The 126,660-nt window shown below is 42.7% G+C and overlaps 2 protein-coding genes across 2 annotated transcripts; both read right to left on the minus strand.

Annotated features, from left to right (window-relative positions):
* Positions 2,715-52,071, minus strand: ZNF883 (zinc finger protein 883). The gene is given in 8 exon segments (XM_021067597.1): positions 2,715-4,377; positions 4,379-4,927; positions 29,101-29,186; positions 36,910-36,999; positions 42,262-42,354; positions 44,197-44,305; positions 48,340-48,384; positions 50,856-52,071. Coding segments are annotated over 2 exon segments (1,557 nt in total). The 5' UTR covers positions 4,517-4,927; positions 29,101-29,186; positions 36,910-36,999; positions 42,262-42,354; positions 44,197-44,305; positions 48,340-48,384; positions 50,856-52,071; the 3' UTR covers positions 2,715-2,958.
* Positions 37,456-77,480, minus strand: ZFP37 (ZFP37 zinc finger protein). Its single transcript, XM_005660335.3, is given in 6 exon segments — positions 37,456-38,330; positions 38,333-38,776; positions 59,736-61,208; positions 64,345-64,479; positions 64,793-64,919; positions 77,315-77,480. Coding segments are annotated over 6 exon segments (2,655 nt in total). The 5' UTR covers positions 77,447-77,480; the 3' UTR covers positions 37,456-37,986.

Raw genomic sequence — 126,660 nt, forward strand, 5'->3', positions numbered from 1 at the left:
AAAAAAGATATCTAAAAGTGGATTGATCATAGATCTAAAAGTAAGAGCTAAACCTATAAAAATCTTAGAAGAAAATATGTAAGTCTTCACAATCTTGGGTCACAACAAAAGGACAAGCAATAAAAGAAAAACAGATAAACTGGACTACATCAAAATTGAAACTTTTTATGCTTCAAAGAACATCCTCAAGAAGCAAAAAGACAACAGAATGGGAGAAAATATTTGCAAATTATATATATAAGGGTCAGTATCCAAAACATATAAAGAACTTTTACATTTGAACAATACAAATAACCTAATTTAAAATGAGTGAAGAATCTGAACAGACACTTCTCCAAAGAAAATACACATATATGTTATGTATAGACATATGTACATGTATACTTATATGTCTGTGTAAATATACACATACACAAAGAGAAAAACAGGAACTGACAATGATGTGGGAAAATAAGAGCCCTTATATGTTGCTGATGGGACTGAAAACTGGTACAGCTGCTTTAGAAGATAATCTGGAATTTCCTCAAAAGGTTAAACATAGAGTTAACATATGACTCAACAATTTCCCTCCCAGGTATATATACCCAAGAGAACTGAAAACATGCCCACACATGTTTATATGTGGATGTTCATAGCAGCATTATTCAAAATAATCAAAAAGTGGAAAAACCCAAAAGTCCACCAACTGATGAATGGATGACAAAATGTAGCCTATCCATACAATGAAAGTTTATTTAGCCATAAAGAGAAACGAAATAGTGATGTGTGCTACAACATGGACAAGCCTTGAAAACAATGCTAAAAAAAAGTCAGCCACAAAAGTCCACATATTCTGGGATCTTATTGAAGTACAAAAGCCAGAGTAAACATATCCTCAGAAAGAGAAAGTAGGTGAGTGGTTCCAGGGGCTGGAAGGATAAGGGAAATGGAGAGTTACTGCTAACAGGTATGGACTTCTTTTTGGGGTGATGAAATATTCTGAAATTAGATAGCGGTGGTGGTCACAAAACTCTGTAAATATGCTAATAACCCCTGAACCTCTGAAGCATTGAATTATGTGGTATGAGAATAATATCTCAATAAAGTGCTATTTTAAAAAACTCTATTGAGATTTTGATTTAAATTTAAAATCAAAGACACATTTAAAGCAAACTGACACCTTCATGTCTCTTCATTTATTTTAATATTCTATGCTATTTAGAAAAATTTATCTACAATCATCTCTTGGAATTTTTTCATTCCTGGCATTTTTAGATTTTTTTTGGTCAATACTGTGACTGTCACTTTTTTTCCATTACATTTTCTATTCCTTCCATTTAAGAAAGCTTTCTATTTGGGTATTAGAAGTTCTACTAGCTGGATTTTCTGGTTACCAAATAAATCATTTCAAATGATGTCAGGTTTCTTTTCTCTCCTTTTAAAAATATTACTAGCTTATATGTCTTTTCTTTTATTGAATTATCCACAACCTGTAGAACAATGTTAAGAGTAGTGATATCAAACATCATTTGCCTCATTCTTGTTTCTGATAAGAACACTCTAGTTATCTGCAGTGTTTGGTAGATTTCTGGAAATATCCCTTCCCAATTTAAGGAAGTTTCCTTCTATTCAGAACTTTAAAACAACCTCAACGCTGTAGAATGTTGCCAAATGTTTTTACAGTGTCTAGTATATGTTCTTTATCAATGTATGCTACTACTTTTGAACAAGTCTGGAATCCTATGATAAAGATCTGTATTGATTTTACTAAACTGCTGGATTTGACTTGTTACTGACTGAATTAGAAATTTTAACTTCCTTTTTATCCATATTTATATTTCTTTTCTTACTCTTAGATACTGTGTTTTCTCCCTTTTCCCCCCATTATCCTACTTGCTAGAGTTTATATACTGGCTTATCAAGTATAATTTTTGTACCTAGTTTACTTACTCTTTTATCTTTATAAATGCATTCCTTTTATTTGGGGAGCTTTTATTATTACTTGGTTTCCTATCTTTTTATATCAAATCCTTTGTTCCAGTTTCATTATTTTCTAATTCCATTGTCTCTGTTTGGATTTATTCTTTAACACAGAAATTACTTAGAAAACGATTTTTAATTTCCAAATAATTTTGTGGTACTATTTTAACTTGTTCTTTTCTTTTATCTCATCATAAAAACAAATAAATAAACAGGAAGTGTTTGAATATTTCCCTCAGGAAGAATCTGTTGAAGTTTTCTTTGTAGCCATATATATGTATATATTCCATTAAAATATTCCACGAATACTGGAAATAATGCTTATTATTTCTGTAGGCAAAGCATTCTTGTCTACAGCTGTTAAACTTTTTAAAACTTATAATTCAAACCCTCCTTATAAAGGTATGTCTTTACCATTTAACAATAAAATGAGAACTACTAAAAAGATTATATATAAATAATTTTTATCATTCCTCTAAAACTTCTGTATCTGAAAAGGCTTTTATTATAAACAAATATAAACATTTATAATAAATTATCTCTAAAACGAATTTCTTAAATGTCTTTTAAAAACAAACTTCAGGAGTTCCTGTCATGGCCCAGTGGTTAACGAATCTGACTAGGAACCATGAGGTTGCGGGTTTGATCACTGGCCTTGCTCAGGGGGTTAAGGATCCCACATTGCTGTGGCTGTGGTGTAAGCTGGTGGCTCCAGCTCTGATTAGACCCCTAGCCTGGGAACCTCCATATGCTGTGGGAGTGGCCCTACAAATGGCCAAAAGACAAAATAAATAAATAAATTAAATTAAATTAAATTAAATAATAAAAACAAACTTCAGTTTTGGAGGCATTTCCATTATAAGTTTTGATCTCAATGATGGCACATTATTCAGATGAATTACAAGAACAGTGTTTCTTCTCAGTACAAACACTGAATGAATATTTTACCTAAGGTTTTTCTTCTACAATAATCCTAGAGTTTTGGTTTTTGTCTTTTTACTATTGTGAGTGCTCAGGGATAAATGATGACCTATGGCTGCAGGCTTTCCCACATTCATTACTCTGATAAGGCTTCTCTGTTCTATGAGTCTGCTTATGTTTGAAAAGGGCTGAGCTTAAGCTAAAGGATTTCCCACATTCATTACATTGATAGGGTTTCTCTTCTGTATGGTTTCTCTGATGTCGAATTAGTGATGTTCTATAGCAAAATTGTTTTTGACATTCATTACATTGATAGGGTTTCTCACCAGAATGTATTTTTAGATGTTCTGTAAGGTGTGTACTTCGGCTGAAAGTTTTTCCACATTCCTTACAAACGTAAGGTTTCTCTCCAGTATGAGTTCTCTGGTGTTCAGTAAGATGTGCACTCCGATTAAAGGCCTTTCCACATTCATTACACTCAAAGGGTTTCTCTCCAGTATGAATTCTCTGATGTTGAATGAAGGCTGGAGTATGGCTGAAGGCTTTTCCACATTCATTACATTTGTAGGGTTTTTCTCCTGTGTGAGTTCTTCGATGTCGGGTTAGTGATGTGCTGTGGCAAAAAACTTTCCTACAGTCCTTACACTGGTAGGATTTCTCCCCAGAATGAATTCTTTGATGTTCAATAAGATGTGTGCTCCGACTGAAGGTTTTCCCACATTTGACACATACATATGGTTTCTTTCCAGTGTGAATTCTGTGATGTTGAATAAGGGCCGAAATATGGCTGAAAGCTTTCCCACATTCATTACAAGGATAGGGTTTTTCTCCAGTATGTATTCTCTCATGATTTTTAAGGGATGATCTGTGACTAAAGGCTTTTTCACATTCATTACACTTATAAGGTTTCTCCCCAGTATGGACTCTTTGATGTTGAATAAGATTAGTGCTCTGACTAAAAGCTTTTCCACATTCATTACACTCATAGGGTTTCTCCCCAGTATGAATTCTCTGATGTTGAATGAAGGCTGGAGTATGGCTGAAGGCTTTTCCACATTCATTACATTTGTGGAGTTTTTCTCCTGTGTGAGTTCTCTGATGTCGGATTAGTGATGTGCTGTGATACAAAACTTTCCTACATTCCTTACACTGGTAGGATTTCTCCCCAGAATGAATTCCTTGATGTTCAATAAGATGTGTGCTCCGACTGAAGGTTTTCCCACATTTGACACATACATATGGTTTCTTTCCAGTGTGAATTCTGTGATGCTGAATAAGGGCTGAAATATGGCCGAAAGCCTTCCCACATTCTTTACAAGGATAGGGTTTTTCTCCAGTATGTATTCTCTCGTGATTTTTAAGGGATGATCTGTGACTAAAGGCTTTTTCACATTCATTACACTTATAAGGTTTCTCCCCGGTATGGACTCTTTGATGTTGAATAAGATTAGTGCTCTGACTAAAAGCTTTCCCACATTCATTACACTCATAAGGCTTCTTTCTCTCCAGTATGTATTCTTTGATGTTGAATAAGATTAGTGTTTCGGCTGAAGGATTTACCACATAGTTTACATTCACGTTTCTCTCTCATACAAATGTTCTCAGATTCCATCAGTACTGAACTATAGCTGTACATTTAAATTGTTTCAAACATAAGTAATTTTATATATGAAATTATTTTTCCTTTATAAGCTGCCTTTAAAAAAATCTATTGAAGCAGAATTATGCATCTGTGTCATAATTATGAGGTCTTTATCTTCTAGAAACTCTCAGCTGTTTAAAAAGATTTGAGCTGAGATTAGACATTTCCCTCAAACTGTTACATTCATGATCTTTCTCCTGAATTGCTTTTCCTTATAATATTACTTGTGTTGCTCAAACCAGTTATTGAATTCCAATTCTTCGAATGTGAAGAACCATCATTTGAAAATTTTTCTAACATCATGCCATGACACCATTTATTTTTCAGAAGCTTTCAGCTTTAGAATTAACACTCTGCCTTTGGATATAGTATCCAGGATTAAGCAGAAGATAATATTTCTTCCCTCTGGAATATAAAGGGGAAAATAGACCTCACTCATCAGTTATAAAAATATATATATATCTATATATAAGAAAAAATAAACCAGTATGGATAAAACAAGATTATACAATATAGGTTCTGATGAATATGGATGTTTAAAGAAGGAAAGAATTAACACAGATAAGCGTGGTAAAAGAAATGATTGCACTGAGACAAAATTCATGATATAATCAAAGATAAAGATATAAAAAGTACATGATATGGCAGACCAATGACATTAGCTCAAATATATGTCTTTGGAAAGCAGAGGTAGGTAAAACATAAGAAAAATGAAATGGGATCATATAATAAATTCTGACAAAAAATGTCATATAGTAGGAGATAGAAAAATTGAAGTTTTCTGTCATAGTAGCAAAATGATAAATATGTGATTTTTAGATGAAGTACTTGCTAATTTCATCTAAAATGGATAACAGAATAAAGCAATCAAATTCAGTAAGAAAGTATAATATAAATGATATGGGCCTGGATTAAGATAATACATAAGAATTCAGTATAAAAGTAAATCTAAAACAGAAGAAACAAAAATATACGGACATTGATTATGAGGAATTTTTACAAAATGAGGTTCATAAAGATGCTTGGTTTCCAGCCAAGAAAGTTAGAACTAATAGTGGTGCTAAGAGAGGAACAAATAGCACCAATAATAGTGGTATGAATGACAGAAATACTGAAGAAGGAAAAAGAGGCTACTTAGAGAAAGTTGGTGACTTCACATTTCACCATATTGAGTTTATAAAGTAATTTATTAAAGTGAAGTGAGACATTCAAGTAGTGAGCTACTCTAAGCAGGGAAAGTATGGAGAATTCAAATGAGATATGTAAAGGGAAAAAGACATATCAGGGAATTAATGGCATGGAAGGACTAGTTTTAGGATATAGGATGCATGGATTGTTTGGGATGAAAAATAAACAAGCAGAAAATAAACCTTAAAAGGACAAGCATTTGTGTTAGGGAGGAAGTGAAACTAATGAAAAAGCCCTTGCAAAGAAATTAGAACAGAAAATAACCTGGTGATGTCACAAAAGCAAAGACAAAATATCAAATGAAGCAGAAAATTTAGAATATGGAAAGGACTAAGTTTCTATCAGGAAAGAATTCAGAATTCAGGGGTCCCTTCAAAATAATTTTAATAGAAAAACAGATGATAAGAATCTAAATTCAAAAATTAGGGTAGAATTGACACTGTTAACTATGAGTACAAAAAGTGTGGTAATGAAAAAAGACTAAAATTAAAATGTAAGTAAAAATTAAAATATTGTTACACAAATGTTTTTTTAAAAACAAGAAAAACTTTTCAACTTCGAAAATTAGAACAGGGAGAGACTGAATTATGAAATAATCATTAAATCAAGGTCCTAAAACAAATAGAAAATAATGGAGTCTAGGGTACAAATACAGAGATTCACTAACAAATGAAAGAGGGCCATCTCTTACTGGGAGTTCACAAAAACATGTGAGATGGATAAAGATATGTAGAAATGAAGGTGAATGTCGAGCCCACTAGATGAACTGTTTTATACATGGATAAGAGGAGGCTCTGCAGAGTGGACACTAACCAGCATTTCTAAATCCACCACCTAGTACCAATATTGTTGGTACCACCATCACAACAGACAATTATTTACAAGGATTTCTAGCTACTTGGTTGTTACCTAGTTGTCTGATTTGTTCTTCACTAAGTATTTTGTGACGTTTCTCCATTTTTCCCTCTGTTATCTATTAATACGATTCTTTCTACTTAGAAGATAATGTCTGTTTTAAAAGGTTGATGCTTGGATTCTTGGTGAAGGATATGTGCTTGCGTGTTTACCATGGATCCAGAATTGTTCCTAAGTTGTGTTCAGGAAATCTGAAATGTCGGAATATTGATGCTGCTAAGGCAACATAATAAAGTCATCTGTGTACAATGTTTTGAAGAAAAAAGCAATCATCTTTAATAATAAAAGAAATATTTTATCTCAATGAACAAATAAAATTAAAAATCTCTGGTCACTAACTCAAAGTATAGATCAGATAAGCCCTTGTAAATCCCATAATGCCAAACATTTCGACATTTAGAGAAGAAGCCATGGTGATCTATAGTAATTATAAAGCTATACTTAACCCATGAGACAAGGCTCCTACAGTTGTTATCACTTCCCTGTACAGTATCTGAAAATGGTCTGATTCTTTTCATTACCACTATGTAAAGTCCCCTGGAACAGCCTTCGATGCCTGGTTCCTAGAACATCAAATACTTGCTTACTAAGGGATCATTCATTCAACTACTTATGAAAGAAAGAGTAAAGCTAACAACTTAAAATAACAAAGTAGAAGGCTAGAAAGTTCAAAGAGGGTTCAGGGTTCTAAAGTTCTAAGTTCAAGACTGTCCAAAAGCACTTATTTGGTGCCTACTATGTACCTGTTGAGAGTATACAGAAGCAATGCTGAAGTTTCCCTACAAAAACACTGAAAATAAGAAATCTATCTATATTTACATAAACTATAAATATAAAAATATGAACTCAACCAAAGAAATAATAGAAAGTGTATAGATATGATAAGGAGGTACTACATAAATGGACAAGGTTATAATCCTATTGATGGTAGCAATACATATAAAGAAGTATGGATCAATCAAAAGTAAAGCAATGGTGGGGAGACGGGAGTAAGATGGCAGAATAGAAGGACTAGAGCTCATCTTCTCTCATAAAATCAACAAAATTACAACCAACTGCTGAACTACCTTCAACCAAACAGACAGCAAGCTATCAAAAAAGATATCCTACTCCAGAAGACAAAGAGGTGACCACATCAAGATAGTAGGAGGTACAATTACATGATGTAAGCAACCCCATACCCGCTGGGTGGGCAGCCTATAAACTGGAAAGTAACTGTATCACAAAGACTTCCTTATGGGAGTGAGCATCCTGAACCCCACATCAGGTCCCCTTGCCTGGGGATCTGTTATTGCGAGAAGGAGCCCCCAGAACATTTGGCATTGAAGGCCAGTGGGGCTTGTGTGCAGGTGCTCCATGGGACTGGGGGAAACAGAGACACCATTCTTGAAAGGCACACATAGGCTTTCATACGCACTGGGTCCCAGGGCAAAGCAGAGACTCCAAAAGAATACGGGTCGGACCTGACTGCAGTTCTTGGAAGATCTCCTGGGGAAAGAGAGAATGACTGTGGCTCATTGTGGGGGAAGGACACTGGAGGCAATGGTCTCTGGAATAATCAGCAGCATGTGTTTTGGAAAAATCTGGCCCCACCCTTCAGTGCTGAGAAGCCCCAGGCCAAGCAATAATCCACCCATCAGTAAAACAGGCTGCCTAAAGTCTCCAGGCACACAGCTGCCTCTAAACTTACCAGGGACAAAGCCCCACCCACCAGAGGGAATCAGCTCCAACCAGTGGCCTCCCTCCCATCAGGAAGCCTACACCAAGTCCCAGTACCAACTTCAGCCACAAGGGGGGCAGACATCAGAAGCAAGAGAGGCTCCAACTCTATTGTCTGCAAAAAGGAGACCACACCAAAAACCTATAAAAATGAAAAGGCAGAGAACTAAAACTCAGATAAGGGAGCAAGAAAAAACACAGAAGAACAGCTAAGGGATCTGGAGATTATCAACCTCCATGAAAAAGACTTTAGACTGATGATAGTGAAGTTGATTCAAGACTCTGGAAAGGATTCCGGATTAAGATGGTGGAATAAAAGGACGGGAGCTCAACTTCTCTCCTAAAAACAACAAAATTCACAACTAAAGGCTGAGCAATCTCCACCCAAATGGACTGGAAACCTTAAAAAAGATATCCTACTCCAGAAGAAAAAGAGGAGGCCACATCAAGAGGTAGGAGGGGCGATTTCACAATATAAACAACCCCATACCTCCTAGGTAGGAAGCTCCACATACTGGAAACTAACTGGTTCACAGAGACTCACCTACAGGAGTGAGGGTTCTGAGCCCCACATCAAACCCTCATGTGTGGGGATCCAGCACTGGGATAAGGAGCCCCTGGAGCATCTGGCATTGAAGGCCAGTGGGGCTTGTGTGAGGAGCTCCATGGGACTGGGGGAAACAGAGACCCCATTCTTAAAAGGCACACATGGACTTTCATGTGCACTGGGACCCAGGGCAGAGCGAGGTCTCCATAGGAATCTGGGTCAAACCTGACTACAGTTCTTGGAGGACATCCTGGGAAAACAGGGGTGAATGTGGCTTGTTGTGAGGGAAGGACACTGAAAGCAAAGCTCTCGGGAGTATTCAGCAGCTGCCTTTCTCTGGAGGTGGCCATTTTGGGAAAATCTGGCCCCACCCATCAGTCAGCTGCTGAGAAGCCCCAGGGCAAACAACAATCCAGGTGGGATCACAGCCCCACCCCTCAGTAAGCAGGCTACCTAAAGACCACTCAGGCACACAGCTGCCTCTAATACCATCCAGAGACTAAGCCCCACCCACCAGAGGGATTAGAATCGGCTCCACCTACCAGGGGGCAGGCATCAGACCCTCTCATCAGGAAGCCTACAGCAAGCTCCCATACCGACTTCAGCCACAAGGAGGGCAGACACCAGAAGTAAGAGAGGTTACAACTCTATTATCTGTAAAAAAGGTCACCACACCAAAAACCTATAAAAATGAAAAGACAGAGAACTACAACTCAGATGAGGGAGAAAGGAAAAACCCCAGAAAAACAGCTAAGCAAGGAGGAGATTCTCAGCCTCCAAGAAAGACTTTAGACTGTTGATGCTGAAGATGATGCAAGACATTGGAAATAAACTGGAGGCAAAGATGGATAACTTACAGGAAACACTGACCAAAGACATACAACATATAAAACTTAAATAAGAAGAGATGCAAAATACAATAACTGAAATAAAAAATTCACTAGAAGCAGCTAACAGCAGAATACAGAAGGCAGATGAACGAATAAGTGAGGTGGAGGACAGATTAGTGGAAATTACGGATGCAGAACAGAAAAGAGAAAAAAATTGAAAACAAATGAAGGGAGTCTCAGAGAACTCTGGGACAATGTTAAACACACCAACATCCATATTATAGGGGTGCCAGAAGGAGAAGAGAGAGAGAAGGGGACAGAAAAAATATTCCAAGAGATAATAGTCAAAAACTTCCCTAACATGGGAAAGGAACCACTCACTCAAATCCAGGAAGCACAGCGAGTACCATATAAAATAAACCCAAGGAGGAATACACCGAGACACATATCAATCAAACTAACCAAAATTAAAGACAAAGAGAAAATCTTGAAAGCAGCTAGGAAAAAGAAACAAGTAACATACAAGGGAATCCCAATAAGGTTATTGGCAGATTTTTCAGCAGAAATTCTGCAGGCCAGAAGGGAGTGGCATGATATACTCAACGTGATGAAAGGAAAAAACCTCCAACCAAGATTACTCTACCCAGCAAGGCTCTCATTCAGATTTGAAGGAGAAATCAAAACCTTCACAGATAAGTGAAAGTTGAGAGTTCAGCAATACTAAACCAGCCTTACAACAAATACTAAAGGTACTTCTTTAGGCAGAAAAGAAAAGACAGCAACAGGAAACAAAAATTCCACAACTGACAAGGCTCACCAGTAAAGGTATATATACAGTAAAGATACGAAATCATCCATGCACAATTATACCACCAAAATCAGAAATCATGAGAAGAGGTGGGTGCAAATGCAGGACACTGGAGATGACCTTGCAATTAAGAGAACAACAACTTAAAACAATTTAATATACATATAGACTCTTATATCAAAACTACAGAATAACTGCAAACCAAAAATCTACAATTGATACACAAACAAGGAATCTCTGGAGAAGAAATATATCTCATAGTAAATAAGTGCATAATCCACCATGAAGGGGGTCATCTGACATCATTCTTGGAATGCTGAAGTCTCCTTAGATCTGATTCTGATTTCCTCTCCATCAAAGAATTTATGATAATTATAATTAAATAATGCAACTTTATAATTAAATAATACAGTTCTACAACTGTATTATTAATAACCATTTCTCTCCAAGGTACAATGTAAGGTCTATAATGTCTTGTTTATCTCATCACCTAGAATGGTGTAATGCCTATATTGAAGAATCAACAAGATGTAACAAATTGTGGGGACGTATTTATATAGTTACACTGTTTTTTAACCAATTTATGCATTTTATATTTTACTTATTTTCAGAGGGTGTATTATTTTTGTTATTCTGACCAGTTAAGTTATTCTTTTTATTATGCTATATAAAATATTTAATGGTATATAAGGCTTTCTTCTTTATAAATTTTACTTGCACAATATACACAATTTTAATATAATGCTAATATTTAAAGAAAAATTGAAATGTAGTACATAATACTAAATAGTAAAGATGAAAGCCATACAAAATGGGATAAAGTATAGAATAAATCTCTTATTTGTCTCAGCACATCTTGCATTTCACTTCTCCAGAGGGAGTCACTTAATCTGTTTCTTAAGATCCATGATATAATAATCTGTGTGAATGTAATTGTGTTTAAATGTATGTATTTTATTTCGTAAAAAAATTAAATTAAAAAAAAGACACTGGAAATAAACTGGAGGCAGAGACTGATAAGTTACAAGAAACACTGAGCAAAGAAATATAAGATTTAAGGATTAAGCAAGCAGAGATGCAAAATATAATAACTGAAATAAAAAATTCATTCGAAGCAACCAACAGCAGAATACAAGAGGCAGAAGAACAAATAAGCTAGGTGGAGAACAGATCACTGATGTGTAATAAAAAAGAGAAAAAAGGTTGAAAAGAAATGAAGATAGTCTCAGAGAACTCAGGGACAATGTTAAACACACCAACATCTGTATTATAGGGGTGCCAGAAGGAGAACAGAAAGGGCCATAAAAATATATTAAAAGGTAATAGCCAAAAACTTCCCTAACATGGGAAAGGAATCACTCACTCAAATCCAGGAAGCACAACCAGTACTATATAAATAAACCCAGGAGGAACACCCCAAGACACATATTAATCAAATTGACCAAAATTAAGGACAAAGAGAAAATACTGAAAGCAGCTAGGGAAAAGAAACAAAAACATACAAAGGAACCCCAATAAGGTTATTGGCAGATTTTTCATCAGAAAAAAATATATACTGGAGTTCCCGTTGTGGCGCAGTGGTTAACGAATCCGACTAGGAACCATGAGGATGCAGGTTTGATCCCTGCCCTTGCTCAGTGGGTTAACAATCTGACGTTGCTGTGAGCTGTGGTGTAGGTTGCAGACGCAGCTCAGATCCCATATTGCTGTGGCTCTGGCATAGGCAGGCAGCTACAGCCCCGATTCGACCCCTAGCCTAGGAACCTCCATATGCTGCTGGTGTGGCCTAAGAAATGGCAAAAAAAAAAAAAAAAAGAAAGAAAGAAAGAAAGAAAAAAGAAAAAATATATACTTAAAGTGATAAAAGCAAAAAACCTCCAATAAAGATTACGCTACCCAGCAAGGCTCTTGTTCAAATTTGAAGGAAAAAATCAAAAGTTTTACAGACAAGCAAAAGATAAGAGAATTCAGCACCACTAAACCAGCTTTACAACAAATACTAAAGGAACTTCTCTAGGCAGAAAAGGCCACACTAGAAACAAAAATATTACAAATGACCAGGCTCACCAGTAAAGGCATACATATAGCAAAGGCAGGAAACCATCCACAAACAAATATGCTACCAAAAACAGAAATCGTGAGAAGAGGAAGGTACAAATGCAGGACACTGGAGAAACACTTGCAATTAAGAGACCAATAACTTAAAACAATCTTGTGTATATATACTCCTACATCAAAACTACAGGGGAAAAAAACACTACAGGGTAAATGCAAAACAAAAATGTACAATAGATACAGACACAAATAAGAAAAAGCAACTCAAATACAACATTAAAGATAGTCATCAAACCACAAAAGAACAAAAGAAGAAGGGAAGAAAAAAGACCCACAAAAACAAATCCAAAAGAGTCAATAAAATGACAGTGAGAACAGACATATCAATAATTACCTTAAATGTAAATGGACTAAATGCCCCAACCAAAAGACATAGGCTGGCTGAATGGATATGAACACAAGATCCACATATATGCTGTCTTCAAGAGGCCCACTTCATTTCCAGAGTCACATATAAATTGAAAGAGAGAGGGTAGACGAAAATATTGTATGCAAATGGGAAGCAAAAGAAAGCTGGAGTAGCAATACTTACATCAGACGAAATAGATCTTAAAATAAAGAATATTATAAGAGACAAAGAAGGACATTACATAATGATCAAAGGATCAATCCAAGAAGATGATATAACAATTATAAATATATATACACCCAACATAGGATCACCTTAATATAAAAGGCAACTACTAACAACTTTAAAAGGACAAATCAACAAAACACAATAATAGCAGGGGACTTTAACACCCCACTTACAGCAATGGACAGATCATCCAGACAGAAAATCAACAAGGAAACACAGGTCCTAAATGACACATTAAACCAGATGGATTTAATAGATATTTATAGAACATTTCATCCAAAAGCAGCAGAATACACATTCTTCTCAAATGCACATGGAACATTCTCTAGGATTGATCATATCCTGGGCCACAAAGCAAATCTCAGTAACTTTAAGGAAACTGAAATCATATCAAGCATCTTTTCCAACCACAACGCTATATAACTGGAAATCAACAACAAGAAAAAAACTGCAAAAAACACAAACACGTGGAGACGAAACAACATGCTACTAAACAACCAATGCATCACTGAAGAAATCAAAGAGGAAATTAAAAAGTACCTAGAAGCAAAATACAACAAAGACACAACACTCCAAAACCTATGGGATTCATCAAAAGCAGTTCTAAGAGGGAAGTTTATAGCAATACAAACCTACTTCAGCAAACAAGAAAAAGCTCAAATAAACTAACTTTACATCTAAAGCAACTAGAGAGAATAGACAAGACTTGAAGGTAGCAGAAGGAAAGAAATCATAAATATCAGAGCAGAAATCAATGAAATAGAAATGAAGAAAACCACAGAAATGATCAATGAAACTAAAAGCTGATTCTTTGAAAAGATAAACAAAATTGATAAACCCTTAGCCAGACTTATCAAGAAAAAAAGAGAAGACTCAAGTCAATAAAATTAGAAATGAAAAAGAAGTTACCACAGAATCACAGAACTACAAAGACTCGTGAGATGACTACATGCAACTATATGCCAATAAAACGGACAACCTAGAAAAAACGGACAAGTTCTTTAAAAAGTACAATCTTCCAAGACAAATCCACAGCTAGCATCATTCTCAATGGTGAAAAGCTGAAAGAATTCCCACCGAGATCAGGAAGAAGACAAGGATGTCCACTCTTGCCACTACTCTTCAACATAGTTTTGGAAGTCCTAACCACAGCAATCAGAGAAGAAAAAGAAAAGGAATCCAGATTGGCAAGGAAGAAGTAAAACTATCACTATTTGCGATGACATGATACTAAACCTAGAAAATCCTAGAGACACTACCAGAAAACTGTTAGAGCTCATCAATGAATTTGGTAAAGTCGCAGGATAAAAAATTAATACACAGAAATTGACTGCATTTCTATATACTAACAACCAAAGATCAGAAAGAGAAATTAGGGAAACAATCCCATTTACCATCACATCAAAAAGAATAAAATACTTAGGAATAAACCTACCTAAAGAGACAAAAACCTGCACTCTGAAAACTATAAGGCACTGATAAATCAAAGATGACACAAACAGAGAGAAAGACATACTATGCTCTTGGATTGAAAGAATCAATATTATCAAAATGACTATACTACCCAAGGCAATTGACAGATTCAATGCAATCCATTACCAAGGACATTTTTCACAGAACTAGAACGAAATATTTTAAAGTTTTTTTGGAAGCACAAAAGACACAGAATAGCCAAAGCCATCCTGAGAAAGCAAAATGGAGCTGGAAGAGTCAGGCTCCCTTACCTCAGACTACACTACAAAGCTACAGTCATCAAAATCATATGGTACTGGCACAAAGACAGAAATATAGATCAGTGGAACAGGATAGAAAGCCCAGAATTAAACCCATGTACCCACAGTCAACTAATCTATGACAAAGGAAGCAAGAATATACAATGGAGAAAAGAGTCCCTTCAATAAGTGTGCTGTGAAAACTGGACAGTTACATGTACAAGAATGAAATTAGAATACATTCTAACACCACACACAAAAATAAAATCGAAATGGATTAAAGACACAAATATAAGAATGGATACTATAAAACTCTTAGAGGAAAACATAGGCCACGCTCCAACTAAACCACAGCAATATGCCCTCAGATCCACCTCCTAGAGTAATGACAATAAAAACAAAAATAAACAAATGAGACCTAATTAAATTTAAAAGTTTCTGCACAGCAAAGGAAACCCACAGAATGGGAGAAAATATTTGAAATGAAGCAAGTGACAAGGGATTAATCTCCAAAATTTATAACAGCTCAATACCAAGAAGAAAAAAACAGCCCATTGAGAAATAGGCAGAAGACTTAAACAGACAATTCTCCAAAGAAGACATACAGATGGCCAAAAAAATACATGAAAAGATGATCAACATCACTAATTATAAGAGAAATGCAAATCAAAACTACTATGAGGTACCACCTTACACCAGCCAGAATGGCCATCATCAAAAAGTCTACAAACAATAAATGCTGGAGAGGGTGTGGAGAAAAGGGAACCCCATTAAAATGTTGGTGGGAATGTAAATTGGTGCAACCACTGTGGAAAACAGTATGGAGAAAACTAAAAATAGAATTACCATTTGATTCAGCAATCCCACTTCTGGGCATCTATCCAGAGAAAACCATGACTTGAAAAGATACATGTACTCCAATGTTTATTGCAGTCCTATATACAATAGCCAAGACATGGAAACAACCTAAATGTCCATCAACAGAGGAGTGGAAAAAGAAGATGTGGTACATATACACAATGGAATATTACTCAGCCATTAAAAGGAAAGAAATAACAGCATTTGCAGCAACAAGGATGGACCTAGAAATTATCGTAAATTAAGTTAGTCAGACAGTGAGACACCAACATCATATACTACCACTTACATGTGGAATCTAAAAAAAGGACACAATGTATTTCTTTGCAGAACAGATACTGACTCAGAGACTTTGCAAAACTTATCGTTTCCAGAGGAGACAGGTTGGGGGTGAAGGGAGGAGCTGGGGGTTTGGGATGGAAATGCTATAAAATTGGGGTTGGGATGATTGTTGTACAACTATAAATGTAATAACATTCATTGAGTGAAAAAAAGAGATTAGTAGATTCCATCTCAAAGAGAATGATTTAATTTTATTAAAAAAAAAGTAAAGTGATGGTAACAGGACACAGAAAAAAAAGTGCTAAAGATGCAAAAAATGGCAGGTTTTTCCTACTCATACATAATCTGGAAGAAAAGAGACTAATGCCAAATACTAGGTAGATTTTTTTTTTTTTGGTCTTTTTGCTATTTCTTGGGCCGCTCCCTCGACATATGGAGGTTCCCAGGCTAGGGGTCCAATCGGAGCTGTAGCTGCCAGTCTACACCACAGCCACAGCAATGTGGGATCCGAGCTGCGTCTGCGACCTACACCACAGCTCATGAGGATAAGCTGGATCCGAGCTGCGTCTGCAACCTACACCACAGCTTATGAGGATAAGACTCTAGATGATGAGGAATTCACCAAGATAACTGCCACAGTGAGATTCCTCAGATGTCAAACAGCTAATCGACTTACCCCAAAAATGTTGATATCACTGTCTGCTGCCATATTTCACACTGCAATACAACTTCCCTTGTGCTACCCTCTTTAGACAATAGAAAAGATAAAACAGATACAATTCTTGTTATTAAAATATGGGTCCTCTATTTGAAAAGAAAAGTTTAATGGAGACTTGGATGAGTTTGAAAACAAACCAATCAAAAAGCTCTAGAGAAGTGATAAACTGACACTTGAGGATATACAGCCACTTTTCACCAGTAGGAAATAAACTTACCAATTCTGGCTGAGAATCCAACATTGACCCCTCACAGAAGGCCACTCAAGAAGGGCAAAGAAACAGTACAGATTTTGGCATTTACAAGTGGCTGAAGTAGCAAAATTAGGGACAGAAAAGACCTCAAACATGACCAGATTCTTCCCAAAGAATCTGGGTTTTTCTTTTGGCCACGCCCAGGGCATGCAGAAGTTCCTGGGCCAAGGACTGAACCCATGCCACAACAGTGACAATGCCAGATATTTTCACTTCCTAAGCTGCCAGAGAACTCCAAGAATCTGAATTTTCAAGCTGTATAACGTGGCGGCGGGGGGAGGGGGTCTGAAGAGTTAGGCTGAAAACCTCTGAATGTCAAAAGTAAATCTCCCACAATTTTTCAGGGCTGAGGAGACAAAGAGCTGCCACATTTTCAACTGAGTGCTCAGGAGGGCCACATCCTAGGAAAAGGAGTAATCAAGAGGTAAAATAAATGTTATCAAAACTGCAACCTGGGGAGTTCCCATCAAGTGGCTCAATGGTTAACAAATCTGACTAGGAACCATAAGATTGCAGGTTGGATCCCTGGCCTCGCTCAGTGTGTTAAGGATCTGGTGTTGCCGTGAGCTATGGTGTCGGTTGCAGATGCAGCTCAGATCCCGAGTTGCTGTGGCCCTGGCGTAGGCCAGCTCTGATTAGACCCCTACCCTGGGAACCTCCATATGCCACAGGTGAGGCCCTAGAAAAGATAAAAACAATCAAACAAACAAACAAACAAAAAACCCCTGCAACCTAGCACTAACATAGCTTGGCTGAGATGACCCTATCTACTTTAAAAGAAAAGAGAGAGAGAACTTTTCCTGGTAAAAGATGACATCAACTTGAAACTCTATGGTCCTTTTATCATGATGACAAGTACATAATCAAAACTGAGCAGACATACAAAACGTCAGTACCACTGACCAGGAATCAAGAGAAAACAAGATAGAAAGATAGACAAAGTAGAAAAAGAATGAAAAACTTTAATAGCAATTTGGAATCAACCAAAAAGGAATCAAATAAGCATTCGGCACAGTATACCTGAAATTAAGAACTCAACTGGATTGGTATAAAAACAGATTGGGCAAACAGAAAGATCAATTAAAAAATATGCAAATTGAAGCACAGAGTTTAAAAAAAAGACTCTCAGTGATAATGTTTTTAAAGGATTAGAAAATGTCACAGCCAAGAGGAGTCTAGAAAGACATTATAACTAAACGTAACATGGTATCTTGGGTAGGATCTTAGAACTGAAAAAAATAGACATTAGGTTAAAAACTAAGTTAATTTTAATGAAGTGTAGACTTTAGTTAATGATAAGTATCAACCTAGATTCATTAATTGTGGCAATGTAAAAACGAATGTAAGATGTTAGTTGGGAAAACTGGCTATGAAATATATGGGAATTCAATGTACCATTTTTGCAATTTTTCTGTAAATCTAATACTATCCTAAAATAAAAAAAGGTTCTCAATGAAAAAAAAGATTTCATTGTATTTCACTTAATGTTCTGTTTCACTTCAACAATTTTTCTATAACTTATGTTTTTTTCTTTTTTTTTGTCTTTTTGGTTTTTTTGGGGGGCCACACCCATGGCATACGGAGGCTCCCAGGCTAGGGGTCCAATCAGAGCTGTAGCTGCCAGCCTACACCAAAGCCATAGCAATGAGGGATCCTTAACCCACTGAGCGAGGCCAGGTATTAAACCTGCAACCTCATGGTTACTCGTCGGGTTCATTAACCACTGAGCCACAACAGGAACTCCTATGTTTTAATTCTGACCGTTAAATTCTTTTCATATATCTTTTCATATAAGCTTATCTCTTTTAGGATCAGAGCATAAGAAGCTTATAAAACCTACTCAAAAGATTAAACATGTATATAACAGGAGTCTCAAAACAAAAGGTAAGAATAGGAATAACATAGTAATTGAAGGAATAAGGATGGAAGATATTCCCAACTGGTGAGTTATAGATTCAAGAAGTCCCAAACCATAGGAAACTAAATTCCCATTATTTATTTATTTATTTTTGTCTTTTTGTCTTTTTCTAGGGCCGCACCCACAGCACATGGAGGTTCCCAGTCTAGGGGTCTAATCGGAGCTGTAGCTGCTGACCTACACCAGAGCCACAGCAACATGGGATCCGAGCTGTGTCTGCAACCTACACCACAGCTCACAGCAACACCAGATCCTTAGCCCGCTGAGCGAGGCCAGGGATTGAACCCGCAACCTCGTGGTTCCTAGTCGGGTTCCTTAACCACTGAGCCATGATGGGACCTCTAGGAGGCTAAATTTAAAGAAAAGCATACCCAAGGATATCACAGCCAAATTTCTAAAATAAGAGACAAAGAGAACAATCTTAAAAGCATTTTATGAAACAGGTGCAGAAACTTGAAAGCAGCAAAATTCTGCTGACTTCTCAAACTGAAAAATCCATGTTTTTGAATGAACATACTCAAAATTTAAAGATGCTGTTCTCTCCAGTTGTGAATTGAAAGTGTACCCACCCAAAAAATACACACACACACACACACACACACACACCTCCTAACCCCTAGTATATCATAATGTGACCTTATTTAGAAATGGGATCACTGCAGATGTAAGTTAAGAGGAGGTCATATTGCATAGAGTAGGCTCCAATCTAATATGGCTGGTTTCCTTACAAGAAGATGATCATGCAAAGACACAAAGATACACAGAAAGAACACCATGTGACAATGAAGGCAGAGATTAAAGTTATGCTGCTGTAAACCATGAAATGCCAAAGACTGCAGCAAACCATCAGAAGCTGGGTAGGATTCCCTTATAGGTTGTGGAAGCAGCATGGCATTGCCAAAACCTTGACTATAACTGTGGGGCAATACAATTCCATTGTTTTAAGCCATCCAGCCTGTGGTACTTTGTTACACCAGCCCTGTGAAACTAATATAACCCCAACTTAATATATATAACATACATTTTTGAAAAAGAAAAGAGATGCAGATGAGGGAAGATTTGTCCATACTGGATATCAAAACATACAACTATGTTAATTGAAAAAGTATATTACTAAAGTAAGGACAGACTGAAGGATAACAAAACAAAATTGAGTCTAGAAAGAGCCTATTTCTTTTACAGGGACTTAATATATGATAAACAGGGCATTTTGAATATTTGGGGAAAGGTGGAAGTTCAACAAATAATTTGGGGCAACTGGCTTATCCATCTAGGGAAAAAAAAAATTTATCACCACTTTCTTATAAAAATAACTATGGAGTTCCCATTGTGGCTCAGCAGTAACAAACCCAACTAGTATTCATGAGGAGGTAGGTTCAATCCCAGGCCTCACTCAGCGGGTTAAGGATCTGGTGTTGCCATGAGCTGTGGTGTGGGTCGCAGTCGTGGCTTAGATCTGGCATTGCTGTGGCTGTGGCACAGGCCAGCAGCTACAGCTCCTGTTAAACCCCTAGCCTGGGAACTTCCATTTGCTGCAGGTGTGGCCCTAAAAAGCAAAACAAACAAACAAACAAAAAACCCAAAAAACAAAAAACTGTAAGTGAATTAGACATTAAAAAATAAAACTATCAAACAACCAGAAAAATATCAGACTATTTTTATAATCTTGCTGTGAGAAAGTCCTTAAAAATATATTCAACCTGGAGGTTATAAAGGAGAAGACTCTCAGACCTGACGACACAAACATATAAGGCAGTCAACAAAAAAGAGAGAAGTCATATTGGGAATAAATATTTGTAACTGCTAAAACAGAAGTACTCATTAGTTATACAGAGCTTCAGAGTTCCCGTCATGGCACTGCAGAAATGAATCCAACTACGAACCATGAGGTTGCAGGTTCGATCCCTGGCCTCACTCAATGTGTTAAGGATCTGGCGTTGCCATGAGCTGTGGTATAGGTCACAGATGTGGCTCAGATCTGGCATTACTGTGGCTGTGGCACAGGCCAGCAGCTACAGCTCCAATTAGACTCCAAGCCTGGAAACCTCCATATGCCACAGGTGCGGCCCTAAAAAAGGACCAAAAAAAGGACCAGAGTTTCTACAAGTCAATTAGGAAAAAATAATGTAATAAAAATATGGACAAAAAATATGATCAAGAAAAACTGAGAGAATTCAGCACCACTAAACCAGTTTAAAACAATGCTAAAGGAAGGAGTTCCCAGCGTGGTGCGGCAGAAACAAATCCAACTAGGAACCACGAGCTTTCGGGTTTGAGCCCTGGCCTTACTCAGTGGGTTAACGATCCAGCATTGCCATGAACTTCTCTAAATGGAAAAGGCCACAACTAGAAGTAAGAAAAGTACTAAATGGGAAAGCATAAAGGCAAATATACAGTAAAGGCAGGAAATCATCCTCACGCTGATATCAAAACCAGTAATTGTGAAAGAAGGAGTGTACAAATGCAGGATATTTGAAATGCATTTTAAATTAAGATCTCGGCAACTTAGAGCAACTTAAACACAGTGACACATGCACACAGAGAGAGACTGCTATCTCAAAATCTTGTGGTAACTGTAAACAAATTATAAAGAGACACACACAAAAAAGAAAAAAGCCAAGCCCTGGCCTAGGAACTTCTGCATGCCACTGCCAAAAAAAGAAAAAAAAAAGTAAAGAAGAGAGAAAGGAATCTGAACACAACTCTAACAATAGTCATCAAATCACAAGAGAACAAAAAAAGAAAGGAAGAAAAATGACCTACAAAAACAAACACAAAACAATTAACAAAATGGCAATAAGAAAATAAATATCAATAATTATCTTAAATATAAATGTATTAAATGCTCCAACCAAGAGATAGGTTAGGTAAATGAATACAAAAATGAGACCTATATGTATGTTGTGTACAAGAGACCCACTTCAGATCTAGAGACACATACAGACTGAAAGTGAGGTGATGGAAAAAGGTATTCTATGAAAATGAAATCAAAAGAAAGCTGGAGTAGCAACTCATATCAGACAAAATAGACTTTAAAATAAATATTGTTATAAGAGATAAAGAAGGACAATATATAATGATCAAGGGAGCAATCCAGGAAGAAGATGTAACGATTATAAATATATACGCACCCAACACAAGAGTACCTCAATATATAATGCAAATGTTAACAGACATAAAAGGAGAAATCAACAGTAACACAATAATAGTGGGGGACTTCAACGCCTCACTCACATCAATGGACAGATCATTCAGAAAGAAAATTCATAAGGAAACACAGGCCTTAGATGATGCATTGGGCCAGATGGACTTAGCTGATATTTATAAAACATTCCATCCAAAAGCAGCAGAATATACATTGTTCTCAAGTACATATGGAACATTCTCCAGGATAGGTCACATTTTGGGCCACAAATCAAGCATCAGTAAATTTAAGAATTAAAATCATATCCAGTATCTTTTCTGACCATAACACTATGAGACGAAGAATCAACTACAAGAAAAAAAACTTCAAAAAACACAAACATGTGGAGACTAAACAACATGCTACTAATGTACCACTGTACATTACCAATGTATACCAATGTATCACTGAAGAAATCAAAGAGGAAATTTAAAAGTACCTAGAAGCAAATGACAACAGAGACCCAACACTCCAAACCTATGGGACACAGCAAAAGCAGTTCTAAGAGGGAAGTTTATTGTATTGTATTAAGCAATACAATCTCAACCTTACCTCAGGAAACATGAAAAATCTCAAACAACCTATCCTTACACCTAAAGCAACTAGAGAAAGAACAAACTAAACCCAAAGTCAGTAGAAGGAAAGAAATCATAGAGATCAGAGCAGAAATAAATGAAATAGAGACAAAGAAAATAATAGAAAAGATCAATGAAATGAAAAGCTGGTTCTTTGAAAATATCACAAAATTGATAATTCTTTAGCCAGACTCATTAAGAAAAAAAGAGAAAGGGCTCAAATCAATAAAATTAGAAATGAAAAAGAAGTTACAACTGACATCATGGAAATATAGAGGACAACAAAAGACCACTACAAGCAACTATATGCCAAGGAAATGGACAACTTAGAAGAAATGGACAAATTCTTAGAAAGGTAAAACCTTCCGAGATTGGCCAAGGAAGAAATAGAAAAAAAAAAAAAAATACGAACGGACCAATTACAAGTACTAAAATTGAAACTTGGATTTTAAAACTTCCAACAAACAAAAGTGCAGGACTAGATGGCTTCACAGGTGGATTCTATCAAACAGTAAGAGTTAACACCTACCCTTTTGAAACCGTTCCCCAAAACTGCAGAGGAAGGAACACTTCCAAACTCATTGTATGAGGCCACTCTGATCCCAAAACCAGACAAAAATACCACACAAAAAAGAAAATTATAGGTCAATATCACTAATGAACATAGGAGCAAAAGTTCTCAACAAAACACTAGCAAACCAAATCCAACAATATATTAAAAAGGTCATATACCATGATCAAGTGGGATTTATCCCAGGGATACAAGGATTTTTCAGTATCTCCAAATCAATGTGACACACCACATTAACAAATTGAAGAATAAAAACCATATGATCATCTCAATAGATGCAGAAACAGCTTCTGATGAAATTCAGCATTTATTTCTGATAAAAAGCTCTCCAGAAAGTGGGCATAGAGGGAACCTACCTCAACCAAATAAAGGCCATATATGACATACACACATGTAACATTATATTCAATGGTGAAAAGCTGAAAGCATTTGTTCTAAGATACAGAAACAAGACAAGGACGTCCACTCTTGCCCCTTTCCAACATAGTTTTGGAAGTTCCCATGTCAATTAGAGAAGAAAAAGAAATAAAAGGGATCCAAATTGGAAAAGACATAAAATTCCACTGTTTGCAGATGACAAGATACCATAAGTAGAAAATCCTAAAGATGCTACAAGAAAACTACTAGAGCTCACCAATGAATTCAGTAAAATTGCAGAAATCAAAATTAATACACAGAAATCTATTGCATATCTACACAATCACAAGGAAAGTTTGGAAAGAAATTAAGGAAACAATTCCATTTACCATCACATCAAAAAGAATAAAATACACAGTAATAAACCTACCTAAGGAGTTAAAAGACCTGTACTCTGAAAACTACAAGATGCTGATGAAAAAATCAAAGAAGACACAAACATGGAAATATATACTATTTTCTTGAATTGGAAGAATCAATAGTGTCAAAATGACTCTACCACCCAAGGCAATCTACAGATTCAATGCAATCATTATCAGATGATGGACCTAGAGATTATCATACTTAGTGAAGTCAGGCAAAGATAAATATCCTATATTTATAATCAGTATAATATGATATTAATAATCGGTATAATATGATATTTATCTTTGGCTGACTTCACTAAGTTTGATATGTGGAATAACACACATATACCTATACACAAATGAACTTATTTCTAAAACATAAAGAGACTCCCAGATATAGAAAACAAAACTTATGGTTACTAAAGGGGTAAGGGGGTAGAGGAAGGGATAAATTTTAGGTTGGGATTAACATATACCACTATCATATATAAAATAAATAACCAACAAGAACCAACTGTATAGCACAGGGAACTGTACCCAGTATTTTGTAATAACTTATAAAAGATTCTAAAAGAGAATTTATATATATATATACACACATATAGTTTTATATATATATATATATATATATTCAGTATATATATATACAACTGAATTGCTGCAGTATATGCCTGAAACTAATGCAATATTATAAACCAACTATACCTCAATTAAAAAATTTGTAACTAAAATATAATTTAGACAGAATGATAAAAGTCAAACAATGTTAACAATTGGTGAATCTGATTGAAGCCAAATGGGAATTCTTTTTACTATCCCTGTAACATTTTGTAAGGGTGAAATTATTAACAATAAAAATAAAACCCATTAAAAAAGCATATAACACCTAGTGCTGTTTAAGTATGTGGGGAAATAGATGCTCTCATACACTGTTAGTGGGCTTTTAAAGTGAAACAGCCTTTGTAAGGGGAGGGCATCGAAAGGACACTTATTTATATGTATTAAAGTTATAATCATACCAGGTGCAGGACAGTAATTTATTCTTATTTTATATATATATACATATATATATATATGTTAATCATGTTACCTGCAAAAATTAACTCACAGCACCTTATATGTCCCCTACATTCATTGTACTTCAATGTTCTACTTTCAATGTCTTGTCTTCCTTCCTTAAAGTATAAGTTTCTTGAGGACAGTGATACTAACTTATACACTCTTTTGTCCTCAGGGCCACACTAGAACCTGGCATGTATTACATAACTAATAAGTATTTCTTGAATGAATGAATCAATAAAGTCTTCTCTTGATTTCCAATTGAGTGGTCTTTGTACTACAGCATGCTGCTAGTTAAACCAGCTATCTTAAAGAAGTGGTATTCAAGACGCTATTTTTCTCCTATTTCTCAATAGTCCAGGAAAGTGTCCAGACTGCCTCATGATACTGCTATAAAGTTCAGAACTGGGAAGGATTTAGGATCCTAAAATATTTAATTGGTCCTCTTCCTCCATGTAGACCTATCTACAGCTAAACCACTATTGGTTACATGTTTCAAGATTTTTGAATGTCTTCTAAGTGCAAAGTTAATGTTTTTGTGGTTAGCTCTTTGAGTTCTGGGGATGGATGATAATGATTAAATTTTTTGAATCCCCATGTACTCAGTAGTGTGCCCTTCACACAGCAGATGTTTTTGTGAGTACTGATTCATTAATATTCTATAAACCTAAATTTACTTCTTTATCAGTTTGGTTTCTGGAAGACTGCCTATCAGAATTCTAAACTAGGGAGTTCTCATCGTGTCTCAGTGGTAATGAATCCGACTAGTATCCATGAGGACGCAGGTTTGATTCCTGGCCTTACTCAGTGGGTTAAGGATCCTGCATTACTGTCTGTGGCTTTGGCATAGGCTGGCAGCTGTAGCTCCAACTTGACCCCTAGCCTGGGAACCTCCATATACCATGGGTTTGGCCCTAAAAATTTAAAAATACATAAATACATAAATAAATGAAATGGAAAGCCTCATGATTGAAAAATGCAATTTATTGCCTGTAAAGCAAATTTATATTCACTAATGACACTGGTGTGTATACAACTGAAATGAGATCAAGATACACTTAAATGACCCAAACCCAGGTGGAACATATACATGCCAGAGCTCTGAGAATTTGCTAACATGTCTTAACATTCTAAGCTCAAAGTTAAATTAAAGTGAAAATGAGACAGGATCTCGGAAAGGGGTGAGGAAAAGAACAATAGGAAAAGATATTTATTTTCCTATGTGCTTAATTCTCTTCCTATCAGTTCATTTATTTATTTATTTGCTTTTTAGGGCGTCACCTGCAGCATATGGAAGGTCCCAGGCTAGGGGTCGAATGGGAGCTGCAGCTGCCACCTACACCACAGCCACAGCAACCAGGGATCTGAGCCACATCTTCGACCTACACCACAGCTCACAGCAACGCCAGACCCTTAACCGACTGAGCGAGGCCCGGGATTGAATCTGCGTCCTCACGGATACTAGTCAGGTTTGTTACTGCTGAGCCACAGCTGGAACTCCTTCTTCCTTTCAGTTTATAGTTAAACTCTTAACGGCAGTCCTTTGTAACTGAAGAATGATAAAAGCATAACATATCTGTAAAGATTTCTTCCAGAGCAAACTACTGTTGATGGCTATTAGGTCATTTATAATTTTCTTTTTTTCTTTTTTTTTTGTCTTTTTGCCTTTTTCCGGGGCCGCTCCTGCGGCACATGGAGGTTCCCAAGCTAGTGGTTGTAGCCACCTGCCTACGCCAGAGCCACAGCAACGTGGGATCCATGCCCTGTCTGTGACCTACGCCACAGCTCACAGAAACACCGGATCCTTAACCCACTGAGCAAGGCCAGGGATCGAACCTGCAACCTCATGGTTCCTAGTTGGATTCGTTAACCACTGAGCCACGATGGGAATTTTCTTAAATCAGTACTTTATATTTGAATTTTTGTGAAAAAAATAATGTTGTCCATATACCCAAATAAATAAATAAATAAATAAATATATGTATATATATATAGAGAGAGAGAGGGAGAGAAATCACAGGCCAGGAATTTTGCTCAGTGATTACCCCAGGCGCCATCCTGGGTGAGTGAGAGGAAGTGGGATCTAACACACAAGTAACATTAAATTGGATGTAAATTAGAGCACAGACCTTTTTTTGTTTTTACAGTAAAAGGAGGGAGGACAGACTCTGGAAATGCTTCCAGGAAGGCTGGCGGATGTGATGGTGAGGGATTTGGGAAGTTTTCTTTCTGCTTGTTCTCTTCCCTCAGTGAAACAGAAAGCAGGACCATCCCTGAAGGTGACATGGGGGAGGAGTCAAAGGTCTGATGTGAGTGACGAGTCTGATGGTTTGCTTAAAGAGCAGGAGAGTGAGGAATAAGGAAACCACCTTTCACCTGGATTATTGCCTTAGCTTCCTAACCAGGGTCCCTAGGTTTCCTCTTGATCCCTTAGTCTATTCTCAATGAAGCATCCAAAATGGTTCCTTTAAAATATAAGTCAAGGAGCTCCGGTTGTGGCACAGTGGAAACAAATCCAACTGGTATCCATGAGGATGTGGGTTCGATCCCTAGCCTTGCTCAGTGGGTCAAGGGTCCGGCATTGCTGTGAGCTGCAGTGTAGGTCGCAGGTGGGGCTTGGATCCCGCCCGGGAATCCTATATGCCCCACCCGTGGCCCTAAAAAGATGAAAAAAAAAAAAAAAAGTCAAACCATATCACTTCTCTTCTCTCTTCAAAATCCTCCTACGAAAACTGGTAAATAGTATGTAAATTGTTCCTCAATATCGCTCCTTAATAACAACTACAAACACCTCCCGAAGGCTTCCCTTCTCACTCAAGACTAGAAGCCAATCTCCTCCGAAAGGCCTATACAGACCCCTCTTTGCTCTGTCATCTCAACCCCTACTATGCTATGTCTTCACTCCTCTGGACACAATGGCCTCTCTGATGCCCTCCTACAGGCTAAGAACATTTGCACCCCGGGGCCTCTGCATTTGCTGCTTCCTCTGTCTGGGAATTTTCCCCTCTCGCAAGGCTCACACCCTCATTTTCTTCAAGTCTCTCCTCAATGTCACACTATTAGAGAAGGCTTCCCTCTCCCCATATATGACAATAACAGCTGTCCCAGGCCCTGCCCTAACATCCCCACTGTAGTGCAGTTTCTTCCATCAGTTACCGGCTGCCACACTCAGATTGTTTACTGTCTGTGGGTTCATCGTAGACTGTCAGTTCCATATAGGCAGGGGACTTTGTTTTGTTCCCTGCTGAATTCCCACTGCCTCAAACACTACCCGGCAAAAAGCAGGCCTTTAACGAATATTTATTCAATTAATGAAAAAAAAAAATCTCTCCTTCTTCTGGGCACAGATAGTTCCAGAAAGAAAAAAATAAAGCCACGTTGACTCACTTGTATGTCTTCTGTGTACAAATTTGCCAAACAGGCTCAAGATGCCATACCATCTGGACTTAAGTGTGAGATGGGAGATTCTGCTGTTCCTCAGTCTCCATTCTCACAACTCTCTCATAAATGAGCATTTTGCCAGGCTGTTGTCTTAAATTTTTTGTCTTTTTAGGGTCACACACATGGCATACGGAGGTTCCCAGGCTAGAGGCTGAATTGGAACTACAGCTGCTGGCCTACAACACAGCCACAGCAATGGGGGATCTGAACGGCATCTGAGACCTACACCACAGCTCATGGCAACACCGGATCCTTCACCCGCTGAGCAAGGCCAGGGATCGAACCCGCATCCTCATGGATACTAGACGAGTTCATTAACCACTGAGCCATGAGGGGAACTCCTATCTTAATGTTTAAAGAATATATATGGGTACATTTATGCATACAATACTGCAATGGTTGCATATACACACGTACACATAAATTATAAGCAATAAAAGAGAATTTCAAGGAATATTTAACCACATGTGATTTTCAAACTGCAGATGTTAACTTTAGAAATTAAACCGAGCAAGGTACAAAAGGCTTGCAAAACTTTGCTCACCAAAGACAGGTAGTCAGGGGCCAATGGTCAGGTCCTCCTTCTAAACTTCATCTTATCCAATCAGGTAGAGGCTTGAGAAAACAGACCTGGAAAAGAATAGGGATACTGAGAAATCAAGACTGTTTTATGAGACCCCTATCTGACTACCTGGATGTAACCCACACCCTCCCTAAAGATAAGGTTGGAATGAGCCCAGGAACAGACTTCTTCCCCACAGAGTACAAAGGAAAGGCCACTGTCATTGTTGTTCGGGGCTCTGACCCTGTCACTATAGTTACTGTGGTATCCAGGGGCACAGCTCCTATCTTGCTATCCAGACACAGGGTTAACTCTGAGCCTCTCAAGTTGGGTGACATCTACTACATCAGTCCCTTTGCATTCATTAATAAAAGTAGTAGCACGTGTAAAGCACTTTAAGTTGTTGAAAGCTCATTCACGAATGCCATCTCAATGAACAACAGTCAATTGCTCTTCATAGCCCACAGAAAGTAAGGAATCAATTCCACAGCTCTTTACATAAGAGGCTTCAGAAATTTATCCAAAATAAACAAATCAAAACAAAAAACTACTTCTAGAAGAGGTGCATTTCAGAGGAAAGAGCAAAGACCTGGATGTTCGGAGATCCAAATTCTAGGGTCAATAACTTCCTAAGTCAGTTTTTCTGCAATTTCCAGCTAAGGTCTGGAGTGGCTGCCCCTCCCCTTTGGGGGTTTATCTGCCCGATAGATCCCATCACTGCCAAAGCCCCCAAATCCCCGAGCTCAGTCCTCATGATTCCCCACCCCTCAGCTCCCCATCCAGAAGTGAGAGCCCAGACCCTCTCTGCCCTTACGGCTGAGATGCACAGCTAGGGCTCTGCCTTCCTCTAACCCAGAGACATTCCTAGGCTGGCATAACCCAGATGCAGGGTCCAGGTCACTACTCTGCACTCGACTCCAACGCGAACCAAAACAACAACCCAAATCTCTGCCTTTCGCCCCATCACCAAGCCCGACCGACCACTGCATTCTCTCAGGTCCCTCTGGCCCCACCTCATCCTTGGGGATGGGGGAGGGGGTTTTCCTAAGCGGAGCTTCCTCCCTAACTCCCAACAGCGTGCAGAAAGGTTAAAAACCAGCTCACCAGCATCACCGAAAAAACAAACTCAGCCTGCCTATCCAGAATCCTGCCAAGTCAGCAAATACGCATGCGCCCTTGGCCTCGTTGAACTACATTTCCCAGCACGCTCTGCTCTACAAAGGCAGGGCGCCTGCGCGCAGCGTCTCATTGGGCTTCGGCATAGCCCTTCCTTACCCTTGCAAGTGAGAAACTTGCTTTGCTCCTTCGTTATTTAAATTAGTGGGGGGGGGTTCCTTTTGCTATAGAAAAAAAAGGAGTCTAAGGAGTCTAAAGGGATGCAAATTTTTCGTTAACAAACTTTCCCCCTCTACACAAAGGTAATGCCTATTCATTATAAACAGATTTTAAGTAACCTTTTATTCAACAGATAACCATAAAAGGACAGAATCCCACCCCAACTATGGAATTCCGTTAACAAAGAGATAATCACTATTAACACTGTGGTAGGATTATAAAAATAAGTCTTTCTGACAGCCCCGTTCTTCCTCATGGAGAGAGAGTGTGAGAGAGATTCCTTCCAGCCAAGAACAAGGCTATATTTTGTGATAAAAATTTTTTTTTCTGGCGTTTTTGTCTTTGTTAGGAATTTAGGTTATGTTTACGTTAATGCTACTGAAATCATATTCCTCAGGTTGGGACTCCAACCCAGCCAAACCTTGAATTAGGACTTGAACTCACAGTTTCCTTACTTAGGAGAGATCTTGAACCCACTGTTTTTTAATTAAAACCACTCACCCAGAGCCAGGACTTACTGAAGCTCAGGTTCTTTTATTTCTGCGCAGTAAGAATTCAGGAAGAGGCAAAGCTGCAGGCGAAGAGTTTATTAGCATAGAACTCTTGTGAGACACAGGCAGGTGGTAGAGAGGGCTGTGCCTGAAGAAGAGGGCTACCTTTTTATAATCGTTGGAAAAGTGGGTAGAGGAGAAGACCACCTTCTTCCTCCTTTCTGGGTAGACATCAAGGCTTACATCACTACTAGTTCCTCCTCTGACCCTATATGGTCCAACTGAGACGGTCATGGCACTATTTATATCACATGTAGTATTTCCTGCTGTGGTGCAACCTGTTTGGTCTTGGGAGAGCTGAGATGGAGGTTCAGTATCCCTCCTGGCATAGATAGTGGGTTAAGGATCTGGCAGCTGCGGCTTACACAACTGCAGCTAGAACCTGATCCCTGGCCAGGGAATTCCATATGCCGAGGGGTGGCTAGAAAAAAAAAAAAAATCATATGTATATTAGCAAAAAGGTGGTAACATACACTGTATACACATACTCACATACTCTCATACTCTCAGCCCTTGTCACCTACTTTAGTTCCCATTTCACCCATATTCCTGTCTTGGCTACATGCAGAAATGCTACTTTTCCGGGGCCATTAACTCCCTGACTTCAAATAACAAGATGTAGACCCTTTATCTATTGTCTTGTGTTTTAACCATCAGGACTTGTGGCTTGAGTGTGCCTGGCCCTTGAATGTAACTGGTCTTCCTTCTAGGTAGATTGTTGCTAAGTTACTGGACTCTTTTCTAGAGTGTCATTAGCTTACAACAGTTTCCCAAATTTCCTTAAATTTCCCTTTCTCTCTATTGAATTATCCTACTCTATCCATATCATTACCAAAAATAGTACTCTTTGGTGAATCCTTGTACATTAATTTGTGTTGTCCTCTACATCTACTCTTGAGAATAAATCAGATAAATGAATTTAATTTAAAAAGAATGTATGTACCTAATGTTTTCCTATACAAAGAATATATATAGACTGTAGAAAAGAGAGAAAAGAACAAAATTAAAATCAGCTACAAGCCCAGTCTAATATACCCACAATTATTTACTTAAATATATAGGCTATTTCTATGCATATATGTGCAAATTATATATAGTTACATATGCTTAAATACTTATATATGCTTTAACATTACAAAGAATGTAATATATAGAAAAATACTTTTTAAATTTCATTTTTTGGTAAATATTCCTTCATGTCTTCAAATATCCTACAGTATTATTTTACTGATAATGATACTGACCCAGGTTTTTAAACTCTTTAATCAGTAGAAATTGATAAAAGGCCAGATGAGAAATTCAGGTAAGGCTTATCGGGACTTGTGCTGTAGCACAGGCAGCTAGAAAACCAAGTAACTGTTGCTCTTGCTTGCTCCAGGGTGGGGTGGTGGGATGAGCTGTTTCCTTAAAATGGAGTGAGGGAAGGAAAGGATGGGTGGGCTTGGGCTGGAGAGATGTTCATGGTCTGCCCACCCCCTTGAGAGAGCTATATGCAGGGATCATGCACAGTATCCTGCTTTTGCTCTAGCACCTCAAAAGCAGAAGCTAGATTTTGGCCTTTTTGTATCTTATTGTTCATAATTTGCCCCTAACTGCACAATCATGCACTTATTTTTAGTCCCTTAAAGTTTCTTGCAAGCACTTCAAGTATAGGGTCCTAGGTCCCAGCCTATCCCAGATAACTATGTTATCTCAGTAACATAGCTTTCCATCAACTGAATCTAAATAAAATATCTGAATGGTGTCTACCCAAAAATAATGCAAGAATCTGCAAATAAGTGTTTATGGAGTTTGCACTGTGGCTCAGCAGTAATGAACCCAACCAGCATCCATGCGGATGTGGGTCTGATTCCTGGTTTTGCTCAGTAGGTTAAGGATCCAACATTGCTGTGAGCTGTTGTGTAGGTCATAGTCTAGGCTTGGATCTGATGTTGCTATAGCTGTGGTGTATGCCAGCAGCTGCAGCTCTGATTTGACCCCTAGCCTGGGAACTTCCATATGCTGTGGGTGCAGCCCTAAAAAGACAAAAAAAAAAAAAAAAAAAAAAGAGTTTATTTGGAGTCTTAAGAATTGCAATTCACAAGACACAAATTCAGGTAATCCTGAAAGAATATCCCAGGGAAGAGACTTAGGACATCTGATAAAGATAAAATGCCACGAGATTGTTAAAAGTTTCCCGGCAAGAGTTGTGATTGACTCTGATGTGAGTCAGGAAATATTTGTCCTTAAGGAATCATGAGTTATTTTAGGGTAGGTATCTTAAGTTTCTAGTAGATGTTCTGGATGATTTCATCAGGACAATAAGTGGCCAAAAAGTTAGATACCATCCAGGCTGAGATGTGCCCATTACACTTCCTTAGTAGCCTTCTGGCTCCAATTTAGAGAGCCCTCTTAGCAATACTGACCCCATTTTGATATTCCTTCCACAATAGTAGCATATTATCTCTAATTGTTGCCATTATAAACAAATATGAAATAAAAATTTTTTTTTCTTTTTTTTTTTTTTTTTTTTTGCTCATGGTAACACCAGATTCTTAACCCACTGAGCAAGGCCAGGGATCAAAAATCCGAAACCTCATGGTTCCTAGTCGGATTCGTTTCTACTGCGCCACAAGGGGAACTCCTTAAAAATTCTTATAGATAGATCTTTATCCACACCGTATTTGGTTAGGACAAAAATCACAAAGGATTAAACAATTTTGAATACTGTCTAATTATCTTTCTAGAAGACTGAGATGTTTCATACTATAACCAGCAGTGCATGTCTTAGTCCATTCAGACTGCTAAAACTGGACACATAATATGGACTGGATGATTTATAAAGAACAAAAATTTCTGGAAGCTGAGAAGCCCAAGACCAAGGCTCTGGTAAAGGTGCAAGCCAAGTAAGATTTGCTAGTTCACAGACAGCTGTCCTATCCTGAGTTCTCACTTGATGGAAGGGGCAAGAGAGCTTCCTGAGGTCTCCTTTATAAGGATACTATTTCTATTTATTAGGGCTCCAGTCGTCAGACCTAATAACCCCTGAAAGTCCCACCTCCAGATACCTTTATGTTAGAGATTATGTTTCAACATATGAATTTTGGGAGGACACAAATATTCCGTCTCTGGAAGCACAGAAGTGCCAATTGTTGCTAATCTTTGATGTGTCTCACTTTTTCCTTTTTGCATTTTTAAACTTTTGCTACAATTTCCCTGCATTGAAGTCCATCTATTGAACCATCTAACATAGGTTCTGTTTTCCCAACTGGAACCTAACTCATACATAAATTTATTTATTTTCTATTTTTTGCTTTTTAGGGCCACACCCATGGCATATGAAGGTTCCCAGGTTAGAGGTCCAATCGGAGCTACAGCCGCCAGCCTACACGATAGCCACAGCAACGCCATATCTGAGCTGCATCTGCAAGCTACACCACAGCGCACAGCAATGCCAGATCCTTAACCCATTGAACAAGGCCAGGGATTGAAGCCCCAACCCCATGGTTCCTGGTCAGATTAATTTCCACTGCTCCACAATGGGAACTCCACATACACAGATTTTTAAAATAATTTTTGCATGCAGAAGTTTTTTTTTTTTTGTTTTTTGGGGTTTTTTTTTTTTTTTGGCATGCAAAAGTTCGTGGGCTAGGGATGGAACACGAGCCATAGCAGTGACAATGCCACTAGGTCACCAGAGAACTCTCATGGTTTCATGTATAATCTTTCAAGTTCCAGTTGTTTAAAACGAGAACAGTATCTGACTCACAGTGCCCAATAAATATCTATTAGTAATACTAATGAAGTGAAAAGGTTAGTAATACTAATGAAGTAGAAAGAACATTGTATAAAGTATCCTTTTAATGAGACTAGGAGTAAATAGGATGAGATGTCAAATATATTAGGAGGCAAGAGAAAAAAGTATGGAATTTCATGCTTATTTAATGTTCTTGGCAATACTAGCTACATGTAGGAAACCATGAAGTAAGAGGTCAAAATGTGAAAATAAAGATAGCTATCGAATCTTCAGAGAGATCCCCAGTGACCTTGTAGTTAAGGATTCAGTATTATCACTGCTGTGGCTCAGGTTTGGTCCCTGGCCCAAGAACTTCTGTAGGCTGCAGGTGCAGCCAAAAACAAAACAAAAAAAGATATTGAATCTTCTAAGTATCTGAGAATTGAAATGACTATAAAAGGGATATGAGTTTTTTTCTTCTTGCTGAAATCAGGCACAGAATTAAAGGGTTGATAGTGGGAAGGGTTAACGAATGGCTAGTGACTAATGATTGAGATTCTCTGAAAATACTATTTGGTTTCATATGAGGCCTAATCAGTAAGCTGGACCTGAAGGAAAATCTAAGACAAGTACTCCATAAATTAATGTGACTGCGTAACTTGCATTATCAAATAGGTTCCAAGATGACAACATTGAAGGGCAAAACACATGGATATTTTAGTTTCTGATATGTTTGTTTAGAAAATTAACTTCATACACTTATATCAAGGTTATGAATATGAGTGTTATATCAACATTGATCTTCAAATATGACTAAAAAAATTGCATGACTGATATTAACTCCTTTTATTTTAGAATCGTTATTTGAAAACATTTTAAATGTAAATTAATAATTATAGTTGTTACTAATTATTTCAGTTTTAAAGCATTTTTCATTTAAAATCTAAAAAAGAAATATTTCATTTAAAAAACTTAGTATCTAGTTCAATGTGCTTCATTAGCTTCACCTTCATTCAATAAAAGTTTTAAAAGGTTTTTTGATACCTATCTGTCTATTCATTATACTACTTGACAATGAATATTTACAACATATAAGGTTAAGAGTTCCTTTGCAGTGCAGGGGTCAAGCATCCAGCATTGTCACTTCAGTGGCTCAGGTCACTGCTGTGTTGCAAGTTCAATCCCTGTCCTGGGAACTTCCACATGCTGTGACCATGGCAAAAAAAAAAAAAAAATTATAGTATATAAGGTTAGGTTTTGTGTTTTTAAAAGGAGAGTATGCCAGGAGTTCCCATTGTGGCTCAGTGGGTTAAGAACCCAACTAGTATCCATGAGGATGTGGGTTTAATCCCTGGCCTTGCTCAGTGGCTTAGCAATCCAGTATTGCTGTGATCTGTGGTGTAGACCAGCAGCTGCAGCTCTGATTTGACCCCTAACTCAGGAACTTCCATACGCTGTGGGTGTGGCCCTAAGAAAAAAAAAAAAAAAAAAAAAAAAGGAGGGAGGGTATACCTTAGACAATGACTGAATCTGCAAGAAAATTTTGTGATAATTAAAAAAAAAAACAGGAGCTCCCATCGTGGCTCAGTGGTTAACGAATCCGACTAGGAACCATGTTTCCGGTTCCATCCCTAGCCTTGCTCACTGGGTTAAGGATCCGGTGTTGCCGTGAGCTATGGTGCAGACACAGTTCAGATCCCACGTTGCTATGGCTCTGGCATAGGCCGGTGGCTACAGCTTCGATTAAACCTCCAGGCTGGGAACCTCCATATGCTGGGGGTGTGGCCCTAGAAAAGACAAAAACAAAGAAAAAAAAAAAAAAACAGCTCAACAAAACAAAATTTTTTTAAAACTAAAAAATAATAGTAAAATTTCTAATGCATAGGCTGGTTATGAGGAAATTTATAGGGTAGCAAAACATATCCCTGAACAAATATCTCAAAAAATATATGTCTCCAACAGCTTCTAAGTATAAGAAAGCAAAATCTAATAACCACTTTAAAATGCATATTTCTTATTTAATCAACATAACATAGGGACAGGATAAGAATACCATATAATGTTTAATTCCATTCAATTAATTATCTCTGGAGCTGAAGTAGCATGGCACTCACTCCTCAATGTCCCCAGAGGGCCAGAATAGTGTGTGTGGGGGGAAGGTGGCAGTGTGAATTCCAAACCTCAACTTACCAGCAACTGGCCTCAGCTGGATCAGGGGATATCTCTGGGCTCCACCTGCCTCACCCATAGAACTGTGATAATGCCAGTCTCATACATTTGCTGCAGTGATTAAATAAGAAAGATGTGTCAAAATGCTTAGTAGAATGCCATTATGGTAGAAATATCCATAAAAGGAGCTTTAAAAAACATTCAATTCTGGGGTTCCCTCTGTGGCTCGGTGGTTAACCAACCCCATTAGGATCCATGAGGCCAGTTCAATCCCTGGCCTTGCTTAGTGGGTTAAGGATCTGGCATTGCTGTGAGCTGTGATATAGGTTGCTGACGTGGCTCAGATTCCATGTTGCTGTGGCTGTGGCATAGGCTGGCAGCTGTAGCTGCAATTAGACTTCTAGCCTGGGAACCTCCATATGCTGCAGGTGCAGCCCTAAAAAGAAAAAAAAAAATCAAACAATATTTTTTAAGTCTACCACTGACTTCTGAAGTCTTTATAAATAAATATTTTGGCTTCATCCTCTCTTCATTCTATACACAAGAAAGAAGTGGGGAAGAGTTAAATGTGATTTCTTTTTGACACTTATTAAATAACAAACCATATTGCTTTTTCAGTTACAACTTGTCTTTTTACATTTTTGTTTTGAGAGGTGGGGAAATGGTGTCATTTAGTATGAAAAGGTAAGACCAGTGTAAATATCCATATCCACTTCCCACCAACAGATAATTTGGGCTTAAATCCCTTCTTACATCACTTGCAGAACAATTACATATGGCTGTCACTTTACTGTCATGATAAATCAATTCATTTATTCACTAAAGAGAAACGTGTACTTTATAGTGAACAAGTCAATCATGTGTAATTGAGATTTTTCTAGTACACTTAAAAAAACTTTTAGATATAAATCAATATAATGTTTTTTGGAAACATGATTTTTCAAAGTTGCTTCCCAGCATGCATTTTCTAATGCTCAATAGTTCTGAAACTATTGTTGAAGCTTCTCATATTTACTACATTCATAGAGTTTCTAGCCTATAGGAATTCCATAAAGTGTAATGAAATTTTGACCACTGAATTAAAGTATTCTCACTCCATTAAAAGTGTTTCTGTTCAATATGTTTTCTCTGATGAACAATGAGAGTAGATTTCTTGCTGAAAGTTTTTCTACAGTCACAGCATTCATAAGGTTTTTCTCCAATATGTATTCCAGGATGTACAGTAAGGTGTGACTTCTTGCTAAAGGCTTTTCCACATTCACTGCATTCATATGGTTTCGTCCCAGTATGAATTCTCTGATGTGCAATGAGTTGTGACTTCTGGATAAAACCTTTTCTGCATTCACTGCATTCATAGGGTTTCTCCCCAGTATGAATTCTCTGGTGTTCAATGAACTGTGAACTCCGGATGAAGGCTTTCCCACATTTATCGCATTGATACTTTTGTCTCCAGTGTGAGTTCTTTGATGTACAATGAGATCTGACTTCTGGATGAAGGCTTTTTTACATTCATTGCATTCAAAGGGTTTCTCTCCAGTATAAATTCTGTGATGTACACTTAGTTCTGATGTCCTGTCAAAGGCTTTTCCCCAATCTTTACATCTATGGGTTTTCTCCCCAGTATGAATTCTCTGATGTACAATGAGCTGTGACTGCCAGATGAAGGCTTTTCCACATTCTTCGCATTCATATGGCTTCTTCCCTGTATGAGCTCTTTGATGAACACTAAGTGTTGACTTCTTGCTGAAAGCCTTCCCACATTCATTGCATTCATAGGGTTTCTCCCCTGTGTGCATCGTCTGAAGAATAATGAGGTTTGACTTCTGGATGAATGCTTTTCCACATTCACTACATTCATAGGGTTTCTCTCCTGTATGAATTATCTGATGTACAGAAGTTGTGACTTCTGAATAAAGGCTTTTTCATATTCATCACATTTGTATGGTTTTTCCCCAGTATGAATTCTCTGATGTACAATAAGTCCTGACTTTCCACTGAAGGCTTTCCCACACTGAATACATTCGTATCTTTCACTTGTTAGACTTTTTGGTTGGGCAAAGAGATGTGACTTATGTATGAAGGCTCTGATGTGTTCATTAGATATTCTGTTCAGATTAACTATTTTCCCCAGTGCATTACATTCTTGGTCTACCTCCTTAGTCAGTGACTTATTGTTAATAAATGCAACTTGTTTCAAAAGCTTGCCTTGGTTTTCCTGGTGATTTATCCCATCTTCAAGTTTCCAGTCTTCAAAATTTGAGTACTATCATGTTATAGAGTATCACTTCTTCAGAAATTCTCTTCTGTGAAGTTAATTCTTTCATCTCGGGTCTAATTTCAAAGTCTGAAAGAAAATCCATGTCTAAATAATGTTACTTTGCTTTTGAGCTTTGAAGAACATAAAACACAGAAATAAAAAAATAAATAAAGCTCTTCTTTTTAGCAGAAATAGATAGAAATCTGATCATGAGTTTGTTTAGCTTTAATTTTTTTTTTTTGGTCTTTTTGTCTTTTAGGGCCACACCCCCAAGGCACATGGAGGTTCCCAGGCTAGGGGTCCATTCGGAGCTATAGCTTCAGGCCTAGGCCAGAGCCACAGCAACATAGGATCTGAGCCATGTCTGCAACCTACACCACAGCTCATGGCAACACCAGATCCTTAACCCACTGAGCAAGGCCAGGGATCGAACCCACATCCTCATGGATGCTAGCTGGGTTCATTAACTGCTGAGCCACAACAGAACTCCTAGCTTTAAAATTTAAGAATATGATATTTAAACACAAAGACAGGGAATTCCCATTATGTTTAAGTGGTAACAAAACTCACTAGTATCCATGAGGATGTGGGTTTGATCCCTGGCTCTGATCAGTGGTTTAAGGATCTGGTATTGCTGTGAGATGTGTGTGGTGTGGGTCACCAGATGCAGCTCAGATCCCATGTTGCTGTGGTTGTGGTATAGGCAGGCAGCTGCAGCTCCAATTCAACCCCTACCTTGTGAACTTCAATGTGCCAGAGGCACAGCCATAAAAACCAAAAAAAAAAAAAAAAAAAAAAAAAAAAAAAAACCCAAAGACAGAAGAAGAAACAGACATAAAAAGAAGTGACCAGAGAGCAATGGAAAAGTAAGAGTTGATGAACTCCCACATAGCCCCTGGCACTTCTGCCCATCTCTACTGTGAGGAACAGAGGCAGACCAAAAAATATCTCAGAATGAAAGAGGAAGGGTGCTAGCAAAGGGGACTGAGAGTGAGTTGTTGTGACCAGCAGAAAGATTAAATTCACACTAAAAATAAAAATATTTTATATGTAACCAGGCAGATTAGAGCAAAACTACTGGGAAAAGATTTCAAAGTACACACATTTAAAAAGGGTCAGATGGGAGTTCCCGTCGTGGTGCAGTGGTTAACGAATCCGACTAGGAACCATGAGGTTGCGGGTTCGGTCCCTGCCCTTGCTCAGTGGGTTAACGATCCGGCGTTGCCGTGAGCTGTGGTGTAGGTTGCAGACATGGTTCAGATCCCGCGTTGCTGTGGCTCCGGTGTAGGCCAGTGGCTACAGCTCCAATTCAACCCCTAGCCTGGGAACCTCCATATGCCGTGGGAGTGGCCCAAAGAAATAGCAAAAGGACAAAAAATAAATAAATAAATAAAAATAAAAAGGGTCAGATGACATTAAAAAGGCAGAGGATAAGATATACTCTACTTAAAAGGGGCAATCGTCAGAAGAATAGGCAGTTTAAAAGGGAGGCAAAAATGCAAAAAAGAAGGAAGGAGTACCCTCTGGTAATTGGGTGGTGGTGATGGGAAAAAGAAAAAAAAAAAAAAGAGAGGAAATTTAGGGTCCTAGAAGACAAAGGAGAACTACAAAACCAGAAAACTGAAAACTCCTCCCTAATCACATGAAGGAAAGGGGGTATGAAGGAAGTAAGGAGGGTATGAAGGAAGGAAAGAAAGGATCCTGCTTAACTACCTGGACATTGCTACTGACAGAAAAAGGACCCATAAAATTAGAAATCTTATTTAAAAAAAAAAAACAAGGTGCCGTGATATGATGAAAATGAAAAAGTAAAGTCCATAGAAAACTATTACAGAAAACCAGGAAATAAATTTGTACAGAAATAAACAAAGGAAATCGTCCCCGTTAAAAAACTTGCCATGGGGAGTTCCTATCATGACTCAGTGGTAACGAGCCCAACTAGTATCTATGAGGACTCAGGTTCGATCCCTGGCCTCAATCAGTGGGTTAAGGATCCGGCATTGCTGTGAGCTGTGGCATAGGCCAGCATCTGCAGCTCTGATTCGATCCCTAGCCTGGGAACTCCCATATGCTGCAGGTGTGGCCCTAAAAAAAAAAAAGCAAAAAAACAAAACAAAACAAAAAAAACTTGCCATGAAACAAGATAAAATTTTATTTGAACTCCAAGCAGAATAAAATACACTCAAACAAGCATATCAGCACACGGAAAAATCACCATGAATCAGAATTAAAACAAAACAAAACAAAACAAAAAAAACAGGGAGAAATGAAAAAAGAATTGACTGCACTCAGGGGAAAAAAAGGAAGATTAAATTACAAGGTGTGGTCAGGGAAAAAAGAAGGGAAATAAAAATTTAATAAGTGGCACTGAATAAAAGAAAGAAAACACCCAGTAATAAAAATGGCATAAAGAATCAGCTAAAATGGTCATAGAAAAAGTAGTGGGGAAAAAAGACAGGCAAGGAAGGAATAACATTTCTATTATTGAAAGATTGTAACTCCAAGACACTTCACAAAGAAAGGAAGGTGAGAAAAACACAGCAATTGGAAAGAATGTGAATATCACTCAGTACGTTACTTTGAAAGAGAGCATACCTAAGAATGCTAGAGGAGAGAAGTAAAAGCCCACTCTGGGAAAGTGGAGTGTTAAGATGTTAGTCATAGAGATGCTAACGAATTAAGAAATGTCCTAAATACATGGGCTAGATAAGATTAAGAGTGTAGGTAAGAGGGTATCATATTTATCTAAAAGTCAAAAGGGATTATGTGGGTGTTTGATAGTAGCAGTATCCCATTTAAGTATTCCACAATCCCGCACCAACTGTCTTCAGCCATTTGTAAACATCTACGGGCTTCAAGAATTCCCTAGGAGTTCCTGTTGGCTTGGATCCTGCGTTGCCGTGGCTCTGGCGTAGTAGGCCGGTGGCTACAGCTCTGATTGGACCCCTAGCCTGGGAATCTCCATATGCCTCAGGATACGGCTCAAGAAAAGGCAAAAAAGACAAAAAAAAAAAAAAAAAAAAAAAAAACTCCCTAAAGAATACTTAAAAGATAGACATCTCAATAATCAATATGAATCTTACTTCCCTGCCTCCCATTTGATGGTTCTCACTTACCTGAATAGGTCCAATTTGACATGTGTTCCTCCTCTTTCCATGGTTCTCCTTGTTTAAACAAGAAGGTTACATCTGAATTCAGAGACTGAGACCCTGTTTATGGGAAATAATATAGGACTTGGGTGTTAGTGGGCAACTAACCATCCCAGAACTCACATCCATTACACATGCACCAGAATGGCTAAAATTAAAAAGACATTACCAAAGGTTAATGGAACTCTCATACAAATAATACAAATTGTTATAATCCCTTTGGAAAACTGGTAATATCTATGAAAGCTAAATATACACATACTCTATGACCCAGAAATTCCACTCCTCTGTATATACCCAAAAGAAATGATATGCTTATTTCTACCAAAAGATATGTATAAAATGTTCATGTATGAAAATGTTATATATTATTAACATATGAGTATGAATAACTTTACTCATAATTGCCCAAATCTTAAACAACCCAAATGACCATCAATAGTGAACCGGATAAATGGATGAATTATTGTATACTCATCAAATAGAATATAACACAATAATAAAGAACAACAAACTACTATCATGTGCAATGACATGAATGAAATTCAGATATGTTAAATGAAAGACATGAGACAAAAAAACTTACTGTGTGATTACACTTACATGAAGGTCAAAAACAGAATCAATTTATGGTGACAGAAACCACAAGTTGTTATCTCTGAGGAGGTAAATGGTAAGGGGGGTTCAGGAGAGCCTGCTGAAGAACTGAAAATATTCTGTATCTTTTTTTTTTTGTCTTTTTGCCTTTTCTAGGACTGCTCTCACGGCACATGGAGGTTCCCAGGCTAGGGGTCTAATAGGAGTTGTAGCTGCCGGCCTACACCACAACCACAGCAACTCGGGATCCAGGCCATGCCTGCAACCTACACCACAGCTCATGGCAACACCGGATCCTTAACCCACTGAGCAAGGCCAGGGATCGAACCTGCATCCTCATGGTTCCTAGTTGGATTCGTTAACCACTGAGCCATGATGGGAACTCTGAAAATATTCTGTATCTTGATCTGAGTAGTGGTCAAGTAGATGTATACATATGAAAATAAATATATAATTAACATTTGAACACTTTATTATATATATAAGAAATACATATATAGCATCACAATTAATTTATAAAAGCCACGAACTTGGGCCCAGCCTCCAAAGAATGTCTTGGGGGCTTCAAAGAATGGGTAGGATGCAGTACCCATTTTCTCTTCATCCAAATTCACTGAAGAGGTAGAAGCAGAGTATTTAGTACACAAAATTAATATTCTTTTAATCTTATTGCTTAAAACGGAGCTTATTAAGCATTAAGAGACCCAGCAGCTTTTAGTAAAATATAAAGGAAAGGCAGTTGACTGGGTTCTACGGTGGGTTTAATATATCCCCATAAATTCTTTGACCCTCTTCCCCTCAAGAAGTAAGGCTTAATTCTGCATCCTTTGAGTGTGGGCTGGACGTAGAAACTCACTTCTAATAAACACAATAAAATAGAAGTAATGGTGTGTAATTTCGGATACTTGGTCATAAAAGGCACTGTGACTTCCTCCTTGCTCTCACTCTATCTGGGGGACATTTGCCACCACGTCATGAGAATAGGCCCCCATGGCAAGAAACTGAGATCTTCCTGCCAATGAATACCAAGGAACTAAAGACTCCTACCAATAGCCAAGGGAGTGAGTTATCTTGGAAATGGATCCTACAGTCCAGTCAAGCTTTCAGATGAATGCAGCCCCTGCTAACATCTCACTACAACCACATGAGACCACAAGCCAGAACCACCAAGCTAAGTCATTCCAAATTTCTGACCTACGGAAATTATTTGTAAAAAAATGTTGACTTTAACCACTAAATTTTGGAGTAAGTGTTACACAGCAATAAGTAAATAATAACAGTACCCTTGAGGAAAGATGTCCTTACCCCCTGAAACAAGGTTGCTATAGTTCTCCAGCATCACATCCCTGTATAGGTTTCCTTGAGCAGGGTCCAGCTGCTGCCACTCCTCCTGAGCAAAGTCCAACAGTCACACCTTTGGATGACACAAATCCCTGTCACAGGACATTCCTATTCAATCTAAAGTGAAAAACACTGAGTGATGTGTAAGAGATGTATGAGAAGTTATTTCTATTTTCATCATCACAAAAAGTTAACAGAGAATGTTTACTATAAGGCCAATTTGGGGTTCTACTATGGGGGAGAACCCAAACTCCTATTAGGAAAACTTTGCTAGTGAGAATCATACATTCTCTCTCCCGCAAGCATTTATTAAGCACCTGTGTGACCAGCCCTATTTGGCGCTAAGGATACAAATATGAATAAAACACACAAGTTCCCATTGTGGCTCAGTGGGTTAAGGATCCAGCATCAAGGTGTAAGTCATAGGTGTGGCTCAGATCCAGTGTCACTGTGGCTGTGGTGAAGGCCTTAGCTGTAGCTCTGATTCGACCCCTGGCCCAGGAACTTCCATAGGCCACAGATGCAGCCATTAAAAAAAAAAAAAAAAAAAAAGAGTAACACACAGAAGGTTTACAGACTAGTAGATGGAGGCAAACAAGTAAGTAAATGCTATAGGTGTGAAATAGGTTATAATAGAAATAGGGAAGAAAGGTGATTCTATTTTGGGATGTTGAGTTGGGCTTTGTAGATATAAGGTAATACAAAATGAATACTGAAAAATATAAAAATAAAAAATTTTAAATGTAAAGATGAAATTAAAAGATTCTGAAACATAAAAAATGAAGTGTATCCTCTGGTAACCTATGGAGTGGAAGAGAGAGAAAGATCAGGAAGGCATATGACGATGAAGAACACAGTAAATTCAGGGAACTGTGAGTTCAGTATAATGCTCTCAAACATCATTAATTCACATACTGCCTTCACAGGTTTTGCCATATCAGTGTGTCACCTGCACTATGACTGACTTAACAGTTTTAACTCAACTCTTTTATGTACATAAATGTATTTGAAAAGGAAACCACTAAAAGGAAAACCAGTATCATTTGTCAGAAAAATGAAGATGACAACAACAAAAATCTGCAAGCAAGTATGCACTGGTAAAATGTCATGTATGCGATTTGCTTTAAAATGTACAACTCGGAGTTCCCGTCATGGCTCAGTGGTTAATGAATCTGACTAGGAACCATGAGGTTGCGGGTTCAATTCCTGGCCTTGCTCAGTGGGTTAAGGATCTGGCGTTGCCGTGAGCTGTGGTGTAGGTCGAAGACTCGGCTCAGATCCAGTGTTGCTGTGGCTGTGGCGTAGGCTGGCAGCTGTAGCTCCAATTAGACCCCTAGCCTGGGAACCTCCATATGCTGCAGGAGTGACCCTAAAAGGCAAAAGAAAAATTTTTTTAATTAAAAAATAAAGTTTGGAAATAGATGGTGGTGATGGATGCACAAACTGTGAATATAACTAATACAACTGAATTATACACATAAAAATGACTACATGGCAAACTTTATGGTGTGTGTGTGTGTGTGTTTTTTTCCCTTTTAAAGCTGCACCTATGGCATATGGATGTTCCTGGGCCAGGGGTTGAATCAGAACTGCAGCTGGGGCCTATGCCACAGCCACGGCAACACTGAATCTGAGCCACATCTGCAATCTACAGTTCAGCTGTGCTGGATCCTTAACCCACTGAGCAAGGCCAAGAATTGAACCTACATCCTCACAGAGATGATATTGGGTCCTTAAACCACTCAGCCACAATGGGAACTCCAGGTATATAATATATAAATATTCTACCACAAAAAAATTCTAGTTGCCCCATTAAGTTCAAGATCTCTATTATAATAGACATCTATGTGGCATAGTGGATGGGCAATTGGACTCAGTGGAGTGACAGCTGCTCCTAACAAAAACTAAGAAGGAATTCAAGCTGAGAAAAGAGAGAGGTAAGAAGTGGGGAGAGGAATGTAATAAACAGTGAAAAAATGGAGGGTCAGTGGATCAGAGATCTATACAGAACTGAAGAATTGCTGGAGTCATAGTACTAGAGTTATAAGCTAGAAATAGAAATAAAATAGAGGAGTTCTTGATGTGGCACATGGGGATAGGTGGCATCTCTGGAGCAGTGGGATGCAGGTTCAGCCCTCAGCCCAATACAGCGGGTTAAGGATCCGGTATTGCTGCAGGTGTGGCATAGGTCGCAATTCAGCTCAGATCTGATCCCTGGCCCAGGAACTCCATATGCCACAGGGAGGGAAGGAAGGAAGGAAGGAAATAAGAGAAAGAAAGAGAGAGAGAAAGAGAGAGGAAGAAAGAAAGAAAGGGAGAAAGGAAGAAAGAGAAAGAAAAAGAGCGAAAGATAGGAACGAATGAAGAGAAAAAGAAAGAAAGAGAAAGAGAGAGAGGAAGAAAGAAAGGGAGAAAGGAAGGGAAAGAGAAAGAGAAGGAGGGAGGAAAAGAGAGAGAGAAAGAAATTAAGGAAAGAAATAAAATAGAGAATGAAATGCTTGTAGTAATTGGTAATTATAAATCTAGAATATGACTATAGGAGTTAGTGGCTGAAGTGGGATAAGGAAAGTGATAAGGTGCACAAATTATATACCAGTACTTCAATACTGAGATACTAATGATCAATAAAAAGATACCATAAGTTCTCATCTTTCCTCTCAATATAACCCAGAGGATCATCTTGCACATTTCCTAAGAAATGCATGCTCCCCACTTAGAAGACTACTATGCTGAAGCTGTATGCTACATAGGGGTATGTATAACCAATGGAACATTACAGGTAAAAATTAAACAATATATAGCTTCAAATAACCACATTTAAAACTGTATAACAATCACAACCACTAAGACACTGGCTAGCAGTGTTTAGTTGAGTGAGATTAGCAAATTCACCTGATCACCACTATCTACCATGCATGCTCACTTGATACACATTGTGAGGCTCTCAATCTATTGCATTTTAAAGGAAAAATATATAATTACTTTACTTATTGGTTAAAAACTGCAAACTGAATTATTTTAAAAATTTAATAAAATTAAAATTAGCATTACCTTTTTTTTTTTTTTTTGTCTTTTTAGGGCCACACCCGTGGCATATGGAGGTTCCCAGGCTAGGGATCGAAACAGAGCTGTTGCTGTTGACCTACACCACAGCCACAGCAACGCTGGATCCTTAACCCACTGAGCGAGGCCAGGGATTGAACCTGCAACCTCATGGTTCCTAGTCAGATTCGTTTCTGCTGCGCCAAGACGGGAACTCCAGTTATTACCTTTAATGACATTACTCCCCTGGGCTAATTTTACAAATTCCCAGAGTTTAAAAATGCTGCTCCACAAATAACAGATTTTTATTTATGGATCAAACCAGACTATTTGACAGCTGTGTTTTTTGTTTTCTGTTTTCTTCTTTTTAGGGCCACACCCATGGCATATGGAAGTTCCCAGGCTAGGGTAGAAATGGAGTTATAGCTGCCGGCCTACACCACAGCCACACCAACAAGGGATCCAAGCAGTGCCTGCAACCTACACCACAGCTCATGGCAACGCCAGATCCCCAAGCCACAGAGCAAGGCCAGCAATAGAACCCACAGCCTCATGGATACTAGTTGGATTTGTTTCCACTGCGCCACAATAGCGACTCCGACAGCTGTGTGTTTGGACCTCTAATTTTACTACCTAGAAAATGAATTCTGTCTTGTTTTTATGCCCTAGACGTATTTTGACAAATGTTAAGAAACAGCCTAGGAATTTATGGAATGGGTTGGTAATTGGCTGCCATGGAATTTATCATGGATTGGTAAGTGTTAAGGACTATATCATAGGTATGCAGACCCATCAGGAGAATAACTTCAAACCTAAATGCAAAGCAATCTTTACTTTCTTCAAGAAATTATATTTAATGTACATTGTAAATCATAAAACTGTGGGTGGTATGTGCAATTTTAATTAAATGATCCTATAGCCTGTATTACTATGTTCCAAGTTTCTTTAGTCTAAATCTTCTATTTTATTTTCCCTCATCTCTATGTTTTCATTTAATTGAATTACTTATTTTAAACTGCCTCAACTACAGTGGAAAACAAAATGGGGTATAAATAGCTTACTTACCTGAGACTTGATCATTTTCTGTGGTTCTTGAGAAACAGCAGATACCTGTAAGGACAGAGCTGGATGAGGTGGGAGGAGAAAAAGGAAGATAGCCCTTAAGAGTCTCAGCCTGACCTGCAATCCCCACAATCATGAATCTAGAAATTCCTAAGATCAACTACATAAATGACTACCTTTTAGAGATTACCCCTTTCAAAGATTCAGGCAGCCCACAAAGGATTATGCTGTGATAACATCAATCTGTTAATTTATAGTTCTGAAAGGATCAGGACATGATGTTTGTCCTTTGAGGATGTGAATGTTTGTATTCATTACATGTTTAGAAAGTTTTTCCAATTTTGACCCCTCAAATCTATTATTAGGTGTTTATTCTAATAAATAAGCATGGATACACACAAAGATATAGTTGCAGTATTCATCACAATACTGCTTTATCACCTAAAATGTAGAAACCACTCAGATGTTCGACAAAATGGATTGGGTCGACCAATTACTGAAAGAATACAAGTCGTTAAAAAATATCTTATAAAAGTATTTACAAACCAGGAAAAAGTTTTCTTTTTTTCTTTCTATTTTTTTTTTTTAAGGGCCATACCTGCAGCATATGGAAGTCAAAAGCTAGGGGTCAAATTGGAGCTGCAGCTGCCCGCCTATGCCACCGCAATGTGGGGTCCAAGCCACACCTGCAACCTATGCCACCATTTGCGGCAATGCTGGATCCTTAACCCACTGAGCAAGGCCAGAGATCGAACCCACATGGACACCATGTCAGGTACTTAACTCACTGAGCCACAACAGGAACTCCATGGAAAGAATTTTCTTGCCGAATTACAAAGCAAGAAAAATAAGTTATAAAACAATGAACATTGAAAAGAAATATATTTGCAAGAAAAAAGTGTCTAAAACGACATACATCAAAATGTTATCTTTGGGTGGCAGGATTACAAGTAATTTCCATTAAGTTGCATTAAGCATTTTCAGCTTCCAATTTTTCTAGAATAAAGTTAAATTATTTTTGAAACAAAACATAGCAGCTATTGTCCTACTGACCTCTTAAACCCAAGCTCTTATCAAAGAAGTTCTAAAGAGCACAATTCACTAGAGGGAGTTTGCCTGAAAGAAAATAAACAGGAGTTCGATAAGCAGTAAGAGTCACTTTCATCCATAGACTTAATAGGATCAGTTTTAATGCACAGGCTCAATTCAAATGTCACCTTCTCCAGAAAGGCTTTCTAGAAGCCTCTGATAGAATCAGCCATCCCTTCCTCTGAGTTTCCCAGAGTGCCCAACATTCAGCTGCAAAGTTTTCCAAATACAGGTTTAAAAGGCAAAGGATGATTCAGCCTGAACTAAGATCCTAGCAGTGGGAACAGGGAGGACAAACTGCACAGATGGCAGGGAGGCAAAATCGCCAGGATCAGAAGATTGATTGGATATGGGAGAAGGGTGGGGAGAAAATCTGATGTCTGCAAGATTTTTATTATGCCTATCCGGATGAAGAGTGATGCCATTTATAAGGATGCAGAATATAGTAGGATGAGCAGGTAAAGTATGAAGAAGGACGATGATAAACTAATTTGATCATGCTAAGATTGAAGTGTCTGTGAATAAACCTCACAGAAATGTGTAGGAGGTGTCTTGCTACTGTGAATCTGGAGCTTGTTAAAAAAATGTCTCAGCTGGAGCTATAGATGACTTTAAGGGTGGAAGGAGATACAAGGATATGGAGTTCCAGTTGTGGTGCAGTGGCTTAAGGATCCCGAGTTGCCAGCAGCTGTGGCGTAAATTGCAAGTGAAGCTCAGATTTGATCCCTGGCCCAGGAGCTTCCATATGCTGTGGGGGCAGCCAAAAAAAGGTGGGGGGGGGGAGGCGGTAAAGGAGAGATAAACACAAGAAAATCTAGCACACAATGACGTGTGCCAAGGTGATGTGCGCGGAGTGATATGTGCGGGGCGCAGCCTGGATGCACACTGTTAAAATTCAGGCAGGAACAGGAATCGCTGATCACGAATTGCCTGCTCCCCAAGCTATCACACAGGCGTCTAACAGTTGTCCACTACAGCCCTCACTCACTGACCCAAAATAACCCTAATGAAAGATACTCCCCTTCAGCCCTCCAATCATTGATTCCTATGTCACCCCAGCCCTTGATTCTGAAAGACTCACTCGCAGAGGCACCCGATCACTAGCCCCACAGACGCTTGGTAAGAGGCCACCCCTCCTCAGAGTCCACTACCAGCTGCAATGACTACCTTCATCAGGCCCCGTTAATTACTATCTACAACAGGACTGGAAAATACCGACCGTTACAAACGCTCAGTCGCTGATCATACATGACGTCCTTACTCCCAACACCGCAGTCAGTGAATGAAACCCTTCGGAGAACCGGACTCCGCCACTTTCCTCCTCTTTTTTCCAGCCCTCAGCTGAAAAGCTACAACCTTCCCCTTCCAGTGCCCGGGCTGTGGGACTCTCTGGGCTATCGCGGAAATTGGCGCGGACCCCTCCGACTTACCTTTATCGCGAGACTTTCCCGGTTGATAGTCTCCCTGAGCCAGGGGTTTAATATGGTTGCGCCTGCTGAACGAAACCCGTGACAGACTGGAAGGCGCCATATTCCTAGTAGCAGTTAGTGCCGTACAGCAGAGAATTCTGAGCAAAGGCGGTAAGAACTGGAATATGGGAGCTACGGTAGAAGTGTACGGAAACAGTGAAGAATCAAAACCGTAAACTAGGAAAAACACTCCAGGTATATGCAAATGGAACCTATTCAGCTAAGATGTGTAGAAAATGGAAACACAGCAAAAGGTTTCAAGCAAAGATGAGGAAGTGGAATAGTGAAGCAGGAAGAGTCTATCCTGTTAAGGATATGAGGAAAAAGATACAGAGGGCTTCTTAAGTCGGTTGATTGACATCATTGCCTCACTTTGCTAATCTGAGATACAGTAATAAACACAATAAATGTTTATTGAGCACTTACTGTGTGTTTACTGAAGTAGGTTTTGACTGAGTTTCAACTGAGGTGGCTAAGTCGGGACGGTGCAGGGTTCTCCCTCCGAGTTAGCCCTGGGAGAGGGGAAGTCAGGTTACCTTTCATCTGGCAAACTCCAGATAATCATCCTGGAAAATGACATTCAGATGTCTTCTCCCAGGAGCACTTTCCCTGATGGGCCTGGGAGGACTTGGCCTCTGCTAAAGACTCATCAGATAGCTGCGGAGGGAAAGTGTTTGGGGTTAAACTGGGAGGGTGATTCAGAACCCCTAGGTTCTCCTCTCAGTCTAGCCTTGAACTTGCTCTGTGGCTTCCACCAGCCACTTTCCCTCAGTCCTCTTTTGTAAAGTAGAGAAAGGCGGTGAAATAACTCGTTTGGTGTTTGCTGACACAAAAAAAAGAAAATTTCAGCATCAGCATCAGTGAAAAGCACTTTAGAATCCATACTTTTAAAACAAATGCCATATAGTGTTATTACTGCTAAATTAATTAAACAGGGAGGCCATTAGACTGAGATGATTCTAATGCCTTAGCAGCCTTAGCAAACCTAAGCCCGTCAATGCCTCAATGTTAAGAAATCAAAACCTAAGGACAAACAATCACAAACAGTCAATGAGGCTTTCTCAAATAAGGCAAGTAGGGAGTTCCTGTTGTGGCTAACCGGTTAAGGACCTGATGTTGTCTCTGTGAGGATGCGGGTTCGATCCCTGGGCTGGTTCAGTGGTTTAAGGATCCAGCTTTGCCATAAGCTGCAATGTACGTTGAAGACGTGGCTCAGATCCAGTGTTGCTGTGGCTGTGGCATGGGCCACAAGTGCAGCTCTGATTTGACCCCTGGCCCAGGAACTTCTCTATGCCACAGGTGCAACTGTAAAAAGAAAAAAAAAAATCAAATAAAGTAACTGTTTAAGGTACAAGCAATCAGATAATGGCTTTGCTTTGCTTCTGGGTCTTCTCTGTTTAAAGCCTTGTCGCTAGCTCAGGCCAGGGGAGTACTACTAACCACCTCTGGTTTGGTGCTGCCCAATTCAAATCACTTTTTGCTCAAATAAACTCTTAAAAAATTAATATGCCTTAGTTTATCTTTGAACATTACTACAGAATGGCCAGTCTTAACTAATGATTGAATACATGGGGGATTAATTCTCCAGGTTCACTCAGATCTTTAAAACCAGAAACAGTGAACTTTGGACTTTTGGAATGTCCTTCCCAACTGTATGCCAGGAAAACTACTATTTATGCTTCAAACCTGGGCTCCCACATCCTCTTCTCTCTAGGTTTTTCCAGATCCCCCAGGCATCTGTTTCTTTTTGTGGGCACAGCTGTACAAGCCTTCCTCTGTCACAGCCACTTTGTTGCCTGGGACTGGGATTTCCAGTATTTTGTGTTTTTCTCCCTTTTCGTCTAACAGCTACTCAGGGCAAGACTGTGTCAGAATCAGCTTAGTTTCTCTGATCTTTTGGTTGGATATATAAATATATAAATATAAAGATATAAATATAATCTCCTGACTCTCCACAATGTAAAGCTCATTCTGATAGTGACCATGCAGCATGATCAATTGACAGGGGCATGATTTGTGCTGTGGGGGCTAACTTTGTCAGGGACTGGGTGGTAGTGGTGGGAGTGTGGGAAGGGCTCTCAGGAAGGCTTAGGTTTAATGATTTTAAAAACTGAGTCTTGGAGTTCCCGTTGTGGCTCAGTGGTTAACGAATCTGACTAGGAACCATGAGGTTGCAAGTTCGATCCCTGTCCTTGCTCAGTGGGTTAAGGATCCCACGTTGCCATGAGGTGTGGTGTAGGTGGCAGATGCGGCTCGGATCCTGCATTGCTGTGGCTCTGGCGTAGGCCGGTGGCCACAGCTTTGATTCAACCCCTGGCCTGGGAACCTCCATATGCTGCAGGAGCGGCCCAAGAAATGGCAAAAAGACAAAAAAACAAAAAAACAACAACCAAAAAAACTGAGTCTTGGGGGAGTTCCTGTCATGGCTCAGCGGTGATGAACCGGACTAGTATTCATGAGGACTCGGATTCAATCCCTGACCTCGCTCAGTGGGTTAAAGATCTGGCGTTACTATGAGCTGTGGTGTAGGTCCCAGACACTGCTCAGATCTGGCATTGCTGGGGCTGTGGCGTAGGTCAGCAGTTACAGCTCCAATTAGACCCCTAGCCTGGGAATTTCCATATGCCAAGAGTGCAGGCCTAAAAAGACAAACAAAAACAAAAAAACAAACCAAACAAAAACAAACAAACAAACAAAAAAAAACACCCTGAGTCTCGGAGAAAGAGCAGGAATTTGTCAGGAAAACAGTGAAGAACAGAATAGTACCACTTCTGACATCCCTGGATCTCCCATCCTGGTTCCACCTCCACATCTTTTAAGGTGATTCTCACACTCCTGTTTTGGGGAGAAATTCCTTGTCAAAGATCAGAGGAGTTTCCTTTGCCTTGTGTGGCCCTAAGTTAATAGTTCTTTTACATGTGTAATCTAATTCAGGAGTCCCCAGTCTACAGCTCTTGGGTAAATCTGACCTTGTGTCTGTTATAATAAATACAGTTTTACTGGCCAAGCTCATTCATTTACATATTGCCTATGATTGTTTTTGTGTTAGAACAGCAGAGTTGAGTAGTTGTGACAGAAACCATATGCCCCCTCAAGTTGTAACCAAGTTGGACCCTATGAGGTCTTCCCAGAAGAGACCCCCACCCATGGCCTCCACCTGCCTTTTGTCTGTAGAAAGACGTTAGTCAAAGAATAAACTTAAACAGGGAAGTAAGAAAATGCAGAAAAGAAAACAGTCAAGCAAGACAACACAGTAAGTTCAGCCATTAGACAAAGTCAAGGACCTTTAGTTCTTCCTCAAAGACTATAGATAATACTCTCAGCCATGTCCTTTGAGCTGTTTTTGCAGATACGGAAACACCCACCAGGTGGAAGAAGTTAACGGTCTGCTGCCCACAAATGCGCAGACCCCAGACCGGTTGGAACCAGATGATTGATGTTTCTGACTCCCAACTACCTCGCCACCAACCAATCAGAAGACTGTCCATGAGTTGATCTAACCCTGTCCCTTGAACACTGTAAGATTCCTCGCTACTCCCTTTAGGGCAGGACACAGGGTTTTTTTTGTTTTTTGTTTTTGTTTTTGTCTTTTTGTCCTTTTAGGGCCACACCTGTGGCATATGGAGGTTCCCAGGCTAGGGGTCGAATCAGAGCTGCAGCAGCCGGCCCACGCCAGAGCCACAGCAACACAGGATCCGAGCCTTGTCTGCCACCTACTGCACAGCTCACGGCAACGCTGGATCCTTAACCCACTGAGCAAGGCCAGGGATCGAACCTGCAACCTCATGGTTCCTAGTTGGATTTGTTAACCACTGAGCCACTGCGGGAACTCCAAGACTCAGTTTTTAAAATAATTAAACCTAAGCCTTCCTGAGAGCCCTTCCCACACTCCCACTACTACCACCCAGTCACTGACAAAGTTTAAAATCTTTACATTCATCATGAGCATATTTTATTTCATTAAGCATTGTGATAAAAGCTACACTAATATCCTCACACTCTTATTTTAGTTTCTGGGTTGGTTATCCATTTTCTTGAAATGGTCATATTTTCCTAATTCTTTGAATGTTTCGTGTCCTAGGTGTCATGAATGATAAATCATGGTAAGTTTTGTGTCCTAGATATCATGAATGATAAATCATGGCAATTCTGGATTCTGTTATATTTTTTTGCAGAAGTGTTAATGTTTTTGTCCTATCAAGTAATTAGCATGGTCGGACTCCACCTTTAAACTTGTCTCTGGGGCAGCAGCACAAATGAAAGCTCAGTTCTAAAGATAAAAAGGGTTAGGGGATGTGCCCTACCTGCATGGTTCAAGGGTCAGCCAGAGACATGAGCAGAGTTTATTCCCAAAATTTGGGTCCCCCCTCTCTTTTGCATCTCTCTTTTTTGGGGATTCTCCCTTTACTTTACAGTAGCTGTGGTTGCCATGAACTCAGTCTTATGGTTTTTCAAGTAAAAACAAAAACAAAAACCCTGCGTGTTTTCTCTCAAATTATCTCCTTCTGCCACACCAACTTCCATCTCATGAGGGTGTCATACTTTATTTAATCAATTAACAGGCAATTTGTTTTATCCAGCTTCTCTGTGTTCTGTGATAATTATAGTACACCCTATATCATAGACTCCTGGAAGCAGGAGTCCCAGACATTTTAAAGCTTTGATGTGTACTCTCAGATTTGCATTTAAATAGGTCGTACAAACTTGACTACCAAAGCAGTATATGAGCGACCTTGTTTTCTACCTTTCTTGCAAACTTGATTATTTTTAAAAATCTTGATTTAGAAGTTCCCGTCATGACTCAGTGGTAGTGAACCCAACTGGGATCCACGAGGATACGGGTTCCATCCCTGGCTTCCCTCAGTGGGTCAAGGACCCTGTGTTGCTGTGGCTGTGGTGTAGGTCAGCATCTGTAGCTCCAATTCGACCCCTAGCCTGGGAATTTCCATACTCTGTGAGCGTGGCCAGTAAAAGATTAAAAAAAAAAAAAAAACTTTAATGGAAAAATTTCTTACTTTTCCCTCTTCTGCATGCCAGAAGAGTTCAGCATCCATCTTTCTCTCTCTTCCCATACCTTCAGATTCTAAAAGATGCATGCCTAGAATGCTCTTCCACCATATATATATATACATGACTTGCTTCCTCACTCTTCAAAATTGTCACCAGTAAAGTGAGCTTGAGCTTACTCCACCACATCTGAAACTGCATTTTCTTACAGCTGCATTCCCCTGCACTGTTTTGTTTTTTGCCATACCACTTGTCACCCTCTGTTATACTCTATTTTTTTTTTTTCTTTGTTGGCCGTCCCGTGGTATATGGAATTCCTGGGCTCCATCAGTGATCAGATCCCAGTAGCAGATGCAACCTATGCCACGGCCAGATCCTTTAACACTATGCCAGGCCAGGGATGGAACCTGCATCCTGGCGCCACAGACACCACCAATCCCCTTGGGGCCACAGCAGGAATTCCATACTTCATATTTTAATTAGAGTTGACTCTTCAACAACACACGTTGAACTGTACAGGTCCAATTATACATGGATTTTATTCAACAAATATATACAGTGCTTCATGATTCATGGTTGATTGGATATGGAACAGTGGATTTTGAGAGCCAACTATGAGATTTAGGCATCCTCAGATTTTGTGGCTGGTCCTGAAACCAGTTACCTGTGGATACCAAGGGGCAACTATATTTAGATTTATTGCCTGTCTCCCACTCTAGAATTAAGCTGAGGACAAGATTTTTTTCGTTTTGTTTTGTTTTGTTGACTGCTATACCTCTAGGACTTAGAATAGTGTCCTGCATATAGTAGGTGATCAATATGACTTGAATAAAAGTTTTTAAATTGTTAATAATTAACTTTAAAGATATATGCCCCTTCCTCTTCTTTATATTAAATAAATGTCTCAGGAACATTTAAACATATTTTAAAAATTTACTTAACAATTATTCAGATCAGTGATTCTCAAAGTGTGGTCCCCAGACCAGCATCTTCTGGGAACTTACTTAAAATGCAAATTCCCAAGCCCCATCAACCACCTACTGAATCAGAAATTTTGAGAGCAGACCCATCTCTAAAGTCTGTGTTTTAATAAGCCCTCCAGGCAGTTTGATACATGCTAAAGCTTATGCATCACTGATTCAGACTCACCTATGTATGTCTATTTTCCTCCATTGTTTGCTTCTAATCATTTTTACACATCATTTCCTCATTTGTTGATGCTCAATTTTAATTCACTTTTTACTGCACAGGATGGCTTTCAGCATTTATTTCCACTATTCAGGAATATCTATATTCTTGACCATCCCAGGTGTGATAGTACCATGGGTTCTCCAAGAGGTGCAGGAAATTTAATCTGGCCATAATATGCAACTATTTCATTCTTCTAAAAAGTACAGATCTTCTACAGCTCTGGAAAGTGATGATTCATTCTATGCATAGTGCCAGTTTTTCACTTAGTAATAAATTACTGATGGAAATGTCTTTCATTTTTCTTCCCCTGAGAGTAAATAAGGTACTTGGTAATGAGGGCATAACATCCATAAATTGATCTTCAATGCATGCACACATATACACACACACTCACATTGACATACATGTTCCATTCTAAATATTTATACCTTTTAATTCTCCGAAATGAGGTCAAGCATGCAAGCACTGGAATGGAAAATATATGCAAAGATGGCATTTAATCACATATTTGTTGAGGGCCCATAATTATGTTACACTGGTATCTAGGTGAAATATTTACCGAGAACTATTGACCGTGGCTAGACAAGTTTTCCTTACCAACTCATATATTTATTCTGAGGAACAAATCAGATTGCAGTGAATGTGCTGGGAAAAAAATGTAAAAGGTAATATATATGCCAAATATTATTATTACTTTATATTATAAAACCATTTTTGTCCTTATGTTACTGATTTTAGTGTAACAACTTAAAATTTAAAATAGTTCAGACTCATGAGTAATAAATAGGAAAACAGATTTCCTGTGCAAACCCAAATTGATTAATAGTACTTTCTGGAGTGCATGTTTAAGGATGATTCTGAGGTCAAGTCTAGTTTTACCCAGAAGAAGTACAGTGATCCATTAACAAGTTCTGCTATTGGGTAAGAACAGGGAGTAATGCCATTTGTTGCAATACATTTGAAACCCCAGATTGAGGTATTTGTGTATAAGCACTCTGAATAGGAGATAAAAATGGAGTGACTGTTCAAAAGATCACGTTCATTCAGCTGCAATCACCATTCACATTCAGTCATTTTTTAAAAATATAGCAAATCAGGAGTTACCATTGTAGTATGGCAGGAAAACGAATCCGACTAGCATCCATGAGGATGTGGGTTCAATCTCTGGCCTCACTCAGTGTGTTGGGGATTTGGCATTGCCATGAGCTGTGGTGTAAGTCGCAGACACGGCTTGGATCCAGCATTACTGTGGCTGTGGCATACGCCGGCAGTTGTAACTCTGATTCGACCCCTTAGCCTGAGAACTTCCACGGGGTGGCCCTAAAAAGCAATGTGTGTGTGTGTGTGTGTGTGTGTGTGTGTGTGTGTGTATCTCAAATACATGGTGTTTCCTGGTGGTACAGAAGATTAAGGATCTAGCATTGTCACTGTAATGGCTTGGGTCGCTGCTAGAGCATGGTTTCAATCCCTGGCCTAGAAACTTACATATGCCATGGATGTTGCCAAAAAAACCCACAAAAAATGCAGCATATAGAAGAAACACAGTGCTGAGTTATAGCTGTAATTCATTATACATCTGCTAGGAAAAGCCTTTATAAATTCAATATCAAATATAATACCATATCCTCATTCATGAATAGGCATAGAAATCTTTGTCAAACAACATCATGGAGTGGGTTCAGTGAAAATTTTGATTAGTATTGATTTATACATTTTAATAAGATTTTAATTGTGAAAATAATATATGTACATGGTTTAAAAATTTAAACAGTATACAATAAAAAGGAGCTCTCCTTCTCATTCCACACACAGGCAAACACACATACCCTTAAGTGGGAACATACTATATCCACAGTTAAGCAACCTGCTTTTTTCACTTGACGATGTATCTTGAATAGCATACCTGTGTGTCCTCAGCTGCTTTCTTTCATTTCTCTTAATTTTGTGTTAACATTTTTTACATAAATAATAACCCTCATAAAGTTTTCTGCCAATGCAGAGGCTATAAAAGATATTAAGAGCTGCATGATAGCATCAAAGATGAAAGTCATACCAATGATCACACACATTTATACATAGTAACAAACAGATATGTAAATTCAATTTTCATATGTGATGCTTAAGTACACAATACTCAAGCAATTCAGGAACTGTCAGCATATGTAATTTGTTTCTCTAGTGCTCTGATTACTCAATTTGTTAACAATTTTAAAAGCTTTATATTTCAATCTGAATATACAGATCACTTATAATTATTTATAAAACAGTATTTTCTATAAAAGGTTTATTATCAAGTTTAAACTTTCCATCCATTTCCTCTATATAAAGATTCATTTTCAAATTCTCTTGTGTGTAATGAGGTATAACTTCTTGTTAAAGGCTTTCTAAAATCCTTTAAATTCAGAATACTTCCAAAGTTAAGTAATACTTTTAGTTCAGGTTTCCCACACTACTTTCATTTCTTTTCAGTCATGTCAGCAGCATGCAGAAGTTCCTGGGCCAGGGACTGAACACACACCAGAGCAGAAACCACAGCTGTAGCAGTAACAACACTGGATCCTTAACCCACCAAGAAGCTATCAAGGAACTGCATCCCACACTAATTTCAATCTTGAGATTTCTCTTCTAAATGAGTTTTCACATGTTTGGTAAGGGATGCATTTTGTTTGAAGGCTTTTCCACATTCATTACATTCATAAGGTTTCTCCCCAGTGTGGGATCTCTGATGTATAATAAGTTGTGACTTTGCATTGAAGGCTTTTCCACATTCATTACATTCATAGGGTTTCTCGCCAGTATGAGTTCTCTGATGTACAATGAGGTGTGACTTTTGGCTAAAGGCTTTTCCACATTCATTACATTCATAGGGCTTCTCCCCAGTATGAACTCTCTGATGCTGAGTAAGACCTTCAATTTGTTTGAAGGCCTTCCCACACTGATTACACTCAAAGGGACTTTCACCTGTATGAGTTCTCATATGGTAAGTAAGAGATGAGCTATGTCCAAAGGCTTTTCCACATTCATTACATTTATAGGGTTTCTCTTTAGTATGAGTTCTTTGATGTATAGTGAGGTGTGACTTCTTGCTGAAAGCTTTCTTACATTCACCACATTCAAAGGGTTTCTCACCTGTATGAATTCTCATATGTTTAGTAAGGGATGAACTATACTTAAAGGCTTTTCCACATTCATTACATTCATATGGTATTTCACCTGTATGAGTTCTCACATGTTCAGTAAGAGATGAGTTATACCTAAAGGACTTTCCACATTCCTTGCATTCATAGGGCTTCTCGCCTGTATGAGATCGTGCATGTTGAATAAGGTTTGAGCTATGTCTGAAGGTTTTTCCACATTCAGTACATTTATAGGGCTTTTCCCCAGTATGAACTCTCAGATGGTCAGTGAGGGCGTGTTTATGACCGTGGGCTTTGCCACACTGACTACATTCATATGGTTTTTCTCCAGTGTGAGTTCTCTGGTGTACAACAAGGTGTGATTTTTGGCTAAAGGCTATTCCACACTCATTACATTCATATGGTTTCTCCCCAGTATGAATTCTCTGATGGTCAACAAGTCCTTGTTTATGGCTGAGAACCTTCCCACATTCATTACATTCATATGGTTTCACTTTATTCTGAGTTTTGTCATGCTTAGTAGGAGACGAACTATGGCTGGACAATTTCTCATGTTTTTCTCCAGTTTGAAGTTTGTCTCGTTTAGTATGTTTCTTGCCAGTTTGACTTTTGTCAGTCCTTTTAGATGAGCTACGGTTGGATAACTTCTCATGTATTTTTTCAATCTGGCTTTTGTCTTTCTTTGCATCAGATAAGCTATGGCCGAATGATTTCCTGTGCTCTTTAGCTACATCACGTTTCTTTTCTGCATAGTTTTTTACATGACCAGGTAAGTCTAAATTCTTTTCATATGAATCAAATTTAAGAAGCTTTTTTTTTGAGGGAACATGCTTTGTACTCATATTTTTTTTCTCCAATGAACTACATTCATGGCCCTTTTTCTTAGTCAGATTTTTTTTCTTGAATGCAACTTCCCCAAGGAGTTTGTTTGGAGATTCCTGGTGGTTCTCCAGCTGGTCATCATCTTGCTGGACTTCCTCTAAAATGAAATTCAATGAGATAATCTTGTAAATCTTTGCATTCTCATATTTTGTAATACAACTTATAGAGAAATGCTCTGTTGTGGGGTTGAGTCTTTATTCAAGCCTAGTATCCTAATGTGAATGAAATAGCAAGTGCAAATATCCCTATCCTTTGGACTTGAGGGAGAAAGTGTTGTAGTAAAAATGGGAAAGAAAAGTGACAACAGAGACTAAAAAAAAGCTTTGGCTGTTTATAAATATGACCTTGCAACCTGGGACAGAAGATAAAATAAACACAAGGAGCAGTGAATATGAAATGGATGAAGTTAAAAGAGCTTGTAATTGTACTTGACACTTTTTGAAGTCTTTCCTGAGCCCAAGCTGCCCAGCTTTAATTGCCAATCTACCTACAGTATTTGGCTCTTAGAGCCTATACTATATTTATCCAACTTTTCATAGTCACAGTTGGAGGCTGTTGGCTCAAGTCAAGATGTTCAATGAGTCTGCCTCCTAAAAATGTATTATAGACTCTACTTAGTTTCCACTGGGTGCTATATTTTAAAATGATATGACAAGTACTATAAAGCTATATTTTCCCCATATAAACAGCAAGTTCATCAGGACAAAGAATGAGACATATACATTGACAGAAAAGCAGAGATGTAAGATAATGTGTCCCTAAAGAAACCATTTGCATAATCCCAGCTCCTAATGGCTTCCCAGTACTGGCTCTAGGCCCCAGCTGAAGGATCAGCCCTTAGGTTATAAGAAGCCTTGTGTAAATTTTTCCACTTTCTTAGGATAGCTCAAGTAAAATTTTGTGATTGAGGTATTAAGCAGGGAAGGATGTTTCATTGCTACCACCTATGATCAATATAATAATGAAATTCCTGTATTAAGAAACATCCCACAAGAATTCCCATTGTAGCTCAGCTGGTTAAGAAACTGATTGGTACCCATGAGGATGCGGGTTCAATCCCTGGCCTCATTCAGTGGGTTAAGAATCCAGTACTGCTGTGAGCTGTGGTGTAAGTCACAGACACAGCAGAGCTGGCATTGCTATAGCTATGGAATAGGCCAGCGGCTGCAGTTCCAATTCAACCCCTAGCCTGGGAACTTCCATACACCATGGGTGCAGTCCTAAAAAGACAAAATAAATAAACAAAATTTTAAAAGAAAGAAACATCCCACGGTTTCACTTAGTTCTCTGATGCCTTTATGGTATGATAAAATTTACAGTAATGAGATTGGCAAATAAACATTATACCATTTAGATTTATAGTGTACACACACACTTGTTTTCCAATAGTTTGCTATGGAGCACACCTTCCTGTCAGGTCACTCTAATTGTCAATCATAAATTTTAAGCTAATTCCTAACTATAAGTGACTGTTCATATTCTTTACTCCACACATTATACAACTGTACATTTTGAGATGTCTTTTCAACCCATACTTCCCTTCTCTGAATCCACCACTCACATTGACAGATGTAGGCAGCCATGTTTTTACTGTATGATCCAACTTCTGGTTGAAAGCAACTGACTGAACAGTGGTAAACATCAGGCCCCAGCTAACCCAACAACATTCTCTCTCCTAAGAATTTAGAATTAAAACTTAAAGACTTCTGTTAGCTAGATATGGACACTACATATGCAAAAACCTAAAAACTTAGGAGCTAGGACTACCATTTTCAGGGTGGCCTTTTTCAGCTATGTACATGTAAACGCAGAGGAAAGCTTCAGGGTAGGACTTAAAGAGATTCAGAAAGAGAAGATGCTATAAGAATCCCCATGACCTCAGAAAGAGATAAACAGTGAATAGTTGTCTTGGAAGTAAAAGAACATTACATGGATGAAGTGAAAACTAGATTCAAACAGAAAAGAATTATGGTGTTTAGGAGTTCCTATGATGGCTCAGAGGTTAACAAACCTACTAGCATCCATGAGAACCTGGGTTTGATCCTTGGCCTCATTCAGCGGGTTAAGGACCGGCGTTGCTTTGAACCGTGGTGTAGGTTGCAGATGCAGATTAGATCCCAAACTGCTGTTGCTGTGGACCCCTATCCTGGGAACCTCCATATGCCGTGGGTGCAGCCCTAAAAATAAAAAAAATTTTTTAAATGGGGGGGGGTAGTCTTTCCTTTTGTTTTTCTTTTTTTTATAGCTGCACATTGCAGCATATGGAAGTTCCCAGGATAGGGGTCGAGTCAGAGCTACAGCTGCTGGCCTATGCTATAGCCATAGTAGTGACAGATCTGAGCCACATGTGCAACCTATGCTGAAGCTTGCAGCAATGCCAGATCCTTAATCCATTGATCAAGGCAGGATCAAACCAGCATCTTCACAGACACTATGTCAGTTCTTAATCTCCTGAGCCACAACAGGAACTCCTTGGGGCCTTTCCTTAATGGGGCATAACTTAGCCTAAGCTGACTGATATGAGTGGTATAAGCAAATTCCCATTAAGTCACAGTGGCTCAGGACTACAGTGAAGCTCACATGAGAACTTCTCATGTGGACAGGTTCACAGAAGGAAGAGATATTAGAATCTCCAAGGCTAGATAATCATTGCAGTTTGTATTCCTCTTCCCCAGGAGGTTTTTTTTTTTTTTTTTTTTGGCAGCACCTGTGGCGGGCAGAAGTTCCCAGGCCAGGGACTGAACCTGTGCCACAGCAGTGACCCAAGCCACAGGACCTGAGCCACAGCAGTGACACCACCGGATCCTTAACCTACTGTACCACCAGGAAACCCCCGCCCCCAGCACACTTTGATATTTTTCTACTGCTACTTCCTGGATAAGAAAGAAGAGTCTAGGATCATTTTTTTTTTTTTTTAGGGCCACACCTGCAGCATATGGAAGGTCCCAGGCTAGGGGTCAAATCAGAGCTGTAGCTGCCAGCCTAAGCCACAGCCACAGCAATGCAGGATCCGAACCTCGTCTTTGACCTACACCACAGCTCATGGCAACACTAGATCTTTAACCTACTGAGTGAGGCCAGGGATCAAGCCCGAATTCTTATGGATCCTAATCGAGTTCATTAACTGCTGAGCCACGAAGGGAACTCCTAGAGTCTAGGATCTGTAAGACCAATTTAAGAATAATTATGCTTTGAAGAATTCCAAATTTGCCACCAAGAAACTAGGAACTTACTTCTGTTGGCTCCTACTTCCTTGGGTCTTGCTATTTCACTCAAACCACCTTGTTTGGGTTTTTTTCCTTTCCCCAGCCACAGCTCTTCTCCTTTTCCCAACTTGGATATCATATCTGGTTTGAGAGTTTGACACCCTACTCATGAGAAAAAGTAAAAATTGAGTGTTAGGACAACAAACAACCCAGAAATCAAGCCCTAACATTTGAGCTTCAGAGCTCAATTTTAAAGGATAAAATATACATAGCTTCTGAGATTTCACAATGCAGATGCCCATGTACCCCATCTAAGTAGACCTTCCATTTTGCAGCCAGGGGTACAAGGATTCTGCCTAGTACCCAAAGGAGATTAAAACTTTGACTCACAAAAGTCAAGGATAAACTTATCAAGGACTTCAGAGAGAAGGTATCACAGTAGGCACATTCTGAATTACAAAGGAACTGTCCTTACCTGTTGAGGCTAGGTTGCTATAATTCTCCAGCATCACATCCTTGTACAGGCTCCTCTGAGTGGCATCTAGTTGCTCCCATTCCTTCTTGGTAAAGGCCAGAGTCACATCTTTGACTGTTACTGGTCCCTGCAATAGCATATTCCTAGTTCAATCTCATCAGTGAGAGCCTTGGACAAGATAATGATGACTTGTTCTTACCTTGGCCATTCACTGTTCATCATAATGTTATATAGGGGGCTTATTTTTCACCCAATTTCACATTTCTGTGGGGTTTTTTTTTATTATTCTTTGGGAGTTTTCATTGTTGTTGTTTTACTTTGTTTGCTTTTCAGGGCTGCACCTGTGCCTTATGGAAGTTCCCCAGCTAGGGACTGAATAGGAGCTGTGGCTGCCAACCACAGCCATAGCAACGTGGGATCTGAGCCACATCTGCGACCTACACCACAGTTCTCAGCAACCCCAGACCGTTAACCCACTGAGTGAGGCCAAGGAACAAAACCATATCCTCATGGATACGACTTGGGCTTGTTTCTGCTGAGCCGCAATGGGAAATCCCACAATTTTGTTTTTGAGCAACAAAAATTATATTCAGAAATGTCCCTATTATGGAATAAATGTTTGTGTTCCCTCCACTGCCCCTACCCCAAATTTGTTGTTGAAACCTTGCCTGCCAAGATGATGATATTAGGAGATAGGGCCTTTGGGAGATAATCAGGATTAGATGAGGTCATGAGACTGGAATCTTCATGGATGAGATTAGTGCCCCTATAAGACTCATGAGAGCTGCAGCTGTGGCACAGGTTCATTCCCTGGCCCAGGAAGTTCCATGTGCCACAGGCCCAGGGGAAAAAAAAAAAAAAAAAAAAGAGTCACGAGAGAGCTTGCTTCCTTTCTCTGCTCTTTCTGCCATGTGATGATATAACAAGAAGTCTGAAAGCTAGCAGAGGGCTTTCACCAGATCCCAACAACCATGCTGTACTCTGATCTCAGACTTCTAGCCTCCAAAACTGTCAGAAATAAAGTTCTGTTGTTTTAAGCCATGCAGTCTAGGGTACTTTCAAAAAAAAAATTGCATGATTATCAGAAAGACAATTACAGGACGGGATTAAGATGGCAGAATAGAAGGACTGGAGCTCAACTTCTCTCCTAAAAAACAACAAAATTCACAGCTAAAGACTGAGCACTCTTCACCTAAATGGACTGAAAACCTTAAAAAAGATATCCTACTCCAGAAGAAAAAGAGGAGGCCACATCAAGAGGTGGGAGGGGCGATTTCACAATATAAACAACCCCATACCTCCCGGGTGGGACGCTCCAAAGACTGAAAACTAACTGGTTCACAGAGACTGACCTACAGGAGTGAGAGTTCTGAGCCCCACATCAAACTCTCATGTGTGGAGATCTGGCATGGGGAGAAAGAGCCCCGGAGTATCTGGCATTGAAGGCCAGTGGGGGTTGTGCACAAGAGCTCCACAGGACTGGGGGAAACAGAGACCCCATTCTTAAAAGGCACACACGGACTTTCACGTGCACTGGGTCCCAGGGCAACGCAAAGTCTCCATAGGAATCTGGGTCAAAACTGACTACAGTTCTTGGAGGACATCCTGGGAAAACAGGGGTGAATGTGGCTTGTTGTGAGGGAAGGACACTGAAAGCAAAGCTCTCGGGAATATTCAGCAGCCTACCTTTCTCTGGAGGTGGCCATTTTGGGAAAATCTGGCCCCACCCATCAGTCAGCTGCTGAGAAGCCTCAAGGCAAACAACAATCCAGGTGGGATCACAGCCCTGCCCCTCAGTAAACAGGCTACCTAAAGACCACTCAGGCACACAGCTGCCTCTAATCCCTCCAGAGACTAAGCCCCACCCACCAGAGGGATTAGAATCGGCTCCACCTACCAGGGGGCAGGCATCAGCCCCTCCAATCAGGAAGTCTACAGCAAGCCCCCATACTGACTTCTGCCACGGGGTGGCGGGGGGGGAGACACCAGAAGTAAGAGATGCTACAACTCTATTATCTGTAAAAAGGTCACCACACCAAAAACCTATAAAAATGAAAAGACAGAGAACTATAACTCAGATGAGGGAGAAAGGAAAAACAGCTAAGCAAGGAGGAGATTCTTAGCCTTCAGGAAAAAGACTTTAGTCTGTTGATGCTGAAGATGATGCAAGACAATGGAAATAAACTGGAGGCAAAGATGGATAACTTATAGGAAACACTGACCAAAGAGATACAAGATATAAAACTTAAATAAGAAGAGATGCAAAACACAATAACTGAAATAAAAAAATTCACTAGAAGCAACCAACAGCAGAATACAGGAGGGAGAAGAATGAATAGGTGAGGTGGAGGACAGCTTAGTGGAAATTACGGATGCAGAACAGAAAACAGAAAAAAAAATTGAAAACAAATGAAGAGAGTCTCAGAGAATTCTGGGACAACGTTAAACACACCGACATCCATATTATAGGGGTGCCAGAAGGAGAAGAGAGAGAGAAGGGGACAGAAAAAATATTCCAAGAGATAATAGCCGAAAACTTCCCTAACATGGGGAAGGAATCACTCACTCAAATCCAGGAAGCACAACGAGTACCTATAAAATAAACCCAAGGAGGAACACACCAAGACACATACTAATCAAACTGACCAAAATTAAAGACAAAGAGAAAATCTTGAAAGCAGCTAGGGAAAAGAAACAAATAACATACAAGGGAACCCCAATAAGGCTATTGGCAGATTTTTCAACAGAAACTCTGCAGGCCAGAAGGGAGTGGCATGATATACTCAACGTGATGAAAGGTAAAAACCTCCAACAAAGATTACTCTACCCAGCAAGGGTCTTGTTCAGATTTGAAGGAGAAATCAAAACCTTCACAGATAACCAAAAGCTGAGAGAATTCAGCAATACTAAACCAGCCTTACAACAAATACTAAAGGAACTTCTATAGACAGAAAAGAACAAGAGAAGAAGGAGAGGAAAAAGAGCAGCAAAAACAAACCCAAAGCAATTAATAAGATGGCAATAAGAACATACATATCAATAATTACCTTAAATGTGAATGGACTAAATGCCCCAACCAAATGACATAGACTGGCCGAATGGATACAAAAACAAGACCCATATATATGCTGTCTTCAAGAGACCCACTTCACTTCGAGGGACACATACAAATTGAAAGTGAGAGGATGGAAGAAAACATTTCATGCAAACAGGGATCAAGAGAAAGCTGGAGTAGCAACACTCATATCAGACAAAATAGACTTTAAAATGAAGAGTATTTTAAGGGACAAGGAAGGACACTACATAATGATCAAAGGATCAATCCAAGAAGAAGATATAACAATTGTAAATATCTACGCACCCAACACAGGTTCACCACACTATGTAAGGCTACTGCTAACAACCTTAAAAGGAGAAATCGACAATAACACAATCATAGTGGGGGACTTTAACACCCCACTTACAGCAATAGGCAGATCAACCAGACAGAAAATCAATAAGGAAACACACGCCCTGAATGATGCATTAAACCAGATGGACTTAATAGATATTTATAGGACATTCCATCCAAAAGCAACAGAATACACATTCTTCTCAAGTGCACATGGAACATTCTCTAAGATTGATCATATCCTGGGCTACAAATCCAACCTTGGTAACTTTAAGAAAATTGAAATCATATCAAGCATCTTTTCCGACCACAACGCTATATGACTGGAAATCAACAACAAGAGAAAAACTGCAAAAAACACAAACACATGGAGACTAAACATGCTACTAAACAACCAATGGATCACTGAAGAAATCAAAGAGGAAATTCAAAAATACCTAGCAGCAAATGACAATGAAGATATGACACTCCAAAACCTATGGCATGTAGCAAGAGCCATTCTAAGAGGAAAGTTTAGAGCAATATAAGCCCACCTCAGGAAACAAGAAAAATCTCAAATAAACAAACTAACTTTACATCTAAAGCACCTTGAGAGAGAAGAACAGACAAGACCTAAAGTTAGTAGAAGGAAAGAACTCATAAAGATCAGAGCAGAAATCAATGAAATGGAAACAAAGAAAACCATAGAAAAGATCAATGAAATGAAAAGCTGGTTCTTTGAAAAGATCAACAAAATTGATAAACCCTTAGCCAGACTTATCAAGCAAAAAAGAGAGAGGACTCAAATCAATAACATTAAAAATGAAAAAGGAGAAGTAACAACGGACATCACAGAAATACAAAGGATCATAAGAGACTACTATATGCAACTATATGCCAATCAAACAGAAAACCTAGAAGACATGGACAAATTCTTAGAAAAATACAATCTTCCAAGACTAAACCAAGATGAAATAGAAAAGATGAATGGACCAATCACAAGAACTGAAATTGAAACTGTGATGAAAAACTTCCAACAAACAAAAGTCAAGGACCAGACAGCTTCACAGGCGAATTCTATCAAACATTTAGAGAAGAGCTAACACCCCTCCTTCTGAAACTATTTCAAAACATTGCAGAGGAAGGGATACTCCCAAACTCATTCTATGAGGCCACCATCACCCTGGTACCAAAACCAGACAAACATTCCACAAAAAAAGAAAACTACAGGCCAATTTCACCAATGGAACATCGATGCAAAAATCCTCAACAAAATACTAGCAAATCACATCCAACAATACATTAAAAGGATTATACATCATGATCAAGTGGGTTTTATCCCAGGGATGCAAGGGTTCTTCAATATCCGCAAATCCATCAGTGTGATACACCACATTAACAAACTGAAGAATAAAAACCACATGATCCTCTCAATAGATGCAGAAAAAGCCTTTGACAAAATCCAACACCCACTTCTGATAAAAACCCTTCAGAAAGTGGGCATAATGGGAACCTACCTCAACATGGTAAAGGCCATATATGACAAACCCACAGTAAATATCATTCTCAATGGTGAAATGCTGAAAGAATTCCCACTGAGATCAGGAACAAGACAAGGATGTCTGCTCTCGCCACTACTCTTCAACATAGTTCTGGAAGTCCTAGCCACAGCAATCAGAGAAGTAAAAGAAATAAAAGGAATCCAAATTGGAAAGGAAGAAGTAAAACTATCACTATTTGCAAGTAACATGATACTATACCTAGAGAATCCTAAAGACTCTACCAGAAAATTATTAGAGCTCATCCACAAATTTGGGAAAGTCAGAGGATACAAAATCAATACACAGAAATCGACAGCATTTCTATACACTAACAATGAAAGAGCAGAAAAAGAAATTAGGGAAGCAATCCCGTTTACCATCTCATTCAAAAGAATAAAATACCTAGAAGTAAACCTACCTAAAGAGACAAAAGACCTGTACTCTGAAAACTATAAGACACTGATGAAAAAATCAAAGATGACACAAATAGATGGAAAGATATACCATGCTCGTGGATTGGAAGAGTTAATACTATCAAAATGACTACACTACCTAAGGCAATCTACAGATTCAATGCAATCCCTATCAAATTACCAAGGACATTTTTCACAGAACTCAAACAAAATATTTTAAAGTTTGTTTGGAAGCACAAAAGACCCAGAATAGCCAAAGACATCCTGAAAAAGAAAAATGGAGCTGGAGGAATCAGGCTCCTGGACTTCAGACTATACTACAAAGCAACAATCATAAAAACTGTGTGGTACTAGCACAAAGACAAAAATATAGATCAGTGGAAGAGGATAGAAAGCCCAGAATTAAACCCACACACCTACAGCCAACTAATCTATGACAAAGGAGGCAAGAATATACAATGGATAAAGGACAGCTTGGTCAATAAGTGGTGCTGGGAAAACTGGATGGCCACATGGAAAAGAATGAAATTAGAACACTCCCTAACACCATACACAAAAATAAACACCAAATAGATTAAAGACCAAGATATAAGACCAAACACTATCAAACTCTTAGAGGAAAACATAGGCCAAACACTCTCTGACATAAACGACAGCAACATCTTCTCAGATCTACCTCAGAGTATTGACAACAAAAACAAAAATAAATAAATGGGACCTAATCAAACCTCAAAGTTTCTATACAGCAAAGGAAAGCCTAAACAAAATGAAAAGACAACCCACAGAATGGGAGAAAATCTTTGCAAGTGAATCGACTGACAAGGGATCAATCTCCAAAATTTATAAACAACTTCTGCAGCTCCATACCAAAAAAACAAACAACCCCATCCAAAAAATGGGCAGAAGATCTAAACAGACAGTTCTCCAAAGAAGACATACGGATGGCCAAAAAACACATGAAAAGATGTTCAACATCACTCATTATTAGAGAGATGAAAATCAAAACCACCATGAGGTACCACCTTACACCAGCCAGAATGGTCATCATCAAAAAGTCTACAAACGATAAGTGTTAGAGAGGGTGTGGAGAAAAAGGAACACTCGTACACTGTTGGTGGGATTGTAAATTGGTGCAACCCCTGTGGAAAACAGTATGGAGATTCCTCAGAAAACTAAACATAGAACTACCATTTGTTCTAGCAATTCCACTCCTGGGCATCTACCCAGAGAAAACCATGACTCACAAAGACACATGTACTCCAATGTTCATTGCAGCACTATTTATAATAGCCAAAACATGGAAACAACGTAAATGTCCATCGACAGAGGAGTGGATCAAGAAGATGTAGTACATAGGCACAATGGAATATTACTCAGCCATTAAAAAGAACGAACTACCAGCATTTTTAGCAACATGGATGGACCTAGAAATTATCACACTAAATGAAGTCAGCCATACAATGAGACACCAACGTCAAATGCTTTTGCTGAAATGTGGAATCTGAAAAAAGGACAGACGGAACTTCTTTGCAGAACAGATGCTGACTCACAGACATTGAAAAACTTATGGTCTCTGGAGGAGACAGTTTGGGAGGTGGGGGGAATGTGCTTGGGCTGTGGGATGGAAATCCTGTGAAATTAGATTGTTATGATCATTATACAACTACAGATGTGATAAATTCATTTGAGTAATTAAAAAATAAAATAAAGATAATTACAAAAACAAACAAACCAGAATCAGTCTTTATCTTTTCTGTGTAACAAAAGACTATGGGGGAAAAAAAAAAAAAAGGAGTTCCCGTCCTGGTGCAGTGGAAATGAATCTGACTAGGAAGCATGAGGTTGTGGGTTCGATCCCTGGCCTTGCTCAGTGGATTAAGGATCTGGCATTGCTGTGAGCTGTGGTGCAGGTCTCACATGCAGCTTGGATCTGGCATTGCTGTTGCTGTGGCTGTGACTGGCAGCTGTAACTCCAATTAGACCCCTAGCCCAGGAACCTCCATATGCCAAGGGCGCAGCCCTTTTAACAACAACAAAAAAAAGACTATGAGTAGCGTTTATAGAGTTTTGAAGTAGAAGAATTGAGACCCTTGGTTTTTATAACCAGTCAAGAAAAAGTCATTTATGTTTGGAAGCAAAAGTAAAGTATTTTAGGCATGTAAGGATGCAGAAAGAATATTATCTATGTACTTCAGAAAGAAAGAGAAGGAGGGAGAGAGGAAGTAAGGGATGTGGTGGGAGGGATGAGGAGAGAGAAAGGAGAAAAAGAGGAACAATTTTATTTTTATTTTTATTTTTTGGCTGAGCCCACAGCATGTGTAAGCTCCCAGGCCAGGAATCCAACTCATGCTACAACAGCGACCTGAGCCATAGCAGTGACAACACCTTAACCCACTGAGTCATAAGGGAACTCCGGGAATGATTTAAAAAAAAAAAAAAGGAAAACTGAATCAGAATAAAGATTTTGAGATTGGGAAAAATTCAATAATATATAAGAGAGTGCTATGAATAAGAAAGCAGTAAAATGTCTAGTTACTTCCAAGTAACCTGATAATATTTTTTTTTTGCAATTGTTATAAAAGTATCCTTAAAATCAAGAGGTAGGATGTAACAAAAATAAGCAGGAATATAACTGGTTGTGGACTGGGGAGAAATGAAAGCATGTTAAAGTTTTACTCTTATTAGGCAACTACCAGAGAATTTTGAAATTAATAATTATACATTCAAACATGTCTCCTTAACATTTAAAGATCACCTCTTAACTCCACAGACCATTGATTAACTGCATATGTCATCAGTCTCTACCTCACAAACTTCCAGTCACTGATTTCTGTAAGACCTGTCATTACTTGCCACTGGCCTCCCAATCACTGAGCCAGCCTGGCCCTTCCCAGTCAGCAAGCCTAGAATTCCAAAATGACTGATCCCAACAATCCTCCCAGTCACTAACAGCAGCAGATCTCCCAGTCACTTGCCCCCAACAAACACTCTGATCACATATTCTCACAGGTTCAATTATTGATACCAGTGGAACATATCAATCTCCATCTCTGCTATGACACCAAATCTTATTAATCTCCAATCACTGACATGACAGAACTCTCAATAGTGCCTTTACAGAAACCCTACTTACTGCCAGCAAACTCCACTACACGCTGCTCACCCTCTTTAGGCATTCCCTTCATCTGATGGCTTTAACCAAAATCTACCTGTCTCCTTACGATTCTGCTCCCTTCCAGTGGTCCCCAGTGGAGGTTGCTGACCCACTTCCACCCCCACTCATGAACTTCAGGGCTAGAGATGAGGTAAATAATATTTTCAACTGTTTTTCATTTATCCTTCAAAACTCCTATCTTGTTTAGAGTATCACCAGACTTGAAACCATTAACGGTTTGCTCTGATGAGTCACTAGAAAGACTCATAGGATTCAGGAAAGGGTTGTACTCATAGCTATGATTTAGCACAGCAAAAGAATTCAAAGCAGAATCAGTTAAGGGAAAAGGTGCAAGAGGTGAAGTTCAAAGGAAACCAGGCACAAATTGCCAAGAGTCTTCCCCAGTGGGGTCACACAGCACACACTTAACTCTTCCAGAAATGAGATGTACTAACACATATGAAATGTTGGTTACCAAACAATGTGACTGACAAGGGTTTTATTTCCAAAATATGCAAACAGCTCATACAACTCAACACCAAAAAAAAAAAAAAAAAAACCACAAAAAAACAAACCCAATCAAAAAATGGACAGAAGATCTAAACAAACATTTCTTCAAAGAAGACAAACAATGACCAATAGGCACATGAAAAGATGCTCATCATCGCTAATTAATAGAGAAATTATAGAAATCAAAACGACAATGATATACCACCTCATACTGGTCAGAATTTTGACTCATACCTGTCAGAATGGCCATCATTAAAAAGTCTACAAATAGGAGTTCCCGTTGTGGCGCAGTGGTTAATGAATCCGACTAGGAACCATGACGTTGCGGGTTCGGTCCCTGCCCTTGCTCAGTGGGTTAACGATCCGGCATTGCCGTGAGCTGTGGTGTAGGTTGCAGACGCAGCTCGGATCCCGTGTTGCTGTGGCTCTAGCGTAGGCCAGTGACTACACCTCCGATTAGACCCCTAGCCTGGGAACCTCCATATGCCGCGGGAACGGCCCAAAGAAATAGCAAAAAGACCAAAAAAAAAAAAAAAAAGTCTACAAATAAATGCTGGAGAGGATGTGGAGAAAAGGGAACCCTCCTGCACCGCTGGTGGGAATGTAAATTGGCACACTATGCCACTATGGAAAATAGTATTGGGTTCCAGCGCCAGGAAATAAAACCCACACCACAGCAGCAACCCAAGCCACGGCAGTGACAACACCGGATCCTTAACCTGCTGTGCCACTTGGGAACTCCTATTTTTAGTTTTTGAGGAAGCGCCATACTGTTTTCTCGTTGGAAACTCTATTTTTAGGGGTTTTGGGGGATTTAGGGGGCTGTACTCAAGGCATTCAGAGGTGTTTTTAGATCCCTCCTGGTGCAGTAGGTTAAAGGATTCGGCTTTGCTGCAGCTGTGGTGTAGGTCACAGCTGTGGCTTGGACTCAATCCCTGGCCCTGGGACTTCTATATGCCAAGGTCATGGCCATAAAATTTTTAAAAAAGAGTTGCCCTATGGTCCAGCAAGTCCATTCCTGGGTATATATACAGAGAAAACTAGAATTTGAAAACATCCCTGCACTCCAATATTCACAGCAGCACTGTTTACAACAGCCAAGACAAGGAAGCAATCTAAATGTCCATCAATAATGAATGGATAAAGAAGATATGGTGCACATATACAATGGAATACTTCTCAGTCATATAAAAGAATAAAATAATGCCATTTGCAGCAACATGAATGGATTCAAGATTATCATGCTAAGGTCAGAACATCAGAGAAAGACAAATACCAAATGATATCACTTATATGTAGAATCTAAAATATGACACAAATGAATTTCTTTACAAACAGAAACAGACTTACACATATAGAAAACAAACTTAGAGCTACCAGAGGGAAAGGGAGTGGGGGAGGGATGAATTAGGAGTTTGGGATTAGCAGATACAAACTACTATATGTAAAATAGAGAAACAACAAGCTCCTACAGGGAACTATATTCAGTATCTTGCAGTGAACAATACCGGGAAGAATATAAAAAAAAATACACACACACATATAACTGAATCACTTTGCTGCACAGGAGAAACTAACACTATAAATCAACTACATACCTCAGTATTTTTTTAAATGCTGTTTACCAAAGAAGCTCATTAGAGACTCAATAGCACCCAAGGGGTTTCCTAGGGATTGGTCAGAATAGGCACTCTCTGCCTAGCCCATACCCAAAATCCCAGGTCCCCAGAAGGGAATAAGATATTCAGCATAAATTACATTGTTTACATAGTTGAGGTAATGAGTCACTTTTCTAATTCCTCAGAACAGTGGGAAGAGGTGTTCCTTCTCTCACTTTGGGGAGTTTCTCCACTTATGCTCTGGATCCCATCCTCAACTGCCTTCTCAAGGACTTTGCCCCTACAATTAACCTCAATCTCTCTCTCTCTCTCTCTCTCTTTTTTTTTTTTTTTTTTTTTTTTTAAGGGCCACACCTGCGGCATATGGAAGTTCCCAGGCTAGGGGTGGAATCGGAGCTATAGCGGCCGGCCTATGCCACAGCCACAGCAACGCAGGATCTGAGCTGTGTCTGTGACCTACACCCCAGCTCATGGCAATGCTGAATCCTTAACCCACTGAGCGAGGCCAGGGATCGAACCTGCATCTTCATGGATGCTAGCTGGGTTCATTAACCGCTGAGCCACAACAGGAATTCCCTCTTTCTCTTTTGTACCATCTATTTTTTCTTTTCTTCTGGGTCATTCCCAATGACACACAAAGTTGCTTTAATATCATCATATGAAAAAATTTACCCCGATCATTCTACTAAAAGAGCTCTAATCAATCAAAATAGCCATTGAGCGACATTGTGCCAAAGTCAAATTCTCTGTAGTCATGCTTTTGGAACTCATAAGAGCATGACACAACTGACTACTCTCATTGTCTTGAAAAGCTTCCTTATGTTTCTTTGACACCACATTTACACAGTTTTCCTCCTACCTCAGTGGCTACTCCTCATTCTCCTTTTTCTTATTTTCAAAAATTTTTCTATTAATTTTTGGTTCTCTACTAGAGCTCAAAACGTCAGACTGACCCAGAGCTCTGACCTTTGCCCTCTTTTCTTCCTTATCTGCCATCTCTTCCTAGGCAATCTCATCCAATCTTAGGGCTTTAAATGCCATCTTTACGCTGATGCTTTTCAAATATGGATTCCCTAGCCCACAGCTCTCCTAAGTTCTAGATCCATATACCTAACAATGACTCAACATCTCTATTTGAACATGTAACGGGGCATCTTGACATGGCCCAAAAAGAACCACAGTCACCCACCCAGGCTCCCGTTTAACCCATCAAATCTGGTCTTCTCCAACACAACCCTTTCTCAGAAAATATGAAATCTACTCAGTTCCAAAAGGCCTAGATGGAAATCTTGATTCCTTTTTTTTTCCCTCTTGCTTGCTCCATATCAATTCATCAGTAAGTCCTATTGGCTCATCTCCAGATTTATTCTAAATCGTTTTTGTCATTTCACTGCTACAATCCTATTCTAAACCATCATCATCTCTTCCCTTTAACTATTGCGATAGACCACTATCTGACCTGCACCTCTGCACACAGAGACAATTCAGTGTCTTAACTACCACAGGCACAATAATTGGTGGCTCCATAGACATTCCCAATTGCGACCCCCGCAGACCTCCCCAATCTCTGATACACCACAGGGCCCCCTTTCTGATCCCCATGGCTTTCCCAACTCTGACTTTTCGTGACTGCCACAGACCCCTCCCCACAACCACTGTCACCGCAGATCTCTCCAACACTGATTTCTTAAACTGTAACGCACCGACCACCCCACCCCCACGCTACACCAGAAATCCCTAAGGATGCCAACATCATCCCCCTGCTCTCCTCCCCAACCTCCCCACAAAAGGCCCTCCAGCATCGACTCCAATTCCCAAATCTCCTATCTTCAACACGCCAGTAACCCTCCAGTAACTGACACCTGATTAGACTACATCAGACCACCAGACGACCCCGCCCCAGCATTGCGCTCACCGCGGTGCTGCCCCTGGGCTCCGACACAGCCATCTCCGGGGGACACCCGACCTCTTCGGCGGTCCCTGCGCTTCTCCTCTGGTAAATGGTCTCTGGCTTTGTCAGGATCTGGGAGCAGGCGGGGGCCGTCATGGCCGCCACCCGGAGCGCGGCCTCAGCCCCTCCGGCAGCTGCGATGGCGGCGCACTTGGGTATCCGCTGCGGGCGCGGCCATCTTGACCGAGACCCCGCCGTACAAAGGACCCTCCGCGCTCCGGGTGGGCTCGGAGACTGGTGACCCGACTATCTTAGAAGGTGTTGCAGTGGTGAGACACGAAGGGGCAGAAACCAGGTTTGGTTACCCACTGCAAAGTGCTCGCTGTGCCTGACACACCACCTCTGGTGCTCAGAGGTTTCAACACTTGAGCACAGAATTTGTACTTGATTTTCCCAGTCAGTGCAGCCAGATGCGGTGAAACCAGGAATCGCGCTGCCTACTGCGGACTGCAGAGAGCTGGAATAATGAGAGAAACTGAAAGCAGAAAGAAAAGTCCGACCGGGCAGGTGCCATTGCTTTATATATAGAGAGAACACTTAACCTTTGAAATATGTCTTTTCATTTATGATATAAGAACAATGAGGAAAAATGAAGCATCAGGTTAAGTGTACGCATCACTCAGTTTGTTGGTGATGTTTCAGTCAGATAAGCAACTGGAGCAGAAATAATTTCTCATGTATAAACTTCACTCATGTAACAATTATTTGTTGAGTATTTACACCATGTGCAAACTAGGTTGGTTAGGTTTGCTAAGTAAGGAGAAAACAGTGGAGACTGAGACTCCCTTTGTTCACCCTTGAAGAATTTACTATCGGGTAAAGAGCTGGTGACGTTATCCCAAATATGTTGTTCTTTTTTTCCAGGGTCAAACATACACTGTTTTTCACCTTCCACTGATGTGTGCTAAAACTACAAAATTCAATCGAATAAAGTAGAAGATGTAATTGGCCTTTTAAAATGATTCCTGAGTGGGGCAGCATCCCCTCTAGCAAACAGAAAAGTCCTCTGAGGAGCTGTACAAAGTGGAGAGTTTTTACAGGTAGAAAGGGGCTGGGACAGGGAAGTCAAAAACGAAAGAAAGGATTGTTTCAGGCAAGGTCACTTGCCTCTGAGGAAAAGAGAGGGATGCCCCCCAACCCAGCAATGCTTTCCCAGTCTTCTGACGGTTAACTCTAGGGCGTAGCAACACATGTTATAAATATTGTAATAGGCAGAATTCCAGTACAGCCCCGATTATCTCTACTCCCTACTGTCACACCTTTTGAGATCCTCTACCTTTCAGTGCAGAAGGTACCTGTGATTTGATGGGATATTACACCCATGATTAGATCCAAATCAGTTGGCTTGAAGCTGATAAAAATGGAGATAATCCTAGGTGGGGCTGACGTAATTGAATGAGCCCTTAAAAGTAGCTAGACTCTTCCAGAAGTCAGAAATTCCAGAGGTGAGCAGGCCCGTGGAAGGGCCCACGTGGCATGAACCTGAGAGCAGCATCTGAGAAGTGAGTCTCAGTTTTGGTTTACCATGGGCAAGGACCTCAGACCTACAACTGCCAAGAAATGATTTCTGCCAACAACCTCAGGGAGCTCAGAAGCATATATTTCTCTAGTGGAGCCTCCAGATGAAGATGCAATCCACCCAACACCTTGATTTTAGCCCTGTGTGACCTTGAACAGAGAACCCAGCCATACCATACTCAGACTTCTGACCTCCTGAAACTCTGTGATAATAAATTTGTGTTGTTTTAATCCAGTGAAGTCAGTGATCATTTGTTCTGCAGCAATAGAAAAATAAGGACTCAGCGAAAATGGAAAGATAATTGTGATCAAGATTCCTCTTCTGGGAGTTCCCATGGTGGCTCAGTGGGTTACGAACCCGACCACCGTGAGGATGTGGGTTCGATCCCTGGCCTTGCTCAGTAGGCTAAGGATCCAGCATCGCCGTGAGCTGTGGTGTAGTTTGCAGACACCGCATGGATCTGGCGATGCTATGGCTGTGGTTTAGACTGGCAGCTGTAGCTCCAATTCAACCCAGCCTGGGAACCTCCATGTGCCAAGGGTACGGCCCTAAAAAAGAAAAAAGAAAAAAAAAAAAAGAGAGAGAGAGAGAGAGAGAGAGAGAAGATTCCTTTTCCTCCACTGGAGACACAGCCCCTTCCCCGTGTCCCCAGCAGAGAATCTTTGATCCTCATCTTCCAGCTGTGAGCAGTTGCTGCCCATCCTCTTCAGATATAGATCTGACTTCAATTATCCCTACAGGACAGTCCTAACAGGTACTTACATTTTAGAAAATTAGCTTTCTCCTTTCTGTCTTCTCCCAGCTAGTTGTGAGAGGACAGAGGCGGGCCAGTTTCCAAGCTTTGCTTGAATAACATCGTATTTCCTCACAAATCCAAACAAACTTTAACATATCCGTAAACAAAACGCTGTTCTCATTTGTAACAGATCTCCAAGCCCTTGATTTTAGTAATGGACTAAACATCCTCAGATAGCCTTTGGGGGCCTGGTATTCAGAGATAGAACTGGGTGGAAAAGCACAGAAGGGGCAGGGTACGGGTATTCTCTGCACTGAAAAGGAGAAAGAGAAACAAGAGAGAGGGAAGAGAAAAAGAAGAAAATAAGGGAGGTTGGTGAGATTAGGTCACGGGATGGTGACCAGGAACTTTTCAATTTCCCATGGATGTTCCATCATTTCTCCACCTGGCAGAGTCTGTCAATTTCCTAGTTGAGGATAAACGTTAAAAAAAAGACTTAAACTTGAATCCATTTTGTAAAGACTACATAAAGAGTTCCTGTTGTGGCTCAGCAGTAATGAACCTGACTAATATCCATGAGGACATGGGTTTGATCCCTGGCCTCGCTCCATGGGGGTGTTGCCATGAGCTATAGCATAGGCCGGCTATGATTTGACCCCTAGCCTGGGAACTTCCATATGCTGTGGGTGCAGCCCTAAAAAGATAAAAAAAAAAAAAGAGAGAGAGAGAGAGAGAAAGAGAAAGAACTGAATACTATAAATATCAGTGGGTGACATGTATATTTACGTAAGATTTTTTTCATATATGTTTAGACATTTTCAAGGGAGTAGAAAGATTGTCGTATCAAAGAAACTCCTGGAATTCCCTCTTGTGGCACAGAGGAAATGAATCTGACTAGTATCCATGAGAATGAAGGTTTGATCCCTGGCCTTGCTCAGTGGGTTACGGATCCGGCCTTGCCATGAGTCGTAGTGTAGGTTGCAGATGCGGCTTGGATCCTGCATTGCTGTGGCTGTGGTGTAGGCCGGCAGCTGCAGCTCTGATTCGATCCCTAGCCTGAGAATGTATATATGCCTTGGGCGGGGCCCTAAAATAAAAAAGAAAAGAAACCCAAGAGAAAATTGACTTTTTTATTGTCTCTATTATTCCCTCTGGTATCCTCAGATCCTGGCATATATTCGATTTTAGGTACCTGAGTTCCTAAGTCTGTTCCCTGCATTAGCCTGTATTTCAGCTCTTGGCTATGTAGAATTTCTTACAATAGTCTCTAGGAAATATCCTAAATACTGACTTTGTGTAAGATGTAATCAGATAAGGGAAAAGTTTGTGTGATCCTATCTTTCAATGCTTCTCATTCGTGTATTCAACAATTCATTTCTCATTTAACAAATATTTATGGTACATCTATTATGTGCCAAGAACTGTGCCAGGACTTGTGGATACAATAATGGGAGGGGAGGAGTTCCAGTTGTGGCTCAGTGGGTTAAGGACCTAACATTGTCTCTATGAGGATGCCGGTTCTATCCCTGGCCTCTCTCAGTGGGTTAAGGATCCAGTATTGCCATGAGCTGTGGTGTAGTTTGAAGATGTGGTTCCGATCCTGTGTTGCCATGGCTGTGTCGTAGGCCTCAGCTGAAGCTCTGATTGGACCCCAGCCCAGAAACGTCCATATGCCACAGGGGTGGCAGTTAAAAAAAATAATACAGGGAGAGGGAAAAAAACTTAAGCAGGGCCATAAACTTCCAGGAGCTTGGGATACAGGCGAAGAGACCACTATTATTCAAGTACGTATATACAAAACTGTAAAATTATAATGATAAGAACTTTGTAAAAAAGATACATGATGCTATGAAAGCTTGTAATCCCATATTAGAAATTATGAAGCTTTACATGAAGGAAAGATATTTATGGAGTTCCTGATGTAGCCCAGTAGGTTAAGAATCAGGAGGTGCAGTTTCGATACCTGGCCCAGTGCAGTGGGATTATGGATCCAATGTTGCCACAGCTGTGGCATGGGTGGGCAGCTGTGGCTCAGATTCAATCTGTGGCCCGGGAACTTCCAATGCTGAGGGTGCAGCCATAAAAAGAAAAAAGAGGAGTTCCCGTTGTGGCTCAGCGGTAACCATCCTGACTAACATCCATGAGGATGTGGGTTCCATCTCTGGCTCTCCTCAGTGGGTTAAGGATGTGGTATTGCCTTGAGCTGTGGTGTAGGTCAAAGACACCACTCAGATCTGGTGTCTTTGGTGTGGCTGTGGCATAGGCCAGGAGCTGCAGCTCTGACTTGACCCCTAGCCTGGGAACTTCCATGTGCTGCAGGTGCAGCTCTAAAAATAAAAATAAATAATAAAGAAAAAGGAAAAAGACATTTATATTGATATCTGAAGGATCAATAAGCATTGCATATGCAAAGGTTAGAGCCAGCTCCCAATCTTAACAAAGAAGAATCTGGAACCTTTCTGATCTTTAGAGCCCTCTTGGGGCTGTGTGGACCTCTTTTCTTCCATCCTTTTTTGGATCCTCACTCTCCTTTCTTCTTCAGGGACAGGTTCCGTTGGAGAAAGTGCCTTCATATATCTGTGTAAGCACGTTGACTCTCAACCTTCTCATTGCCAGGGCTCTTACCTTGCAGAATATCTCACATCATCCATGTGTATCATTATCCATTATTAAGGGAAAGTGATGAAGTAAGATTCAAAGAGCAGTATACAATGTCAGTAGATGTTTTACCAATAGGCTCAGTAAAGTGACACAATGAGAAAAGGAGCTCAGTAGGTGTCAAAAGAAATTACATAAAGAGATAGAAGTTCAAGGTTTTGATGCTGGATGGGGTAATGATGCCAAGGGGCATGGCAGACATAGTCTGTCATTTGCATACATTTGTGAACATTTTATTGCTCTGTGCAATTACACCAGTGGGCATTCTAGGTATGTAAATAAAAATTCTTTAATGTTGGCATGATAAAAGAAACAGTAAAAATAGGAATAATTTATATAGGAAAATAAAGAATGAACAGAAGTTTCAGGAGACTACGAGTTTCAGGAGACTACACTTGCAAGCACATGGACAAAATCACAGACAAATGACTGCAATATCAAAAAAATTTTTATTGTGACTCATGTAGAACATAATGATCCAAGAATAAAGAAACACGTGACTTTAATTTCAAAACCAAAAACTGCAATATTCCATCACATAATCTGGATTGTTCTTCTGTCCTAGAGACTTGCTAAAGGAAGGTTCTAGCATTCACTTGGAAGAAAACTTATCTCTTGTGACAACCCCAAACATAATTATTCCTTGCTGTGGAGGCCAAGGCAGTAATATCTCTATATCACTAACAAGATACAAAATATACACATCTTACTAAATCTCTATCATTATCTATTTATCTATCTGTCTGTCTATCTATCTATCTATCTATCTATCTATCTATCTATCTATCCATATATGCATAGGGCATTCTACTTTTCAAAGACAACAGGAGGACACTGGTGAAAAGGCACATATCACATCACTAAGACAGGCAATCTGAGCCTCCGAAGAAAAGAAGTGTCTACATCTGAACGCTCCTCCTGGCAGGCTGTCTTCTGGAAACGTGGACCCATGTTCCTGAGCTGGGATGAGGCAGGAGCCTTCCTCTGGCCCGGGCTGAACCTGGCTCCAAGGACAAGGGGATTTCTGTCCCCTGTTGGGGTAGCTCGCGTTCACCTCGGGGTGCAAGATGCTGCTGCGAGGAAGGCGACATGCAGAGTCTGGTTGGCTCAGAGGCCTGAAGGGACCCGCCCGCAGTTGGGCGGGGAGCGTGGGGCTGGCCCCCCTCAGGCCAGGGCCCCCAGGGCCAGGAGGGCTGCGGGCAGGCGGGCACGGGCCCCGCGGCGAGCAGGGAGTCCAGCGCAGCCAGCGCCCAGTGCAGGGCGGCGCCCGCGTGCGCCAGCTGCCAGGTGAGCCAGGCGCGCTGCGAGGCCGTGGGCTCGGTGCAGCGGGAGGGCACCGGCAGGTAGGCGCCCCCCGGGGCCCGCAGCTCGCCCAGGGCCACCTGCAGGGCGCCCATCTGGTTGCAGAGCTCGGACGCGAGCGCCGCCGCGGGCACGCGGGCTTCGGGACACGAGGATCCGCGACGAGGCTTGGGAGAGGCGGGCCGGGCCGGGCGCCGAGGCGTGTGGGCAGAACCTGCGCGGGAGGCAGAGCGGGAGGAGTTCAGGTGATATGCGCTGCACCCTCGCCCGCCCTGGGATTCCTTGTCAGGGTCGACCAACAACCTCTTCCCCATGGAGACTCCCAACCCTCCTTCCCCCACGACCCACTCTCCACCGCACCGGACCCTGGGGCCCCTTCCAGGATCTGCTGGGAACCGGGGCCCACACCTGGATGCCTTCCTCCCAGCCTGTTAGGGCTTTAGGGGCCCCTCACCAGGGGCCCCGCACCAGGGGCAGCGTGTCTCCCCACCTACCTGCCTGCTGGGGGCTTGTTGCGACCCTCAGGCCCTGCACCCACATCCCCACCTGTGCCAAGCGCCTGCCCAGAAACCTACCTCCTCTGCGGTCAAGTCCTGCTCTGGAGGAGAAAAACCGGTCCTTAGCTCTCGCCTGGGCTGGGGAGGGTGGTCCCTGCCTCTTCTTGTCTTTGCTGTGGAGGCCCCGCCTGTCAGGACAGCCAGTGGGGCTTCTGCTCCGCTTGTGCCTGGTGTGCACTGCGTGTGGAGAGGAGGACAGGAGTGAGTGTTGCCTGACCCACTCTGGGGTCTGGGGGAGAGTGGATTAGACCAGGTCCTGAGTCCGACCCCGACCCCACCCCCCAGCCCCATTCCAGCCCCTCCCCCCACCAGTGCAGCTTTCCTCCAGCTGCCCACAGCCTCCAAGGGCAGCTCCCCAGGGCCAGGCCTTCCCCTCTCACTAGGGCGGCTCCTGAGCCACCTGGCAGGCAGGCCCCGGGGAACCCTCCCTCAAGTCCAAACCTGGCGATGGCACAGCTGGTAGAGCCCAGGACCACAAGGAAGAGGGCCCTGCCCTTGGGTTTCCCTCAACATACTGAGTGGTGTGAAGGTCCCATCTGGCACCTGTAACGTAGCCCCCCTGCCCCCCACTCCCCCAGCCCAATCTCTCCCATCCCCCAAACCCTCCCAACCAGCCCTCCAAAGCAATGCTGCAAAGAAGGAATTGACTGGAATCTGACCTGCTTTGCTCCGAGAGCCCTCTCGGGTCTCCAGGCTTCCTTTTTCTCTGTGTCTTTCGGAGGAATGGCGATCGCCCCCCTTCTCTTTCAGAGGCTGGTCTTCCTTGGGGGAGATTCTTCCATCTTGCCTGTGGCAGACAGCCTGTCCGTCGTGGCTAGGACTCTGGACACTTGCAGCCCCTTCCATTTCAGCCAGGTCTCCCTGGCAAGCCGCACGTCTGGAGGCTTGAGGAGTGGACCAGGGAATGAGCAGGTGGGAGGAAGAGGTGGCCTTTTTCTGGCTTCCCAACAGCCCCCTGCTGGGCCTCAGCTTTGACCCCGCCCACTGCAGGCATGTGGGTGATTGGGTTATGTCTCTTTGGTGGCATCCCCCTGACCTTTATGGTCCTTAGGAATTTTTAGCTCTAATTCCTTTTTTATTTTAAATACGTGCTGGGCATATTTACTGTCTCCATTACAAAAAATGTTGTTATAGATGAGATAATTTTTGTGAATGAGCAGAAGGGAGGCTGTGGATGAGACCATGTGGTCTTTTGGCCCAGTTGCTCTCAGCTTGTTCTTGCCTATGGCTGATCAAATTAGATCTGCCTATGGCTGATCAAATCAGATCTGCCTATCACGATCCAATCAGAATCTAGTCTTCTTAGACTCAAGGTACCCAGACCTCTGAGTGATAGCTGAGTTACAGTAATGAGAATGTTCTGTGGTTGCTGTGGCTTACAGAGCTCTGGCTTTCTGAGGCTTCAGTATCCATTCCTTGGAATCCGAGATGTATCAGAATATTTTTGCGGAGTTCCCGTCGTGGCGCAGTGGTTAACGAATCCGACTAGGAACCATGAGGTTGCAGGTTCGGTCCCTGCCGTTGCTCAGGGTTAAAGGTCCGGCGTTGCCGTGAGCTGTGGTGTAGGTTGCAGACGCGGCTCGGATCCCCCATTGCTGTGGCTCTGGTGTAGGCCGGTGGCTACAGCTCCGATTCAACCCCTAGCCTGGGAACCTCCATATGCCGCGGGAGTGGCCCAAGAAATGGCAAAAAAAGACAAAAAAAAAAAAAAAAGAATATTTTTGCAATAGTTCTTTTGGACCACGTATTGCTACAGAGTATCACAATTTCCTACAAAGTGTCTGTGTTACAAGAGTGGGAATTAATTCCAACTCCCCCAGTGTATGGAAGGTTCTGATCTCTCTTCATTCCAGGGTCACTCTTATGGTTGTTTGGATCCCATGTTTGGAAATAGATCCTTGAAATGTAAGCATGTTTATTGAACAAGTGAAAGTAGGCTTCCTGAAGTTTAAAAGCCCAATATGGGAGTTCCCGTCATGGCTCAGTGGTTAATGAATCTGACTAGGAACCATGAGGTTGCAGGTTCGAGCCCTGGCCTTGCTCAGTGGGTTAAGGATCCGGCGTTGCTGTGAGCTGTGGTGTAGGTTGCAGACACGGCTTGAATCTGGCGTTGCTGTGGCTCTGGTGTAGGCCAGTGGCTATGGCTCTGATTCAACCCCTAGCCCGGGAACCTCCATGTGCCGTGGGAGCGGCCCAAGAAATGGCAAAAAGACAAAAAAAAAAAAGAAAGAAAGAAAGAGAAAAGCCTAATATGGCTCCCAAAGCAGGGTCACATGGAGGGGTCCGTATTCTTTATAATTTTGCTCAAAAGGGACATATTTTATATACCTCATAGGCTTGTCTTTAGTGGGCACAGAATTTAGAACCCAGGAGATCACAGATCAAGTGGATGGTGTTGGGCACGCAGTGAAGGTGCTGTCCTCCTCCCCTGGATGTTGTAATGTATAATAAGAAGTATGTGTTTAGTCTTTGCCCCGGTTTCGGGCTCAGAGTTCCTACACCCACCAGAATTTCCTAAGAGGTAAGAGTGATCAATGTGTTTTATTACATTAATGAGGTAACTTTGGAAAAGTACCCAGGAAATCAAATATTGTGGGCTGGTTTCTAGGAGACACAACTATATGTGATAAGAGGGTTAGAAGTCTTTTTTTGTTTTCTTTTTATGGCCAAACCTATAGGATATGGAGGTTCCCAGGCTAGGGGTCAAATCGGAGCTACAGCTGCCAGCCTAAACCACAGCCACAGCAATGCCAGATCTGAGCTGTGTCTGTGACCTACACCACAACTCACAGCAACGCCAGATCCTTAACCCACTGAGTGAGACCGGAGATCAAACCCGAAACCTCATGGTTCCTAGTCAGATTCATTTCCTCTGCACCACAATGGGAACTCTGAGAGGGTTTGAACTTCTTATTGGAACCCCAAGGTCCAGAGAGGGGAGAGGAGCAGGAGGTTCAATTCATCAGCAATGACTAAGGAGTTAATCAATCATGTCTGTGTAATGAAGCCTCCATAGAAACCCATAGGATCGGGTACAGAGAGCTTCCAGGCTGATGACCATGTGGACATTTGGGGAGAACAGGGAAGATGGTGCCCCTTCCCAGGCCTTGCCCAACACATCCCTTCCATTTGGCTCTTCCCGGGTTCTATCCTTTGATAATAAACCCATAAGTAGAATGTTTCTCTGAGTTCTGTGAGCAAATGAATGAGGCCAAGAGGGATCATTGGGACTTCCGACCTGTAGTGGATCCACCAGAAGCACAGTGCACAACCATGACATGTGATTGCAACTGAGGGAGAGGGAGGGGCAGTCTTATAAGACAGAGTCCTGAACCTGTGGATCTGAAGCTTTCTCTGACTGGATCGTGTCAGGACTGTAAGAGGCCAAAGTGGTGTGAGAAATTGGTGGTGGTGTGGGGAAAACACAATGACACATTGGAACATTTACTAGAATCATACCAGCCTTACTCAGCTACTATCTGGGCCAACTCTGTGGTGTGGCCCCTGCCTTGGTAGGACTTCTCTGGCTTCAGAACAGCCAAGACAGGGAAGTCCTGAGGGCTTTGGGGAAACCAGAAGCATAGCAAATAGAGCCAGGATAAGGCTGACTTCTCTTTCTTTATCACATATTTATACTTTTCACAGGAAGTTAATTAGGTGGTTTTTGAGCATTCATCCTGGAATCTCTTGTCTTCAGAGATTGGGTTTACCTCCTGTCCAAAACATTGGGTCACATCCCTGTCGTGTTGTTTTCACTCAACCACATGGAAGAAATTCTTCCAGAAAAAAACAAAAACACAACTTTGATCACTTTCTCTAGAAGGCAGCTATATGAGAGCATCTGGCATTGTTTTATTGTTCTTTGTTGAGTTTTGTTTTTTAATAGCCTCTACAGGCAGCGTTTCTAAATAGAAAAGTGACCATCTAATCTGTGCTTATGTGAAGAGAGGAAAGGACTGTCCTTACACTTAGTCTCCTGCCTGGATGCTGACTTCTGCCCAAGTGTCATAGGACCATGGGAGCTGAGTGATCCCAAGGACACTGTGCCTTTATCTTTTAAATTCCACCAACTAGGAGTTCCATCGTGGCTCAGCAGCTCAGCAGAATCAAATCTGACCAGCATCCATGAGACTGCTGGTGCAATCCCTGACTTTGCTCACTGGTCTTGGTGTGGCTAAGGTGTAGGCCAGCAGCTACAGCTCTGATTTGACCCCTAGCCTGGGACCCTCCATATGGTGCAGGTGTGGCCCTAAGACTAAATAAATAAATCCCACCAACTAGGTGAATAGTTCACAAAGTGTGGTTCCAGTGTCAGTGCTTCACTCTCTCCTGGGAACCTGCTAAAAATGCAAATATCATGGGAGTTCCCCTGGTGGCTCAGTGGGTTAAGAATTCAGCTAGTATCCAGAAGATGCGAATTTGATCCCTGGCCTCAATCAGTGGGTTAAGGATCCAGCATTGCCGAGAGATGCAGTCTAGGTCATAGACATTGCTCAGATCTGGTGTTGCTGTGGCTGTGGCACAGGCATGCAGCCGCAGTTCTGATTCAGCTCCTAGCCTGGGATCTTCCACATGCCCCAGTGCAGCCCTAAAAAGATAAAAAAAATAAATAAATGCAAATATCTGTCTTCAACCCAGACCGACTGGGTCAGAGCATTGGGGGTGGGCCCATGCAGTCTGTTACCCAAGCCCTTCAATTTTTCTAATGCTGGTTCAAGTTTGAGAAGCACTGAAGGAGGATATTCAGGCAGAGGTATGGGACGGAGGTCAGTTATTTACAACAAGTGATCAGCTCTCTGGATCCTTTTAATATTTAAGAGAGCTCTCTGGATCATTTTAGTATTTTTCCCTTTGAATTTCAACATAAAATACTTCTATCTGTTTATGCCAATAATGGCTTTAGGGGGGAAAAAAGGCAATTTTCTTGTTTGTACACATTTTGTCCAAAGTATATATTAACCTAAGGTGTGAATTCAAAAATTAAACACAAGAAGGGAACTAAGGAATTCTCAACCATCCCTGTCATTGAAATGTTATCACATACAATATTTTCTGATTGTTTTCAATTTTTAAAATAATAGTAATTCAGTATTTTTAAAATTATTATGACTTTGTTTAGCGCAGATTAAGCTTCAGAGAAAAAAGGAGAGAATGTGTAGATTTCCCATCTGGCTCCCCTCTGCACACAGGCATGCCCCCCTCTTACCTGTAGCCAAAGGGGATCCTGTGTCACAATAGATAGGGGCGCATCAACACATCCTGATCACTTGGTGTTGTACATTCTGTGGTACTGGACCTTAATATTTTAAAATTATAGACAATTTACAACATTGTGTTAATTTCTGCTGCACAGCAAAGCGATTCAAGTTTATATATATCCCACACACACTCTTTTTAAAATATCCTTTTCTATCATGGCTTAATATATTGTTTTGTCTTTTTAGGGCCGCACCCAGGGCATATGGAGGGTCACAGGCTAGAGGCTGAATCAGAGCTGTCGCTGCTGGCCTAGGCCACAGCCACGTGGGATCCAAGCTGAGTCTGTGACCTACACCACAGCTCACTGCAATGCAGGATCCTTAACCCACTGAGCAGGGCCAGGGATCGAACCTGTGTCCTCAAGAAAACTAGTCAGATTCATTTCTGCTGAGCCACGATGGGAACCCCAGGACCTTAATATTTAATCATAATATTTTGTGAGGGTAAATGACATGCCAATTGAATAAAAACAGATAGAATTTTTATTTTATTTGTGATTTTTACAATATTTCTTTTTATAAAAGTATAATTGATTTTCAACATTGTGCCAATTTCTGCTGTACAGCAAAGTGAGCCATATATATATATATGTATATATCTGTATATATATACATACACACACACACACACACACTCCTTTTCCTATAGTATCTCCCATCAGGTTCTATCCCAAGAGATTGGATACACTTCCCCCCGTGTGATACAGTAGGACCTGACTGCTTATCCATTCTAAATGTCATTGTTTGAATCTGATATCCCCAAACTCCCAATCCAGTCCACTCCCTTCCCCCTCTCCCTTGGCAACCACAAATATGTCTCTATGTTAAAGACAAAAATAATTTTTTTGTTTCTGTTTTGCTTTGCTTTGCTTTGCTTTGCTTTTTAGGGCCAAACCAACGGCACATGGAATTTCACATGCTAGGGGTCAAATCAGAGCTACAGCTACTGGGCAACATCACAGCTACAGCAATGGCAGATTCAAGCCAAATCTGTGACCTACACCGCAGCTCACAGAAACGCCAGATCCTTAACCCACTGAGTGAGGCCAGGGATCAAACCTACACCCTCATGGATATTAATCGGATTTGTTACAGCTGAGCCACCATGGGAACTCCCAAGACAAATATAATTTTTAAAAGATTCATTACGGATATCTTTTAAAATTTTTTTCATTGGTGTATATTTAATACTATGCATAATATCTTACAACTGTAGTACATATGCATATAATCGTTGAAATGGAAATAAATAACGGAGAGGTAGCTGTTCCAATTTCTCTAAACAAAGGCGCAGGTTCAGGCAGCATCTACTCTGCAGCACAGAGACAGGCCCCTCTGGACTTCAGGTTCAACCCCAACCATGTGCAGATGCGAGGCTTCTGGAAGGAGGTGACCAAGACCCAGGGAATCCCGCCTGGCCTCATTTCCTGTTCTCCTCCAGCAAATGGAGAGGAAAATGATGACCCCTCACCTGCCCTGGGCTCAAACCAGACTCTGCCAATGAACAGCTGAGGTCCTTGGGCAAGTCCCTTTCCTGCTCAGAGCCCCCCAGCTCCCAAGGTTTCTGAGCCCCTAGAGAGGAGAGAGGATTCAAATGTGTGTGAAGCCCCACGCGGCGCTCCTGCCACTCAGGGCCTGTCATCAACACCTCTACCTGCTCCAAACTGGCCTGGTATGCGGGCTGCCCTGCTGTGTTCCCAGCACAGTTAGTAGCTAGGGAAGGTGACATGGCTGTGGGGCTCCTGGCAGGACCCCACCCGCTTTTTCCTAAACCATCACCCCTATCTTCTGTCCTCCTCTGTCATGTAGGCATCATCAGCACACTTGTCTCAGAGGCTTGCTGTGAGGATAAAGGACAATGACGGAAAGACATCCAAATGCATCTCCAGAAATCACCAGTGCTGCTGGAAGTTTGGAGAGGGCCACCCTGGGGGAGGAGGGGAGTGTGGTTCTCACGAGGAGTGACTGCGGGAAGAGTAAGGAGTTGGCCAGGTTTGGGGGGAAGAACCCCAAAGAGTGTGTAGCATAGCTGCAGCTTCGTACGTACATTCAGTGTGTTAAAATCTATCACCCTGTGCCCCTTGATATTTGCACTCTGTCTGTATGCTATACTGCCCAAGTTTTTTTAAAATGCCAAAGGATTAGAAAAAAATCCTGGAAAGATTTCAGATATACAGAGGGGGAAGGCAAACCATCTACTATGGGGCTTTTTTCTAGGTGGAATGAAGAGAAACAGCACTAGCTGTGCATGTGTGTGTGTGTGGGGGGGGGTGGTATGTGCATATATGTAGTGAAAGATGGGAAGTGGAAAAATAAGAAGCCCCCCAAAAGGGGAAGAACTAAGAGGCCAGGAGGGGTGGTGGCTGCTAGACTGGGTGGTGACAGTGACCTTTACATCATGGTCCTTTCTGTCCCCTCCCCTCAGTCAACAACCCTTTGTGCCTGTCCCAACATAACCCACTGAGCAGGGCCAGGGAGGGAATGGGCATCTTCATGGATACCAGTTGGGTTCTTAACCCTCTGAGCCACAATGGAATCTCCCTGGTGATAAGAACATTTAATTTACCGAAGACGTTCCATCATTTCTCCATATGGCAGAGTCAGTCAGTTTTCCAGTTCAGGATAAATATTAAAAGAAAAAAACTTGCTCAGTGAAGTCAGTCAGACAGTGAGACACCAACATCAGATGCTATCACTTACATGTGAAATCTTAAAAAAGGACCCAATGAACTTCTTGGCAGAAGAGATACTCACTTGGAAAAACATGCTTTCCAAATGAGACAGATTGCAGGGTGGGGGAATGGGCTGGGGGTTTGGGATAGAAATGTTATAAAATTGGGTTGTGATGATCATTGTACAACTGTAAATGTAATAAAATTCATTGAGTAATAATAAAAAGAAAAACTGACACGAATCAATTTTGTAAAGATGGGAAAAATCAGTGCATGGGTTGTACATTGACATGAGTGTTTTGATACATGTTTAGACATGTTCAACTGAGGAAGACAATCGCCATATCAAAGAAATCCCCGGAAATTGGTTCTGTTTTTTATTCTATCTAGTAACTCCTCTGGTATCATCAGACTCTACCATACACACAATTTTGGTACTGAATTAGAAACCTTTCCCCTATATTAGCCTGTGTTTGGGCTCTTGTCCATGTAGACTTTCTTACCATAGTCTCTAGGAAATGTCCTACAAATCCACGCTGGGTAAGACTTGTCCAGAAAAGGAAGGTGATTGTGTGATCCGTCACCAATACATTCTCATTCTTGCATTCAATAATTCATTTTCTACCTGTAAATACCTACTGCATGACAGTTACGTGCCAGGAACTGTGTTAGGTGTTGTGGACACAATAATGGGAACAAAATCTTGAACATGGGTCCCATGCAGGGAGCTTAGGATCCAGGGAAGGATGTGAGTATTATGCAAATAAGCACACACAAAAGTAAAATTAGGACTATAATAAGTGCTTCAAAGATAGCTGTTGCCACAAGAGCATGTAATCTGGTCTTAGAATTATGAAAACTAACCAGAAGAAGAGACACTTGAGCTGAGAGCTGAAGGATGAACAAGAGTTAAGTGAGACAGCATTGCAGACGGAATGAATTGCATGTGCAAAGCCTAGTGGCACCCCCAAACCCTAATCTTCACAAAGGAGAATCTGGAACCTTCCACGTCGCCTCTAGAGCCCTCCTGGGTTTCAGGAAGGAGACAATGCCTTCATATTTTCAATGGAAGGACATTGACTCCCAATTTTCTCATGGCCTGGACTCTATCCTTGCGGCCCATCTCATGACATCCATGTGTATCATCACCTATCATTAAGAGTAAATCGGGAGTTCCCCTCATGACTCAGTGGAAATGAATCTGACTAGAATCCACGAGGACACAGGTTCACTCCCTGGCCTCAATCAGTGGATTAAGGATCTAGTAGTGCCATGAGCTGTGGTGTGGATCACAGACTCGGCTCGGATCCCATGTTGGTGTGGCTGTGGTGTAGGCTGGCAGTTACAACTCCAATTCGACCCCTAGCCTGGGAACCTCCATATGCCCATATGCCATTGAGTATGGCCCTAAAAACATTTCTTTAAAAAAAAATAAGAGTAAATGATGAAGTGAGATGCAAAGAATGCCAGGGGAAGCAAGTGGAAAACTTTACGAGTAGGCACAATGCAGCAAATCAAGATACAAAGCTCAATATAAACGTTGAAAGGAATTGCTTTTGAGAAAGACCTAAGCTCAGATTTGAATGTTGGTTGGTACAAAGATTGCAAGGTGGCGTCACAGAAGTAGTCCGTGTCTTGACTGAAGGGGTGGTAACCTGGGTTTGTATACATTTGTGAACTTTTCATTGCTGTCTGCACAGATACCACTGTAGAACCTCGGTTTGTCAGTAAAATCTCTGAAAGCCTGTGCAATAAAGAAATGGAATAGGAAAATGCATGATGAATGAAAGAATCAGGGCTCTACCAGAACACCTGCAAGCACCTTCACCAAGTCACACTGACAAGGGATTGCAATATTAAAAATTTTAGACTTCCCACTCCCCGAGATTGAAGGGCTTCACGGTGTTGTAGGGATTCTTGGGCATCCTCCGGGGCATGCTGTCTGGATCCCCGACCCCTGGGGTTAGGGAGCTGCTTCGTGCCGGGTCTGGCCAGGCCCCAGGCCCCGCCTGATGATGCCTCAGAATGTCCACCAGAGCCCTAGAAGTGGCAGAGGGAGGGTCAGTGGCCTGGGGACAGAGGTTGGAGATGGAGAAAGGGAGGTTGAAGGCCTCTTTCCCCTCCCTCTTCTCACCGTCGGGGGTATCTCTTAGCTCCACACCTTTTGCTAAAGTCAACCTGTGCACCCGTCGGCCCTACCTACCGCCCTAGGACCACACTTCCACTTGAAGCGCCCTTCCCCAGTTCACGTGGGCCCTGCGCCTTCTGTGGTCCCTCCCACATTGTCTCCCTGTGGCCCTATCCCACCCTGAACCTGGGCCCTCTCCTGTTCTTGTTGCTCCCTTTTCCATAGCAAAAAGGGTGCTAGTGGACCCCAAACCTTAGAACCACCCGTGACTCTTTCTTTCCTCCATGGCCCTTAGTAATACTGTCGATTTGAGCTCCAAAATATATCCCAACTCAGACCTCTTCTTACCACTGTTGGTGCCACCAGCACCATCTCTCACCATCAGTGCTACAGGTTCCTAACTGGTCTCCCTGTTTCCGCCCTTGTCCCTTGCGGTCTACTTTGATAGACACAGCCCAGGAATCAGATGATGACACAAGGCGCTCAGGACTCCAGCAGCTCCCCCATCACACTTAGAAGAAACCCGGCCTCGGTCTGCTTCTGTCCACCTCCTCCTCATCCACTGCACTGCAGCCACGTGGGACTCTTGGCTGTCCGGCAAACACCCTACCTCAGGGCCTTTGCACTTAGGATTTCCTCTGCCTGGAATGCCCTTCCCACAGATACCTGCTTGGTTCTCTTTTCCTTCTCGTCTTTGCACAGAGGGGCCTTTCCTGACCACTTCCTGTGAAACGACACCTTCCCTCTCACTCACAACTCATTATGCTTTTTTTTTTTATTCACAACAGTTGTCAATATCTAAAACTATATCGCATATGTGTTTGCTTGCTTACCGTCTTCATAATAACAGGAGCCAATTTTTACTGGGGGCTTGCCATGAGTCTGGACTGGCCATGAATCAACCCAGTCAATCTTCACTGCAGAATTTTTGGGAGGGGAACAATTATTAGCCCCATGGTACAGATGGGAAACTGAGGCACAGAGAGGTTGGTCAACTTTCCCAGGGTTACACAGACCCCCAAAAAATTTTTAAAAAATTTTAAAAATAAAAATAAAAATTTTATAGCAGACCGTGTAGAACACAGTGGTCCCGAAATAGGGAAAAAATGTAATTTTCATTTCAAAACCTAAAATCTACATATTTCTCATTTGATATGAAAATTTATTTACGGGAGGGTAATAAGCTTAAACTGGAAGAAACCCAATCTTTGGAAAAACCCTAACAAAGGCCACTGTTCTTTGAAATGGAACCCACTGGAAGAATCTATCTATACTGTCTCTAACTATATCTCTGCCTCTAACACTATCTATATTTATATCCACATCTATCTCCATCACATAGATTACATTTATCAAATGAAACAGAAAAACATGCAGTGATGGAAAGGACCAAAGGATTGCAACTCAGAAGGAATGCTGGAGTTCCTGTCGTGGCTCAGTGGTTAACAAACCCAGCTAGCATCCAAGAGAGCCCTGGTTTGATCCTTGGCCTCGTTCAGTGGGTTAAGGATCCGGCGTTGCCGTGAGCTGTGGTGTAGTTTGCAGAGGCGACTTGGATCCCACATTGCTGTGGCTGTGGCTGTGGCCAGCAACTACATCTCTGGTTGGACCCTTAGCCTGGGAACCTCCATATGCCGTGAGTGCCGCCCTAAAAAGACCAAAAAAAAAAAAAGGATTGCAAAACAGCATGACACACATAGCCTGTCTTGATTGAAGTGCTGCTTACATGGATTTGCATACATTTGTGAACATTTTATTGCTCTGTGCAGTTACACCAGGGTACATTCTAGGTATGTGAATAAAAATTCTTTAATGTTGGCACAATAAAAGAAACAGTAAAAATAGGAATAGGAGAGTTCCCGTCGTGGCGCAGTGGTTAACGAATCCGACTAGGAACCATGAGGTTGCAGGTTCGATCCCTGCCCTTGCTCAGTGGGTTAAGGCTCCGGCATTGCCGTGAGCTGTGGTGTAGGTTGCAGACACGGCTCGGATCCCGCATTGCTGTGGCTCTGGCGTAGGCTGGCGGCTACAGCTCCGATTCAACCCCTAGCCTGGGAACCTCCATATGCCGCGGGAACAGCCCAAGAAATGGCAAAAAGACCAAAAAAAAAAAAAAAAAAAAAAAAAGGAATAGGAATAATTTACATAGGAAAATGAAGCATGAATGTAAGTTTCAGGAGATTACCAGAACACTTGCAAGCACACTGACAAACGATTGCAATATTTTTTTAAAAATTTATTGAGGCTCATGTAGAATACAGTGATCCAAGAGTAAGGAAACGTGTGACTTGAATTTCAAAACCCAAAGCTCCAGTCTCCCCTCCCATATAATCTGGATTGCTCATTTGTCCTAGAGACTTGTTAAAGGTAGGCTGTAGCAATCATTTGAAAGAAAATCTGTCTCCTGTAAACCCCCCCCAAACACATTTCTTGTAATGGAGGCCACAACAGTCACATCCCTATATCCCTAAAAGGACACACACACACACACACACACACACACACACACACACACATCCCCTCCCTCCCCCATGTCTAGCTGGATTTTGATCTGGATCTGGATCTCTATCTCTGTCTTTATCTGGGCCATTGTACTTCTGAAAGACAGCAGGAGAACACTGACTGGTGAAAAGGCACAAGTCACATCCCTAAGACAGGCAATCTGAGCCTCCAAAGAAAAGAAGTGTCTTTGTCTGAATGCTCCTCCTGGCAGGCTGTCTTCTGGAAACGTGGACCCATGTTCCTGAGCTGGGATGAGGCAGGAGCCTTCCTCTGGCCCGGGCTGAACCTGGCTCCAGGGACGGGTGGATTCGCGTCCCCTGGGGGGGACCTCGCGGTCGGCTTGGGGTGCAGGATGCTGCTGCGAGGAAGGCGACATGCAGAGTCCGGTTGGCTCGGAGGCCTGAAGGGACCCGCCCGCAGTTGGGCGGGGAGCGTGGGGCTGGCGCCCCTAAGGCCAGGGCCCCCAGGGCCAGGAGGGCTGCGGGCGGGCGGGCACGGGCCCCGCGGCGAGCAGGGAGTCCAGCGCAGCCAGCGCCCAGTGCAGGGCGGCGCCCGCGTGCGCCAGCTGCCAGGCGAGCCAGGCGCGCTGCGAGGCCGTGGGCTCGGTGCAGCGGGAGGGCACCGGCAGGTAGGCGCCCCCCGGGGCCCGCAGCTCGCCCAGGGCCACCTGCAGGGCGCCCATCTGGTTGCAGAGCTTGGACGGGAGCGCCGCCGCGGGCACGCGGGCTTCGGGCCACGGGGATCCGCGACGACGCTTGGGGGAGGCGGGCCGGGCCCACACTGGCGATCGGGCCCGGCTCCTCAGGTGCTGCAGGCGCCAAGGCGTGTGGGCAGAACCTGCGCGGGAGGCAGAGCGGGAGGAGTTCAGGTGATGTGCGCTGCGCCCTCGCCCGCCCTGGGATTCCTTGTCAGGGTCACCCTCACCCCCTTCCCAGTCCAGACTCCCAGCTCATCCCCCGTCACCCCCCGCTCCCCTCGGCCTCCCAGCACCCACTCTCCACCGCACCGGACCCTGGGGCCCCTTCCAGGATCTGCTGGGAACCGGGGCCCACACCTGGATGCCTTCCTCCCAGCCAGTTCGGGCTTCAGGGGCCCCTCCCTAGGGCCAGCGTCACTCCCTGCCCGCCCACCGGCCTCCTGGGGGGCTTGGTGCACCCCTCAGGCTCCAGGCCCACATCCCCACCTGTGCCAAGCGCCTGCCCAGAAACCTACCTCCTCTGCGGTCAAGTCCTGCTCTGGAGGAGAAAAACCAGTCCTTAGCTCTCGCCTGGGCTGGGGAGGGTGGTCCCTGCCTCTTCTTGTCTTTGCTGTGGAGGCCCCGCCTGTCAGGACAGCCAGTGGGGCTTCTGCTCCGCTTGTGCCTGGTGTGCACTGAGTGTGGAGAGGAGGACAGGAGTGAGTGTTGCCTGACCCACTCTGGGGTCTGGGGGAGAGTGGATTAGACTAGGTCCTGAGTCCGACCCCGACCCCACCCCCCAGCCCCATTCCACCCCCTCCCCCACCAGTGCAGCTTTCCTCCAGCTGCCCACAGCCTCCAAGGGCAGCTCCCCAGGGCCAGGCCTTCCCCTCTCACTAGGGCGGCTCCTGAGCCACCTGGCAGGCAGGCCCCGGGGAACCCTCCCTCAAGTCCAAACCTGGCGATGGCACAGCTGGTAGAGCCCAGGACCACAAGGAAGAGGGCCCTGCCCTTGGGTTTCCCTCAACATACTGAGTGGTGTGAAGGTCCCATCTGGCACCTGTAACGTAGCCCCCCTGCCCCCCACTCCCCCAGCCCAATCTCTCCCATCCCCCAAACCCTCCCAACCAGCCCTCCAAAGCAATGCTGCAAAGAAGGAATTGACTGGAATCTGACCTGCTTTGCTCCGAGAGCCCTCTCGGGTCTCCAGGCTTCCTTTTTCTCTGCGTCTTTCCGAGGGATGGTGATCGCCCCCCTTCTCTTTCAGAGACTGGCCTTCCTTGGGGGAGATTCTTCCATCTTGCCTGTGGCAGACAGCCTGTCCGTCGTGGCTAAGACTCTGGACACTTGCAGCCCCCTCCATTTCAGCCAAGTCTCCCTGGCGAGCCGCACGTCTGGAGGCTTGAGGAGTGGACCAGGGAATGAGCAGGTGGGAGGAAGAGGTGGCCTTTCTCTGGCTTCCCGACAGCCCCCTGCTGGGCCTCAGCTTGGACCCCGCCCACTGCAGGCATGTGGGTGATTGGGTTATGTCTCTTTGGTGGCATCCCCCTGACCTTTATGGTCCTTAGGAATTTTTAGCGCTAACTTCAGCACATTTTGGTTCTCTGCTGCATCTTGATATCACAAAGGGGCAATCTTTGGCTAGTTGCTTGTTTGTTTCATGGTGCTTTTCATCTGTTTTTTCCAGCAGGTTTGTGTGTCTCCAAGTGTGTTAGGAGGACACAGTCTATGCCAGGAGTGAGAAGCAAGGTGCTAGTGTCAACCTCGGAGTTTGTGGTACACCTCTTCTCTTTCCCCCCTGCTCAGGTTTGCATTCATGGCAGCAGTACCATCAGAGACATTACAGGGGGACAGAGCATGTTTAGGCTCTGAATTAATGCTTTTTTTATAAAATGGCAGCAGCACACCCTTAGCCTAGGCGATAGTTAAAGACCTTGGCTCTCCAAAAGGTGTTGAGTTTTGAAATTGATTTTCCCCTTTCATTTGTTATATTTCACTCTTCTTCCTCTTTGGTTATGAAGAAGACGTATTTTTCAACTTGGTCCAAATGGTACAAATAGATGATAGGAGGGTTATCAAAATAACCTAAAATAGACCACGTGGTCACAACGTTGACACTAGCACCTTGCACACAAACCTGCTGGAAAAAACAGATGAAAAGCACCATGAAACAAACAAGCAACTAGCCAAAGATTGCCCCTTTGTGATATCAAGATGCAGCAGAGAACCAAAATGTGCTGAAGTTAGCGCTAAAAATTCCTAAGGACCATAAAGGTCAGGGGGATGCCACCAAAGAGACATAACCCAATCACCCACATGCCTGCAGTGGGCGGGGTCCAAGCTGAGGCCCAGCAGGGGGCTGTCGGGAAGCCAGAGAAAGGCCACCTCTTCCTCCCACCTGCTCATTCCCTGGTCCACTCCTCAAGCCTCCAGACGTGCGGCTCGCCAGGGAGACTTGGCTGAAATGGAGGGGGCTGCAAGTGTCCAGAGTCTTAGCCACGACGGACAGGCTGTCTGCCACAGGCAAGATGGAAGAATCTCCCCCAAGGAAGGCCAGTCTCTGAAAGAGAAGGGGGGCGATCACCATCCCTCGGAAAGACGCAGAGAAAAAGGAAGCCTGGAGACCCGAGAGGGCTCTCGGAGCAAAGCAGGTCAGATTCCAGTCAATTCCTTCTTTGCAGCATTGCTTTGGAGGGCTGGTTGGGAGGGTTTGGGGGATGGGAGAGATTGGGCTGGGGGAGTGGGGGGCAGGGGGGCTACGTTACAGGTGCCAGATGGGACCTTCACACCACTCAGTATGTTGAGGGAAACCCAAGGGCAGGGCCCTCTTCCTTGTGGTCCTGGGCTCTACCAGCTGTGCCATCGCCAGGTTTGGACTTGAGGGAGGGTTCCCCGGGGCCTGCCTGCCAGGTGGCTCAGGAGCCGCCCTAGTGAGAGGGGAAGGCCTGGCCCTGGGGAGCTGCCCTTGGAGGCTGTGGGCAGCTGGAGGAAAGCTGCACTGGTGGGGGGAGGGGGTGGAATGGGGCTGGGGGGTGGGGTCGGGGTCGGACTCAGGACCTAGTCTAATCCACTCTCCCCCAGACCCCAGAGTGGGTCAGGCAACACTCACTCCTGTCCTCCTCTCCACACTCAGTGCACACCAGGCACAAGCGGAGCAGAAGCCCCACTGGCTGTCCTGACAGGCGGGGCCTCCACAGCAAAGACAAGAAGAGGCAGGGACCACCCTCCCCAGCCCAGGCGAGAGCTAAGGACTGGTTTTTCTCCTCCAGAGCAGGACTTGACCGCAGAGGAGGTAGGTTTCTGGGCAGGCGCTTGGCACAGGTGGGGATGTGGGCCTGGAGCCTGAGGGGTGCACCAAGCCCCCCAGGAGGCCGGTGGGCGGGCAGGGAGTGACGCTGGCCCTAGGGAGGGGCCCCTGAAGCCCGAACTGGCTGGGAGGAAGGCATCCAGGTGTGGGCCCCGGTTCCCAGCAGATCCTGGAAGGGGCCCCAGGGTCCGGTGCGGTGGAGAGTGGGTGCTGGGAGGCCGAGGGGGAGCGGGGGGTGACGGGGGATGAGCTGGGAGTCTGGACTGGGAAGGGGGTGAGGGTGACCCTGACAAGGAATCCCAGGGCGGGCGAGGGCGCAGCGCACATCACCTGAACTCCTCCCGCTCTGCCTCCCGCGCAGGTTCTGCCCACACGCCTTGGCGCCTGCAGCACCTGAGGAGCCGGGCCCGATCGCCAGTGTGGGCCCGGCCCGCCTCCCCCAAGCGTCGTCGCGGATCCCCGTGGCCCGAAGCCCGCGTGCCCGCGGCGGCGCTCCCGTCCAAGCTCTGCAACCAGATGGGCGCCCTGCAGGTGGCCCTGGGCGAGCTGCGGGCCCCGGGGGGCGCCTACCTGCCGGTGCCCTCCCGCTGCACCGAGCCCACGGCCTCGCAGCGCGCCTGGCTCGCCTGGCAGCTGGCGCACGCGGGCGCCGCCCTGCACTGGGCGCTGGCTGCGCTGGACTCCCTGCTCGCCGCGGGGCCCGTGCCCGCCCGCCCGCAGCCCTCCTGGCCCTGGGGGCCCTGGCCTTAGGGGCGCCAGCCCCACGCTCCCCGCCCAACTGCGGGCGGGTCCCTTCAGGCCTCTGAGCCAACCGGACTCTGCATGTCGCCTTCCTCGCAGCAGCATCCTGCACCCCAAGCCGACCGCGAGGTCCCCCCCAGGGGACGCGAATCCACCCGTCCCTGGAGCCAGGTTCAGCCCGGGCCAGAGGAAGGCTCCTGCCTCATCCCAGCTCAGGAACATGGGTCCACGTTTCCAGAAGACAGCCTGCCAGGAGGAGCATTCAGACAAAGACACTTCTTTTCTTTGGAGGCTCAGATTGCCTGTCTTAGGGATGTGACTTGTGCCTTTTCACCAGTCAGTGTTCTCCTGCTGTCTTTCAGAAGTACAATGGCCTAGATAAAGACAGAGATAGAGATCCAGATCCAGATCAAAATCCAGCTAGACATGGGGGAGGGAGGGGATGTGTGTGTGTGTGTGTGTGTGTGTGTGTGTGTGTGTCCTTTTAGGGATATAGAGATGTGACTGTTGTGGCCTCCATTACAAGAAATGTGTTTGGGGGGGGTTTACAGGAGACAGATTTTCTTTCAAATGATTGCTACAGCCTACCTTTAACAAGTCTCTAGGACAAATGAGCAATCCAGATTATATGGGAGGGGAGACTGGAGCTTTGGGTTTTGAAATTCAAGTCACACGTTTCCTTACTCTTGGATCACTGTATTCTACATGAGCCTCAATAAATTTTTAAAAAAATATTGCAATCGTTTGTCAGTGTGATTTTGTCAGTGTGCTTGCAAGTGTTCTGGTAATCTCCTGAAACTTACATTCATGCTTCATTTTCCTATGTAAATTATTCCTATTCCTTTTTTTTTTTTTTTTTTTTTTTTTTTTGGTCTTTTTGCCATTTCTTGGGCTGCTCCCGCGGCATATGGAGGTTCCCAGGCTAGGGGTCGAATCGGAGCTGTAGCCGCCAGCCTACGCCAGAGCCACAGCAATGCGGGATCCGAGCCGTGTCTGCAACCTACACCACAGCTCACGGCAATGCCGGAGCCTTAACCCACTGAGCAAGGGCAGGGATCGAACCTGCAACCTCATGGTTCCTAGTCGGATTCGTTAACCACTGCGCCATGACGGGAACTCTCCTATTCCTATTTTTACTGTTTCTTTTATTGTGCCAACATTAAAGAATTTTTATTCACATACCTAGAATGTACCCTGGTGTAACTGACAGAGCAATAAAATGTTCACAAATGTATGCAAATCCATGTAAGCAGCACTTCAATCAAGACAGGCTATGTGTGTCATGCTGTTTTGCAATCCTTTTTTTTTTTTTTTTTTTTTGGTCTTTTTAGGGTGGCACTCATGGCATATGGAGGTTCCCAGGCTAGGGGTTGAATTGGAGTTGTAACTGTCAGCCTACACCACAGCCACAGCAACATGGGATCCGAACCGAGTCTCAATTGCGGCTTTAATTTGCATTTCCCTAATGACTGAGATATTAAGCATCTTTTCATGCCTTTTTTTTTTTTTTTTTTTTTTTTTTGCCATCCGCACATCTTTTTTGGGGAACTGTCTCCAAATAAATTAATATTCTTTATTAATTTAAAGAACATCCATTCTCCAGTCCCATCATTTTTTCCTGGGTTGTTATCTGGCTCAAGCCATTATCTAGCTAAAGGGGATAGCTTCATGTTCCTCCACCAAAAAGTGTTTTATATCTGCCAGTCCTGTGGGCAGACCTGACTTCAGGCTCCCTGAGATGCAGGGACCAGCTCTGGGAGCCAGCTCCAAGGTGCCCTCAACAAAGCTGTCTTCCCTGGGTGTCAGTTGTTGAAACAGGTGAATGAAGAACAAAGGTGGGCCAGGGAAGGGGGAAAGGTTGAGTTTCTCTTCTTTTAAACAGTGCTTTGTGTTCAAGGACCTTAAAGAGTGGGCCCCACCTTGGTTTGGTACCTGGGTTCCTAAATCATTGCTGGGATAAAAGCCATAAGCAGAGTCACTTGATCTTTGAGAGCCTACAAGGTGATATATGAAGCAAAGATAAGTTTGTATGGTGTTCAAACAAACAATATTCTTGTGTTTCTCTGTTACAGAAGCTAATTTTACCTTAACTGACAGAAATCTGTACACCAAAGAAAGTTTTCCATGTAGTGTGTATATATATATAATATTATATATATATTTTTTTCAAATTGTGGAAATACCAAATACTTGCTGAAAATTTGCAAAACTAAATGATAAATGTAAATCATCAAGTTAATTGTTTAAGAAACACAAATAATGTTCTTCTCTCTAAACTTTTTTTGTGGAAATTGAGGATGTATAAGCATGGTTTTGGTTTCTGTTTTTTAGATGTGATACAGAAATACAAGTGCATATTGGCTTTGCTTGGCAAACAGTAATAAAATTAAGAGTGTTATGAGTTTTTACTTTCATATTTACTTCCTGATTTGTTTTTTAGGGATTTGTTGAATGAGAGAAAAGCACACTTCAACTTCTCCTCTGATAAGCTCCAAGGCACACTGGATGAATGACTTCTGCTTCAGAGATCCACTGAGTTCTTGGGAGTTCCTCTGGATGATTCCCAAACAGGTAAAAGCTTGAAGATTTTCTACCTTCATCTTCTGTTGCAGTGGTTCCTGACTCTGATCAAAGCTAGAAAATGATTTATCCAGGAGGGTCTTATACCGGGCAGGACTGCAGTCCCCTGTCAAGCAGGTTGAAAAGTGGCCAGATAGTGAAAATAGGTGCCTTGAGTCTTCTGGATTTTTTTTTTTTTTTTTTTTTGTCTTTTTGCTATTTCTTGGGCCGCTCCCGCAGCATATGGAGGTTCCCAGGCTAGGGGTCGAATCGGAGCTGCAGCCGCCAGCCTACACCAGAGCCACAGCAACGCCGGATCCAAGCCGTGTCTGCGACCTACACCACAGCTCACGGCAACGCCGGATCGTTAACCCACTGAGCAAGGCCAGGGATCGAACCCGCAACCTCATGGTTCCTAGTCGGATTCATTAACCACTGCGCCACAACGGGAACTCCTCTTCTGGATTTTGATAGTTCCTCTTTTTCCCCTGAAACTAGAAGTCGGTCCTGACATTATGGCATGACTGAGAAGAGATCCTTTCCAGACATACTAAAGACACAAAGATCTCTTTGCTATCCAAGCCATACTCAAAGGCTTGTCCCAGGAAAGAGAACAGGTATGGCTAGAGCAGAGCATCCCCAGGGCCAGCAACAAAAACCAGAGCCTCGAAAATTTCCATGAAAATTTCCTCTAGGGATTGCCTGGCCATCGCTAAACCGGAAGCACAAAATTTTGTTTGTCCTGCATCAGTGGCCTGCAGAAGGCGCCCGACTCGCCCCTGGACCAATTGGCTGCTTAGTGGCTGTGGGGAAATGCCCACATCCTGTGTCCTAGACATGCTGTGCCTCTTCCGGGGGCCAGAAGCCCAGCTTGATTTGTCCCAGGTCTGGCTCCGCGATCCCTGAGGGCTGCAGAAATAGTGAGTAAAAGGTTGATTTTTCCAGGCCCTGACTGCCAAGGGGAACTTGGCTGCTGCTGAGGTCTCCAGACACTATTTTCCGGCATAATCACTTCTGTGCTGGAAATAATGGATTTTACAAACTTGTGTGCACCCGTCACCCTTGTTCCTTATTATATAGATGAACACTAGCATTTTTATGTCAGTATCACCTTTTTCCGTCATACTGATAATTTCCTAAGCTAGATTGTATCCAAATTTCCCTTCCATTTCAATAAAGCCAATAAATCTTCCTTTTGTTATGACAGTATTCTTCAAGCGAACATGACTTATAATTTGACACATTTCTTCAACAAAAAATGCATTTTTGTTGGAGCTCCCATCATGGCTCAGCGGAAAAAAATCTGACTAGCATCCATGAGGATGCAGGTTCCATCCCTGGCCTCGCCCAGTGGGTTAAGGATCCAGCATTGCCGTGAGCTGTGGTGTAGGTCACAGAGGGGCTCAGATCAAGAATGGCTGTGGTGCAGGCCAGTGGCTACAGCTCCAATTTGACCCCTAGCCTGAGAACCTCCATATGCCTTGGGTGCGGACCTAAAAACACACTAAATAAATAAATAAAAAGAATTGCATTTGTTGCACAATCAAAAAGTAAGGGAGTCTTTTTCATCTTATTTTCCCCACAGTATTTTCGATCAAATGTGATTTCTTAGCATTATAAATTCATTTGGAATTTTTTTATACAAATAAAGTGGATGGGGGAGAAAGCTATGCTACTGGAGAAACACATGGAATGGTCACAGCTCCTTGAAACAGGCTCATTCTAAGACTGAGATTTAATCAAAAGATTATAGAATATTCCCCCTCCCTCACAATTTACCACCATACCAAAAGGAAGTCAGTACAATAAGAGTGAATAACAGTTGAAAGAGCTGCAAGACACAAATTCTCTCTGAGGAGGAATTTGTAGATGCCCAGAGTCACAAGGAAATGAAAACAAGGAGGTATTTGGAACCTCTAGAACCCAGGGTTACCGCAGACATTAAAAACAGCTCAACTCACCATGATGTTGCAGGTTCGATCCCTGGCCTTGCTCAGTGGGTTACGGATCCGGTGTTGCTGTGAGCTGTGGTGTAGGTCATAGAACTCAGCTCAGATACCACATTGCTGTGGCTCTGGTGGAGGCTGGCGGCTACAGCTCAGATTCAGCCCCTGGCTTGGGAACCTCCATATGCCGCAGGTGCGGCCCTAAAAGACAAAAAAAAACCAAACAAAAACAACACAGCTCAACTCCTAGCCAGATTAATATAAGTCCTCACACTGAAGGCTTATTTTTATCAGTTCATATTATTCAGTACAACAGTCTGGCTTTCAACAACAACAACAAAAACACTACAAGGCATACCAAAGGATTATTTATTCAAAAAAAGAAAAATCTGAATATCGGTAAGAACAGTGAGCTTTGTGGCATTTTACTTTATTTTATTTACTTTTTAATGGCTGCGCCTGTGGCATGTGGAGGTTCCCGGGCTAGGGGTTGAATCAGAGGTGCCACAGCCACGGCACCGACAGATCTGAGCCACATCTGCAACGTACACCGAGGCTTGCAGCAACGCCCAATCCTTAATCCACTGAGCGAGGCCAGGGATTGAACCCACCTCCTCACGGATACTAGTCAGGTTCTTAACCCGCTGAGCCACAACGGAAACCCCTGTGGCATTTTAAATTGCCTTAGTCCATCCTTCTCTTCCTGGTTCCATGGTAGTTTGAAAATCAGCAGGCTCACAACCAAGGTAGCTGTGAAAACCAGCAGCCTAGCAGGCACACAAAGACACAAATGATTTTGGAGCTCCCCACAGCCCCATTTCCAGAGAATTGTTATTATTTGAACTATTTTTTCAGCTCCCCAAAAAGGCCTCATTCACAGGGCTTGTCTTTATTTGACCCAGCTTGGAACTCACTCCATGGAAAAAGCCCCATCCCCAGAGAGATGATCTAAAACAGTCAGTTGCAACTGTTTAACACCACAGCTGCTCGAAGCATTGATGCTGTTTGCGGCAAACAAGAGGCCAGCCAAAACTTACACAGAAAATCCTAAGGACTGAAATGTTAAAAGCTCTGACATATTCATGGAAATCTAAAAGGTTACTGCATTGCAGGGCTGTGCGCGCACCCAGGATAGACCTGGGAAGGCTTCGTGCCTCACCTCTGGCTGACCTCGAGATTCTGCACAAACAAAAAGCAAAGGCTAAGACAGAATTACAAATTGCTAGAGTACTGCAGACACGCCTGGAAACACGCAAGCAGACCCTCAGCAAAGACTATGAGACTTATTGGTTCTGTTAATTTAAGGAAAGCTCCCTCTAATCATTAACAGACTGCAGGTTAAACTGAGTACAGACTTCAGCAGCCACATGTGATAAAAGAAAATACAAATGTTTAGCAGTAGCCCCAGAAAGTCATAAATCAAACAAGAGCATCAATACTAAACCCTAAAGAGGAGTTTCTGTCGTGGCGCAGCAGAAACGAATCCTACTAGTAACTACGAGGTTTCAGGTGTGATCTCTGGCCTTGCTCAGTGGGTTAAGGATCCAGCAAAGCCCTGAGCTGTGGTGTAGGTCTCAGACATGGCTGGGATCCTGCGTTGCTATGGCTGTGGCATAGGCCAGCAGCTGTAGCTCCAATTGGACCCCTGGCCTGGGAACCTCCATTTGCCGTGAGTTTGGCCCTAAAAAGCAAAAAAAAAAAAAAAAAAAAAAAAAAATCTAATTATTTTTACATTGTTTTCTGGAAGCCCAATACCCTCAGCACCTCTCAGGGTTTAAACTGTTTCATTCCTCCCTGTCTCCAGTGCTAGATTCTCAGAAATGCCAAACCCAAGTGGCAGAAAGATCTGTGGGACTGGTAATAAGTATAGACTCATCAAAGCCAGGGATCTTCTAGCCTTAGGAATGATCAATAATGATAGGAGTCTCTTTCCACTGGGAATTGGAAGACGGTTGTCCAAAGAGTGCAGAGCCTGGAGTTCCCTTCATGGCACAGTGCTTAACGAATCCGACTAGGAACCATGAGGTTGCGGGTTCAGTCCCTGCCCTTGCTCAGTGGGTTAACGATCCGGCGTTGCCGTGAGCTGTGGTGTAGGTTGCAGACATGGCTCGGGTCCTGAGTTGCTGTGCCTCTGGCGTAGGCTGGCAGCTACAGCTCAGATTAGACCTCTAGCCTGGGAACCTCCATATGCTGCGGGAGCAGCCCAAGAAATAGCAAAAAAAAAAAGACAAAAAAAAAAAAAAAAAAAAAGAGTGCAGAGCCTAAGAAGGGCCCTTTAGATTGACTTCATGTGGCTTAGAAATAGATGCTTCCTGGGAACAAACTCAACTTTACAGAGGTAGCACATCTGAACACAACCTTACACCAAGCCTAAGAATCTGGTAATGAATGAGATCAGTTCCTCAGTCAGCCAAGAGTCTTGTTCTCCTTAGACCGGAATGATGCTTGACAGGTCCTGGAGAGCAGTGTCCAAACCCAAAGACTGATCAGACACTTTACAAAGTTTGTGCTTCTTGCCTTATAAAGATGCCTGGGGGAAAAACTCCGCTGTTTATTTCTTTTTTCCTTAAGGATTTTTCTTCTCCATGCTTGAAAACACTGAAAATTCAATAACCTGAATCTGTTGACGTTGTCTAATAACTTTCATTTTTTCTTTTTCATTTGTTGTCTTAATAGCAGTATGAACAACTTGGAAAACAATATTGAATCAGTAATCTTAGTTTTCCATGTCTGCCAAAATCACCACTTTGGTTTCATTCTTTAAGGCTACAGAAGAAGTTCAGAATCAGGAATTAGATCTGCCTATGATGGATTTGATGACAGGACACTGTCTCCATAGTTGATTCATGTAGCTCCTCTGACTCTATTTATTCAACAACATTTTAGTGTCTACTGTTTCATACATCACTTTTTTTTTTTTTTTTGTCTTTTCTAGGGCTGCTCCTGCAGCATATGGAGGTTCCCAGGCTAGGGGTCTGATCAGAGCCGTAGCTGCCGGCCTACGCCAGAGCCACAGCAAAGTGGGATCCAAGCTGCATCTGCGACTTTCTGGAGGACTCGTTCTGTTTGTTGACCCCTTGCAGTCGGACCTGGATCCAGGGGTCTGAGCTGCCTCTGCGACCTACACCACAGCTCATAGCAACCCAGGATCCTTAACCCACTGAGCAAGGCCAGGGATCAAACCCGCAACCCCATGGCTCCTAGTCGGATTCGTTAACCACTGAGCCACGACGGGAACTCCTCCTAGACATCACTTTATTAACTGAGTATATGCAACATGACCTTAAAAAGATCTATAATATAGCAGGAGAAGATGTAGCAACAAATGCAACAGAGTATTTAGATGCTATGAGGTGTTAATAAGGTATAGTGTCAGGGAGATGGGGGCAGAGGAGGGAGTGGTTAATTCTATTGGGGATAATGAGTTTCTAGAAGTTCCTCGTAGAAAATGTGACATTCAAGCTTTGCCTGGGGTAGACGGTGGGGGAAAAGCAGACTTTGAAGCCAGTATGGTCAGTCCAGCTGTGCAGTGTCAAAAGTTTTCTAGCTGTGTAACACTGAGCCTGCTTCCGATTTCTGTAACATTAAGATGATAGTAGCAATCTCATAGTGTAGTGGTAAAGGCTACCTTAGTGACACATATGTTAAACACTGTCCTTAAAGAGCAGACCCTTTCTGGTGGAGAAGACGGTCAGGGAAAGGATATCCAGAGCCAAATTCCCAGTGCCTAAAGGGAGGGACTCCTCTCTTATCTGAAATGCCCTGTCTGCAAACTGGCTGCCCTGGGAGCTGTCTGTGGTGCTGATTTCACCAGGGCTTCACACTCCATACTCCCGCTGTGTCACTCTCCTGGAGTCAGAAGTGCTGCCTCCATCTCAGCCAGAAGCCTGGGCTGCAACAAGTGTGTTGAGCTTACCACCTCCCTGCCCATCCTCTGCCTGCCAGTTCAGCTATTCTGTGGGCCTTGTGGAAGAAGGGCTGACTCAGAACCATCATAGTGGGATAGGGGTTCTCAGCACCCACACTCCTGGCTCTGGAAAGGCAGACTGGGGCAACTTTACAGGTTTGTCCATACCCTCCAGTTGCTGGAGAGGCATGCCAGGCTCCAAATCTAAACCTCTGCAGAGGAAACTCACTACTCCTTCCAAAAGCCAAGGATGTGTTTAGCTCCTTCCCCTAGAGAAACTAGGGGCAATTTTTCTCCCAGGGACACTTGGCAATGTCTAGAGATATTTTTGGTTGTCACAACTCAGGGGTGTGGGCATTCATTACAGGCTTCTAAAGGATAGAGGCCAGGGCTGCTACTAAACATTCTGTGATGCATTTGAAGGTCTCCTACAACCAGGCATTATCTGGCCAACCTGGCCCAAAATGTAGTGCCATGGTGGAGAAATCTTGTGTTAGTGTTTGAGGCTCTTTGGTATGGTGACTAGGACTTTACTGGACACCGATGTCTAGCTCAGTGTTCTTTATTTACCAGCTATGACTTTGGATAAGTCACTGAACTTCTCTGAGCCTCATTTTCTATGTACGAATGTTTAGATTCCCGGACTGGAAAGCCTCAAAGCTCCTGCCAGCTCAAACTCAACATGTCTTCATAAATAATTGTGGCGCACACTGCTAGGAACCAATATGCTATACTATGAATATAAAATAGAAGAGAAGGAGTTCCCGTCATGACTCAGTGGAAATGAGTCTGACTAACATCCATGAGGACAAAGGTCTGATCCCTGGCCTCGCTCAGTGGGTTAAGGATCTGGCATTGCCGTGAGCTGTGGTGTAGGTTACAGATGCGGCTTGGATCTGGCGTTGCTATGGCTGTGGTGTAGGCTGGCGGCTACAGCTCCAATTCGACCCCTAGCCTGGGAATATATATATATGAATGCATAAAATATCAAAAGGAAAGGAACAAATAAAAACAGAATGGGGGAAGGTGAGTGCTGATAAAAGGTCACTACCTAAATATACACAGAATTTATGCAAATATAAGTGTTTAGATAAAATATAGGCTGTCAAACTTCAAGTAGTGACAAAAAATGACATCTTCACTAGGAATTAAATTAAAGAGATACAAAATAATATAACTATGCCACATTTGCTAATCTTTCAAAAAAAACCAACTCAAAGTGCTTGGGACTGCAAGGTAGTATATGCACTTAGATATTTCTATCTGCATCTGAACAAACTCTCAGCCTGGCTCTGTGAAATAGTAGCTGCAGAACTGGTTATGCTGCACCATCAAATCATTCCATCATAAAGAGTATACTTAATGTTTCTTTTTATATCTTTAAAAACTCATGCCAGGGAGTTCCAGTCATGGCTCAGTGGAAATGAATCTGACTAGTATCCATGAGGACGCGGGTTCGATCCCTGGCCTTGCTCAGTGGGTTAAGGATCTGGCATTGCTGTGAACTGTGGTATAGATCTCAGATGCAGCTGGGGGGATCTGACATTGCTGTGACTGTGATGTGGGCCAGCGGCTACAGCTCTGATTCAACCCCTTGCCTGGGAATCTCCATATGCTGTGGGTGGGGCCCTTAAATGACAAAAGACAAAATAAAAAAAGAAAGAAAGAAATTAATGGGAACTTATTCTAAAGTAAAGAACAAGGTGCTAGACCCCCCTCCTTTATTCACCAAACAGTAAGGTACTAGATTTAAAGAATCAATTTTCATAATTAGGAATAAGCCCCCATAACACACCTTCCTCTGGCCTCTTAATAATCTTGAATATCACCTTCAGAATTAATGAGAGCGACAAAAGGTGTAGCGATTCCAGAAGGAGAAGACAGCTACCCTGGACTGTGAGCCAACTCTTCAGGAAAGGAAGATATAAAGCTGCTGGTGTATCTTCTTCCATGTGGGGGTCCCTGTCTGAGGCAGTCAGTGTGGATCTTCCTCATATGTTCCTGTACAGGAGGCTCTTTTATTAGAAAGACCAGAAAGAAGTCACTTCCAGAAATGGCTCTTTCAAGTGGGTGTACTCTGCAGGTGGAGACCTCTATCTCCCAGGTTTCAGTGATTTGACAGGGACTGAAACCCCACCTGTGCCAAGAGGGAGAGAGCACACACACCACACACACCACAAGAACTTTTTCTTGCTTTTTAGGGCCACATCCACGGCATATGGAAGTTCCCAGGCTAGGGGGCGAATAGGAGCTGCAGCTACTGGCCTACACCACAGCCACAGCCATGCAGGATCTGAACTGTGTCTGCGACCTACACCACAGCTCACAGCAACGCCAGATCATTAACCCAATGAGCAAGGCCAGGGATCGAACCTGCATCCTCATGGATACTAGTTGGATTTGTTTCCTCTGCGCCATGACAGGAACTCCAAAACCAGCTTTTCATGTTCCTCCATTGCATCGCCCCTAGCAGTGAGGAAATAGGCCTCTTCACGCTGCCTGTAGTCAGGGAGAGAGAAGCAGCTGACACCTCCAAGGAAAAGGTAGCAGCAGAGGAATAAGCCTAGGAAGTACTCCTCTGCTGGATACAGAGGGCAGGTACAAAAGTTGCACATATTTGGGCCTCCGAGAGACAATGCAGGTGCCATTGCTCACTGAGCAGTTCTTGACCTGGAACACAGCATGACTTGGGAAGTGCCAACTGGGAAGGGGCAGAAAAAGCCTTACCAACCAGCAAGGTAATGTGGCTTCCCAGTAAGTTGTCAAAACCCACCAGAGCTTGGGGCTTCACTCTTTGCCAAGCGGTGAATTCATGCAGAAAGGGACCTACGAATGACTTGTTTATTATTGACTCCTAATCAGAGCTCTGTGCTTGGCACATATGTACACTCCATAGATTCTTTTTAAGATAGTTTAAATATTTAACGGAATCTTTTAGGTGAACAGTCACGTGATGTTGGAAAGTATCAACAGGAAGTGAAATTCTGTTTCTGAAGTAGCTGTTATGGTATGATAATGGAATTTGGCCTTTTTAAATCAACAAATACATCTTATAATTGGGTGAAACTCTCTTACTAGGAAATTCAGCTGCTTTCTGAAGGAACATTATTGTTTCACTTCTCATCAAAGTGCTTTCTTTGGTCCTTTACTTCAGTTTTTAAAATTTTTGTAAATGATACAAGAGTTTGAAAGTTTACCAAAAAAAAAAAAAAAAGACTGATTGTTATAGTTAAACTGAGAAGTAAAATAAAAATAAAGGAATATGCTTTCATCACTCAAAGAACAACTCGTGTGTTTTTTTTTTTGTTGTTGTTGTTGTTGTTGTTTCTGGCCAATCCTGTAGCATTTGGAAGTTGCTGGGTCAGGGATCAAACCCATGCCAGAGCAGTCACCAAGCCACAGCAGCAACAATGCCAGATCCTCAACCTACTGAGCCACCAGGGAACTCCATAATAACTCTTAAGAATAAGAGAACACCACTTAAACCACAAATGGTCTAGCTCAATTCACCAACCACCACCAAACAACATGGGTAAGTACTATAAGAACTCACCCAATTCAATGAATCCATCTTCCAGCTTCTACTGCATAATTCACTTAGGCTCTATACCCCTTACATGCAAATGTTTCTGGCAGATGAAATACTAAAAATGCCATAATTAAAATCCAGCCCCATGATGTTCCCTCACCTTTTTTAAGTTCCTTGATATTGTCCCCACCAGGAGCCTGTGATTTACTGGTGACTCCAAAAATCTGTTAAACTATCATAATAAACACTGTGCAAGCCAATACTTAAAGCATATTAAATTCATGAATCATCATGCAGCAGTCTCAGAATGAAGTTCACAAATAGAAATTCCTAAAATGCAACAGTCTAGAGAACAACAGGACGGGATTGATGCTGCAATTAGCACCCCAGATGACTTAGGACACTGACCCCAAAATGACCTTCCTCTGGTTCCAAGATCAGTACAGACTTCTAATGCACACTACAGACAGAAAAGCGCAATCATAGTTTTACTCACGCCTCCTTCAAGAATCTAGAGAAAAGTTTCTCTCCAGAAGAAAGGAAAAACAAAACAAAAACAAAACGCCCAAAACTACATTTCCAAATTCAATCAACTGGGTAACTTGGCAGCAACCCCAAACTAACTGCAGAGCCCTGTTTGGGCCTCTCCCTGTTAACTTCACTGGGCAAAGACACCAGGCAGGCAGTTATTGACTCTCCTGCTAGGTCGGACCCCATCCAGGGAGGTTAAGCCAAGGATGACATTCATACCAACCTATGGGTGACAGGAGACTGTGCGCCGCTCATTGGAGTCTTTGGTGAGAGGTCCTCCTTTTAATCCAACTTTCATTTTACAGGAACGGCTTCGCTTCGCCTCCAATGCTCCGGGGAATGCGGCCCCTACTCCATAAGGAACCTGAAAATCCAACTCAAAACTCCATTCAGGGAGTTCCTACTGTGGCGCAGTGGAAACAGTCCAACTAGTATCCATAAGCATGCGGGTTCCATCCCCGACCTCCCTCAGTGGGTCAGGGATCCTGCCTTGCCTTGAGCTGAGGTGTAGGTCGCAGAGGCAGCTCAGACCCCTGGATCCAGGTCCGACTGTAAGGGGTCAACAAACAGAACGAGTCCTCCAGAAAGGGAGTCTTGGAAGTCCTTCCTCCGAAGGCACAGGAGAAAACCTCACGAAGGAAGTAGGCGAGCCGCGGGGAAGCGGGCCGGGAGCCCCGCTGGGGCCGGGTCAGCTCGGGGCTGGGGGTCTGCTCCTCCTCCGGGGTCTCGGGGCCGCAAGCCGCCGTCGCCCGGCCGGGCCCAGCCTCCGCCGCTTCTCAGGCCGCCCGCGCCAGGCGCGCGCGGCTCCATGGCCCTGGGTGGGGGTCCCCTGCGGTCCTTCTCGTCGTCCGCACCAGGTGACGAGCGCGGGCGCCGAGCAAGGGAGTCCCGTAGCCCGAGATGACAGAAACCGGGTCTCTCAGCGCCACGGATGCTCCCCAGCCCTTGGAGGCCCGGACTTTCCCGCGGTCGGCACCGACAGGCGGCTCCTCCCCGACGCACCAGCAGGCGGCGGTTCCCCCGAGGAGCGGGAGGTGCTGGGAAGTTGGCAGCGGCACCGGCACCCGGCTCGCAGGGACCCGGGGCCGCGGGTTCCGCTGTGCGCGCGCGGCTCCCTCCGCGCGCATCTAGAGGATGGGAGGGAGCCGCGCGCCCCTCCTCTAGATGCTTCTTAAATATATGAACATATCATGGAAACGCTACAGTAGCGTTTTTGAAATGAAAGCCGTTTTTACTCATCGAAGCGAAAGCAGGTGCAGCTTAAATCACGGTCTTACTTTGTCTTTTCATTCGCATAGAGGAGATCCTTGTACCTCAGGGGCTGCTTAGAAGTTCCTCAAATTACACTCAAGGTGGCGGGACTGTACAGAAAATGAGCATAGTGCTTATCCTTCCAACCACTGGCCTTAGCTCAGCCTGTTTGGGTAGACGCACCAGAGGGGTGGTTTGGGGACAGGGAACATTCTGTGTCCTGGGAGTCAGGACACCTGCTTTCCAGGTGGCACGAGGAACTGTGTGCACTGAGGCAGGCCCAGCCCCACGACACAGGCCCTGTGGCCCTTCCCACCTTTCCCTCCCCAGAGTGCCCATCCCCCATGGGGAGCTCACACACAGTAACATCCACGTCTCAGGGCCACACACAGCCCCTCTCCAAGTACGTGGGAGAGAATTGCTCACAGAGAAAGCTGCCGTGCCGGGCACTTTCAGGATCTGGCCCAGTGTCTTTTTGAACTCAAGTGTTCCAGATTCATCAGCAGCAAGACTCAGGCTGAGGCAAGTTACTTCTTGGTGTCTCTCCATGGAAAGAAGAGCTGATTCAGCCCCACAGGGAGGGCAAGCACAGCACCAGGTAGAACAGAGAGCCTGGGTCTCAGAGTTGGAGTTGAAAGAGCACTGAACAGGTGGTCCTGAGACCAGGAGACTGGCCACTAAAAGCTGTAGACCTGGCCAAGCTATTTAGTATATCTCAGGGCTGTCTTCTTTGGGAAGGTCAGTGAGATGATGCATATAAAAAGCTTGTTCCCAAGTTCCCGTAGTGGCGCAGTGGAAGTGAATCTGACTAGGAACCATGAGGTTGTGGGTTCGATCCCTGGCCTCGCTCAGTGGGTTAAGGATCTGGGGTTACCCTAAAATGTGGTGTAGGTCGCAGATGTGGCTTGGCTCTTGCGTTGCTCTGATTGTGGCATAGGCTGGCAGTTGTAGCTCCGATTGGACCCCTAGCCTGGGAACCTCCATATGCCCTGGATGAGGCCCTAAAAAGCAAAAAAAAAAAAAATTGTTCCTGGAGTTCCCAATGTAACGCAGGGGGTTAAGGATCCACCCTTGCCTCTGGGCAGTGGCTCAGACTGGATCCCTGGCCTGGCTACATCAATATGTGCTGGAGTGCACCCCAAAAAGAGGGGGAAAAAAAGCTTCCTGCCGCAGCAAGGAAACAATCACCAAAATGAAAAGGCAACTTATGAAACAGGAGAAAATATTTGTAAACCCTACATCTGATAAAAGACTAATGTGCAAAATATAGGTGTACAGGAGTTCCCGTAGTGGCTCAGTGGTAATAAACCCAACTACTATCCATGAAGACTTGAGTTCCATCCCTGGCCTCACTCAGTGGGTTAAGGATCCAGTGTTGCTGTGAGCTTGGTGTAGGTCTCAGATGTGGCTCAGATACGGCATTACAGTGGCTGTGGTGTAAGCCAGCAGCTGCAGCTCCAATTGGACCCCTAGCCTGGAAACTTCCATATGCTGTAGGTGTGGCCCTAAGAAGAAAAAATATAAAATAAAATAACTTTTAAAAAAAGAATCCTAAAGCATCTCAGAAGCCAGGACTAGGTTTTTTTGGGTTTTTTTGTTTGTTTTTTATTTTTATTTTTTGCTGCACCCATGGCATTCTCAGGCCAGGAAAGGAACCCAAGCCACAGCTGTAACCAGAACCACAGCAGTGACAACACCAGATCCTTAACCTGCTGAGCCACCAGGGAACTCCTATAATCCTTTTTTATACTGACCAAACTAGTCTAGATTGTGTCAACATCCCACTCTGCTTCTTAAGCACTGCCCTGTCTCCAGGGAATGTTCAGCTTAGACTTGCTGAAGCTGACTCTCTCAGAAGAGAGCATGCCTTCAAACAACTCTTTCTCAGGAGTTTCCGTTGTGGCACAGTGATTAACGAATCTGACTAGGAACCATGAGGTTGCGGGTTGGGTCCCTGGCCTTGCTCAGTGGGTTAAGGATCCGGCGTTGCCGTGAGCTGTGGTGTAGGTTGCAGATGGGGCTCGGATCCCAGATCCCACATTGCCGTGGCTGTGGTGTAGGCCGGCGGCTACAGCTCCAATTTGACCCCTAGCCTGGCAACCTCCATATGCCGAAGGTGCGGCCCTAGAAAAGACCAAAAAAAAAAAAAAAAAAAAGCAAATATCTCTTTCTTTACCCTCTTTGCTCCTCAAATATCCTCAGCTGGCCTGGGCTCAGTGCACTGGTGATGCAATGGAGAAGCAGCTGGGGGCAGGTGAAAGCCTTCTGGTGGTAAATCAAGGCTGAGTTCTAGTTCATCTCTGCCTCCAGTGCTCCTGGGTCCTCAGGGAGCCTGCTCCCTAGATCCCTGGCCGGGACTCCTCCCTCCCTCTGCTCTTCCATTCTATCCTGGACCCACCTGCAGGGCCATACCTGGAAAATAGGGAAACAGACTGCCTCCTAATGAAACTGTGTACCAGACCCTAAACCTTTGAGTTTTGATGTAGAAGTCCTTTTCTTTAGCCTCCCAGTCCCCCCGCCCCGAGTCTCAGAAGACTGACTCAAGAGTTAAAAATCAGGGGGAGTCCCTGTTGTGGTCAGTGGGTTACAAACTCGACTAATATCCATGAGGACTCGGGATCGATCCCTGGCCTCACTCAGTGGGTTAAGGATCCGGCATTCCCCTGAGCTGTGGTGTAGATCAAGAAGAGGCTCAGATCTGGTGTGGCTGTGGCTGTGGCTGGCAGTGTAGCTCCAATTGGACCCCTAGCATGGGAACTTCCATATGCCTCTAAAAAGCCACACACAAAAAAAGAGTTAATGATTATAAATTATTATTACAGCTAAAAACTAGTTCATATAGTTTCCATTATGCTGTGTCCTGCCTTGGCCACTAACTTGTTATTGATGTTTACTTTCTAGTTAGAGTTACACTGCACCTAGTGTCTGGCTTTTCACAAACGATCTCTTCCTTGCTTAACTGCTTTCTTTTAATAATGGGTACTTTCTAGTTAGAGTTATAGCGCACCTAGTGCTTTCTTTTCTAATTGAAACACTCCCTAACACCCCTTCCCTGTGAGCAATCTTCTTTTCAGAGAGAAGGTCAAGAACGATAACCCCGAAGACAACTAGGAACCTTCACAGGACTGACTGATGCCAGATTTGACGACTCTGAAATGATCTGTGGATGAAGAATAATACAGACGCCTTAATCAGTAACCTTATCTTCTGAGCTAAACCTATAAAACCCCTCGCTATCCCCTCTCAGAGTTTTGAGGCATTAGCCTGCAGTGTCCTCCTTTGCCTGGCAAAGCAATAAAGCTGTTCTTTCTCTTCCTCAAACTCTGTCTCCAAGACTTAACTGTTGCTGGTATACAGAGACTGCATTTTCGGATACACTAAGAGAGAACCCAGCTTGATGGGGGTGGGGAGGGGTGGGGAATAGGGGAGCTTCTAGCAAATCCAGGTAAGAAGCTTAGGAGATTGCTCCCAATATATCTGAATGTGGATGTGTCCCTATGCTTTGTGGGTTTCAACCTTTCCATTCAATTCACGCTCCTTTTTTTTTTTTTCACTTCTTTTTTATCTTTTTAGGGCCGCACCAGCCGCATATGGAGGTTCCCAGGCTAGGGGTCTAATTGGAGCTGTAGCCACTGACCTATACCACAGCCAGAGCAACACAAGATCTGAGACACGTCTGCAACCTACACCACAGTTGAAGGCAATGCTAGATCCTTAACCCACTGAGCGAGGCCAGGGATTGAACCTGGGTCCTCATGTATGCTAGTCAGGTTTGTTTCCGCTGAGCCAGGACAGGAACTCCCAATTCACAATTTTTATGCTGCCTTTAAAATGGGTATGAACACCCAGACTGGTGACACATTCACTGGGCTGATTCAGCATGAGAATGATGAAATTTTCATAGATTATTCTGTTTTAGGGTGCAAACTAAGCCATTTGTAGGCTTAGTCTTCCTAGATGCAAAAGACACTTGTAATGAGTTTCTGTACTCCTCAGAAAGCAAAGGCAATATTAAAGCTTGTTTGCAAAGCTTGCACAAGAAAGAGCGTGGTAGCTAAAAATCCCGGAGGACTCATAATTAGCTAGAATTTCCTATTAGATTATTTAGCTTCAGGCTTCTTTTCAAATGATTTTTCTTGGAGTTCCCTTCATGGCTCAGTGGTTAACGAACCCAACTAGCAACCATGAGGTTCGATCTCTGGCCTTGCTCAGTGGGTTAAGGATCTGGCATTGCCTTCAGCTGTGTCGTTGCTGTGGCTCTGGTGTAGGCCGGCGGCTACAGCTCCGATTAGACCCCTAGCCTGGGAACCTCCATATGCCGAGGGTGCGGCCCTAGAAAAGACAAAAAGAAAAAAAAAAAAAGATTTTTCTTAAGAAATAGGTCACAGGTGTATGTTCTGCCTTTTCCTAGTGAAACTTTGATAATGTTGGCTTGGATAGCCAAACTCCTTTGTAAAATTTTGTTCGTTTCTCCCAGGCCACTGTAAAACAGCACCTTTCTTTGTGTAACCTGGAAGCCTGACAGAACTGGAGGGCATTTGGCTCCAGTGGGCAACTCTACCCACTGCCTGACTCTACTGAACGGCCCCGAAGCTCCAGCTGCCATTGAGAGTTTACCTGCTGAACTCTGGGAAGTCTTTGCCTGGGGAAAGCTGCAGCTCTTCGTAATGGGTCTTCAGAAGGAGGGGGAGGAACGGGGGGAGAGGCTAGGACAGGAGGAATAAGTTACTTTGATTTGGCCTGACCCCTGCATCAGACCTTTCTCAAGCACTGATCAAAATGGATAACAGCGCCATCCAGTGGCCAATCACCATTAAAAAAGCATCCCTTCTCTGGAGCTGCAAAGACACTAACCACATGGGAATGTTTTGCTTTTTAGGGCCCCACGTGCAGCATATTGAAGTTCCCAGGCTAGGGGTCGAATCCCAGCTGTAGCTTCCAGCCTTCACCACAGCCACGACAACACAGGATCCGAACTGCACCTGCAACCACAGCTCTTGGCAACGCCAGGTACTCAGTCCACTGAGCAAGGCTAGGGATCGAACCTACATCCTCATGGATACTAGTCGTGTTCGTTACAGCTGAGCCACAATAGGAACTCCCACACGTTACTGTTAATTTCTTGGATTATGGCTGGACAGGCAGCAAACCAGGGCGGAGAACGGGGCCCAGGGAGTAATGCAGATTTCTCTTCTGCACCTGAGCACCTTGATAGTCCAGGGAGAACTGGCCCCGAATCAGCGCACTAGTGCTGCTGTCCCGGTTCTTCTCTTGTTCTCTAACTGTCCTTGGAGAAAGCATTATCCTTGCTACCATAACTGTCTCTTCTGTCAAATGGGAAGTATTTAACAAGCTGATCCCAAGGCCCTATCAGGGCAAAATGTCTCATAATCTCTGTTGTTTCGCCTGTCTGCTCCTGACCAAGTGAACAGGGGAACCTTAAGGAGGTGCCTGGTTTTCAGCTCATCACAGGTTCCCACCATTTCCAGGGACTCAGGGCCTTGAGACCACAGAGACACACACTCAGCATCTCAGCACAGTTCCCTCTTCACAGGACCCTGTCGCAACAGCCCTGCAGGGAAGACGAGCCAGGTGGTGGTATGTCTCCCCATCCTACAGACTCAGAGGGCTATTTGATTTATTCAGCGTCAGACACAGACTCACAGGTTGTTGGTGCTGGAAAAGATGTCAAAGATTAAAGGAAGAGAGTCCCCTGGGAGTTCCCATCGTGGCTCAGTGGAAAGGAACCTGACTAGCATCCATGAAGATGAGGGTTCAATCCTTGGCCTCACTTAGTGGGTTGGGGATCTGGTCTTGCCGTGAGCTATGGGGTAGGTTGCAGATGAGGCTTGGATCCAGTTGCTGTGCCTGTGGTGTAGGCTGGCAACTGTAGCTCTGATGCGATCCCTAGCCTGGGAACTTCTGAATGCTGCTGGTGAAGCCCTAAAAAGCAAAAAAAAAAAAAAAAAAAAAGAAGAGAGGCCCTGTGGTCATTTTACTGATAGGGAAAATAACGAAAGCCCAAGGTCATGTGATCTGGCAGCAGCCTTGGGAGTGATAAGAATGGAATCCTCAGGTTCCACGGCTCCTAGTCCCACCTACCTAATGGTCCTCATCTATAAACTAAACCTAATCATAGCGTCCAGCTCATAAGATGGCTGTGAGCACTTAGTGCTCAGAGGTGAGCGCTTAATAAATACGGCTACTGGAGCTCCTGTCGTGGTGCAGTGGTTAACGAATCCGACTAGGAACCACGAGGTTGCGGGTTCGATCCCTGGCCTTGTTCAGTGGGTTAAGAATCCGGTGTTGCCATGAGCTGTGGTGTAGGTCGCAGATGAGGCCCAGATCTGGCATTGCTGTGGCTCTGGCGCAGACCGGTGGCTACAGCTCCGATTGGACCCCTAGCCTGGAAACCTCCATATGCCACAGGAGTGGCCCTAGAAAAGGCAAAAAGACCAAAAAAAAAAAAAAAAAGATAGTAAGGGGTGAGAGAGTTAAAGCCATATGGTGTGGGGAGTGGGGAGGTGGCTATGACTTGGGTGAGGAGTCTCCTGCATGTGTAAAGGAACCCAAAGCCTGACAGTCCCCCACTGCAGAGCCAAACACACTGAAGAGAGACATCCAGGTCCAGCTGGCAGCTCACAAAAAGTTATTGTCATGATGTGTCTGACCTTGACCGAAGTCCCCTGAGTCCTCGTGGCAATGAGTGCCAGGCATCAGAGCACAATCGGAGCTCTGTATGTGTTCCTGCCTCTCTCCACATGCTTTTATCTCATATTACACAGCACTTTACAGTTTATCAAGGTGAGACTGAGGCATATTTTTACCTTAGCTCATCCTCACAGCATCCCTGTGCAGGGGGCAGAGAAGGTCTTTGTTTCACAAGGTTTATCTCTCATTTCACAAGCTAGCAACTGAGATGCAGAGATGGTTGTGCAACTTTATATAAGGTCACACACCTGGGACATGGCTTAGCCAAGTCTCAACTTGTAGTCTGAGTCCCTCTTTAGTCCTGTCCATGTCTCTTCTCCAAAGGATGGCACTGGCCATCTATTGCTCTTCCCAAACCATAAACGCTCTGAGAAGCTTCATACAGTTCTGTGAGAAGGTCATACTCTTTCTTTGTTCTCTTTTTTCTGTGCCTTCTCTGAGCCCTGATTACATTGCCTAGTGTGCCAATTAAAGAAACATAAAGTAGGAGTTCCCATCATGGCTCAATGGTAACAAATCCGACTAGTAACCATGAGGGTGCGGGTTCGATCCCTGGCCTTGCTCAGTGGGTTAAGGATCCAGCATTGCCATGAGCTGTGGTGTAGGCTGGCAGCTACAGCTCCAATTCAGCCCCTAACCTGGGAACTTCCATGTATGGCAGGTGTGGCCCTAAACACACACACACACACACACACACACACACACACACAAACCAAGAAACAAAAAACAAAAACCCACACAAAGCATTCATGCTCTAGGTTCTTGTGCTCAATCCATTTTTTGCTGTTGTTGTTTTTTGTATTTTTGTTTTGTTTTGTTTTTTCTAGGGTCGCACCTGCGGCACATGGAGGTTCCCAGGCTAGGCATCTAATTGGAGCTGTAGCTGCTGGCCTACGCCAGAGCCACAGCAACGCAGGATCCAAGCCATACCTGCGACCTACACCACAGCTCACGGCAATGCCAGACCCCTAACCCACCGAGCGAGGCCAGGGATAGAACCTGCAACCTCATGGTTCCTAGTCGGATCCGTTAACCACTGAGCCACAACAGGAACTCCCCTGCTCAATCCATATTTCCAGAAGCAGAAGGTGACAGCCTGGTCTTCCCCGCCCTACTGCCCACCCTTGACAAACCAGGCAGGGGCCTGTGGGTGGAGAGAGTCTACCTATAGAGAAGGGGTCTCAGCATGAAGAAAGGAGAGGAAGCTTTCAAGAGCTGATCAGTGTAGGAACCCAGACAGGCTGGCCCTAGGCCTGGAGAGGCACATGGTAACCAACCCTGGCTCCAGCCGGAAGCAGCACCAGCCCTAGGGTTTGTTAAGTAAAGGACCAGAGATGTGGTTTGTCCATTAACCCTGCAGCATTCATGTCCCAGATGTACCTGCTGGGGGCTTTCTGGTGGCCCACGGCAAGTGGCTATTCCTTTCTCCTTTCTCCCCCCATTTGAAGTACCCATGTGTACATACACACACACACACACACACACACACACACCATTCCAACATTTACCCACATTTCAATGCAAACTTACACTCACCACTCACTCCGACTCACAAATACAGAATCATAAATCTAGCCAACGCACGTGCACAGTTACACATGTGCTCAATCACAAGCATTCTAAGAGAGACACACACTCACCACACACACATCCACATCTTTATCCAGGGACAGGTGGCCCCTCATCCACAATGCTCTGCTGACCCCTCCCTGCCAATCACTGGGGAGTTCTCTGAAGGGCACATTCAGGCACATTCAGTAGAGCTGCCTGGACCTCTGGGTACTCACGACCAAAAAAAAAAAATCTCCCTGATCTCTAAACCTCCATGTGCGTCTTTGTTTTGCAACACCAAACAGTGTGTGGTGTCTGTTGAGTAAATACATAAAGTACCACCTGCTTGTTATCTGATTTTTCCCTTGGCTTCTGAGTCACAGCTGTGACCTGATCTCACAGGCTAGCTTCAACTTGACATAAATTCCTCAGTCTTCCTGCAGGAGGCAGGCAGGCAGGGCCTGGGCGCCCCCAGTAGCTGGTGTGGATGACCTCAGGGAAGGTGTGGAAGGAACCTGTCAAGACAAATCCAGGATCCCCATGAGGTCGGGCAGCAAGCCTGTGCTTAGCATCCTAGCTGTGTTTCCTCCTCAACCCTGGCTTCAAGAATGAACACGTCTACATAGAACTGCCCCTCCCAGCGAGGCCCAAGCAAAGCATTCTTTTCTTTTTTATCTGTCTGTAGTCTTGTTGCCTGCTCCAGTTTGGCTCAAGACCCTTCGAGACAAGCAGGAAAGCTATAAATGCTGATGCTCTCTGTGATAGGCTAAATAATGGCTTATTGATTTAAAATTAAATAAAATTTATGGAGTTCCCATCATGGCGCAGTGGTTAACGAATCTGACTAGGAATCATGAGGTTGCGGGTTTGATCCCTGGCCTTGCTCAGTGGGTCGAGGATCCGGGGTTGCCGTGAGCTGTGGTGTAGGTTGCAGATGGGTGGCTCGGATCCTGCATTGCTGTGGCTCTGGCGTAGGCCAGTGGCTACAGATCCGATTGGACCCCTAGCCTGGGAACCTCCATATGCCACGGAAGCGGCCCTAGAAAAGGCAAACAGACAAAAAAATTAAAAATAAATAAATAAATAAATAAAATTTAAAAACACTGAAAAATATCCAGGTCCTGGAGTTCCCCTTGAGGCTCATCAGATGAAGGACGCAACTAGCAACCATGGGGATTCGGGTTTGATCCCTGGCCTCCTTCAGTGGGGTAAGGATCCAGCATTGCCACAGATGCAGCATAGATTGCAGATATGGCTCAGATCCCTTGATGCTGTGGCTGTGGCATAGGCTCCAATTTGACCCATCTCTCAGGAACTCCATATGCAGCAGGTTCGGCTATTAAAAAAAAAAAAAAGAAAGAAAAAAAAAAATCCAGGTCCTAATTCCGGGCATCAGTGAATGTTACCTTATATGGTAAAGGAGAGTTTTGCACGTGTGATTAGATTAAGGCTCTTGAGGAGATTCTCTAGATTATCTGGATAGGCCCTAAATGCCATCATGATTCTCCCTAAAAGAAGGAGACTAGACACAGAAGAGAGAAGGTGAGGTGAGATTCGAGGAGTGATCAGATGATGCTGGCTTAAGGGCCCTGGAGATTAGAGGAAGGTGCCTGCAAGCCAAGAAATGCAAGGAATACAGCCCTCTCTCACCAACCCAGGATGCGCAGTCTCACCTTCAGGAATGAAGAAACACCTCAGCGGCCTGGGGATGGCAGAGCCACTGCAGAGAGATGTCCAAGGCAGGGAGGAACCTGGGCTCCGACTATCACTCTCAGGGACAACAGGGCCCAGAACAACAGCTCCCAGCCTCTGGAATGAGCCGTCGCCAGGGTTGAGGGCATTACAGGACTGCCCACAAGTGGTGTGGAACTCGGCGCGGGGTGGGGAGCTCTGTTTTCCATGTGCTTTGCGGTCAGTTGTTTTTGCCCTGCTCCCCCAAACCGCCCAAACCTGCGGCAACTCTCACAGGAAGCAAAACCATCATGCTTCAGAGTCTGCCTCTCTGCCACTTCCTTTCTCCGAGGCCATGAAACACAGATCGTGTCCCTACTGGGGTTCATTCATCCATGCCACAAGTGGTTATGGACAATCTGTGTGGTGGCACCAACTGTTTTAGGGACTAGGAGTGCCTTCCTGAATCAAAAATACAGAAATCCTTTGTTCTCCTTGAGCTTCTGTTTGAGTGTAGAGAAAGAATGAATAACCAAATTATATAGCATGCTCTGGGACGATGTGTACCTGGAAAGATAATAAGGCAGAGTAAGCAGGTGAGGGACACCAGGGAAATTGCAGTTTTAAATAGAGTGGTCAGGGCGGATTCCCCAAGGGAGTGACATTCTGGAAAGAAAAAGGAAAATGCAGGCAGAAAAACATACAAACCTGCATTGACGTTTTGGTGGCTCTTTGTCCCAGAATGAGCTCCTGACTTTCTTTTCTTTTTCTTTCTTTATTTTGGCTTTTTGTCTTTTTTAGGGCTACACCCGTGGCATATGGAGGTTCCCAGGCTAGGGGTCTCATCGGAGCCGTAGCTGCTGGCCTACACCACAGCTGCAGCAACACAGGATCTGAGATGCATCGTCATCCTATACCACAGCTCATGGCAATGCCGGATCCTTAACCCACTGAGCAGGGCCAAGGATCGAACCCACATCCTCATGGATACTAGTCGGGTTCGTTAACCGTTGAGCCATGCCGGGAACTCCTGAGCTCCTGACTTTAAACGTGGCCTCAGGTTGCCTGCTTTCTCCAGCCTCACCAACACAAAGTGTACAACACACACACACACACACACACACACACACACACACGGAGTCTTGTCTCCATACTCTGGTCAACCTCCGATGTGCATGCTCTCCCTGTGCCACACACAGCAGATGCATGACGCTGTGTTATGTATTATGGATGGATTGCACATAACGCTACTCATAGCATAAATATAAAATAGTAGAGGTCTGGGAGTTCCTGTCGTGGCTCAGTGGTTAGTGAACCCGACTGGTATCCATGAGGATATGGGTTCGATCCCTGGCCTTGCTCAGTGGGTTAAGGATCCAGTGTTGCCATGAGCTGTGGTGTAGGTCTTAGACATGGTTCGGATCCCACTTTGCTGTGACTGTGGTGTAGGCCGGCAGCTGTGGCTCCAATTCGACCCTTAGCCTGGGAACTTCCATATGCTGCAGATGCAGCCCTCAAGAGACAAAGGCCAAAAATAAAAATAAAAATAAAATAGTAGAGGTCTGCAGGAAAACAGGAGAGGTTAGCTGAAAGGAGCT

This window comes from Sus scrofa, chromosome 1 (genome assembly GCF_000003025.6).
Source record: "Sus scrofa isolate TJ Tabasco breed Duroc chromosome 1, Sscrofa11.1, whole genome shotgun sequence".
In the NCBI taxonomy this organism is placed as follows: Eukaryota; Metazoa; Chordata; class Mammalia; order Artiodactyla; family Suidae; genus Sus; species Sus scrofa.